Genomic DNA, 144,179 nt, shown 5'->3' on the forward strand with positions numbered 1-144,179 from the left:
CTCTTCTCATACATTCTTAAATGTATTTGTCATTGTTTTATTGAGTTTCATCATGTAAGAGATAGAATATGTCACTTATGCATATGAATCAAGCATGAATTGAGAATTTGGATTTGCATTCCAAATTATTAGCATATGCCAATAGCTGGCTATTAGACCACGTATATTGGCCTTCTCTCACAAAAGTGTAAATTGATTTAAATTACTAATTTCATTGATGTATTCATTCTCTGTTAAATGCAAGTTCTCTAAAAACCAGTCAAATATATATATCTCACTGTAATTTCCATGTTCTAGTATTTAAAATGTCATTCTACATTTATTTTCAGGGTGTCATTGTTGCACTCTATTGGTTCAAGTATTGATGTTTTTCTCATTAGATGAATGGGGAAATTGAACCTATAGAAAACATTTATCTTCATCCTATATGTCCTTGTATGTTGATCTTGATTTATTCTTGATTGTTGAGGAATTGTTCTTGGTTTGGTTTGGTTTGATCTTGATTTATTTCTTTTGATGGGATGCTTTCAGTCATTAGATGATCTACAATGATTCGGGACATGCCTTATTTGATTTCATTGTTGTTCTAATTTGATTTGATTTATATGGCATTGCCCCTCATTCTCTGGTTATTACAGCTCAGGTCGCTAAGGCACTCTGATCCCTTCCTTTCCACCATCTTAGGCTCGTCGATATATTCTTGCTGGATTAACGAGGTACATGACCAACCTTGATGTCCGTTATGACCCCATACTTCCCCTAGTTTGAAAGACTATATGAGGAGATAGATTGGAATATCTTCCTGGCAACACTAGAAGAATGCCTACAAACAGGCATAATTGAAGAACGCCTACAAACAGGCATAATGCAAGACACGAAGCGGGATATGAGAACCTGAACCCTTGAGATACTCGGGACTTCCTACTAATCGAGATGGTTCATAGCCAGGGCACACCAAGCAACTAAAATCTTGTCGGGCACAACAATACATCTGTAAGTCTGAACATAGAAATAGGTGAATTGTGAAATAGAACTGTAGGTTGTGTGTTGATTTTCATGAAACTGAATCTATAAGAACCGAAACTACAAGAACTCTGATAAATGAAAACATAACTATAAGAAAAATGTGCTGTAATTGATATAACTAACTCGGATATACTGGCAGCTGTTTTGTGATATTTTTTCTTCAAGGTTGTTGAATAGTTTGAAAGTATAACATGAAAATTCAACAATGGTTGAACTTCTTTTATAGTTTTTGGCATTTGAATTTAATTGGTGGACATGGATGGACATGGATTGCAATGGCTTCATTTTGAATGTGTGGTTTGGATTTAATTTGATGTGATCTAATGGTTGAGAATTTTTTATTTATTGATCCATGTGCTTTGATTTGTTTTAATGAGAAATAGAATGAGTTGGGTGCCATTTATTACAGTTATTGGGTTGGGTGTCATTTATTGAACAAAGTGGGTTTAAATGTTATTGGGTTGGGTGTCATTTATTGAACATAGGGGGTTTAGTTGTTGAACAACACAACAGTTATGGCTAACATACATTCACTTTTATTATGTGCAGGTATGGATATTTATTTGGGATACAGAGCTTCAGTTTTGATGAGTGGGGGTTGAAGTGACTGTTACTTTGTACTTCTGGAATATAGCAATATGGTTTGCACTCTTAAGTATTAAGATACTATTTATGGACAGTTGTGGGCCCAGTCAATGTATTGGGAAATTTTGGACATAAATTAATACTTATTTATACTTAATATTATTTATCTTTGTTTAAATATTGGTTCCAAAAGTTTCAATTTCTGGTGGTTTGGTGGGACCAATACTATATCAATTACTGTCCCTGCACAACATTAGACATCTCTCCCCTATGACTGTAAATAAAAATATATATATATATACAAAACAAACGCATATGTACTATGAATCATAATAAAGACCATCACCAACGTGGTACAATAGCTTACGTATATGTTTTATGAATCATAATAAAGACCATCACCAATGTGGAACAATAGCGTATAGTCTATGAATCCGAAGAAAAATATAAAAAACATATATGTACTGTGAATCAGAAAAAAATGTAAGAAAAAAACATATATGATTTAATGCATAATACCTGCCAGCATAATAAAGACCAATGTGGTACCCGGATGCGGGTGTCACTGCTAAGCATTTATGAGGATTTACTCCTCGTAGGCAGCTGTCCCTGCACCTGGCTCGCGGACGCAGATCCCACAATCCCATGGCATGCGATATCAATTCGACAGGGTACAGAATAATGGTCGCACAGTTATTATTCAATGCGCGCTCAGCTCGAGAGACTATGCGCGGTGATTTATCCATGGCCTGGTGTCTGGTTTATGCAATTGCCCCCGGCTCTTTCTACCTCCGCCCACTATTCTTCCTGCACCCCTGTTTCGTTCAGGCAGATTGGAAGCTCACTTGGATTCTAAGTCTAGCCTGGTCTGCTTGCGCTTAGCCCTTTCCCCTTCGGCTCTGCCAATTTCCCTTACCTCGTCTCTCTGATAATTCGAAAATGGTTCGTCGTCGTGGAGTCTCTCGCCGTGGAGGCACCACTGGTAATCGAGGCCGGGCCTCTCATTCTGCTCCACTGAACATTGTCCCTATTGCTTCTGCCTCCCCGTCCTCTATGCCTTCTGACCATGTTAGGCCTCTCCCGCACAACTCCTTTCAAACAACCCGCTTCACCTTCCATAGTAGTCTCAATAGGCCTGTGCTGTCAGCCAGCATCACTGTAATCCTTGCTGAGGAGGAGGATAAGCCTAGCAGCTTGGCCCACACCACCACCTCTTAGTCTCAGGATGATAGTGTCCTTCAGGGGGAGATGGTTGGGGTCGTGTTCAACGACGACAACATACAGGAAGATGGCATTGTACCTGAGGCTCCTCAGCCTCCGGCAGACTCCAATCAGCGCAAGGTGCTTGCATGTGAGCCGGCTCATCCTCCAGGTAGCATTTTGAATTTGGTAATTCCTCCAGATGGCGGTATCGTGGGAGATGCAGATAATGAGTTCGTCACGTGGATTGCCTCTTCAAGCCAGGTGGACAAGGATGCTCTCGACTCTCCTTAACATGTTTAATGATTCTGGTTCAATGCCTATTGTTGGCATTCTTGCCTCTGCTCTGTTTCATTTTATGTTATGCGTCTATGTTATGCGTCTCCGGATATTGTTCTTGTTTCAGTTCTTGTTTTTGTATCGGTGCGAGCCAATATAATCTGATGAGCAGTAACAAATCATGGCTCAAGAAGCCTTGTTTTTGCTTTAATTTTGTATATGGCGGTTATGACAGAATGCTTATCAGCAAAGCCATAGTCGGCGATAGTACTGTTGTGCTAGACACAAAACTGGTTCACTTTCTTGTCTGTCAGGGACTTACAAATCATGTTTCAAGGTCTCTCATTCCTGGAAGGGCGGATAGAAGGATCTGTATGTATCAGAATCTCTGGTTGAGGGTTGGCTTCTGCCCCCTCTGAGGTCTTGACCTCTTTGTACATATTCTTTCTCTTTTTTTAATAGAAATAGTCTTTACGCAGAAAAAAAATAAAGACCAATGTGGTACAATAGTGTATGTGCTATGAATCCGAAGAAAAATACAAAAAAGTTGAAAACATATATGTAGTGTGAATCAGAAACAAAGATATATGTACAATGAATTATAATAAATATCACCACCAATGTGGTACAATAGCGTATGTGCTATGAATCCGAAGAAAAAATATAAAAAACATATATGTACTGTGAATCAGAAAAATATATTAAAAACATATTCGTTTGTTCTGGAAGGCTAACGTGCTCATTTGCATGATTGATGGGCAACAAAGCCTCGTACATGCACGGTTACGTAAAAAAAATAAGAAAGACTGAATCTAATGTGATGAAGAATGTACAACCACAAAATGGTCTCCATCTTATGAGTGTGGGACAGTTTCGATTTATAAAAAAATAGTCTAAATTTAGAATCATGTTGCTTGGAGGACAAAATAACATAGTCAAATATATAGAAGCTACGCTATCTATTATTTATGACTAGTATGACATACATGAAAGGAACAAAAGGTTGATTGAGGAATAGTTAACAGTATATTCTCCCTATGAATGAGGAGCAAACGTGTAAAATGATGAGAAACGTCTAAAATGGTGTGTAGTTAATCATATTTAAATAGGGTAAGAGAAAAGCTAGAAATCACTAAAAGTTACTTTATGCAGTTTAAATGGTAAATATATAATCTTTATAAACCAAATTAATAATTAAAATTAATATATAATTAAAAAAGAAATTGCTGAAAAAAATTAAGGGTAGGTAAAAATAATTGCGTATCATTAATATATAATATATAGGTTTAACAATATTAAGTATACAGGTATTAGGTATACAGGTATGCATTGCATAACAATATTAATATTAAGTATGTAGGCATGCATTGCATAACAAAGTTTTCATTGAAATGAGTAACTTGGTAGGCATGTAATTTAAAATACCATATGGAGTATGCACTATCAACCTTCCACAACAACATTATTTAACCATGGTCATGTTCATTGATGAAGGTTAAACATATCATTTTCTCATCCTGATTGGTGAAATTATTTTCTAATTTTATTTGCACTTGAAAATACCATTTGGCTCATCCTAATTCAAGGGAAAAGGAATTATCAAATTGGTATACCTCCATATCTGAGTCACTCATGAAGCCTGATCATAACAATTTAAACTAATTACCATATCATCGAAGTTGATCTGATGCGTGCTCAAAAGACTTTGGTCCTTGATGATTGGCAAGATGTGATGCTTGTTCAAAAGCTTTTGGTCCTTGATTGGATTTCATGTGGTTGTTCTGGTTCAGTGTTAATGAACCTATGATTTTTTGTATTATTTATTTCTGTTAATAAAAGTTGAAGGCATTGGAATTGAACTGTTTTTTCTTGAGACTAAATTAGGTTAAACCTCAAGCATAATTTTTATTAATAAACACTCAACCTTAGAAAAAATATCAAATAATATTTGTATGACAATTACATTGATGATATCACCCATTTGGAGACATTTTAATTACTAGTTGTAAATACCAATGGGATTATTTTTCTCATATTTGCAACTTGAGAAGCTTCCAAGGCCTTTTTGGGATTATTTTTCTCATATTTGCAACTTGAGAAGCTTCTAGGACTTTTTTGTTTTTTTTTTGAGACTAAATTAGGTTAAACCTCAAGCATAATTTTTATTAATAAACACTCAACTTTAGAAACAATATCAAATAATATTTGTATGACAATTACATTGATGTCATCACCTATTTGGAGACATTTTAATTACGAGTTTTAATATACCAATGGGATTATTTTTCTCATATTTGCAACTTGGGAAGCTTCTAGGACATTTTCATATTATGTTAGTATGACTTTTATTATAAATTTATATTTGTAAGAATCTTTTGATATTATGTTATCATTATCTTTGTTACACTACTACACTAAGGTCCCTTTTTAAGACAAAACAAATCTTTTGTTTTAGAAAATCACTTTTTATTTTAGTTATTTTACTTTAAAATTTAATATCAATTGACTTCTCTTAAATAGAAAATTTAAGACAAAAATAGTTTGAGGCAGAAATATTTTAAGGTAAAACTTTATATTTAGGGAAAAAACAATTTAAGACAAAACTTTATATTTAAAGCAAAAATAGTTTGAGACAAAAATATTTTAAGGCAAAACTTTATATTTAAGACAAAAGCAATTTGAGGCAAAAATATTTTAAGACAAAACTTTATATTTAAGGAAAAAATAGTTTGGGACAAAAATATTTTAAAACAAAACTTTATATTTTAGACAAAATCAGTTTGAGACAAAAATATTTTAAGACAAAACCCATTTAAGACAATGACGATTAAGACGAAACTCATTTAACACAGTTAGCACATAAATTCCATGAGTAGATAATGGTAATTATATTTTTTATTTTTGAAAATAGATATTCAAACAACATGAAATTTAATTATGTCAATTTCTTTCTTTTATATTATATTTTTCTTTTTTTATTAATCTTTTAAATCAAATATAAAATTAGAATAAGTTGTCCACGGGGTCTTGGATAGATGGAGATTGGGTGTTTTGTTAAGGCACTCGTTGATGTGAAGTCATCAATCAGTTCAATTCGTTGAATGGGGCATGTTGAAGATGTAGTCTTGCCAAGTTTACAAAAAAAATTGGAATAAGCTAATTATCTTAATTTTTTAATTGATTATAAAATTAAAATATAACATTTGAAAAGTTAGAATATTTTTAACTATTTTTTAAATATTTAATTTAATATATATTTATTTGAAAATTATATAAAAAAATTAGATAAAAGTAATAAATTAAAAATAATTTGATTTCAAAACAATTACAATATACATACCACATTATATATAAAAAAAATAGTTGGTCTAAGCGGATTTGAACTTTGAATCTCATGATTTTACATAATATTTTATAACAAGCTGATCATCAATTGAGTTACACTCCATGAGCTAAAATTATTTATTTTTTTAAATATGTGAAAATTTGTAAATTACTTCAATTAAAACTTTGATATAAATTTGCAAGAAATTAGATACAATATTAACGATAAAAAAATAACGTCTTCTCAAATGTTTTCTATATATATGTGTGTGTGTGTGTGTGGGTTTCAAAGCTATACATAAAGAAATCTAAAAAAATAAAATACAAATTCATCCATATATGAATTTTAAACCTTCATTTTTTTCTTTCTAAATGAAAAATCAGAAATTTGATTCTTGCATATGTCTTATACTCACATCTAAGTTGTCTTTCCACTATTGAACAAATATATCCAAGAGATAAATAACAATAATTTAATTATTTCTTAGATAATATTTTAGTATTTAAATTATTTCTTATTGTAAAACAACTTTCTACTAATATTGTAAAATATACATATATATACAAAATGCAGTTTAATATTTTTTGATATTAATTTATTGTTAGGTATTGAGATGTTGGTAAATATTTTCATCTAGTAATTAGAAAAGCATGAATGAATTATTAAGAAACCATGTAATATTAGTAATTGATTACATTGTAAAACAACTTTCTACTAATATTGTCAAATATACATATATATACGAAATGTAGTTTAATATTTTTTGATATTAATTTATTGCTAGGTATTGAGATGTTGGTAAATATTTTCATCTAGTAATTAGAAAAGCATGAATGAATTATTAAGAAACCATGTAATATCAGTAATTGATTACATTTCAAACTAGGAATAATAACTATGTGATTTATCTTCCTCACTTAATAGAGATATATATAAATAAATTATGAATGAAGTTGAAAGAGTGCCTCTAGCATAAACTTTAAATTAACCTAAAAAGCCATTGTCATGTCCCTATAGTCACCCACATCAGAGGTTGACTTAGCGCACCCATATGGCCCATCACTATAGGTTTGTGGTGCATCATGACTCATTTCATCTCATCAATTTTCTCAATCTGAAACTATGTGATTATATACTACACCTCACTTTTTATATTTCATGATTATTAAAATTCATAAGTTTAACATATATTGAAGTATGTAGATAAACACTCCATACAATTATTCCTTAACATAACCAATATGCAAATGATATGAATGAAAGTAATCTTATAGAATCAACGACCTAACTGGCCTAACAGTTGTCAAATATTCAAATGTGTTATAATCAAGTGAAATCTAGTCTCGTATACCAATTTAAATTACAAGAGCACACAATTCATACAAACCTATCACCAAATTTCCTATTTTATTATATTACTATCATCAATCGCAACTTTGTCATAGATCAAAATCGTTTCACTTGATAAAAATAGTAAGTACTCTCGTATGCATGCAATGTATGAAGAGGTAAGTTAAGTGAAGGAAAACAAGTTAAGTCTAATATTTGAAGTCAAGTGAGTCAAAGTTAAAAAGGTAATGCCTTGTCAAGAAAAGCTAAGTGAAGGAAAAGAAAAATGTCGATTTATGTTAAAATGAAGTCAAGTCATAGTTTGCATGAGGAAAAGAAAGTTAGAGTTTGCATGATTCCATATTTAGAAATTTTAGTACTTATATACTCATGGTTGGGTCATTGTAATGTGAAGTAAGAAGAGAGAATAGTAGAAATTCGGTGGATGTATATGATAGAATAATTAATGAACATAACTTCTTTATTCAAGAAGAATCTTGTGTACTTATTTTTCTTGTGTTTGCATGTCTATATTTGCATAAATAAAAAGTGGTTTCATAACAAGTTTTATGTAACACCCTCCTCCCACATCTACCCAAGCAACCGATCAACAGGGGTAAACATGCGATGAGAGGCCACTATGATATGATTCGACCTCCTAAGTCACGTTAAGGAAGTTTAACTGACACAAAAACACCATACAAACATTCAAAATTAGCTTAGGATCCTCGGTAACCATGCCAACACTTCAGGTAGCTTTCCCTTAAGCCCCATTAATATTTTGGACAACTTAACCCCCGGTCGCTCTCATGCTATAGGCATGAAAGCATCATGAAACCTCCAGTTGCTCTCACAAGTTTGCCTGCCAACATCTAGCGACTCTTTTTGTTAGTGCTATGCCAGCCTCCCCAGGATTTGAGCCACTTTTTCAGGCCCAGAGCCCAAGTCATTCCAGAGAATTGAACCATCTCTTTAGAACAATAAAATAACAAGGAAATGGCAGTACTAAAGAAAATACTTGTTTAAGACCTTGATTTTACCCCTATTAGCGATGACAGAGATTTCGTCAAACATATCACAAATATGTAAACTACAGGTGTAAAAAATAGTTCTGAGCATAGGGGTCTCATAGTTAGCTGAGAATTGCTAAGGACCATTGATGCCTCAACACATCAACTTCCGTTCTATCCATTAGGTCATAGACACATTGATCATTAAATTACAAGTTAAAACATGATGAGATCCGTACATAGCTGCTGTCATAAAAGACATTCATAACTAGCATAATAGAAACAAAAATACTCATTAAGGTATAGCCATATAGACCACATATAATCCATGAAAATTATCATAGAAATATGAGGAGAAATAACCTTTCATTAATGATGCAAAATCCAAACCTGGGATGGGACTTCCATGTTCCACCAGACCATAGAATGGTTGAGCCAAATCTCTCTTCAACCATTCACCCCCATGTTATATTCCAAGCATGAATGTGGGATCTCATAGAACATATCAATCAATAATCATCCAATGCTTCCAGAGGCTATTCACCTCAACCCATCAAACAAAGATTGCACCTCACGGTTGGACATCACAAAACCATCATCAGATCGGTCTCTATCCCAGCCATCCAGGGCTCGAGAGCGTTTGTTCCAACCAAGTCTCCAAGACTAGTAACTCAGCCCATAGTTGTTGTCGGGCTCTAGAGCGTTTGTCCAACCAAGGCTCTAGAACTAGTAACTCAACCCACTAAGGGCTCTATATTGTTTGTCCAACCAACACTAGGGCACTAGTAACTCAACCCAAGCTATTACAGGGCTCTAGAGTGTTTTCCCAACGAAGGCTCCAGGAACTAGTAACTCAACCCAAGCTAAGGAAACATGAGAACCAACCAAAACAAAACAACGAAATGAACCCATAAACTCCATGGCTATCCTGGAAATGGCCAGGCTATGCAATCCATTGTCAAACTCAACCATTCTCCATGCAAATGATAGATCACAACCAACAAACCACATGCATATGCCATGCATGCCAAAACTAGTGAAGGAAACATACATGCAACTCGATATCTGCAAGAAAATATGATGTAGATGCTGATCTCAATGCCTTCTTTCACTTTCTTTCCCTTCCTTTTCCTTTTTTCTCTAAGAATCCAAGTATGCCACACCCTCCAAGAGTGCTCCAAGAAAACTATAAGTCTCCAGGAGTATAAGAGAGAGAGAGAATAATGAGAGAGCTCCAAAGATGAACTGACAAAAGTTTAACAACTAATCCGCCAAAGCATTTTTATGAATGATGGCTCTATTTTCTTCATTTTCCATTATTTTCCTTCATTTTCCTCCTCACATGCAATGTGTGACCTTTCACCTCATTTTTCTCCTAATTTCCATTATTTTCATAAATAATTGTGCCAAAAATGCCATTTTGTCTTTCTAAAGCCTTAGCCATTGCCTTTGCCAATTTCCTTAGCCAGAAACAATCACAAGTGACCCCTATCACTAGGATTTTGCCCAACATTCATCTTGGAATAAGTGTCCCATCATCCGTGGTTATTGTTTTTCCTTTATTTACCTTTATTACATGAAATTTTCACCAGATTTTTTATAGGATTGTCCCCATTGAGGGAGCATCCTCCTCAGTGTTCAACAACACCTATAACCACAGAACTTCTTTAAAAGAAACATATTATTGATGGAGCTTTATAACTTAGCTCGATGTAGTATTTAAAATGATCAACCTGATGAGAAGCAAACCAACATGAAAACATAACATCATAATGACATGACACCCATACTACTTATTGGAGCTTTATAACATAGCTCATGGTGGTATTTAAATCCATATTTAAATGTACATATACCAAACATCACCAAAACATATATCAAAATATATACCAAAGCATATACCAAAATCACACCAAAACTGCTTTGTCTCAACCAACAAACAAACACGGATACATAGCCTGCATCTGATCCTCCATTTCCCATGTAGCTTCATCAAGTCCAAAGTGCTTTGATTTCACCTTAACTTTCTCGATTTCTTGGTTCTGAAGCATGAGCACATTTTTATGCAATATACACTAAGGCTCCGGCTGGAATGTTCCATCTGGTTCCACCTGCAATACAGACCAGTCAATCACATGATCAACATCCTTATCACACTTCTTAAGCAATGATACATGGAAAACATCATGGAATTTCACTATCGAAGGCAGTGCAAGTCGATAGGCTACTGGTCCAATCCTCTCAATAATACTGAAGGGTCCACAAAACCCTGGTGCTAGCTTGGCACATGATTCAATCCTTAAGGAGCTCTTATTCAACTTGATGCACAAGTACACTTGTTCCCCAACCTATAACTCTTTGAACAACCTGTTATGATCTACATAACTCTTCCGCCTATCTTGTGCTTCCTTTAGGTTTTTCTTGATCACCTACATTTCATGTTCCATGTCTGCCAACATGTCTAATCCAGTAATTACCCTATTCACCGGATTGCTCCAACTGATGGGAGTGTTACAACTCCATCCATATAATGCCTTGAAAGGAATCATCCTCAATGACTCCTGATAACCATTGTTGTATGCAAACTCTACCAGTGGAATGTACTCTTCGCACTTTCATTACCGATGCATCACATACATCCTCAACATGTCCTCCAATATCCTGTTGACCCTCTCTGTCTGTCCATCTGCCTGCGGATGATATGTTGTAATGAAGGCCAACTCTGTGCCCAAATATGTAAAAACTCCTTCAAAAACTTGGAAGTGAACTTCGCATCAATGTCTGACACAACCTTCTTTGGAGCACCATGCAATCTAACCACATCTCGGATGAATACTTGTGCTACAATGCTAGCTGAAAATGTATACTTCACTGGAATGAAGTGTGTGACCTTTGTCAACTTGTCCACAACAACCATGATGGAATCATGTTGTCTCATTGTCCTCAACAACCCTATGATGAAGTCCATGGAAATGACATCCCATTTCCACTCTTGAATCATAATCAGTTGTACTAGTCCACCTAGATGTTTACACTCTGCCTTCACACACTGAAAATTAAAACATCTAGCCACAAACTTTGTTACATCCCTCTTCAAATTCAACCAATAATAAAATTTCTTCACTACAATCAATGTCTTCTGATAACCTGGGTGAGCCGAATATGGTTTCACATGAAACTGCCTCAAAATCACCTTCTTGAGCTCACTGTTGTTCGACACATATATCTTGTCCCTGAACTTGACCAATCCATCTATTGTAAGGTAAGAGTCCACATCCTGTGCACCTGCACATGTATCTGTACATGTACCATGACTTGTACCTATACCTATACCTGTACCTGTACCTTTACCAGTGCTTTGCTGCAACCTATGCATAATCTCCATATATCTGACATCCTGCTAACCTGACCGCAAGTTCCTATCCTGTATGTCAATCCCATAGGAGCTCATAACTGCTAAGTGATTTACTAGTATCCTCCTGCTAAGAGTATCTTCCACTATGTTCTCTTTACCTTTGATATACCTAATCTCAAAATCGAACTCACTAATCGTAGCCAACCACCAAGCCTGGCTACCATTCAGATTTGGTTGGTCGAATACATATCACAACCCGGTGTGATCACTCATCAATGTGAACCTCCTACCCATAAGATATTGTCTACAAATCTTCAATGCATGCATAATCGCCACCCACTCAATATTGTGCATGGGATAGTTCTTCTTGTGCTCATTTAGTTTCCGCGACTCATAACATACCACCTATCCATCATGCATAAGGACTGTACCAAGTCCTCCCTTGCAAGCATCTTTGCATACTAAAAATTATTTGTCTTGATCTGCAATCTTTAACACTAGTGCATGTGTCAAAAACTACTTAAGTTGCTCGAAACTAGCCTCACACTCTTCTATCCATTCAAACTTCTTATCTTTCCTCTGTAATGATGTGATAGGATAAGCAATCTCTAAGAAGTTCCTGATGAACCTCCTATAATAGCCTGCCAACCCCATGAAGGATATCACCTCATCCACATTCTTAGGAGCTACCCACTCCATGATGGTTCTTATCTTTTATAGATCTACTACAATTCCCTCCTTGGAGACAACATGACCCAACTATTATTCCTCAGTCTAAAAGAAACTACACTTGTTGAGCTTGGAATACATTTGATACTCTCTCAACAACCTCAACATTGTTGCAAAATGTTCAGGATGCTCTTCCTCAAATTTAGAATATACCAATATTTCATCAATGAACAAAATAACAAACATATCCAAATACAGATGCAACACACTATTCATCAAGAACACAAATGTCACTGGAGCATTAGTTAAGCCAAATGGAATGACCACAAACTCATAATGCTCATAACTGGTCTAGAAAGTTTTCTTGTAAATGTCTTCCTCTTTGATGCATACCTGATGGTATCACAGTATCAAGTCGATCTTAGAGAACACTGGTGCTCCCTTAACTTGATCAAACAAGACATCATTCCTCAGTAATGGGTACCTGTTCTTGATGATCACTTTGTTCAGTTGCATGTAGTCAATGCATAATCTGAGAGTACCATATTTCTTCTTTACAAACAAGTGTGCCCCATGGTGATACACTCGACTTAATGTACCCCTTGTCCAACATCTGCTTCAACTGCAACTTTAACTCAAACAAATTAGGTGTGCTCATCCTATAAGGTGCTTTTGATGTTGGAGCTGCCCCTGGCACTAATTTAATAGAAACGTCTACCTCCATGTGAGGTGGAAACTATATAATGTCCTTAGGAAACACATACTTGAACTACTGTAGAACTGGGTACCTACTCAACACATCTATATCCTCAACTTCCTTACCCTTATCACTAGAAATGTGTACTACGAATAAATTACACCCTTTTCTACAACTGCGCTTTGCTTGCATAGTTGTCACCATCCTAAATAATGTGGATTTCTTCTTTCCCTACAAGATTCTTGGTTATCCATTGTCATCAACACACTCAATGGATTTTTCATAACAGTCAACCTTAGTTCTATGAAGACACAAGCAATCCATGCCCAACAACATATTGTATGAATCCAATGGTAATACATTCAAATTTGTTGTAGTAGGCATACCATTCAAATAAAATACACAAGCTTTTACCCAGTGATGAACTCGATTCTTCATATCTGTAGCCAACTGCACTAACCAAGACTCAGCATGCAATTCCTTACTCAAACGACACTTATCCACCAAGTCAGGACTAACATACCTATGATTAGATCTAGGGTCAATAAAAATAGAAATAACTTTGTCACAAAGCTTACTGTCAATCTCAATGATAGATGCCTGATGATCTACATGTTTGTTATCTAATTCTGCATAGATACATGGAATACTCTGACCGACATTGCCAACAGTATGTGCCTCCTACAAATTGTATATCCGAGATCTTCCACTCTTATACTATGGAAAATACCTCCTATGATGATCTCCTCTACAAGTCCAACACTGCACGAGCTCCTTATTCTGCTCCTCATATCAATGTCCCTGTCTCCTATCTGATGCATTGAACCTCTTAGCTGGTGCAACATTCTCCTTATTACCCGAATCCTAAGGCCTTGCTTGCTTCTTGTCCCATTTTCCTTTGTTATTTGCATTACCTCTCTAGTTTGGCTTAGCCTCAGACCTACGCTTCGATTGTTCATAGCAATTCCTTAGCTTTCAAATGGCATGCTCCAATGATCTAGGCTCATCGAACTCGATCCTATCTTTAAATGGAACCACTAATCCACTAATGAACCTCGGAATTTTGGCTTTCTCCTTCGTGATATAAGGTATATATCTCATTAACTCTAACAAAATGAAGGAAAATAATGGAAAAATGAAGAAATTAGAGGCCTCATTGATAAAAAAAAGTCTTTGAGCATTAGTTGTAGGCTTTTGCACAAATTTTTGTCAGTTCATTTTTGGAGCTCTCATTCTATTCTCTCTCTCTCTCATACTCTTGGACACTTAGAGTTTTCTTGGAGAAATCTTGGCGGAGAGAGGCATACTTGGAATTTGGAGCAAAAAGGCAAAGGAAAATCATAAAAGTGTAGGAGGATTGTGGGATCAACAACTACAACAAGTTTTTCTTGCAGGTACTGAGTTGCATGAATGGTTCTATTATTAGTGTTAGCATGCATGACATATGCATGTGGTTATTTGGTTAAGATCTGTCATTGGCATGGAGGATTTCCTAGATTAACAGTGGTTTTGCCTAACCTTTCCATTTCTTGAATAGCCATGGTGTTGTGGGTTTTACTTTTGTTTTCTGGTTGGTTTTCTTGTGCCTTTGGTTGTGGGTTGAGTTATTATTTTCGAGGAGCCTTGTTTAGACAAACGCTTTCGAAACCCTGTAGCATCTTGGGTAGTGTTACTGGTCCTGGAAGCCTTGGTTGGAAAAACACTCTGAAAGACCTTGGTGGGTTCAGTTATTAGTCCTGGAAGCCTTGGCTGGACAAATACTTTGGAAGCCCGACAACAACTATGAGTTGAGTTACTAGTCCTGGAACCCCTCATTGGAACAAATGCTCTCGAGCCCTAGACAGCTTGGGTAGAGACTAATATGGTGATAATTAGTGATGTCCGACCATGAGTTGGAATCACCAGTTGAGGGTTGAGATGGTTTGGCCTCTCGAAGCACTGTTTTGGTTTTGATTGATTTTTTTTATGAGATCTCACATTCATGCTTGGAATATGGCATGAGGGTGACTGGCTAAAATAAATATTTGGTTCAGCCTAGTCTATGGTCGGGTGGTTCGTTGAAGTCCCATACCTGGTTGGCCTATAAAATCATCAATAAAAGCTCTTTCTCCTTGGGATTTTATGGGTAAATATACATGTTTATATGTGGCTTATATGGTTTTTATATCCTCGTTATTTATGTTGGTTATATGTTGGTTATGAGTGAGTTTTAAGACATTGATAGTGTATGGCTCTCATCATGTTTTGGTTAATCACTGAATAAGATGTTCAATGCATCTAACAAAGAGGAGGGATTTTCAGTTTGAGAAGCAGAACAAGGGTGCAGGTTGGAAGCCTATACAATGTTGAACTTAGAATTAAACTTTTAAATGTTTTTGTAAAATTATTGCCTCCAAATGTTCAATTCTCATGAATTTTGGGGGAGGCAGACCTTTTGGTGTATTGAGCGAGGCAAGGGGACATAAGGGTAGCATGGGTGGGTAGAAGTGAGAGGTTCAATCATGGTTTACTGATATCTATAATCCTAACATTATATAATGAGAAGTATCCTTAGGGCCTTATGGGATAGGGGCTAGGGGGCCTAGAGGGAAGGCAATGAGAAAAATTGATAGGGGAACCCCCAATAGTTGTGATAAGGGGATTACGAGCCACATTATCACAACCCATAAGCACTTAAACCATAACCAATAAATATCCTATCCACTTAACCCAAAATCCATAATCCCTTAACCCCTACACTCATAACTCATAACAAATTAACCCCTTAATCCCTTAAACCCCAAGCCACTAACCCCTAACCCCTAACTTAGAATCCTTGAACCCCATAAACCCTAATACATTATCCTCTTAAACCTTGACCCTTAACCCTTAACCCCTAACCCCTATACTCATTAACCCTAATCCCTTTCTTGGATGGTTACATGCCACAATGCTTTGGCAATATCGAACCTTCTTCAGTCTTGATGTGATTTCCTTTTCTTGGAGTGCTACAACCCCCAAACATTCTAATCCCATGTTTTCACGATGCATTGTCTATATATGTTGACCTTGTTCAACATTTAAGGCATATCTAAAACCAAATTACTCACAATCAATCACTAATCACCATGAAATTAACAATTTTCACATCAATTATTAACTATCAATTCATCAACTATTGACTATGATACCAAAAGAGATTGAGAACTAGAGTTAGACAACAAAAATCTAGTAAATAAAAGAGATCAAAATGATCTCGTCCATCCATAGTATAACTTAATAGATCTAGATAACCATATAGTAAAACTCATTTCACATGCAATCACATAATAATTTATAGGAACACGAGCTAGGAGTTGTGCCCATTAAATGACACTACAAATTTCTTTTCTAACCATTCCCATTGCTACATTCTCATGATCAAGGGATTTATTTATACATTATGAGACAATAAGATCCAAAACTCTCGAGATAAATTCAAATCCCCTAAAAATCAAACAACATCCTAACTTCTACTTAAAATTGCTAAAATTTCCTATCCTAAAGATGCAATTAGAAATTCTATACAATTATAGGGTGACAAGGAAACCAACTTCCTCTTCTAGAAATCTCTAAGACCTTCTTGAGGACAAATACAAATTTTGAAATAAATTGTTGAAATTATGCTCTTGCATCAATAGCTACGAATGTATCCTCGTAGGCCAGCCCTTTTAGCAATAATAATACCAATGTCATTTACCTGGAAGGAACTCCTTACATAATTCTTTGTTAGATCCTACCAAGCATGAAATTGTTTAGTAAAATGGATGTTCACCCTAAAAGATTCTATCCTCATGGCCTAAGATAAGGCATCCCTCTATGTCACCCACAACTATTGCATTAATGATACACTATTAAAGAGAAACACACTTTGAATGGATCATTCTTTGTGTTGAGTTTCATGGATAGTATAGGAGAGTTTGTTGATCAAGTTTTGTAATTTTTCATCATGCTCCTGAGAACTTTCTCCAACCATTTTCTTAATCTCCTTTAGCTTAGTGATTTTTTGTTGTTAAATGTTTAGCCTCTAGAAATTAGCTATAAATACCACCTTTAATTCGTCCAAGGCCTTAGCTACACTCTAGGGATAAATCTATATGAACTTCATGCACCATTAGAGAATCTTCCCCCACAATGTGGTTATGAACTTTATCAACTTAGAAACTAGCACTACAATCCTTTTCACTCTCGAGATGAATCCACATAAGAACCAATGTGGTTTTTCATCACCATCACCCTTCATAAAGTTCTTGGAACTACTATAACCATATCATTGGTTGGATTGTTCACCAAGATAAAACCTTATGGACATGTTTGAATAATTATGCCTACTCCCCCACTTGAACTAAAATTCAAACATAACATATGCCACTTCTACTTGTATTCCCACCTTCATTTTGTTTTCACTACTACTATATCCCAAACTACTAAGAAAAGGTGCTTTCAAGTCAAAAGTAGAATAAAAAGTTGGGATTACCTCTAGGCTTTTAAAATTCATAGGGTGGTTGGTTTGGATTGGATCCACTTTTCTTAGGCTATATCATGTATACTACTTGACCTTCCTCTAGCTCAAACAATTAGAACACATTACTAAGTATTTCTTCCTCTTCTTTCTTTGTGATGATATCTCTCTCCATAGGCTAATCAATACCTTACAAACTGAGGCTTCCTTTTAGACAATCATGATCCATCTAACTGAATGTGCTCACCTCCTTGTGCCATCACTTCTTTTTTCTCTTCCAAATTTCTAGACATATTATCCCCACCTATTCTTCTCTCCAAGCTCTTTCCAATTATTAAATCCCCCTATTTGAACAAATCTTTGGTATTCTCTTGACACCTTTGAAACCTTTTGAACTCTTTTACTTGTGCCTCTATGTTTCCATCCTCACTAATACTCATTTTCATTACCATAGTATTGTGATGAATCCCCTTCATTCTATTCATCCACCACTTCTTAATTATTGCATTTTGATTAAAATCCTATTTTCCCCTCTTTAATGCATGTGCTTCCTCCATGGCACCTTATTCCCTTAGTTATTCAATATCATTCAATCCATTCTAGGTCACCTCCGAGCATTGGTGCTTACACTTCCATGGTTGGAGAACTAAAAGACACATAATCCTCTTCCACTCAAAATTATTTATCCATGTCAAAATCTCCTTAACCAACCTTTTATGAGCTCCTTTCTTGAACTACTCCTCTTCTCTTGATTTTAAAGAACTAGTTCAACTCTACTACAATCTCAATATTCTAACTCTATATGGTAATCAACCCAAATATATTTTTCTCCTGAGACTTTCTGATCGAAGTACTACAAGAAAACCAAATTATGGACATTCCATTAGATCTCTCTTCTTATGTTCCAAGCCTCTGCCATGGGTGACAAATCAAGATCATCAAGTTCCATATCCTCTAGGGCATCTTTCTCAACTATATTTTCCACTTATGTTATGATTTCTTCATTAGGCGAGGGTTTTTCCTTATTTTCCATATTATATAGGAGACATAGGGTACAACTATATTTTACATATTAATCAATGTTATGCCAATGCTAAGTTATGTACCTTTCAAAACCCTAATTTGTAGACTATCTTGATTGTTGATCTTTGTCGTGATATATCTCTAAAACTTGTGCCCTTCTAAATTTGAAATTTCCTTATTTTCCCCTTCATCAATCTTGTGAATGTCGATTTGATGTCAATTTTATATTGGTTAACTTATTTGTAATGGGAATATAATGAAAACACTACTACAAAAAAGACCTTTAGGGGTGGTTTAGGCTTGCAAAAGTCTTTTCAAAACTATCTCTAAAAGTTTTTTATGGATTTAGTGGCGGTTTTTGAAAACTCCTTGGAAACTCATGAAAATTGAATCTTTTTTTTAGGGGAGCACTAGATGCATCTAATATAAGAAAATATCACATAGTTATTTTGCAACATCTCACCACCACTTACAATATCAAATTAATAAACATCAATTGTCACTAGATTCAACTAATTTCAAAAATCTAACATATTCTTTTAACTTTTCCTTATTATAATGTATTTCTGTATTAGTTCATGACAAATAATAATTTTGTTAAATATCACTAATGCTAACAAAATTATTTCCAAAAAATAACAAACACAAGCAATAACATGCTAAGCCAATATAGATTCTTCACTTGACCTTACATATAGTCGTATTCTCTTAGTGGACAAAAGCTACAAGAAATTGCAATCCCTCATGCACGTGAAATTGAAGGAAAGACCAAAGATAAAATATCTCGGGAGGACTCTTGCATAATGTATGTCCAATGCTCATATTTGATTATTATTACATTTTATGCTGATATTTGATTATTATCACATTTGATGTTTGAGATTAACTTGAACAAACAACACAACTATACAATGATATTAATTTTAAAAAATAAAGCTTGAATTATGACCTTTCTTTAAGATGAAAGCTGATTGTATTTTAAGGCTTTGTTTTGTTTGGGTTGTTTTCTTTTTATTTTGTATGGAAGGTGATAATACAACTTTTTCATAGCCCAGTGATAGGACTACCCCTATTCTCTCTCAATCCAAATCCAAATTCATCATCTTCTCCAGATACTTCCAATGAATAATGCTCATTTCTCTACGTATCATCCAACCACGACTTCAGCCATTTTTCCTGTGGCATAGAGTAGGATTTCTATATTGGACTTCACCAGTTTTTCCTGTAGCATAGAGTAGGGTTTCCATGTTGGACTTTAGTTGTTTTTCTTGTGGCACAGAGCAGGGTTTCTAGGTTTACAACTATGGTCCATTCAAAGAAACCTTTAGAAGGGTCTTCAACAATAGTGGTATTGTTGTTGTCGAGATGTTATTCCAATGTAATATTTTGGCCCTCGTGGGTGGAGTTTCAAATCCCTAGTACCCGCCCAATAAGGTCATGATTTGGGATGATCATCAGATCATTGTATTAGGGAATTATCCTTCAGGTCTATGATTCAAGCCGTGAAGCTAAGACGAGATCAGATTGTGGTGGTGTTGGGGCACAAGATTTTTGTGTACAATTTCGTGGATTTGAAGTTGGTGCATGATATTGAGATGAAGGAAAACCCTAAGGGTTTGTGTGTTGTTTCTCATGCTCCCAATAGCTTCGTGTTGGCTTGCTCAGGCTTGCACCATGAGAAGATGAGATTCAAGCACTATGGCCTCAAGAGGACCAAATTCGTAACTTCCCATGACTCTCGCCTCACCTACTTTTCCCTCACCCTTGATGGAAACATCCTTGCTCTATTCTCAAGACTAGAGAAGAATATTCAACTCAATGATTTCTTGACATGTTGTTTTAAGATTGTTTGTGTAATTTAACACTAATAATTTCATTTTTCTTGAATTTAGTGGAAGGAAATATTTAACTACAAATAGTATTCACTGGTATAATGAATTTGAAACCATATTTGCTCAACTGTGTAGGCAACACTTTTTGTAGCTCACTCTGCTAGATGAATTTCATATTTCTTGATGCTATATATCATGATTCGAGTAGGACATGGATTGGTGCTGCCACATTTTATGAAACAAAGCCTTTGGATTCACTATATTACTGCAATCTATTTTTCCATTACCACTCTGACCACTATTGGATATGGAGACTTGCATGCTAAAGATACGAGAGAAATGATATTTGATATCCTTTACATGTTATTTTATCTGGGTTTGAATGCATACTTGATAGCTAACATAACAAATTTAATTGTACATGGCACAAGTTGGATCATGAAATTTGTAAGGAATACATTTTTAATAGATTTGTGTATAGAAAAGTTATACCTACATAATCTCTATTTTCAATGCAAAAATGCTATGCCATATGAGGATTTTACTTTCATTTTGATTGCAGAGGGACACAATTCAGGCAACTTCAAGATTTTCTTTTAGGAATTAGCTGCCACTGCAATTACAAGATCAAATTTTGGCACATATATGCTTGAAATTCAGGACAGAGCGATTGCAGCAAGAAGAAACATTAAATGATTTTCCAAAGGCCATCCACACAAGAATTGCAAACATATTGTTTTTTCCTATTATTGATAAGTGTATCTTTTCCATGGAGTGTCGCATGATTTTATTTTCCAGTTCGTAAGTACTGTCTAACTATGGTAAGGATACCTTATTTTTTGTCTTTGCTAGTGGGATTTATTATAACAACTTTGAGAAAGAAATAACCTAATAGTCACCCTGTGCTTGGAAGGTTTCAGAGATGAAGGCAGAGTACTTCCCCCAAAGGAAGATGGTACTTTAATGAATGAAGCACCCACAGATTTTTACGTGTTAGTGTCTGGTGCTGTGGTAGGTATCTCTCTAAACATTACAAAGTCTAAAATTTCAGAACTTTTAAGTGGTTCAATTTCTTTCTTTTGCTGAACGTGTGTCTTCAAACAGAGAACTGCAACGAAGTGTTGTAAATGTTGATGTGGAGCTAGAATAACATTGAAATTTTGTTTATTTTGCAAGACATACTAGCAGACAAAGGCATGGGTAAACCAGAGCGGGAAATCTATTTTCTTTTAAATGAAAGTGATTATTCATGCTCTTAGTATCTTCTTGTTAGGAGAGTCATTACATAATAAGAATGAATATTATAATGTTTTCATCTCATCAACAAATAAATTTGGAACAACCATTTGTTTCACTTTATGTTTTAGTCACATTGGAAAACTTTAAGTACAGCAATGACATATATCATTCCAAATGACTTGTTTGTTTTACCCCAGGCATTAGTAGCACATACACTGTTTTGAAATCACAAAACTAACTTTGAATTTGGATATTTTATTTTTCGGAAATCTTGTGTTGGATTCTGGTTCTTTTCATTCCTTTTTAATGTATTATGTGCACATGCTACAAAATTTGTGAATTATCAAACAAAGCCCTTTAACAAAATCCTCAAACGGGGAATAAGATAAATACACACAGAATACTCCGATAACATCAATCTATTCTTGCAATTGCATAAAACGGGAAGCTTTTTCCAATGCAAGGTTTCACGAGTAGCAGTTGGTGGGCGAGGAGGGGGATGTTGAGGGAGTAAGGTGACTACTCAGGCGCTGTTTCCAATTTACACAATCTTGAAAGTTTGGATGTAGGAAGGGATTGAGGGTTTCTGGTGAAATTGTAGAGGAGTTACAAATAAAATATGATGTTTTTTGATGGGGCTCTGTTCTTTTCATGATTACACAATTAATGAAATGAAACGAGTTTTTCCATCTCTTCAACTACGTTATGGAAGTGTAGTGATATAAACCCATGATGTAGACAATTTACCAATAAGCATGTTTCTCATTCTTGTTTCGTTACCATATCAATACTATAGTAGAATATTGCTGATCAATTTCAAATACGTAATATATTCACACATCTGGAGGGGGGTCACGTATCTCATCCCTTGAAACCTTCTATCACCGTTTCGTTTTCGGCCCCCTTTTCACTATTGTCTCTTATTTCTTGCAAAACTGACTGGATCCATCTATTTGTGTATATGTGTTTGTCCGTGTTTGATGTAGATGCATCAAGCGGTCAATAGGCTAGAAAGTGTCTGTATTTGACTCGAAGAATTCCTTTAGTTACTTTGACCTCTGTGATGCAAATGAGGGAGGGGTCATATATCCCGGCCATGCCAGAACCTGGGCACCTAACAAGTATGAATAACAACTTCGTTTTAAACCTTGTATCTCACCAACTTTCAAAAGGAACGATAATACTGTAATAGAGCTATGGATCAAGAAGTCATGGTAGAGATGACTTTTTAAATACTATCTTCTTTGAACTTATATCTCCCATTTAAAAGTAGAGTGATAACCAGGTTAAATTACATAACATAACTAGGCTGGTTTGCAATGGCTTCTCTCTCTCTTACACATGCGCACACACACATTCACATGCACATGTTTCTCCTGTCTAAAAGTGCAGAAGACTTGTTGATACTTACGTGTTTGTTAGCATAGTTTCAACAAGAACAAAAAGAAATATAACTTTTCTCACTGGAAAAATTGATCAACAGATAACATCTCCCTATGACTCTAAAAATGTGTAGAGTTGTTACAACTAATTCATACTTCCGAGTGTTAGTTAAACTAAGGTGAATGAGACTAAAGAATTCCTGCCCTTTGAACCAAAAGTTGTTATGTTTTGTTATGGATAATTTTTAGTAACATCCATGACACACATATGCGATTATTTTTTAACTTAATATCCACTATGTTTAAGTTATTCTTGGAGAAAATCCTGAATGGAAACAGATGGAGGTAATGATGAGACTTGGTCACTAATTCCCAGTGTACTTAAAACTAATATGTATAGAAATAGATTTTTATATTTTGTATCCTGCCCACCCCATTGTGAATATCTCATGTACAACTTGGTCATCACTCACCTAGCTCTATAATTTATATTTAGTGACCCTGAGAATCTTGGCCAAAGCTGATCACTCTCCACCAATTTTGTTCTTTCATAAATACCTAATACAATATAGAGTGTACATCATGCATAGCTGCAACAATCTTCTTTTACAACTCACATTCTTTTTTTCACATTTGTAAGTATTTTGCATTTTTGTTGACTGTACTAATACAAGTTAGTATCAAAACCTCAAATTAACTACCTTGGGAGTTTTGCAATTCTAGCTTCCTTAGTGTCCCTTTTATTCATAATTATACTCAATATCTCACCTCCAAGCTACTCTAGGAATCCATAGCACATGAAAACTCTCTTATTCTATTAGCAAGTCAATACACATGCATGTAGCACCTTCCCACTCCAGCTTCTTTATCCATTTTCCATAACTTTCCATACATTTTCTACAATCACAGTACTCTTCACAACCTTTACTACCACATGTTTAATTGCCATGCTAGAGTGGGTTCCTATTGTGTCTATCATGGATTATTGGCACAAAACGTATCATAGATCAGAACTGAAGTACTACAATTTTGGCATTCAACTTGCAATATCAAGCACACTTGCAATTTTTTCATTAAAGTCTCCTCAATACATATTCTACCTATAGTGCCACACTTCAAAACTCCAGATCAATGTATCTAGTGTTTTAGTTTTGCATCATGACTTTCAAACTTACGATTTCTCTCATGGTGTTTATGATTGTCCAATTTTGTGCCTAACAAAAATACCTTGCCACCTATATCTCCCACTCTGCATGTTGTTTATTGATTAATTTTTGAGTTAGGACTCTCCAATATCTTCAGATATTCTAATGGAAGCTAGCAGAAGATATTCACAACAAACATATCAATTTTTCCAAGGAGTGTCACATGATATTCTTTTCCAGTTGGTAAGTATTGTCGAATTATGGTAAGATACCCTATTTTTTGTCTTTGCTAGTGGGCTTCAGTACAACAACTTTGAGGAAAAAATAACCTAATAGTCACCCTGTGCTTGGAAGGTTTCAGAGATGAAGGCAGAGTACTTACCCCCAAAGAGAGATGTCATTTTAATGAATGAAACACTCACATATTTTTATGTGTTAGTGTCTAGTGTTGTGGTAGGTATCTTTCTGAATGTTACAAAGTCTAAAATTGTAGAACTTTTAGGTGGTTCACTTTATTTCTTTTGCTGAATGTGTGTCTTCAAACAAAGAACTGCAAAAAAGCGTTGTAAATTTTGATGTGGATCTAGAATAACATTGAAATTTTCTTTCATTTTTCAGGACATACTAGCAGACAAAGACAAGAGTAAAGCAGAGTAGGCTAGCTGATTTTTTTAAAGGAAAGTGATTATTCATGCTCTTAGTATCTTCTTGTTAGGAGAGCCATTATATAATAAGAATTAATATTAGAATATTTGCATTTCATCTACAAATAAATTTGGAATAACTATTTGTTTCACTTTATGTTTTAGTCACATTGGAAAATTTGAAGTACATAAATGACATGTCTCATTCTAAATGACTTGTTTGTTTTACCCCAGGCATTAGTAGCACATACATTGTTTTGAAATCACAAAACTAAGTCATCTGATCTCTTTACTGTAAACTTGTCTCCTACTACATTCCTGACTCTTGGGCAGTCCCAATATTATAATTCATAATGCTCATAATCAATGTTGCATTGAAAATAAATGATAGAGTCAAAGATTGTTTCAATTTTATTACGAAGTAGATTTTATGCACGTGTTTATTTTCATTAGGATTTATTAGATGAAAAATCAAGGTCAAATTATTTCTATAGGAGCGCTAGGCTGTATCCAAATATTCTTATGGGATAAGGTTGGCTGATCTAAACCTATTGGAGAATTCAATATTTCAAACTATATTTGATTTTCTTAGGCCAAGGGATTTGATAAATCTTTTTCATCCATAAGCTTGCAATATCCTACACCCCCACAATTCTGCATTTGGAGGATCTACAGAGGTATGAATATCTAAACTAGTTAAAACTAATTTATAAATCCAAGATCCTTGATTTCTTATATATAAGAATGTGCATGGTTATCCAGCTTGAGATTCCAGCTAACAATCTTAACCAGACTCGTAGATTAACATGAGCTTTTGTTTCAAAAATTTGTTAATGCCTGCTCCGGGAGTGTCGCGTTGCAATTCATGATCTTAGAAAAAATGAGAAAATTCTACTACAATGCAATTCATGATCTTAGGAAAAAGGGGAAAATTCCACTACACGTATTTAACGAGTATGTATAGAGGGGTGATTCTAGATTTCATGTTAGAGAATAGAGTAGAGAATAGGTGGAAAAATATGGATGCATCAATATTCTTGGTACTCTTAAGAGGAATTTTATATGATCACACAAATATCTCAATATAATTGAACATAGAGTTATATTTGCCTCATCTATGATAGAAAACTATAACCAAGGGAATGCATATATTTATTTGATCATACATATTGCAAACATACGAAATTAAGTTACTTACAATATACATGAACAATGGTGAATATTATCTTTAGCCAATTGAAATAATTGCAACATTTTTTAAAACATTTTTTAGTCAAGAGGTTATAAAAATACCCACAGTAAAACAAAATTGAACCGCCTATTTCCTCAATCCAATTTCAGCATGGTATCATATTTATTTATGTGATTATGATTCTTAGGGATTTGAAACGTAGGGAGAAAGGTATAGCAATCAAAGGAATTCAAATTATGTTTTATAATTGGGAGTTTGTGATGGAAGCCTCAGGTGTGACGACGGATTGGATGGAGAAAGGAATAACAATCAGTCTATCAGAAGGAATTCAAACTAATTTTTAGATTAGGGAGTTTGTGCAGCTAACCTCAAGTGTGAAGATAGATTGGATGGTACCTCAAATTTATTATGGTGAAATGTGAGGTTTACATTTGTACTAGAAGAGAATAATCTCAAAGACATTGGGACTTTGGTTATAGATATATAGAAGTTGACAACTCATGACAAAAGGGAGCTGAAGGCTAAGTGGATGATTGTTGATGATGCTATATTAGATCATTGGATCCATTGTATATCCAAGAAAAAGATGGTGAATGAAATGTTTCATGGCTTATTTCTTATACCCCAAAGGGTTTATCCCTGGGAGATTAGGATTTTTGTGATATAACGCGATGGATTAATTGAACTGGTTGTTGGAGATGTTGCTGGGCTCTTGGCTAATTTCATGCCCATAGGTGTATTGTTCAGTTCCTTCTGGGTAAGGTGCACTAGGGACACTATCCACAAAAGTAGACAAGAATCCAATAGGTTTCCCTGCAAAGTATTCCTTGGAAAAAGAATCCCTGAGGGGTTAGTTCATGCGTATATATTTATACTTGGTAACACATAGGTTTAGGTTTAAGGGTAGATGGCACAAATTCTATACCCAAATTCGCAAGGGGCTTTGATTGTGAAAGCATCTGTATTGATTGATGATTCTCAGGAAAGAAACTCTCACAACCATGTCAGCTAAGGAAGTCATGCAATTGCAAAAAATATAAAGTGCAGAAAATATGGTAGCTTATTTGTATGATAAAAAAAAGACTCTTGGATCTTGTACCCCTGTATTATATTTTTGACAAGTTTGCAACTAGTTCATACAACCATGTCAGCTAAGGAAGTCGTGCAATTGCAAGAAGTATAAAGTGCAGTAAATATGCTAGATTATTTGCATGATTAAAGAAGAGTCTTGGATCTTGCCCTCCTGTATTATATTTTTGACAAGTTTGCAACCAGTTCATATCGAAGTTTGCATTTTCTGAACAACGTTCTGTTAAGGATATGCTTCAAATACTATCGGATCTAAGTTATGCATTGTGTTCAAAATTTGCATCTACTGAATAGATTTCTCCCAAGGATGGATATTTTCTTGCTCCCATCAAATACCTTTGGATTTGAGGTAGACAATGTGCTTATTTATTACGATTCTAATGAGTTTTGGCACCTTTGGCAGTGTTCTTAGTAACTTGGAGGGAGGAAGAGCTTATGGTCATATCTTCCATGTTCTATTAGACTTCAAAGGACTGAATAGTTTTGAGCTTGGACTTCAAAGGACTGGGTAGTTTTGAGTTGACAGAGCTATTATGTGTTCTTAATTCATACATTTTACTATCTTTTCTTGATTTTGCTAAGCAATCTAGTTTGAAAGAAGATTTTGATTTGGAGAAGACACAACAATATAGTTTGAAAGAGTATTTTATTTTGAGAAAGACACAGGTAGTTTTTTATCACCTCCAGAATGAGAACAACATTGTTAATCAGGACAAAGAGGAAATGCTATTCAAATGAAATTTTAATCATTGGTATCAAATACTTTGAGTATTCCAATACTTGGGATATTTGAGGCACGAAACTTTATAAGAAAAAACTCTTCCATCTCAACTATTTCAATGCTCTGTTCTCAAGACTCCAGATTTGTGCTCGATTCTCAATACCAGAGAAGAATATCCGACTCAACTATTTCTGGACATGTTGTTTTAATCTTGTTTGTGTAAGTTAACAACAAAAAATTCATTTTCCTTAAATTTATTGGAAGGAAATCTTTCATTTCAAATAGTATTCACCGTCATAATGAATTTGAAACCATATTTTATCAACTGTACAGTTAACACTTTTTGCAATTCATTGAGTTGGATGCCTTTCATATATGTTTGCTTCTAGATATCATGATCCAAGTAGGACATGGATTGGTGCTGCATTTGCACATTTTATGAAACAAAGTCTTTGGATTTGCTATATTACTGCAATCTATTTTTCCATTACCACTCTGACCATTGTTGGATATGGAGACCTGCATGCTGAAAATATGAGAGAAATGATATTTGATATCCTCTACATGTTATTTAATCTAGGTTTGACTGCATACTTGATAGGAAACATGACAAATTTAATTGTACATGGCACAAGTCAGACCATGAAATTTGTAAGGAATATATTTTTAATAGATTTGTGTATAGAAAAGTTATACCTACATATTCTCTCTTTTCAATGAAAAAAAGCTACGTCATATGAGGATTTGACTTTCATTTTGATTGCAGAGGGACACAATTAAGGCAACTTAAAGATTTTCTTTTAGGAAAGAGCTGGCACTACAATTGCAAGATCAAATATTGGCACATATATGCTTGAAATTCAGGATAGAGGGATTGCAGCAAGAAGAAACATTAAATGATATGCCAAAGGCCATCCGCACAAGAATTGAAAATGTTATGAAACAAGCTCACAAAAATATAGAAAAGATAGATAAATGCCTTAGAAATAAGCCTCTTCGAGGGGGAAACCTCCTTTACATTACACAAATGAACACTCTTGGATAATACAAATGACAAGACCTCCTTTCTATATATAAGAGTCTAAGGGGTCATAATATAATTAGAGCCAACATAACAATAATAATGTAAGGGCACAATAATAACAATAGTGGGCTTCTATGGGGCACAATAATAACAATATGGGGACTACATGGGCACACCAATGTAATAAGGGGGTTGTACTAATAACAATAAGGGATTACACTAGTAGTATAGGGACCTGACATGCCCCTATCCTTCAAAAAGTGTTGTCCTCAACACTTGAGTAGTTGTTGATGCTTCTGTATAAAATTCTTTTCCTCCCATGTGGAGTCTTCAATGGGTAAGTTCTTCCACTTGATGAGATACTCTGAAATTGATCGATTCCATAGTTGTCGGGTTCTTGTTTCTGTGACTACTCCAGGCTCCAATATGATTTTTCCTTCCTCATCAAGTTTAGGCAATATTGTTTGAACTGGGATCTTCTGCAACTTTTGAATGAGTGGCCACACTTCCTCATCCTTCTTCCATTCATCCCTTGCTTGGTTTATCCAATCTAGTTGGACAATAGAAATAGCACAAAACAATGCTTCCACATCCTCATCCTTTCTTGAGAGTGTATCTGCCACAATATTTTGCTTCCCTTTTTTGTAGATGATTTCAAAGTCATAACCCAACATCTTTGTGACCCATTTTTGTTTCTCTTCAGAGGATAATCTTTGTCCTAAAAAGTATTTAAGACTATCATGATCCATTTTTACCTTGAAGTGTCTTCCAGTTAGGTAGGGTCACCATTTCTTAAGTGCATGTAGTATTGCCAACATTTTCTTTTCATAAATAGCTTTGTGTAAATACTTTCGTTTGAGTAGATAACTTTCGAAAGAAATGGGTCTTTCATCTTGCATTAAAACAACACCAATTCCATTTCCTGAAGCATAACATTCCACAATAAAGGTTTTTGTGAAGTCTGACGTAGCTAAGACTTTGCTTGGCACATTGCCTCTTTAACATGTTCGAAGGCCTTTGTTGCTTTTGGAGTCCATGAAAATGCATCTTTCTTCAATAATGTTGTTAGAGGTGCTAATATTCTCCCGTAATTCTTAACAAACTTGCGATAATACCCTCACAACCCAAGAAATCCTCACAGATGCTTTATGGATGTGGGGATTTTCCATTCCTTAATGGATTTAATTTTGCTAGGGTCTACCTTAACACCTTCATGAGATACAATATGACCCACATATTCCACCTCTTATACTCCAAAGAAACATTTGGAGCTTTTTGCATATAATTGTTTCTCCTCCAATAGTTTGATCACCCTGTCAACATGTTGAACATGATCCTTCCAAGACTTGCTATAGATTAGTATATCATCAAGAAATACTAACACAAATTTTCTAAGGAATGGTTTGAGAATGAAACTCATCAAACCTTGAAATGTAGAAGGTGCATTGGTAAGGACAAAAGGCATGACCAAAAATTCATAATGAACCTCATGAGTTCTAAACGATGTTTTCAGAATGTCTTCAGTGTTCATTCTAATTTGATGATATCCTGAACGAAGATCCAACTTGGTGAAGTAAATTGATCCATGCAATCAATCCAATAATTCATCAATGCCAGGAATGGGAAATTTATCTTTAATAGTGAGCTTGTTGAGCTCCCTATAAACTGGACACATGCGCCATGATCCATCCTTCATGTGTACCAATACTACTGGAGCAGAGAAAGAACTTTGACTAGGTTGAATTATACCAACCTCTAGCATTTTTGCAACCATATGTTCAATTTCACTCTTTTGGGCATAGGGATATCAATACGGCCTGATGTTTGGAGGAACAGTTCCTGGAATCAAATGAATAGCATGATCATGATCACGAATAGGTGGGAGGCCTTTGGGAGTCTCAAATACCTTGGAATGATTGTCCAAGAATTTTTGGAGATCTGGAGAAATAGATGATTTCGATATGGGAACCTCTAGCGAACAGAATTGTGCAATTACGCCTCGTTGTTCCTTCTTTATAATATTTTTCATACCATTAGAGATGATTATCTTTCCTGGTTTCCCTGCAATACCCCTTAACTCAACTTCCTTTCCTTCTGCACAAAATTTCATGAAAATTTCTTGAAAATTAAAAGCTATTGTACCCAAGGATTGTAGCCATTGGACTCCTAGTACAACATCATCACCATCCATTGGAACGGAAAGCATTGGGCTATTCTATACATATTCTCCCATGGATAGCTTGATATTATGGCACTTTCCAAAGAAATTTATGGTTCATCCACTTGCAACCATCACTTGACACTCTGGTGCTGGATATAGGAAGCAATTCAATTCCTTGGCTATCTTACAATGAGTAAAATTATAAGGGCAACAACACTTCCGTCTCTATAGTTGTGAGTGGTAGGCTTCCTGGTTGCCATAATTTTGCTTTCCATTTTTCTTGCTAACCTAATTGCCTTCTCCAATGAATCAGGTTCCCAAAGGTGAACCTCATGTTGGATATTATCCTTTAAAGTCCCTATGAACACATCAATCCTATGCTCCTCTGGAATATATTTTACCCTTATGTTAAATTTTTGGAAGTCCTCAATGTGCTCCATCATTGAACCCTTTTGTTTGAGATTTAAGGTGTTGCTTTTTGTATCCTCATAATGTGCTATCATTGCTTTCGTAAAAATTGCCCAAGTGACAATTTGTTTACGAGAGAAAAGCCATAGATACCATATGAACTAATTTGGTTCCAAATATAAAGTTGCAATACGAACCTTTTTTGTGTTTTGCACATTATGGAGATTGAAAAATTGCTCCATCTATAGTATCCATGTTCCGGGATCCTTACCATCAAACTTCCTCATATTTATTTTTAGAACATGGTGGGTCTTCAATCCAACATTAGAGTCTATCAAGTCATGATTGACATTTCTTTTTTTCTCATCATGAGTTTCCTTTACTACCCTTTCACCATTAGTAACCATTTCTTGTAGCAACTTATTCAAATTTATCTTCAAGTCTTCCATCTTAGCGTCCATGACATTCATCTTAGCATCCATGCCATTCATATTAGCTTCCATGCCACCCACCTTAGCATCCACGCCATCCATCTTAACTTGCACGCCATTCATATTAGCTTCCACGCGATTCATCTTGGCTTCAGTTACCTTTTGTGAGAGTGAAATTTGTTGTACTTGGTCTTGTAGTTTTCATATATCATGTTGCATTTCTTCATCTTATTCACGAGTCATGCTAGAGCTTTCAGGTTGCTTACTAGGTGTTTCCATTTTATTTCTTCGGGGAATCAATTAATGCTAATAATTCCTCACTATTCCCTTTGAATTCCTTCAAACTAATTTTTTAAACCAATCTTATGCAAAATTTAAAAACAACTACACACCTTCTTTTCACTTTGTAAGAGCTCGATATTGAATCTGTTGTATCTTTGAAACTACGAATATCAAATATCTAAAATCACAACCTGCAGTAGCCCTTTATGTCCTATTTCTACCCCGCAAGTCTGATCAAGTTTAGATTCTCCAAGGAAGAGTTATGCCAAATCTCCCATGGTGACCTGATTATAGACTAGTTCAGTAGAGAAAACTTGTATGAAGTGCCACATGTCACTGTTGCGAGCTTAGTACCTGAAACTGATATATGGAAAACTACCGGTCGTCCGCTTTTTGAAAATTTTTACGAAATTTCAATCTGATGCTCAGAACAAACGTTATGACGATTTTCCCCAGGTCACCTATTTGGAATGTAATTCGGGAGTCTGCAAAAACCCTAACTTCCTCAGATCATATCTCTGAAAATATAGTGATACAAGCTCTGAAATTTGAACCCAAAGTTTAGAATGATTTCGTCTCAAATAATTTTTTTTTTAACTTCCTAAACATTGCAGAGAAAAATTTATAGCGAAAATGCAATGATGGCCTGTTTGGAGCAGCGAAACCCTAGAATCCAAAGCTCTGATACCAAATGATATGAAACCAGCTCACAAAAAGATAGAAAAGATAGATAAATGCCTTAGAAATAAGCCTCTTCAAGGGGGCAACCTCATTTACATTACAAAAATGAACAATTCTTGGATGATACAAATGACAAGACCGCATTTCTATATATATGAGTCTAAGGGGTCATAATATAATCAAAGTCGACATAAAAATAATAATGTAAGGGCACAATAATAACAATAATGGGCTTCTATGGGGCACAATAATAACAATATGGCGACTACATGGGCACAACAATGTAATAAGGGGGTTGTACTAATAACAATAAGGGGTTACACTAGTACTATTGGGACCTAACATAAAACGTCTTGTTTTTTCCTATTGTTGATAAAGTGTATACCTCCCAAGGAGTGTCACGTGATTTTCTTTTCTAGTTGGTAAGTACTGCCTAATTATGGTAAGGATACCATATTTTTTTTCCTTGCTAGTGGGCTTCAATACAACAACTTTGGGGAAAAAATAACCTAATAGCCATCCTGTGCTTGGAAGGTTTAAGAGATGAAGGCAGAGTACTTTCCCCCAAAGGAAGATGTAATTTTAATGAATGAAGCACCCACATATTTTTATGTGTTAGTGTCTGGTGTTGTGGTAGGTATCTTTTTGAATGTTACAGAGTCTAAAATTTCAGAACTTTTAGGTGGTTCACTTTATTTCTTTTTCCGAATGTGTGTCTTCAAATAGAGAACTGCAACAAAGCATTGTAAATGTTGATGTGGAGCTAGAACAACATTGAAATTTTGTTTCTTTTTGCAGGACATACTAGTAGACAAAGACAAGGGTAAAACAGAGCTAGGAAGATAATTTTTTTTAAAGGAAAGTGATTATTCATGTTATTAGTGTCTTCTTGTTATGAGAGTCATTACATAATAAGTATGAATATTATAATGTTTGCATCTCATCTTCAAATAAATTTGGAACTACCATTTGTTTCACTTTATGTTTTAGTCACAATGGAAAATTTGAAGTACAAAAATGACCTATCTCATTCCAAATGACTTGTTTGTTTTAACCCAGGCATTAGTATCACATACATTGTTTTGAAATCAAAAAAATAAGTCAGATGGTTTCTTTATTGTGAACTCGTCTCCTACTGCATTCCAGATTCTTCAACAGTCCCAGCTTGGAGATGTTTTTGGGGATGTTGGAGAGCTCTGTTACAGACAACAACAATACACCGTTCATACAAAGAGGCTTTCTCACATTTTGCGACTGAACCACAATTCATTCATGAATATTTTACAATCTAATAATGCAAATGGAACGACCACCATGAACAACCTTCTTAAGTTTTGCAAGCAAGAATTACGATAAATATGTCAAGTGAACTTACCGTAATAGGTTTTCTAGGAAAAGGATCAATTAAATGTATTATTGTAATGTCTTGGTTAGTATTGCAGGAAAACTGAACTTCGTGTTGATATGACTCTAAAAATTGAAGGAAGTGAAGGACCCAACTTTTGGACAACTTTCAAAATAAATATATCAATTTCTAGCCAAAAGAAGAATGGATGTACCTGTTAGTCTATGTTATGTTGCTTCAATATGGTATGCCCTTCTAATTGAGAAATTATTGAAAAGAGGGATGGATCCTAATGAATCAGACAACAATGGCCGCACACCCTTGGTAAATTTCAAAACTAAAATTCATTTTGATCAGTAGAGTTTCATGGTCTTCACAACACTTTCTTTACATTTTTGTGGTTCTTGACTTAAGTACATCTTTTAATTTGAAAGCATACACTGCTATGAGTGGGATAACCGATTAAAACTTTCTATTTTGTTTTTTTTTGTAAGCACATTGTTGCAGCAAATGGTTTTAAAGATTGTGTCAACCTTCTTTTAGAATATGGAGTAGATGTCAATAGCAAGAGTATATTCTCCCCTCCCTTGTTCACCCATTAGTTATTTTCCCAATCAAGGAGTGTATTTCTTAATATAAACATTTGTTCTAAAAATTTCTCTAAAGCTCAGTGAAATCAACATCTTTTTAAATTACAAACTATAGTCATTATTAATAAAATGAAGAATTTGACCAAAGTATATTTAAAATTTCATAAAATTAACAGATGAAGATAGAAGTGTTCATCTGTGGGAAGCAATACTGGGCCAACATAAACTGGTTTCCACATTACTTTGTGACAATGGTGCAAATCTTCAGTCTGGTGTTGTTGGCAGTTTCCTCTGCACTGTTGCACAAAATAAGGAGTTGGATATGTTGAACGATTTACCAAGTCATGGAGTAGATATAAATGTAACCAATGGAGATGGGAACACATACCTCCATGTTGCAATTAGTGATGGATTGATAGAGGTAGTGAAGTATGTTTTGTACCATGGAGAAGACATGAAAAAAATATATTATAGTGGTTGGACACCAAAATATTTGGTAGGAACATCAAGGACATGAAGAAATACGGGAATTATTTCAAGAAAAATCTCAGTCAACATATTCACACTTATGTTTATCTATCAAAGATTCGTCTGTCCCATCGAACCTAGAAGAGAAAAATCATGCAGAGATCATGAACCCTTTAGGATATGCAGAGGGAAATGGCATTCATCATTTTATAAATACAATTTCCACTCCACCTAATGGATTGCATAGGAAAAGAGTTGCTAATTTTGACAATTCTCTTTTCGGTATAGTCACAATGCCTTCCAACACCAACCCTAGTGTTGGTGGCATGAGTCATGCAATTAAGTGTTCCTACTGGACAAGCCCTTCTCTTCCTAAAAGAGTGACGATCCACAGGCATCACCCAATTTACATCAAAGCAAACAAGCAACCAGGGAAAGTGATACTCTTGCCAAATGCAATTCAGGAGCTACTGAAAATTGGTGGTAAGTATTTATTTTATATATGAACTCATGATTTCATGAGTTCAGATTTCCTATAATATTTGAAATCAGAGCACTGCAGAAGAACTTAAAATTAGCCATTCATAGAATTGTTGTTCTCGCAGGTGAAAATTTGGTTATTTTCTTGTGAAAGTTTTGAGTGAAGATTCTGTAAAAATAGATGATATCGATGTCATTAGAGAAGGGGATCATCTATTCCTTGTTGAAAATGAAGAGATTGAAGAGATATATAAGAAGGATGACCAATGATAGTTGTAGAAATTCTGTCAGCATGCCTAAATGATAGTTGTAGAAATTTAAGGCATTATATTTTGTAATTATTTGGCTAGATTTGGGAGGCCTTTCACAAATATAATGAAATATTTCCAGAAGTACAAGGTTTTCAACAAATTAATAATATACTCATGAAGAAACTTGACTGCAAGGAGAAGCATATAGGAAAATATTGCAAGGCGGAGACATGGTTGTGGATTTCTTATTTATTGTTAATGGTGATCTATCAGGACTTCTATTATTTTTTGGATTTCATGCAGGTGGGATGTTGTGGGCACCTAGAGAAGAATTCATTATGGCCCCTTCCCTGTTCCCAAAGAAGGAATTCCAGAAAAACTCAAAGCCACGACTAAAAAATCTCTGCCACATGATCCTCCTCATCACATACTTCTCAGTAGTTCCAATGATAGCAATAATGGTAGCAAGAGACACAAATATGCAAGATTTATGCACTACTACACAAGGGGTTGTTTAAGAAAAATAATTAAGATGAAATTAATATTCTTTTGAAGCATTTAATTAAATTAATTTGGATCTAAGATCATGTATGAGACTTTTCACTGTTTTCATTTTTATATTAAAATCAATTGACAGATATGCAAAATCGAGGTTTTCATATAGACATGGCAAGGAGGAGCGTAGGTTGGGCTAAAGGAGCTATTCAGTTTGCTAAATGAGCTTTTCATATAGACATGAGTGTTCAAATGGATTAAAAGAACTATTCATTTTGCTGCAATCAATCAAACCAAGTGGTAATGGTGTCAATGAAGCAATTTGAAGCCTTTTTGGGACCCCTTTTTGTATTTCTTTATTGACAAAATCTGATGCAGAAAGCAATATGAAAGTTAATTGTTGTGGCAAGATATTAATAGTTTGTGCTAATTCTAGTTACTTTTCTTTCTAGGACTAGATTAAATTGTTTGTAGATTATTGTGTATTATTAGCTTGTTGTGTGGGTCATGCTACAAGGGTGTGAAATTTAGCTAACTTGATTGAGTTATTTTTTATTAAGTTAAAAATAGGTGTTGCATGATTATAGATTTATAAAGATTGTGCCATTATGTGTTGAGCATTTTTTTTAAATCAATGCCTACATATGCAATTTCAAGGACTGCTATAACTCACATAATTTTTTAAAGGGTGCTAGCTTAATGGAAAAGCACCTGCCTTATAAGCAGGAGGTTGGTGGTTCGATCCCACTGTGCCCTAACATGAATTCATGAATGATATTGTATTTTATTTTTAAATTAGATATTTTTCATATTGATTTATTTCAATGGTGAGATTTTTTTCTAGATTCATTGTTTTATATTGTCTCTAAAGAGACAAAAGTGATATTGTATTGCTTTTAAATATCAATTTTGTCTCTAGAGAGACAATAGCTAGGATTAAAGACTTATTGTCTCTATAAAGACAATATGTCTTTAATCCCAACTATTGTCTTTGGAGAGACAAAAATGAAATTATCTCCTAAGAGACAATACTGTTTGTGTTATATATTGTCTTTATAGAGACGAATTTTTAAGACAATAATTTTTTAAGACAATTAATTTGAGACACCCGCTTAAAGACAATATTTAAGACAATACACAAGTTTTTTTTTGTCTCAAGTTGAGACAATTTACCCAAAAATTGTCTCAAATATTGTCTTAAACACCTCTCATGTGTAGTAGTGTTATAGATCTATATTTATAAGGTCTTGTTTCACTTCATCTTCTACTCCTCTAAAGAGATAAAAAATGCCTAATGCTAGAGTATTTACAAGATCTCATGAAAATATTTCAACTATCTTAAAGCATTGATCATAAAGAAGTTTGGTATCATTAAATATTTGTTCACCCACTTTGATAATTAAATTTATATGCATAATCAAGTTTGGATTTATTGAAAAAGCCAATATCATATATCTAAATAAAATTGAATTTCCCAAGACAATGTAGAACCTCTAGGACATTAAATTAAAATTGATATAAATTAAATTCTTAATTTCAACTATGGGCATAGTCTCAATCTTTAGATTTTGAAGTCCATAGCTATTATGACCCATAAAAATTTTGTGTGTTATAACAAGGCAAACAAATTCAACATGCTACATAATTCTAATTTTCATGTTTTCTAAAGTATTCCTTTTCTCAAATTATTTTATTTTAATTTACCTTCACATATAATTTCCTCACATTAAAGAATGATGTGCATCAATTTCTAAAAAGAAAATAGAAAAGATGATTTTCATTCATAGTGGACAGCATTCCAAACTTGAATGTGATAATGATGTCTATTCCTCAATTTAGCAACAACATCCATTACTATGCTACTTACAATCTAGGCATGTTTGTTGTCATGCTCCATACAACTAAAGAGTTGGAGACACTCATTATTTTAGGTTTCAAATAACCATTTTTGTTTTATAATAATTCTTGAAATTTTGAAATGCGTGAATCAAATAATTTAGAAATTATTAATGACTATTAATGGGAGGAAATGGTAGAATTCTTTTGACTTGTTGTGGTGCTTCTACTAACAATTTTGTTGCCCAATAACAATTGACCATAGATACTAACACTTTTCCACCCAATGCAAGCTACTTTTAGGTAACTCTACTTCTTAAATTGGCAAAACTTGGGTAGCTTGTCTTATGAAATTGGTAAAACTTGGGGTAGCTTGACTTATGAAATTGGTAAAACTTGGGATAGCTTGACTTATGAAATTGGCAACTAGGTCTACCAATCAAGGGGGAAGATCATCCAAATAGCAAGAATATGCATAGAAAGGCAACAGGTTTTTTTAATTCTTTATTATATCAAATCTCAGCTAAATTGAATTATTAAAAATATTATATAGCCACTGCAAAAATGAAATGTGTTATATTATATTGGTTGCAATCGTTATTTCCTTCGATTAAGCATTATATCAATTAAGTATTATATCTGTTCCAATCACTGTTTCCCTCGATTAAGCTGGCTCAACTACTATTTATGAGACCAATGTCAAGAATTTCTTAATAAATTGCAGCCTGGCAGTCATATTTGTATATGGGGAAGAGTTTCAAGACAAATAAAAAAATAAGAATGCTTCATTATCAAATTTAATAAAGGTATTGAACTTGAGAATATAATAGAGTGGTACGAGGAAAGGAAGTCTATAGCGCCTGCTCTCCTCTTACGTCCCCTTAGTCTGCGAATTCTCCAATTGCAATGGAGAGCAGTATGATGATATGGATGTTACTCGCAGGGGCTTTGGTAGCGTGGCGCTTTGTTTTACTGCGGAGGAGGAGCATCAACTTGCCCCCGGGGACTGTGGGATGGCCCCTTCTCGGAGAATTTATACCCTTCTTTTTTCGACTCCATGGATTTCTAACGAAGCGCCGGGAAATGTAAGCGTCGTTTCTAGTCATGGTATTTACGATGTTAAATGGATCTTAAATGTTGGCAATTGTGTAAATATGTTCAAATTTATATTAGAGTTTGGTTAGTCTTAGTGTAACTATTTCATGTTTTATGTTCAAATTTATATTAGAGTCTGGTCAGTCTTAGTTTAACTATTTCATGTTTTATGTTGTTTAATTGGATTAATATTTCAGAGTTTAGATTTGTGTGATCCATAGAGAGAATTTTTTTGCGAGAATCACATATTTTCTTGGAGCCAATTTTTTGAACCTCCATTATGGTTCATCATTAGAGTAAAAATGGAGTATCTGATCTAACATTAACAAAATATATCTATATATATATATGGAGATGCTTGAAAAACCTAAGAAAAATAAATAGATTAATTAGAACGTCAAAATAAAAATAAAAATAAAATTAATTAATTTTTTTATTGAAACTTTATAAAATCAAAATAAAATAAAATGAAAATAATAACTACAAATGTTCAAAAACATCCCTTTAAATCAACTTTATACTTTAGGTATATTAATATTATAAATATTAAGTATATAAATCTTTAAAAAAAATATTATAAACCTTAATATTTTTATGTGTTAAATAATATTTTAAAATTTATATCTGTAACAGTGATAAAGAGATATCATTATGTAAATTACATATTACAGGAATAGTGGCAAAGGCAGGCAATAGTTTTGGTAACCATACATTATGTTGTGAACTTTCTTGAGTGATCTAGTCACTGCACAATTGATATATCACATCTCCACAATCGATTTGATTTATCATTTCTTGATAAGTTAACTATCCCACAACCAGTTTTTTATGCGGTCCTCCATTGTCGTTGGTATAAAGGCAAAGTCTGATAATTATCAGACGTTTTTTATTCAGGGTTGGATTTGGCGATGCAATTTTTGTTTAGTGAATTTTGTTTATTTGAAGTGGGTTTATGAATCTACAAATGAATTTAATGTTTCGAGATATAATTTCGCAAATAGCACAGCTGAATCTTAGAAATCCAACAAAATTCTTTAATTCGGTTTCCCGGAATATTCCGGAATCCCATGGACACGGACATGGCCAGGTTACTTATTCCGTCGGATCCCAGAATCTACATAAGCTGAGGCAATTTGTATTAACTTGACAGCTCAGTTTTGCTTGGTCTTGCTTGGCTGTTTCCAATCCTTATGTGATCTTTGATGGAGTTGCTATCTTGGGGTTAATTGGTGGTTCTCCATTTATTTATGAAGTCGTCGACTTCCGCAAGATTTATTAATTTTTTTTTTTTTTTAAGGATAATGGGAAAGTTTTATTGCTTTATATTACTTGCTTTTTATTTGAAAACTTTTTCTGATTTCTCATTAACACTGATGTTTTAATAGTTATAATTGTCAATTTTGTGTCTTTTAATCAATTCTCCTTTACTCTACAGTTTAACTTGTTTGGTTGAGGTTAGTGTTTTAATAAGAGTTTTTAGCCTGTTCCAACGCATGCCTTGGTTTTTCAATATATATTTTTGGTATATCTTAGTGGAAGTCATTTTTAGAGATAATTAAAAATTGTTGATGTAAATTTAGGAAGCCAGTGTCTTACGACCTCTCTATGCCTGCACTAGACTTCAAGGCCCAACGGGGATCTTTTGATAGGACGAGTCAAGGCCTCTCTTCAGATGTGGTGTGTGGCTGGTTGTATATTTGAATTCCTTTCACTATTTTCATTGTAGATATGTCTATGGGCATGAAAAAAATACAATGTTTGATTACTCTATTACATAAGGACAAGCAATACAGTGTTTCCAAGGTCTAGATTATGGGAAACTCTAAAGTGGTTGTAGAGTACGAGAAAAACAAGATTAAAATTCAAACCATGCAATATCAAATATTTTGAGTGGACTTCTTCCACAAATATATATCGAGAGCTCAAGAAAAAAGTGGATGAATTATCTAAAGATGCCATAAGCTTTTTGATGGGACTTTCATCTTTTAGGAGTTTTATGATGATTAAATCATTGAAGATTTTTCCTTTTTTTTATTTGTGTTAGAGTACATATAATTCTTTTTATTTTTATTTTTGGCTGTTATTTGGATGGGTGTAAAGAAAGAATGGTTATGTCTTGATGAAAAATGTTTTATTATAGCTTAATTGTATTTTGAAGTCCCAATAACATTATATTAGTGTAACCATATAAAATAAATACTTTTAAATTAAAAGGTTTATCTTATGTTACATTTCACATTGCCAAAGTCCTTACATATAAAGTCGCGAGGATGGACTGTAATGAAACATCACTTAAGAGCATTAGCAATTAATTTAGGCAACCAACAAAACTATACTTGCATTCATTCTCTGTGGTCTTTTGAACTTGTATCCATAAGAATATTGCACCTACACCGCATTAAAATTTCTTGGAAGTTTGATATTATGATAGTTTCAAACTTACAAGAATCTATGCTAGTTTAATATGATGATAGTTTCAAAGTTAAAAGAATAAAAGTATAGATGGATCTAGTCATGTGAATTCCCTTTATCCCCACCCTTAATCTAGATGGTAAATCCTTTGATTCCGCCCAATTGTTCTCAACTTTGATTCTAAAGGATTGGATTTGTATTTGTAAAGGTTTCTCTTCATAACAATTTCATTATGACGATTTTCAAAGCATTCTCTTTATAATGAAGTAGTAGACCTAAACCTTTCACGGACTCACATTGAATAATATGCATGGTGTGTTTAGTGTTGCTCTTATTTTGAAGCAAAGGCATGATCTATTGCAACATAGCCTATTGGTTCACCACCTACATTTGAAATAGAATAAGGGGTCTTGCCAAATAGAGATAAAGACCCATTGTCAACATGAGGAATGCCAATTTCATATCCTTCAAAGGGGAAAATCTAAAACTAAGATAGTGTAGGAAATTTAACTCTCATGTTAATCTCTTAGAATGCTATTGATCTTGCAAGTTCCTCCTTACACAAAATCCACCTATGAAATTGGCCATCGATTTATATCATTCATGCATTTGAGGAAAACAATATAGAAAAAATGGTTCATTTAATTTTAATGATTGAACATGCAAGTTTCCTGCTTCATAGAATCTCACCCGTGAAAGTGGCCACGTACTGTTCATGAACATGATACAAATATTCCAGATAAAATGGACACTGGCCATAGATTTATATCATTCATGCATGATCTGAATCAGATCCATCAAGAATCGTCAAAGAACCATGACTGTATCAGGTCGGGACAAATCTCAAAGAATTCAGAATCGTGATCGGAAACACCCCTGAACCAGTGGCAATGGCAGCCAGCATGGAACGATGAGGACCTCGGTCAAAGCGCACTAACCGAGGCCCATGGAGACTACGCGGGAGGTCGAATTAGCCCCTGGGAGGCCTGGATCGAGAAACAGAGGTGGATTTTGATGCGCGAGCGCTAGGCTGGGCAAACAGGGACATAATGGAGGAAGCCCAAGCACTTGGTCACGTCGGGAATCAGAGAACCGCGAGCGAAAAGGAAAAAGTGCTAAATGTACAAGTTGGGACCCGCGCTCTGGAAACTGGCAGTATTGATTGGGGTGCCCTCAAATGGTAAATGGTTTTGGACGAGGGCAGAGCAATCCCACTCAACGATCGACACGTGGCAAGCGAAGGTGAGAGAAACCCACCGTTGATAGCGAGTTATCGGTCGAGCAAGTCAACCACGCGGGAAGTGCGTATGGCATCGGATCTGGAGGCCCCCAGATCAGACGGCTGAGATCAAACCCGATGGAGGAAGTGGAATCGACGAAGGATTATGCCGCGATTTGTGAAGATTTGGAATCCGTTTGACCACCACAGTGGAGGAAGAACGCATCCATGACGTAACTGAAGAAATGAACCGACGAAGTAGGCTGGCACCGTTTAGAGGAGGACACGTGGCCACTCCCTGAGTGTTCATGCTGACGCCGAACATGGAACTCCAAGCATAGCTTTAGAAGGTGAATTGACAGTGGCGGAAGAGGAATCGAACCCGTATGAGTTCGAATGGCTAAAAACCATGAACATCGAAACAAAATACACAGTGAAGTCCGAGAGACGAGGAAAGACCAGAATCCCGAGAGGAGGAAATACACAGAGAAGAAGGCAGTAAAGCAAGAGAAAAGCAGGAAGGGACAGAGGGCCGAGCTGACCAGTGGCAGCATCGAGCACTAGAGGCTTGAGGAATTCAAGCCATCCCATAGAGGATCTTCTCGGGTTGAGCACCACATTGGGCTCTTGCCACTGTGGACCAAAAGGTCACAGATCTGGTAGGAAGAAGAAGAGTTTGTGTACTCCAATGGCTTGGGGAATCCAAGAACCACCCTACCAAGCATACCTGCTTCAGGAGAACTCACATTGAGTCCCTGCGCTGTAATTCTCTGCTTAAAGGCACAATAAAATAAGGCCACCACTGAAATCTAGACCGGAGATGTAGCCGAGGGAAAATAGGGTGAACTCATTAAAAATTGTTTGTGTCTTTGTGTTTGCTTACTGCATTTCTTTGTTGTCTTTCCATTTTATTGTCTGTGTATTGGAAATCTGATCGATTCATTGCTTCAATAACACAGAACAAACACACACACTAGCACATGAGTCTGTAATACCTTTAAACAATAAATCTTTAAATGATGTCACTCATGGGGTGAATATCAAATCAAGTGGTATCAAAGCTCTAGGTTGTAAGGCTAGACAAGCTTGTGTTGGTTTAGTTGTTGAATGCTCACTATATCAAAGCTCAAATTAGGAGAAGGAGAGTTGGTGGAAACTAATCCTGAGATTGGGAGAGTCTATCCTCAGAAGACAATGTCAAAGGAAGGTTCTATGGGGCCAAACCCTTAATTCATAGAGAGTTTCCTAGCTATAAACTCTATGGTAGAAGAAATGTATAGGGACTTTAGAAAGCATAAGGATGAGGATTCATCAGGTTCTAAAAAACATAAAGAAGAAGATGAGTCTCATGATCACTCCAAAGGAAAAGGGAAAGAGGAAAGCTTTCTCACACCTCCTAATAGCCCTGTGCATAATAAGAAAGCATCTTTGATTAAGCTCAACGTTAAATTTGATTTGCCTATATATGATGGAGAGCAAAATGCTGAGAAGTTGGAAAATTGGATTAGAGAAATTGATGTGTATTGCAGAGTGCAAAACATCAACTCAGACAAGAGTAAAATTCAGTTGGCAAGCCTACGCCTAGGAGGCATTGCCTTGGTTTGGTGGGAAGGCAGAACCCAAGCTGATATGAAGAAACATGGCAAGACCATCTCTGTCTGGAGTGAATTTGTTTCTGCAATCAAGAAGCAATTCTATCCATTGGCCTACATGCAACAAGCCATGATGAGTTGGCAAACTCTTCGACAGTTGAAAGGGAAAAGTGTGCAAGGGTATACTCAAGAATTTAGAAAGAGAGCATTGATGTTGGGTATCTCATTAGACTCACCAGAGACTCTTTTGAAGTACATTGGTGGTCTACACAGCTACATGAGTCATACCATCCTCATTTTTAATCCCACTAGTATAGATGAGGTATTTGTACAAGCTACTCATCTTGAAGCTAGAGAAAAGAATGGAAATCCAGAAGTTGGGGGACCATCCCAACCCACTGTAAGCAAGAGCAAAGAGAAAAGAAAGCATAAGTGGAAAGCAAGGAAGGCTAACACTGCACAAAAAGGCAAAGCCTCATGCACTCACTGTAAAAAGGAGGGGCATGATGATGAGCACTGTTGGATTCTGCATCCATAGCTAAGACCTAAGAAGCTTGATGGCAAGAAGAAGAAAACTGCTGTAGCTATTCATAAAGATTTGGGGTCAGACTTGGGAGATGAAACAACTATTACAACCACAGGTATAAAAGTTTGTTTGCTTTAGAGAATGCTGAAATCAAGAAGTAGGTGCAGGAGTTGCTCGAGAAAGGGTTCATCAGGCCTAGCACATCACCATGTGGATCACCAATCGTTTTGGTAAGAAAGAAAGATGGCTCGTGGAGAATGTGCATTGATTACTGAGCACTAAATAAGATAACAATCAAAAATCACTATCCCCTTCCTCGCATGGATGATCTTTTAGATCAATTGAAGGAAGCTGTTTATTTCACCAAGCTGGGTTTGCACAATGGATACCATCAGGCCAGAGTTGAGGAGCAAGATGCATGGAAGAATGCTTTCAAAACAAGGCAAGGATTGTATGAGTGGTTGGTTATGCCTTTTGGCTTGACCAATGCTCCTGCTACTTTCATGAGATTAATGAATGATGTACTCAGACCTTTTCTTGATGATTTTGTTATTGTGTACCTGGATGACATTCTAATTTTTAGTAAAACGTGGTAAGAACACTTAAAGCATGTTAAGCAGACATTAGATGTTTTGAAAAGAGAAAAACTTTATGTTAAACTCTCAAAATGTGAATTTGGCAAAACATCTCTAAACTACTTGGGTCATATAGTAGGGGGTGGTGAAATCAAAATAGATCCCTCTAAAGTGGCAGTCATTGTAAACTGGCCTAAACCCAAGTCTGCTACAGAAGTGAGAAGCTTCTTAGGAGCAACACAATATTGGAGGAAGTTCATTTCCAATTTTTCCTCAATTGCAGCTCCCTTACATGCTTTAACAGGATTGAACAAGGTGTTTCAGTGGGGAGGCAAACATCAGAAAGCCTTCGATACCTTGAAAGAAAAGATCAGTATAGCACCTGTATTAGCATTGCCTCATCTACAAGGACCATTTGAAATCCAAAAAAAATCCAGTGACTATGCCATGGGAGCAGTGTTGACACAGCACGGTAAACCCATATGTTATCATTCTGAGACTTTTAATTCTGCAGTAGTAAACTATCCTACATATGATAAATAATTGTATGCATTAGTTTAGAGTGTGAAAAAATGGAAACATTATTTAACGGGCAAAGAGACATTAATACATACTGATCATCAACCACTTCAATATCTACACTCCCAAACTAAGTTGCAGCAATAAAGACATTACAGATGGATGGGTTTTCTACAACAGTTTCATTTAGTCATTAGATATAAAAAGGGCATAGATAACAAGGTTTCATACATGTTATCTAGACCTATTATAAATGCATCTACCATACTTAAGCATAATTATGTACTACATGAAAGCTATATAGAACAATATGCTCAAGATATGGATTTTAAAGATGTATATGCAACTTTGAGTCACGCCGAAAAGGTAGAAGAATTGGACTATCATGTAAAGGACCAACTCTTGTATCATTGTGGGAAACTCTGAATTCCACAAACAGAGAGAGTAAAGATAATTAGAGAGACACACACTTCTCTGATACCAGGTCATTTTGGGGTAAGTAAAATAGTTGCACAGCTGCAAAGGTTCTGTTATTGGCCGAAAATGAATGAGACAGTTTCTAGATATGTAAGAGGGTGTACTATGTGTGCAAAAAGAAAGCCCAGCAACAAAAAACTAGGCTTGTACACTCCTTTAACAGTTCCTTCTCACCCTTGGGAAAGTGTTTCCATGGATTTTGTTGGAGGACTGCCTAAATCTAGGAAAAGTCATGATTATCTATATGTGGTTGTGGATCGGTGCAGCAAAATGTGTATTTTGATACCTTGTAATAAACATATTACAGCTGAATAGACTGCAAAGTTATTCTTTGAACATGTATGGGTTCATTTTGGATTACCCACTTCCATTGTATCTGATCGAGACACCCGATTTGTGGGGAAGTTTTGGTCGAGTCTGTGCGAACTGATGGACACCAAACTGAAGAAAAGCATAGCTTTTCATCCACAAACAGATGGCCAGACAGAAGTAGTTAATAGGACAGTGATCCAATTACTCCGAGGATATTGCAACAAACATCCTAAGCTTTAGGATGAACATTTATGTTATGTGCAGCATGCTTACAATAGGGCCAAACACTCTTCTACACAGAGATCTCCTTTTGAGACCTGTTTTGGTTTCACACCAAGGTCACCTTTGGATTTTGTCTTTGGTAACTTTGATACCATGGTTGATGGACACAGTGACATGGACAAGGCAACTAGGTTCATTGAGCAGATCCAGGAGATCCACCAGGCAGTTCAGGAACAGCTGGAAGAGAGCCAAGCCAAGTACAAGGCTAGGCATGATAAGCATCAGATGGAGCATAGCTTTCAAGTTGGAGACCATGTCTAGTTGTATATCAGCAAAGATAGGATGCAAGGTGAAGGTAAAAAGCTAAAGCCTATCAGGTATGGATCCTTCAAGATACTTGAGAAGATTGGTGAAAATTTTTTTCGCCTTGATCTACCAGCTTACATGCACATCTACTCAGTCGTAAATGCATATTGCTTGAGATTGTTTGAACCTTCAATAATTGAGGACCCTGAAGAGCAAAGTCAATTGCCTTCTATTGACGACTTGCTACCTGAATATATTAATAAATTGCGGGAAGACACAATGCTCGACAGGAAGGTAAGGACAATGTGTAGGGGTGATGGTGAGTACCTCAGAATTGGACTCAAAGGTTCAAAGCCAAGCACTGCAAAGTGGAATGAGATTGGACAAGTGAGACAGCACTATCCTCACTTAGTCGATGCTTGAAAGAAAACCAACTTCTGGTGGTCCAAAAGCTTTTTCAATGGGAAGGCCATGATCCGAATTGGATCCATCAAGAATCATCAAAAAACCATCACTGTATCAGGTCAGGATAAATCTCAAAGAATTCAGAACCGTGATCAAAAACACCCCTAAAATAGTGGTAATGGCAGCCAACTTGGAATGACGAGGACCTCGGTCAAAGCGCGTTGACCGAGGCCCATGGAGACTGCGCGAGAGGTCGAATTAGCCCCTGGGAGGCTTAGATCGGGAAACAGAGGTGGATTTTGATGCGCGATTAGCGCCTAGGCTAGGCGCTGGGCAAACAGGGCCATAATGGGGGAAGCCTGAGCACTTGGTCACGTCAGGAACCGGAGAACCGCAGGTGAAAAGGAAAAAGTGCTAAACTTACAAGGCAGGACCCACACTCCGGAAACCGGTGGTATTGATCGGGGCGCCCTCAAAGGGGAAACAATTTTGGATGAGGGCGGAGTGATCCCACTCAACAATCAGCTTGTGGTGAGCGAAGGTGAGAGAAAACCGTCATTGATCGTGAGTTATCGGTCGAGCAAGTCAACCGCGCGGGACGTGCATATGGCGTCAGATCTGGAGGCCCCCAAATCGGACGGCTGAGATCAAACCCGATGGAGGAAGCGGAATCGATGAAGGATTATGCTGTGATTTGTGAACATTTGGAATCCGTTTGACCGCCACAGTGGAGGAAGAACGCATCCATGATGTAACTGAAGAAATGAACCGACGAAGCAGGCTGGCGCCATTTAGAGGAGGACACGTGGCCACTCCCTAAGCGTTCATGCCGACGCCGAACAGGGAACTCCAAGTGTGGCTGCAAAAGGTGAATTGACAGTGGCGGAAGAGGTACCGAACCAGTATGAGTGTGAATGGCTAAAAACCATGAACATCAAAACAGAATACATAGTGAAGTCCGAGAGACGAGGAAAGACCAGAATCCTGAGAGGAGGAAATACACAAAGAAGAAGGCAGTAAAGCAAGAGAAAAGTAGGAAGGGACAGAGGGCCAAGCTGACCAGCGGCAACATTGAGCACCAGAGGCTTGAGGAATTCGAGCCATCCCATAGAGGATCTGCCCGGGCTAAGCACCACATTGGGCTCTTGCCACTGTGGACCAGAAGGTCACAGAGCTGGTAGGAAGAAGAAGAGTCTATGTACTCAAGTGGCTTGGGGAATCCAAGAACCACCCTGCCAAGCATACTTGCTTCAGGAGAACTCACATTGAGTCCCTGCGTTGTAATTCTCTGCTTAAAGGCACAATAAAACAAGGCCACCACTGAAAGCTGGACCGGAGATGTAGCCCAGGGAAAATAGGGTGAACTCCTTATTAAAAATTGTTTGTGTCTTTGTGTTTTCTTACTGCATTTCTTTGTTGTCTTTCCATTTTCTTGTCTGTGTATTGGCAATCTGATCGATCCATTGCTTCAATAACACAGAACACACACACACTAGCACATGAGTCTGTAATACCTTTAAACAATAAATCTTTAACTGATGTCACTCATAGGGTGAATATCAGATCAATGCATGTGAAAAAAGGATTCCCAATAAAATGATTCATGTTAGTTCCATCAATGAAATTTTCCTTGATGTATATCATTTATCCATGTGATGAAAATGTTATAGATAAAATGGTTGATGTAATTTTTCAGTGGAGCAAACTTTGAGGTTGCTTCAAAGTGTCATATGAAACTAGTCATGGATCTTGATCTATATTATTCATGCATGTGATGAAAACATTATAGATTAAATGATTCATGACATTTTCATCGGTGTAAGTTTCCTAATTTCTTCAAAGTTACATATGAAGATTTAGATTTAGGCCAATTCACAATGACTTCAACCTTAGAGGGATGTATCCTCAATTCACCACCCCCTACAATATTACCCAGATAATTTAAAGATGTTTTGCCAAATTCATATTTTGACAGTTTTACACAGAGATTTTCTCTTTTTAAAACATCTAAAGTCTGCCTTACATGCTTTACATGGTCTTCCCATGTCTTAAAAAAAACAAGAATGTCATCTAAATAAACAATTACAAAATCATCAATAAAGGGTCTGAGTACATCATTCATAACTCTCATAAACGTAGCAGGAGAATTAGTTAAGCCAAAAGGCATAACCAACCATTCATATAGTCCTTGCTTTGTCTTGAAAGTAGTCTTCCATGCATATTGTTTTGCAACTCTGACCTGATGATAGCCACTTCGCAAGTCTAACTTAGAAAAGTAAACTGCTTCTTTCAATTGATCTAATAGATCATCAATACGAGGAAGAGGATAACAATTCTTGATCGTTATTTTATTCAGTTCTCTATAATCAATGCAAATTCTCCATGAACCATCTTTCTTTCTCACCAGCACGATTGGAGATCCACATGGTGATGTGCTTGGTCTTATAAACACTTTTTCGAGCAACTCTTTTACCTGCTTCTTTATCTCTGCATTCTCTAAAGCTGATAACCTGTACATTCCAATGTTAGGTAATGGAGCATCTTGCTGCAAACAAATATCATGAACTATTTCTTTCTTGGGTGGCAGACCTTTTAGTTCTTAAAAAGAACATCATACTCTGAAACAACTTTAACTAAATCAACTTTCTGTTTAGAATCACAGCCTTCAAGTGCATTGGATTTTTCAGGATCCTTTGCCTTTACAACCATTAGTAAAAACTGCTTACTTGAATTCACAATTCTTTTGATCTGTCCTGAGTTTATGAGAGAATAGTTATTTTTGAGTTTATGAGCTCTTACAATATATTCAATTCCATCTTTAGTGAGTTGATACTTATTTTCAGTTGTCTAGAAAATAGCTTTTCTATCATATAAGTATCGAATTCCCAAAACAATACCACATATATCTAATGGAACTACATCTAACTCAACCTCATCTACAAATGTTGATCCAATAGCAAACCTAAGTTTACATTGTCTCGTTACTTGTAGCTTTGTTTTATCACACACCCAACCTAATGGATATGCCTTCTCATGAGGTTTTGTTAGTATTCCCAACTTCTTTACAATTGTTTCAGAAATCAAATTTACTTGTGATCCACTATCAAACAAAGTATCAATCTTATTATGCTTGGAAATTACTCTAATACGAAAAAGCTCATTTCTTTCTCTCTCATTACTTTCATTATTAACAGATTGTGCAGAATTACTTGTGGATGCTTCAGAATCTTTACCTCTAATACCTGTGGCTGTAACTATTGTTTCATCGCCTGAATCTGATCCCAAGTCCTGCTGAATAGCTGCAACATTCTTTCTCTCCTTACCACCAAACTTCTTGGGTTTCAGTTCTAGATGCAAAGACCAACAGTGTGCCTCATCGTGTCCTTCTTTCTTGCAATGAGTGCATGAAGGTTTATCCTTCTTTACAGTGTTTTCTTTCCTCTCCTTCCATTTCAGTTTCTTCTTTTCCTTGCTCTTGCTTACAGAATATTTAGATGTTCCCCCAACCTCTGGGTTTACATTCTTACCTCTAGCTTCTAGATGTGTTGCTTGAACTGATACATCATCTAGGCTAGTGGGATTAAACATGAGTATAGTATGCTTTAAATAACCATGCAGACCACCTATATACTTCAATAAAGTCTCAGGTGAGTCCAAGGATATACCTAGAGTTAAAGCTCTCTTTCTAAATTCCTGAGTATAACTTTGTACACTATGACCCTTCAACTGGTGAAGAGTTTACCAACTCATCATTACTTGCTACATGTAAGCTAAAGGATAGAATTGCTTTTTGATAGCAGAAACAAAGTATTTCCAGGTAGAAAGGATTTTACCATGTTTTTTCAGATCAGCTTGTGTCTTGCCTTACCACAATACTAGTGCAGTTCCTCCAAGTCGAAGGCTAGCCAGCTGAATCTTTCTCCTTTTCGAATCAATGTTTTTCACCTTGCAGTATACATCAATATGTCTTATCCAATTATCTAGCTTCTCTGCATTTAGTTCTCCATCATAAATTGGCAAATCAAACTTCACATCTAATTTAATCAAAGAAGTTTTCTTCTTTTTCTTATCAAGGCTAGCTTTATGCGAAGAAGATGATGAGGTAGGTGATGATGGAGGAGTTGGTGGAGAAGGCATTTCTCCTTTTCCTTTGCCTTCTGGAGAGGCAACTAGAAAAGGTTCCTCTGCTCCTTTGTCTGGTTTAGGTGTTGAGGTGCTTTCACCTCGACCCTTCTTAAACTCCAAATACATCTCTTCCACCATGGCTTGCATGGCCTTAAAACCTTCCATAAATTGAGATTTTGATCTCAATGGAGTTTCTTCTGCCATTCTTCTCTGAGAATAGACTCTTCCAATCTCTAGATTAGCCTCAACAAGTTCTCCTTCTCCTAGTCTGAGCTTTAATCTAGTTAGCATTCAAAATCCAGCACAAGCTTGTCTAACCTTAACAAAACCTAATGCTCTGATACCACTTGATCTGAAAATGAGATCTTAAATCAATATAAAGGTATTATAGACTCATGTGCAGGAATGCCTATATTACTTAGTGCAATGGATCGAAAAGATTGCGAATAATATAGACAATGAGCAGTTAGAAAACATAACAGTCACACACATTAACACAACAAATAATCAAGGAGTTCACCAGACTTCCCGGCTATGTCTCCTAGTCCAACTTTCAGTGTTCAACCTCTATATTATGTCTTCAAGAGCAGATTATTAAAAGTGTGAGCTCAAACCGAGTCTCAACACAAGAGTGACAAAAAAACAGGGATTTACTTGAAATCCTCAAGTCTACAAGAGTACATAGACTCTCCCTCTTGCTCTCTATCTTCTACTTTCTCTTTGTCTCAGCAACTGCCTCCTCTGTCTTTGTCAGTGAATGGCTTTTAAGCCTATCAGTGCTTGTCTGTTTGTCTCCCCTTTCGGGCTCTCTGGCTTCCAACCGCTATCCCTTCCTCTCCTTCTGGAGCGTTTAACAATCATTGCTAAACTCCCTAAGGTATGGTGGCCACCTGTTCGTAACAGAAAGGACCACTGACGCAGGTGAAATTTCAAAAAGTCCTTTTTTTGTTTACACAGAGAAATACACAGAAAACACTCAAAAATCTAACAAAACTCTTTCTATCGGACTTCAAATAATATCGAATCCGCCCTATAATCCTATCGGGTCCACCTTGGTCACTATCACAAGCCCACCATTGATTTGTGTGGTATCCAATCCAACAGTTGATATCTATTTCAGGCGGCTTATGTGCACGGAGATTACCCGCCCGAAAAGGCGATTTTCTCTCTCCTGCACCAAGGCACGTGTCAGCCAGTGGATGGGTTTGGGTGGAGCCTGTCCAATACCACTTACCACCCGAGGCCCACCCGAAATCCCGCTTACCATGGAACTCAAATAATATAAAGCTGCATTTATAAACCTTTTTGGTCTAGTTTTATCGCTTTAGGTGAATTTCCTTTATATTTCAGTTGTTTAACAGATATGCATAAATACATAGAAAAACCTGACAAATCCCTTTTTATCGGAACTCAAAATTTATCAAGCCGCATTTATAAATCCCATCAGGTCTGGTTATCGCAAGTCACATGTTTGTATCAGCCCTGCTTCTTTGTATCGCTGCGATGTGATATTGAGATGCGATATATCACAATTGCATATCACATGGTCTTTGGGCCTCCGGTAAGTCTTCCCTTGTGTTTTAGTGATGCGATATTGTGAGTTAATCTGGGCCGTTGATCTGCGCAATTGATCAACAGTCCTCATTAAATCACGTTGATCGCTATCATGATTTCCATCGGCTGTCTTTGATGTATTCCGCCGACTTCTCCTGATTGCGATATTCTGATTAGATCTGGATCGTTTATCGGTCTGATCTGACGGCTCCTATGCAGCGTCGCTTCCACCTTTGCTTAGCTATGTTTTCCACCGTTCTTCCACTGTTTTCCCTTGTGATAGTGTTTCTTATAGTTAATATATATGAAGACTTAGAGGTTTTAGGATCCATTTTGGATCATATAGTGAAACTTATTGTTGATATGCTTCATCCTAGCATGAAACACGAGATCTCCAGACATATTTGAATTTACGCTTCTATGATCCTAAATCTTCCGATGTGATTTCTTTCGAAAATGTTTCTAATATCTCTAAACATCTTGATAAAACTTTGATTATCATAATTAATTACAGTAGGATCTAGAGGCTTCTCGAACAAATTTGTCAGAAGCTTCCTCAACCATACAACCTCCTTTCCTACTTCACATGCAACCATGTACTCTGCTTCAGCACTACTCAAAGCAACATGATCTTGCTTTCTAATCATCCATGAGATCATGGCAGATCTCAACCTAAAGCATCCTCCAATAGTGCTTCTTCCATTGGTCTCACTGTCACCCCAATCAGAATCTGTGAAGCCAATCAAATTGACTTCCTTGCTATTGTACTTTAGGCAGTGATGTATCGTACCATGAAGATATCTCAATATATGCTTTGCAGTTATCCAATGATCATGGCGAGGCTCCAACTGAAACTAACTGAGGATGTTCATATCAAAGCATATATCTAACCTGGTATTTACCAGATACATCAGAGAACCTACCAACTGATGATAGGAGGTAGGATCCATGAGACTTGAGTTGGAGCTCCTCGACTTCTTGAGATTGGTGATCATAGGAGTAGTCATGGGATTGGAATCCATCATCCCAATTTTCTGCAACAACTTGATGATGTACTTTACTTGCCTCAAGTATATCTCCCCAGGATTTTTCCATACTTCTAGACCTAGGTAATAGTGCATCAATCCTAGATCCTTAATCTCAAATTCATCTGTCAGCATTTTCTTGCATTCTTGTATTCTTCTCTCCACACCTGTGATGAATAGATCATCCACATACAATAGAATAATGTCTGGCTCATTATTCACAACCTTGATGTAGAGATTAGGATCAACGAAACTCTTCACGAACGCAAATCTTAGAAGGTATGCATCCATTCTTTCATAACATTCCCTAGGAGCTTGCTTCAAACCATACAGGGCCTTCTTGAGTCTACAAACATGAGTATCCCTGCCATTTACCTCAAATCCTTTGTGTTTCTCAATGTATACTTCCTCATTGATGGTCCCATTTAGAAATGGTGTCTTCACATCCATTTCATGGATGTTCCATCCCATTGTAGCAACCAATGAAACCAAAGATCTAATGGTAGTATAACTTGCAGTGAGTGCAAAGGTTTCTTCATAATCTATGCCTTCCTTTTGAGAGAAACCCCATGCAACAAATCTTCCTTCTATTTATCTATGATTGCATCAACAACATGTTTGATCTTTGTAGATCCATTTTGAGATGAAAAACAATTTGTCACTAGGTTTAGGAACAATTTCCCAAACCACATTCTTCATGATGGATTGATATTCTTCCTGCATAGATTTCTTCCATACTTCTTGATGAACAACTTCATCAAATGTAGATGGTTATGCTTCAATTAGTCTTGTCATATATGCAACATATCTAGAATATCTCTTCAGCCTTTTTCTTTCCCTAAAGGTTCCTTTCGTAGCTCCATGCCCTTCAACATCTTCAAGAGTGGCTTTTAACTAATTTGGCCTTTTCCTTGTGCTTTGTATGATCATAGGTTGAATAGGATCATTTTGTCCTTCTTCCTCCTCTTGAATTGTAGAAGGGTTGTCGGGTTGTACTTCTTCTTCTTCAAATATGGGTAGATCTTCGTCATCAGAATCAATAGGAATATCCTTCGATCTTTTGTAGGCTTGATTTTCATCAAATATAATGTCCCTGATTACTTCAATGTGTCCTCCTTCCTTGATATAGTTTCTATATGCCTTTGAGGAGAGACTATAGCCAACGAAGATACCTTTTATGCTTGTAGAATCTAGCTTCTTTCATTTTTCCTTTGGAACATGGATATAGGCAAGACTCCCAAAGATTTAGAGATGGACCACACTTGGCTTCTTTCTTGTGAATGCTTCCTTGGGTGTCATATTATCGAGAATTCTATGAGGACTTCTATTTTGAATATATACGACTGTCATTGTTTCTTCTCCCCATAGAAACTTTGGCAAGTCTTGATCAAGTAGCATTGTTCGTACACCTTCTTCAATTGTCATATTCTTTCTTTCGACCACTCCATTTTTTTGAGATAGTAGGGAACAATAATCTCCCTCTTTATTCATGCTTCTTTACAATATGCAATCAATTATTTAGAAGTGTATTCCCCACCATTATCAAATCTCAAAGTTTTTATCTTTCTTTCAGTTAGGGTTTCCACACATCTAAACTCCTTGAATTTCTCAAATACTTCATCCTTTTTCTTTAGAACTTGTTTCACTATTTGAAAAATGGTTTTCTTGTACGTTTTTCCAAAGAGCATCCCTTGCAAACTCGTTCACAATCTTATTTGATATCAGGGATGCCATGAACTAGATGTTTAAGAGTGGGAATGACCTTGTAGTGAAGATGACCATATCTTCTATGCCATAGCTCAATAGGAGAGATTTCCATATCAACTAGAGCTTGCGGAGGTGGTGTAATGACTCTATACAAACTTCCTTCACAAACTCCAATAACCGTAGATTTATATATACTTGAAGCTTTTCCCCAAACTAAGAAATTTCCATCAATAAAATCAACTCTATCCCCTTTATCTTCTAAGTAAGAAATTGAAAGAAAATTCTTTTTCAAACCTAGAACATATAGTATGTTGTTGAGATGTAGTTTTGCTCCATTCTCTAGCTTCAAATATGTCGATCCCAAGACTCTAACAACATATATTTTTTTGTCTCCCATTCCACTACATGGGAATATGGTTCCTTTGATAGAGTTTATAGTTTTTTACTTTCCCCTCTCATATGCCTTGATGCTCCATTGCCAATGATCCATGCATTATCATCATTAAGTGACCCCATAAGTGTAGCTAAGAACCCTTGACTTTTGACATTTTTGAATAAGTAGTAGACAATGTTCCTGATCCATCTTCATGTAGAATTGAATCCCATTCTTATCATAGAGGGAGTAATAATTTCCTTTAATCTAATGAAGTGATCTTCAATCTTCTTCAACCTTAGCTCTGAAATCATGTTGAGAAATCAATGCTAGTAGGATTATGGTTAGATTTCTCTTTCTTGATAATTGCTTATGAATTATGTTGGTTTATTTTACTTATTTGTTATATTATCATTCATCAATAAATTATGAAATTATGTGTGCATGAAAATCACAAAAACACAAGTCATAAGATGTAGGAACTTTGTGAGGGAAAAACCCGTATCTAGGGTAAAACCTAGTAAAATATATCTTCCTTCAATAGTTATTATTGAGACTCTTCAACATAGACACATACCTCCTCCACACCAAGCCAACCTCTCCTCCTTCAATCCAACCTTTGACCTAGCAGCAACAACACTTCAACCCTATCAACTTTGACTCTGCAGGCTCCGACAACAACAACAACTTCGACATTGATGAGGAGACTTCGATCTCCTAAACTAGCTATTGGGTCCCTATAATACTAGTGATTACCCCATTACTATTGTAGTTATACCCCTTATTTATATTGTTGTGCCCCTATTACCCCCATATTGTTATTTCTATGCCCCATAGAATCCCTCTATTGTTATTTTTGTGACTTTATATTATTATTGTTAAGTCGGCTGGATTATATTGTGACTCCTTAGACTCCTATATATAGAAAGGAGGTTTCGTCATTTGTATCATCGAATAATTGTTCATTTATGTAATGTAAAGGAGGTTTCCCCCTCGAAGGGGCTGAATTCTAAGGCGTTGATCTATCTTTTCTATCTTTTCTTGAGTTGGTTTCATAACATTTGGTATCAGAGCTTTGGATTCTAGGGTTTCGCTGCTCCAAACAGGTCATCATGGAATTTTCGCTATAATTTTTTTTCTTGTGAAATTTCAGAAGTCGCAAAAAAAACCCATTTGAGAAGGAATCGCGTTGAACCTTGGGTCCAAATTTTAGAGCTTTTCGCATGATATTTGCTAAGATATGATCTGAGGAAGTTGGTCTTTTTGCAGACTCCTGAATTACATTCAAAACAGGTGACCTGGGGAAAATCATCATAACTTTCTCTCTGGGAATCAGATTGAAATTTCGTAAGAAGGTACAGAAAGAGGACGGACTGCAGTTTCTTGTATATCTTTTTTAGAACCAAATATCGAAAATTGTAGACGTGGCACTTCATACAAGTTCTCTATTCTGGAAAGGTCTATAATCAGGTCATCTTGGGAGATTGTGCATAACTCTTTCTTGGAGAATCCAATTTGGATCAAACTGGTGGCATTGGAAAGAGGACACAAAGAGCTACTATAGGTCAAAAATTCAGAACTAGATGATTGGAAAGTACAGAGATACATCAGAGGCAATATCAAGCTCCTACAAAGTGAAAAAAGGTGTGTAGATTTTTTTAAATTTTTGCTTAAGCTTGGTTTGAAAATTTATTTTGAAGTAATTCAAAGGGCATAGTAGAGCATTATTATCGATAACTGATGCCCCAAGGAAAGAAAATGCAAACACCTAGTAAGGAACCTGAAAGCTCTAGCATGACTCATGAAGAAGAGGAAGAAATGCTACATGATATATCAAAATTACAAGAACAAGTGCAACAAATGTCACGCTCACAAAAGTTAACAGAAGCTAAGATAAATGGCATGGAAGCTAAGATGAATGGCATGGAAGCTAAGATGGACAATTTGAAGATAGTTTTGAACACAAATTTGAAGACAGGCATGGCAGATTTGAAGACAGATTTGACAAATTTTCTACAAGAAATACTTACTAATGGTGAAAAGGTAGTAAAGGAAACTCATGATGAGAACAAAAGAAATGTTAATCATGATTCCATAGATGCTAATGTTGGATCAAAGATCACCATATTCCAAAAATCGATATGAGGAAGTTTGATGGCAAGGATCCCGCCACATGGATATTACAGATGGAGCAATTCTTCGATCTCAATAATGTGCAAAACACACAAAAGGTACGTATGGCAACTGTATATTTGGAACCAAATCAGTTTGTATGGTATCAATGGCTTTGTTCTCGTAAACAATTTATCACTTGGGCAATTTTTACGGAAGAATTGATAGCACATTATGAGGATACAAAAAGCAACACTTTTTTTAGCCAATTGATAAGTCTCAAACAAAAGGGTTCAATAATGGAGCACATTGAGGAGTTCCAAAAATTGAACATAAGGGTAAAAGATATTCCAGAGGAGCATAGGATTGATGTGTTCATAGGGTCTTTAAAGGATAATATCCAACATGATGTTCGCCTTTGGGAACCTGATTCATTAGAGAAGGCATTCAGGTTAGCAAGAAAAATGGAAAGCAAAATTATGGCAACTAGGAAGCATACCATTCACAACTATAAAGATGGAAGTGTTGTTGCCCCTAGTCTTCCACAACCTACAAGGTTGACACCACAACAATTGGAAGAAAAAAGAGCAAAAGGGCTTTGTTACAATTGTGATAGCAAATACACAAAAGGTCATAAGTGTGCTGAGAAGAAATTATTCTACATAGATTGTGAAGAGGAAGAAGAAAAGGAGCAAGAAAGGTCAAAAGAAGAGGATATACTCCAGGAACAAAGCCTAGATGAAGAACAAATAAATCCGACCATATCTTGTAATGCATTGGCGGGAATTACCACTCCTCAAACCATCAAGATAGAAGGACAAATCAAGAAGAAAAAGGTAATAGTGTTGATTGATTCAGGAAGCACCCACAATTTTATTCATTGTAGGGTAGCAAAAGAATTGAATTGCTTCCTATATCCAGCACCAGAGTGTCAAGTGATGATTGCAAATGGAGGAACAATAAATTGCTCTGGAAAGTGCCATAATATCAAGCTATCCATGGGAGAATATGTATTGACTAGCCCAATGCTTTCCATTCCAATGGGAGGTGCTGATGTTGTACTAGGAGTCCAATGGCTACAATCCTTGGGTACAATAGCTTTTAATTTTCAAGAACTTTTCATCAAATTTTCTACGGAAGGAAAGGAAGTTGAATTAAGGGGTATTGCAGGGAAACCAGGAAAGATAATCAGCTCTAATGGCATGACAAAGCTTCTAAAAAAGGAGCAAAGAGGTGTAATTGCACAATTATGTTCGCTAGATGTTTCCACATTGGAATCATCTATTTCTCCAGATCTCCAAAAAGTCCTGGACAATCATTCCAAGGTATTTGAGACTCCCAAAGGTCTCCCACCTATGCGTGATCATGATCATGCTATTCATCTGATTCCAGGAAGTGTTCCTCCAAACATCAGGCCGTACAGATATCCCTATGTCCAAAAAAGTGAAATTGAACGTATGGTTGCAGAAATGCTAGAGGCTGGTATAATTCAACCGAGTCAAAGTTCTTTCTCAGCTCCAGTAGTATTGGTGCACAAGAAGGATGGATCATGGCGCATGTGTCCGGATTATAGGGAGCTCAACAAGCTCACTATTAAAGATAAGTTCCCCATTCCTGTCATTGATGAATTACTGGATGAATTGCATGGATCAATTTACTTCACCAAGTTGGATCTTCGTTCGGGATATCATCAAATCAGAATGAAGATTGAAGACATTCCGAAAACGACATTTAGAACTCATGAGGGTCATTATGAATTTTTGGTCATGCCTTTTGGCCTTACCAATGCACCTTCAACATTTCAAGGTTTGATGAATTCAATTTTCAAACCATTCCTTAGAAAATTTGTGTTAGTATTTTTTGATGATATACTAATCTACAGCAAGTCTTGGAAGGATCATGTTGAACATGTTGACAGGGTGCTACAACTATTGGAGGAGAAACAATTATATGCAAAAAGATCCAAATGTTTCTTTGGAGTCCAGGAGGTGGAATATTTGGGTCATATTGTATCTCATGAAGGAGTTAAGGTAGACCCTAGCAAAATTAAAGCCATTAAGGAATGGAAAATCCCCACATCCATAAAGCATCTGCGAGGATTTCTTGGGTTGACAGGGTATTATCGCAAGTTTGTTAAGAATTATGGGAGAATAGCAGCACCTCTAACAACATTATTGAAGAAAGATTCATTTTCATGGACTCCGGAAGCAACAAAGGCCTTTGAACATCTTAAAGAGGCAATGTGCCAAGCACCGGTCTTAGCTACACCGGACTTCACAAAAACCTTTATTGTGGAATGTGATGCTTCAGGAAATGGAATTGGTGTTGTTCTAATGCAAGATGAAAGACCCATTGCTTTTGAAAGTCGTCCAATCAAGGGAAAGTTTTTAAGCAAAGCTATTTATGAGAAGGAAATGTTGGCAATACTCCATGCACTTAAGAAATGGCGACCCTACCTAATGGGAAGACACTTCAAGGTAAAAACGGATCATGATAGCCTTAAATACTTTTTAGAACAAAGATTATCCTCTGAAGAGCAACAAAAGTGGGTCACAAAGATGTTGGGTTATGACTTTGAAATCATCTACAAAAAAGGGAAGCAAAATGTGGTGGCAGATGCACTCTCAAGAAAGGATGAGGATGTGGAAGCATTGTTGTGTGCCATTTCTATTATCCAACCAGATTGGATAAACGAAGCAAGGGAGGAATGGAAGAATGACGAAGAAGTGTGGGCACTTATTCGAAAGCTACAACAAGATTCCAGTACTTCTGATACATTTAGCTGGCAAAATGATTCGTTATGGTACAAAGATCGCTTATACCTCTGTAAGAATTCCCAGCTAAAACAAAAGATTCTTATGGAATTGCACACTTCTCCCTTAGGAGGGCACTCAGGATTTTTAAAAACTTACCACAGGGTTAAGAAGGAATTTTTTTGGGATGGCCTTAAATCAGATATTCAAAAGTTTGTGGCGGAATGTTTGGTTTGCCAACAAAATAAAGTTGAAACAATTAAGACACCGGGTCTATTACAACCTTTATCCATTCCAAGCCAACGTTGGGAGGAGGTTTCAATGGATTTTATCACAGGTTTACCCAAGTCTGAGGGAAAGAGTGTCATCATGGTGGTAGTTGACAGACTTACCAAGTATGCACACTTTTGTGCATTATCACATCCATTTAAAGCCAGTACAGTTTCTACTGCATTTATGGAAACAGTTCAAAAGCTACATGGAAACCCAAAGATTATTGTAAGTGACAGAGATCCCATTTTCACTGGAAATTTTTGGACAGAATTATTTTCTTGTCTTGGTACTCAGTTAGCTCATAGCTCATCTTATCATCCTCAATCTGATGGGAAAACTGAGATAGTAAACAAATGTTTGGAAGGATATCTTCGTTGCTTTGTATCTGATAAACAGACACAATGGGTCAAATGGTTGCCTCTGGCTGAATGGTGGTATAACACTTCCTTCCATACAGCAACAAAAATGACCCCATTTATGGCACTTTATGGGTATCAACCACCATCCATCACATCATATTTAAGAGAAAATTCTAAGGTTCAGGCAGTGGAACATCACATCGAACATCAACAACAAGTCCTCCAACTCTTAAAGGATAACCTCGTGTTGGCACAAAATAGAATGAAACAACAGGCAGATCAACATCGCAGTGAAAGAAGTTTTGATGTAGGTGATTGGGTATTCCTACGGCTACAACCATATAAGCAAATGTCCCTAAAGCAAGCTAAGAAGGATAATAAATTATCACCAAAGTATTATGGTCCGTACAAGGTGTTGCAAAAGATTGGTACTATGGCATACAAATTGGAGCTTCCTGCAGCTTCTCGATTGCACCCAGTTTTCCATGTTTCATGTTTAAAGAAGGTTATAGGCGACAAGCTCCCAATTCAAACAATATTGCCAGAACTTGACGAGGAAGGAAAAATTATATTGGAACCGGAAGCAGTCACAGAAACAAGAACTCGACAGCTACGAAATCGATCAATTTCAGAGTATCTTATCAAGTGGAAGAACTTATCCGCTGAAGATTCCACATGGGAGGATGAGAATTTTATGCAGAAGTATCCAGAACTACTCAAGCGTTGAGGACAACACTTTTTTGAAGGAGAGGGGCATGTTGGGTCCCTATAATACTAGTGATTACCCCATTACTATTGTAGTTATACCCCTTATTTATATTGTTGTGCCCCTATTACCCCCATATTGTTATTTCTGTGCCCCATAGAATCCCTCTATTGTTATTTTTGTGGCTTTATATTATTATTGTTAGGTCGGCTGGATTATATTGTGACTCCTTAGACTCCTATATATAGAAAGGAGCTTTTGTCATTTGTATCATCGAAGAATTGTTCATTTATGTAATGTAAAGGAGGTTGCCCCCTCGAAGAGGCTAAATTCTAAGGCGTTGATCTATCTTTTCTATCTTTTCTTGAGCTGGTTTCATAACACTAGCCCACACAAGAGAGAGAGAGAGAGAGAGAGAGAGAGAGAGAGAGAGAATTTGATTGTGTTCTTCCCTTCCTCCTAAACCAAACTCACACTCCATTGAACCTCCTTCTTCACCCTCAAACTTTTCCCAGCTTCCAGCTTCAGGTATCAAACTATGTGTGATAGAGATGAGATGCTCTAAATAAAGTTGCAGTTCCTTGTATATATAGCCTTCAAATGAGGTCAAATTGCCTTCCTTGAGGCTAACTCGATCTTCTTGAGGCCGCCTTGGTGGGGAGGTTACATAATTCATTTTTGACTCAAAAATCATTCTTTTTACATCGTTTGAAAGCTCAAGAAGGGTCTCATAAAATATACAATGAATCTAGTGACTCTTTATTAATCCTAGAAGTCCACAATGGGGAATGTCGCTAATAAAATGATGAACCAATCATGAAACCCACGCTTTCATAATTCATTGTACCAACAATCAAAAAAATCTTTTGACAAATAGATTTTATGAAGACCAAACCTAGTCACATTTTTTAACACCATACACGAATATAGTGCTTTTTAGAATACAATACTTAGTTTCTCTATACATTTTTAGTTTTAAATAGTGCATATGATATCTTGGGAAAATGCTATAAATTTCAGTCACAACATTGTTCGATCACAATTGCAACCTAAAAAGTTTCAAAATGCTGTAAATTGCCCGAATTTCACAAATATTTATGCTTATTACTTCATCTCATAATTTAAATCTCACAAGAAAACTTGACACATATGTATCTAACTTGGGGCAAGAGGAAATAAAGAAATTGGATTAGCCTTGACTAAAAAAGTTGGAACAATATAGTACCAATAAAGGTTATTTTAGTGAACAATATAGTAAAAATTCTTTTGACAAATAGATTTTATGAAGACCGAACCTAGTTACATTTTTCAACATCATATACAAATATAGTGCTTTTTAGAATACAATAGTTAGTTTCTCTATATGTTTTTAGTTTTAAATAGTGCATATGATATCTTGGGAAAATGATATAAATTTTGGTCACAACATTGTTTGATCACAATTGCAACCTAAAAAAGTTTCAAAATGCAGTAAATTGCCCAACTTTCACAAATATTTATGCTTATTACTTCATCTCATAATTGAAATCTCACAAGAAAACTTGACACATATGTATCTAACTTGGGGAAAGAGGAAATAAAGAAATTGGATTAGACAAGACTAAAAAAATTGGAACAATATAGTACCAATAAAGGTTATTTTAGTGAACAATATAGCACCAATACCAACATCATTCACAATTCACTTTCTAGTCACCATCCACATGTGTCTCGTCACAGTGGGATTCACCATCATATTTACCATCCATGTTACAGTGGGGTTCTCGAGCATCTATATGCTCTTTCTCTACTTCACACTTAGAGGCTTCAACTTCTCACTCTGCAATCTTTTATGTGTCTTCTTCATCCATATGTATGTCTTCATGATGGGTTTCACTTTTATAGTCTTTATGACCATCATCCACATTTGAGTGGGATTCTCCAAGCTTTGTTTTCCTCCTAGATTGTTGCTCATTTACTCTCATACCTATAGTTGACTTTCTATTGATTCGTCAATAGACTGTAACAGAATTTGCTGCTTTATGTCACTTTCCTTTATACCAAATTCTACTTCCAGGGTCTTCCATGCTTCTTACAAAGATGTAGCTTTTACTACCTTGCACAAGAGTTTCTCATCCAATGCATGTTTTATAAGATCCAATACTAGGGAATCACATACTTCATCATCTAGGTTATTAGACCAATATTGAATCAACTCTTTACATCGAATAATTTTTTTCATTTTGATAGTTCCGAACAATAAAATAAATTACTAGTAAATTTTGGAAGTGTTACAAGATCTATCCTGGTCCATTCATCCTTAAATTGTTCTACTTCATCTACTTGTGTTTTATATGCCCTGATTGTGGTGAGAACCCATATGACCTCTTCGAAATATGTTGGCTCTTCCTTTCGATTTATTTTATCGGTTTGCTTCAGTCTTGCTTTATGACCCATGACTGTCATCCTTATTCTATCTTTTGTCTTCTTTCCTTATAGTGTTATCCTTATAGAAATGAATGCCGCATACACTTGATTATCTTTAAAACTAAACATTTTAACCTTCACTTTAATGGTGGATCCCAATAACTACTAGCAACTTTGCTAAGCTCTTCTACACAAATTCTTATGGAGGCTCATGGCTACAGTGTATGGTGGAGACTCCTTCTTTGGTCAATGGCAGTGGATCTTTCCTCTTGATATGGTGGTGGTTCTGTAGGCTACTCACCCTAATATTTTAGTAGTTGGGTTTACAAACTCTCAATGAGCTCTAGTTTCTACTTATGGACAAATGGATGCAAACTTCAATTTGCGGGCTACTCACAATAGCCAAGGCTCTTAGTGGAAGTATCTCATGGCCTTCTTAACTCATTTGGTTCTTTGAAACCTTGCTAAACCTTGCTCTGATACCACTTGTTATTTAGAGGCAGAGATAAACATGTAAACACAAGACAAATAAGTACACAAGATTCTTCTTGAATATATATTCATCAATTATTCTCTCATATACATCCACCGAGTTGCTACTATTGTCTCTTCTTACTTCACATTACAATGACTCAACCATGAGTATATAAGCACTAAACTTTCTAAATATGGAATCATACAAACTCTAACTTTCTTTTCCTCATGCAAACTATGACGTGACACTTTAACTAAAATTTTCTAACTTCACTTTAACATAAATCAACATTTTTCTTTTCCTTAACTTAACTTTTCTTGACAAGGCATTAACTTTTTAACCCTGACTCACTTGACTTCTAATATTAGACTCAAATTTCTTTCCTTCACTTAACTTAACTCTTCATACATTGCATGCATATGAGAGTACTTACTATTTCTATCAAGTGAAATATTTTTTTTATCTATGACAAAGTTGTGATCGATGGTAGTAAATCAAATAGGAAATTTGGGGATAGGTTTGTATGAATTGTGTGCTCTTATAACTTTTAAATTGTTATATGAGACTAGAGTTCACTTGGTTGTAACACATTTGAATATTTGACAATTGTTAGGCGAGTTGGGTTGTTGATTCTATAATATTACTTTTATTCATATCATTTTCATATTGGTTATGTTAAGGCATAATTGTATGGAATGATTATCTACATACTTCAATAGGTGTTAAACTTATGAATTTTAATAATTGTGAAATATAAAAAGTGAGGTGTAGTATGGAATCACAAAGTTTTAGATTGAGAAAATCGATGAGATGAAATGAGTCACGATGCACCACAAACCTATAGTGATGGGTCATTTGGGTGCGCTAAGTCAGCCTTCAATGTGGGTGACTATAGGGGCATGACAATGGTTTTTTAGGTTAAATTAAAGTTTATGCTAGAGGCACTCTTTCAACCTCCTTCATAATTTATTTATATGTATCTCTATTAAGTGAGAAAGATAAATCACAAAGTCATTATTCCCTTGTTTGAAATGATATCAATGGCTAATATTGGTTTCTTAATAATGCATTCATGGTTTCTAATTACTAGATGAAAATATTTACCAAAATCTTAATACCTAACAATAAATTAATATCAAAGTTTTAGTTGAAGTAATTTAAAAAATCTCACATATTTAAAAAACAATAAAATAAAATTAGCTCATGGAATGTAACTCAATTCACAATCACTTTGTTATGAAGTATTTTGTAAAAGCATGAGATTCAAAGTTCAAATTCACATGATTTAGGCCAACCAAAAAATAATAATTTTTTTCTATTTATTTATTATATTTGTAGAATATGGTATGTATATAGTAATTGTTTTCAAATCAAATTATCTTTAATTTGTTATTTTCACATAATTTTTAATATATTTTTCAAATAAATATACATTAAATTAAATACTTAAAAATTAGTCAAAAATATTATAACTTTTCTAAATGTTATATTTTAATTTTATAATTAATTAAAAAATTAATATAATTAGCATAGTTTTTTTTTTTTTCAAGGTGGTTCATGGAAACTGAGTGGCCACTTCGCCAGAAAATCCAGGTAGATCAACCCAAAGGGATCTACTCACTGGCCAAACTAGCAAGGCCTAACCCCAAGGGCATCGAGGAGATTTGACTCCATGACCTCCCGATAGGCGAGGCACTTAGCAACAAGAACTCGACCAACTAAGATATCCCTTGGGGTTAGCATAGTCTAATTTTATATTTGATTAAAAATAATTAATGAAAAAAGAAAAATAATATAAAAGAAATTAGAAATTGTTATAATTAAATTTCATGTGGTTTGAACAACTATTAAAAAATAAAAAATATAATTATCCCCTATCCATTTATAGAATCTCTCTGCGGCTAGCATAGTCTAATTTTATATTTGATTAAAAATAATAAATAAAAAAAGAGAAATAATATAAAAGAAATTAGAAATTGTTATAATTAAATTTCATGTGGTTTAAACATCTATTCAAAAATAAAAAATATAATTATCCCCCATCCATTTATGGAATCTCTCTGCAAACTTCCCGAATGCAACGACATACAAGTTGTATTTAATGGTATCAACGGAGATCGAAGCGACAAGAGAGGAATTAATGTGCAGGAAATCTTGCTAGGAATAGTTTTCAGCTACCACTACAAAATGAACAACACAACAAATCATTGTTCGTTGTCTTTATATAACATAATGTGAATGGTGAGTGAAATAACAGGCGCAAGAGAGTAGTAGCTTACAAGGTGGTAGACTTAGGGTGCACTATCAGAGTCAATTTTGCAGGTGTTAAATAATATTGTCTTAAATTGATATGGTTTTGTCTTAATTGTTAATTGTCTTAAATGAGTTTCTTAACTGTCATTGTCCTAAATGACCATTGTCTTAAATATAAAATTTTGTCTTAAAATATTTTTGTTTCAAACTATTGTGTCTTAAACATAAAATTTTGTCTTAAAATAGTTTTGTCTTAAACTATTTTTGTGTTAAATATAAATTTTGTTTTAAAATATTTTTGTCTTAAATTTTAATATAAAATAACTAAATATTTTTAAGACCAAAAACCAAAAAAACCTAAAAAATTAGTGTGTCCTCGATCTTGCTGATATTACCCCGGATCAAATTCTCGTCTTTCAACAATTTTTACGACTTTCATCATTACCTAGATACAGCTCAACTCAAATCTCAAATAATCCCATTCCATGCCCTTGCCGACTTCGTCTTCTAAGCCGCATACCAACAACACCATTCTTTCAATGCATGGTGTCGAAGCACTCTGTCCTCAATCAAATATTGTATTTATTGTGATCACTGTTTCTTTCGATTAAGTATTATGTCAATTAAGTATTATATTTCTTCAATTTATTGTGATCACTGTTTCTTTCGATTAAGTATTATGTCAATTAAGTATTATATTTCTTCAATTCAGTGTTTTCCTTAGATAAGTATTATAAGGATCGATCCTGGTTTTTTTAGATTAGTTCAAGAAATTACGGATTCACCATGTCGTAAAAAAAACATTACGAAACGCTTTTGATAGCCATAGTTTTGACTCTAAATAAATATGGCGCCGTTTTTGGAATGTATCTTAAATACGGGCGATTTCTTAAACATGTCCAAATTTATATTAGAATTTGGTTACAGTGTTGTTTATCAAAATTATTGTAGTTTTTAAAAAAATTTGTAATTTTTTTTAATATTAAATTATGTTTTGAATTTATAAATCAATTCAACGTTCTGAACAACTTTTTAAACACTTTAATAAAAAACATACATCTTCGACATTCCAGATATAGTGAAACTTTAAAAGATTAGGATGTAAAAATGTTAAACGACTAGGTTATTTCACAGGATAGAATCTGAATGGGTGAAATTAATTAAACACGTCAAAATTGTGGTCTCTGATCCTTTCGGGAATTCTTTTTATCATTCATGTCTTCTATCTTTCCGCTTTCTTTCCACTGTACTGGTCAGGTGAATGGGAAAGTTTGATTGCTTTATAGTATTTGCTTTTTATTCGAAACCTTTTCTTTTAATTCCTACTTAACTTCTACGTTTTAATCATTCATGTAGTAGTTATAGTTGTGATTTTTGTATCCTTTAATCCATTATAGTTTACTTTAATTTTTATTTTTTTTAAGTTTTTTAATACAAAATCTTGATAGCATTTTTTAATAAGAGTTTTCAGCCTTTTCCAACGCCATGCTTCTGTTTTTCAATATAACATTTTTATTTTCACTTTTAAAATCTTTTAGCACTTCTGTTAATGTAATATAATAACTCGTACATTTTCAGATAAATATATATGGGTGGAATTCATTTTAGAGATAATTGTTAGGGTAATCAAAGAATTTGAATGAATATTTCACAAGGCAGTGTTTTGCAACCTATCTATGCCTGCAGTAGACTCCAAAGGTCCCATGAGGATCCTTTCATTGGACCTCATGAGGATCCTTTCATTGGACCTCCCATCAGATGTGGTGAGTTGGTTGTAATTTGAATTCCTCATTATTTCGATTTTAGATATATTCGCGAGTATGAAAAAAATATAATGATAGATTTCACAACTTTGATAACTCCATTACATCCTCGCAAAGGTTTTGTGTTTTTGAAATTCTATATTATGGGAAACTCTAAAGTAGTTGTAGAGTGGGAGAAAAATTAAACCCCAAACCATTCATTATATCCAATATATTGAGTGGATTTCTTTCACACATATATAGAGCTGAACGAAAAGGTGGATGACTTGTCTAACTATATTATCCCTGATGGAACTTCCATCAGAGGTTTTGTGATATTAAATCATTCAATATTTTTTTCGGCGTTATTAGATGGAATATAAAAAAAAGGATGGTTGTGTCGTGGTGAAATATGTTTTAGTTTAATTTAAATTTATTTTTAAGTTTTAAAAAAAATAGACTAATGGAATCATATAAATTAAATTATTTGTAAATATAAATATGTATCAAAGTATTTATCTCATGATACATTTCATATTATGAAAGTTTTAAAAAATCATAAAAATTAACTAATATATAAGTTAAACGTGTATACATATAGAAAATATATAACAAGATTCTCAATGATGGAGACTCCGGGCACTTGATAGTGGAGATTTTTACACTGTAAATAGGTCTTATTACAATACCATGACACCAATGCCATGACTTACTAATACCACATGCTAGAAAAAAATATAACTCATATTCATATGTTTTTTTTAATCAATCAATTTATATAAAAGAAAAAAAATAATTTAGAGAGAAATCTCAATCTTTGGTATGTGACTATTATTTATAATACTCTAAAATATGTTTAGGAGGCAAAATCCCTATCATCCACATAATAATTATTGATAATTAAATTAAAATTTTGTAAACCCTATTCCAAAATAGGCAGACCTAAGAGCATAATTATGTACTTATTCTCTAAAATATATATTATGATAAAATATAAGGTGAATCCAATTAGTTACAGTTATAATAAAATAAAATTATTACACCAATATGTGTCCTCCTCTTTAATGTAGACAAACTAGTCTTTCTTTTAATCCAACTTTTTATCTTATAGTCATAAATGAAAGATGTAAGTATTTTTTCATCATCTCCTTTATATTAATGCATAGAATTTCAAATATTAACTACTTTGCATCTCTTAATCTATGTTTTTCTTTTTATATTTACCCAATAAATTTATGAAATTACCATTGTATAAATCAACACCGTTAATTTTAAAATGAGAAAGAGAATACAAATTAACACATATCAACCACATTTACTAATACATTTATGCTATTTTAAAATCACATAATATAACCATGAAATCTCAAATATTTTTTTCAATCTAAATTTATGCATCCTCATTAAAAATATGTTTTACACCATTTATAATAACATAATATACGATAGAAAAAAATCTAAATTAATAATTAATGAAAAAAACCACAGCATTATAGCCCACATAAATATTTACACAATATTAAACCATAATAAAAAATTACGGATAAACTTTCATCTTTCTTTAACGATTGTCATTTTAGTACCACTCCGTTCATTTAGATCATAACGAAGCATTGCGATTCAGTTCCTATCATTCTTTGATGCATTTTGATAGACAGAGATGTTACACTGAGTAAAGAGTATAAACTTTCATCATTCTTTAACGAATCATTTCCCTTGTCATTTTAGTACCACTCCGTTCATTTAGATCATAACGAAGCATTGCAATTCAGTTCCCATCATTCTTTGATGCATTTTCATAGACAGAGATGTTACCGTGAGTAAAGAGTATATAAGAAAATAATTAATTAAATAAAAAAAATAAAAAAAGGTTTAGGTCAGGTATTCTCTTTATTTAAATATATTAATATAATGAGTTCGAGCTTTGTTGAATTAAAAAAAACAAAGTCATATAGTTGTTGGAAACATTATAGATTCAATATATAACCAATAAATTTATCAAGAGCTAACTCATAATTTTCCTACTATAAAATACTATGTATATTTTTTTGTATGGTACAAAAACTTAATTGTTTGTTTGGTAATTAACCGTTTTTCACATTAATCATCATTAGTAAATTTCTGGGTTTGGGGTTTATTATCTGTCTTTTTATTAAACTGAATCACAATTGAGGATTTAATCCTAAATCTCTCAATTTCCATACAACAAAAAATATTTTACCTGATGTACATTTTAAAAATAATCATATATCTTTTTCAACATATTTTCAATTCAATATTATATAATTTTGGCATATAAATTTAAATAAATATTTTAATTTAACAAAACAGCCCAATGAACGCCTAACCCAAGCTACTATTTTCATTAGAACAAACCCTAAATAAAACACTTATTCTTATAAAATATTAATACTTATCTAAGTAAAATATTAATAGAATATCTGCTGATCCAATTGAAGCTTTAATGTAGTGTTGATACACCACCTCCTTATTATATGAATTCTTAAGAACATATTAAAAACATGCACCTCTGCTCTTCATTAGATAAGTGTACACATACATAAACACATATATGACATCGGGGTTTTTACAATGGAGAAAACTCCCAACCAGGTAAAAATCACGACACTTAACAGGCCGTTGTAGCCTCAGGGATATTTACTCCACTATAATCCCCATGTCAATGTTTTCCGATATATTGTTTTCTTAGAACTTCCTATGAATTTATTATTGGGCTGGTATACGTATATTTAATTCTGCAAGCTGAGTCGTGTAGCGACGTGCATTTTGAAAAATATTTCAACAAACCATAGAGATTAAAGATACTGAAATCGCAAAATTCGCTTTTATTGATCATAAATTGTGTGAAATCAAGGACTAAACTGTACATATAATTATCCACGCAGAAAAGGAATATTAAAATAATTGTGGAGAATGTTTACTCGTGCAATAAACTGTACATATAATTATCCACGCAGAAAAGGAATATTAAAATAATTGTGGAGAATGTTTACTCGTGCAATGGTTAATTTTGCAATTAAAGCAAATCACATAACTGTCTCAAATAACCACATGCATTCAATGTAGTGGATGCTTGTCCCTGCATTTAGTGTAGACATTTTCTGTATTCATTACGGTCAAATTTGTCACATACGGCCATCCACAAACGAACTGGTCGCAGTTGAGGAGCACACATTATCAGTGCCAAGTTAGTTTTGTAGTTTCGTCTGCTTACCTAGAGGGATAATAATATGTTATTAATGTGTCCAATATCATCATTCATGTGTTAAAAGTATGAAGCACGGCCTCTGGTTCTTTCCTGTTAATTTTCCTTTTTTTCTATTTGCATGTTTTTTATGTTTTTATATAGAGAATAGGCATGATCTAGTCTTTAAGAGATTATTGATGTTTAATAGGTCTAAGTTTTTTTTCCTTGTAATGAGTCTTTAAGAGATTATTGATGTTTAATAGATTTAAGTTTTCAAATTTTTATATTTTATTTTATATATGGAATGTATATGTTTGGGCATTTGGGGGATTATTTATTTTTAATAAACTAAGTTTCAAGGAATTGCATTAAATCTGATCATGTTACTTCCTAGAATTGAATTCAGATGGGGAGGATATCAATTATTTTTACCAACCAGTTTTGATAAATCCAATTAACATCATGTATAAAAATAAACATGTAAACTACATTTCTAAATTGAATTTTAAGTATAATTGTTACTAGGTACTCTTACCATGGGGCCCACTATTCTAAAAATAATTTTTCTATTTCAAAGCCTTTGTAATGCTTTCAGTTATGTATGGTATCTAAGTACATATTATTATATTTTATTGGTTATGTGTCACTTCAAATACACACTAAGTTATACAAATGGCCATAAGAAAGAAAATATTTTCCATATTCTAATTATTTGATGCACAAATGGATGCATTGGTTTGAGAAGAAGACCTTACATACTAAAGTAGCCTCCATACTTGTGTCATGGTTGAATTAGAATTATTCAAAATTATAATAATGTGGTTTAGATTATTACAATATTATGGTAGGAAGACATATAAAATGTACAAAATTGTAAGTTCATAGTTATGTGTGTGTTAACAAATCATATAATATTGTGGAAACAATTATAATCTAAAAGGGTTACATAAAAACAGGTCATTGTTTATAGAGTAGGGAGGTTGCACTATAAAATTGTATCACCTAAAAATGTTTACAATCATGTTTGGGAACCCACCAAACTATACCTGTATTCATTTTCCTTAACATTTTGAACTCATATCCCTATGAATCTTGCACTTGCTTTGCATTAAAATTTCTTGAAAGCTTAATATGATAATAGTTTGAAAGTTACAAAAATTTAAGTATAGATAGAGCTAGTCATATGAATGTGCTTCATCCCCATCCTGACTCTCAATTGGAAATCCTTTGATTCCACCCCATTATTTTCAACTCACTCAAATTCATTGTTCCTAAAGGACTCGATTTCTAGTTATTAGAGTTTTTCTTCCTAACAATTTCATTATCACGATTTAAAAAGCATTTTCTATATTATGTTGTATTAAAGGTAAACCTTGCATAGCCTTGCATTAAATAATTCACATGGAATGTTTAGTGTTGTTCTTATTTCTTAGCAAAGACATGATCTATTGCAACATAGTCTATTGATTCACCACCCACATTTGATACAGAAGAAGAGGTTTCACCAAGGCTCATGCTCAATGTGAGCAATGACACTTTCATATCATTCAATGGTAGGGGAAAAGCTAAAGCTAACAATAGTGTAAGAAATGAAACTCTCATTTTAATTTCTTGAACGTTATTGAACTTCAAGTTCCCATTGCTAAAAATCCACCTATAGAATTGGCCATGGATATATATCATTCATGCATGCCATGAAAATATTATAGATTAGATGGGTTTTTTCATTTTTATAATTTAACGTGCAAGTTTCCTCTTTGCTCAAAATTTACTTATGAAAGTGGCCATGGATTATTCATAAATGTCATAAAATAATTACAAATAAAATGAATATTAGCCATGGATCTATATCATTCATGTATATGAGGAAAACATTCCAGATAAAATGTTTCATATCATTTTCATCTCTGCAAGTCACCTTGATCCATATGATTCTTGCATGTGATGAAAACATTCCTGATAAAATGCTTCATGTCATTATCATCACTCCAAGTTGCCTAGTTGCTCGTAAGTTATATATAAAATTTGCCACGGATCTGTATCATTTATGCATATCATGATAAAATTCCAGATAAAATGATTCATGTCTTTTTTATTAGAGTGCTCCCTAAACTCTAGGATCAATTTCAAAATAATGACACAAAATTAACTTTTAGATAAAAGTAACATATGATGTACCATGGTGAAGAAATACTCAAAATTTTCACTACCATATTAAGCTTAACACAAAAACAATTGTTTTTCCATATATCACAAAATAAAAAAATTATGATTATTGTAATAATATTAATTTCAATTAATTTTTATAAAATCAAAAAATAAAAAATAGAAAAAATTTAAATTAAATTTAAATAAATAAATTTCAGGAAAAAATAATTATTGAATAATATATGTTTTTTAAAATCTTCATATCTATATATTCATATCGTAACATTATAATATATGTTTTCCTATCATATTTTGAAAAATAAAAAAATAATCTACCGTATCTATTATTTGTGAATTATCGTAGTTTTACATCAATTAAAAATATATTCTTATTACTAATGTATATAATCTATCTTATAGAATTGATGGGCATTTCTATGTTAGAATGGAACACATCGTAATCAAAATGCTATCATGTTGTTTGGTTGATTAAACCTGGTAAGACTAAAATAAACGACAAAATGAGGAAATGAATAGAATGGTTCTTCTTAAAATTAGTTACTTTATTATTTATATATAAGTTAGAAGTTGTTTTTATGTAAATAACTTACAACCCATTTTTATGCGGATATAATTAATGCATGTTAAAAAGAACGTTATTGATAAAAAATCACTGTAAGTAAACATTGGGACAAACCAACAAAATATAATATAACTAAGTTCAATAATTCCACATATCTGGGCATGCATTGCGTAACTATTCATAGAAATGAATAACATGGTAGGAATGCCAAGTAGAGAACGGATGAACTATCAGGCTTTCACTACAACAACATTTAACCAGTGTTAAAGCCATTGATAAAGCCTAAGCATATTACTTTCTCATCTGAATTGGTGAAATTTTTCTCTAATTGTTTCTCTAGTTGAAGATAGATTATTCTCAAGGGGATATACCTCCATATTGGAGTTATAGGTGAATCCAAGGAACAACAAGACGAGCTAATCACTCCTATCATCGATGTTTCCTGTTTTCTCACTGCGTTTGTGTGAGGCTTTGAATGATGCAAGGTCACCCGTTTGAACTTTGATAAATTGCTTGCATGTGGTTGTTGTGGTTCAGTGTCAATGAAAACAAGAATTTGTGTGCAGCTGGTTTCTCTTAAAAAAAAATTGAAGAAATTGACATTGTTGTTATGTTTTTTTTGGCAATTTGTTTTTTTCTTGGGTCTCACTTATATTAAACCCCATACATGCTTTTTATGCATAAACACTCAACCTTTGAAAAATGCAGGAAATAATTTTACTATGACAGTTACATTGTTGCAGTCACCCACTTGGATCATTTTAGGGATATTCCTTCTAGCTACTACAAGCTTGGGTTGATTTTGCAATTTTTTTATTATCTATATGCTAGTAATGTAATTCCTTATAATCTCCATTTTGAAGAGAAATCATAATGATTAACGAAGACCCTTTAGTTATAGGTTTCAATATATGAATGGAGTTACTTTTCTAGTAGCTGGAACTTGAACTTGAGCCACTGCTAGGACTTTTTGATATCATAGCATAGCTATCATCTTTTAGCATAGTTGCTAATATCGTGCCATAGTTATCATTTCTGCGTTTTTACAACCAATCCTCTTTTACTTTACAGTTTAACCATGTTCTTTAAGATTACTTTCTTCCTCTACCATTTTAATTGCGTTTCTTTACAGTTTAACCGTGTTCTTTAAGATTACTTTCCTCCTCTGCCATTTTAATTGCGTTTCTTAATAAATATTTTTAGCCAACTTATGCTCTTTCCTTTCAACCTATCTTTTTGGAAACTTCTTTACCTTCACTTTTAATCCGTTGTAGCGTTGGTATTACTCTCTTCCATTTGCTTCATTGTAGCGTTGGTGTTACTCTCTTCCATTTGCTTCATTCTAGTTACTTATCAGTATTCATCTTTCAAACATTTTGTAAATGAATACTTATCATCATCTTATATACTAGACACATTTTCCTTTGGGACACGTTTTCAGATTGAACACCGTTTTTATATGTCCCTAAATTGCATTTATGAACACTATTAATATGCATACTCTCTATAATTAAATTTACTTGAACGAAGAGAGCTAGTGCAAAATTGACTTGTCATTACTTGATAGGCGAATAACTAACCAAACTATGCTGTGCTTCTCCGAGAATTATAAATATTAATGATTTCCTTAATTATGCAATGGATATATACCCTTTCTCAGTGCCATTTCAGTGGAGTTTAAGCTGGCTCTCTTTGTTTTTAAACAAGTTGAAGGTATCTGTAATAAAAAATCACCAATTTCATATTAATCAGAGAATTATATTAACCCTTCTTACACTGAGTCCAACGATATTTGCAGAACTATTAATTACCCACGTGTATGCAGGTACGGAGATTTGTTTAAAACATGTCTACTGGGATATCGCGTCATCATTTCCACCGATCCGCATGTAAACAGTTTTATTCTGCAGAACGATGGTAGACTTTTCGTTCCTCAATACCCGACCTCCACCCTGGAGTTAAGCGGGAAGTCTAAAATAATGACAGGACGTGGAGAATGTCACAAGATAAAACGAGGAGGTGTCATGCGTGTCGTCGGTATTCCGATCCTCAAACGCCGGCTCCTCTCGGAAATACAAAACGTCATAACCTCCTCTCTTAATGGATGGGGAGGGAGAAATGTGGATGTCATCCATGAAGCGGAAGAGGTAGTCATGTGGCTTTGATGTTCAAGAAATATTATAAGATTTTGACATTTAACTGCTTCGCCTGTTTTGATTTGGACGCAGATGATATTTTCAATCATGGCCAACAACCTGTTAAGTCTTAAAGCGGGCACAGAATTTGACAGAATGAAAGAAGATTTTTTTGTTTGTAGAAAAGCATTTTTTAGCGTACCGTTCAACATCCCTGGCACATCCTTCTACAAAAGCTTGAGGGTAATAATAAGGACGCGGCGTGTGGTATTTGACTGTTTGTACACAATCATGATTGTTGTTTTTATTTGTAGTAGTTCCATGAGAAAACCATGTAGAATAGCGGTTTGCATAAACTACTATTTTAAAGCATTTGTTTGCAAATAATTTCATACCAGCTTACCCTTCCTTTTAGTAAAACCATCTTTTTCAAAAACTAAATATTATAAATGTAACTACCTCTCATCTTTTTTCCTGCAAAGTCATCCGCTTATCGGATATTCCCTTTTGGATCTGCAGAAGAAGAAAGAACTTTCTAATCAAATCAAAAACATTATCGAGGCGAGGAATATCAACATGTTATCCCACGACATACCTGTCGACCTACTATCATTGATGCTAAAAGAGGCAGTAAAAAACGAAGATGGGGAGCTTGAATTTGCAACATTTCATATCATAGATTTCCTTCTCGTATTGCTCATCTCTTCCATTGAAACTACACCAAAAGCAATTGCTTTGGTCATGAAGCGTTTATCCGAAAATCCGCATACCATCAAAGAGCTCAGAGTTAGTACAGTCAAATTTGAAATCTTATTTTACACCACATAACAAATTTGAAAACATATTGATATCCCTACAACTATATGACGTTTTATATACATTATTTTTTCATGTCCACTAACATGATGCAGGAAGAACATGAAGCAATCAAACGCACCAAAGGAGAGAATGAGAAGTTCTCATGGGACGACTATAAATCAATGACTTATACCAAATGTGTAAGTCAATAACATCGATTTGCTTCAGTGGTTTCTATATATATATCCCTATCTTCTCAAACTACAATGGGAGAGATGGAGCTGATTTTATTGACTTCTCCCAGGTTATCAAGGAGACTTTGAGATTAGGGGATGGACTCTTTAACAGCATGTTGTTGAGGAAAACTACCGAGACTGTTCAAATCCGAGGTATGCGACGTTGGCACTCACCAATTCAGAAAATTACAGCGTTATAACAACACTGGTTTCTAGTTCTAACGATTGAATACATGATTATTGTTTAAGGATATACGATTCCCAAAGGATGGACGTGCATAATATTTGATGAATTCTCCAACTTGGACAGCAAGTACTACACAGACCCTCTTGCTTTCGATCCTAGGCGATGGCTGGTGAGAGATATGCACAAGCCTTGCTAGTTAAAAAACAAACTTAACGCAATATACTTGTCTAATCACCTTTTTACCTTGTTATCCTTTCAGCACCTAGATATGAATCGCACACCCTATATAACCTTTGGAGCCGGCCCTAGACGCTGTCCTGGATACGAGTTCGCTATGGTGGTCATGTCCTCTTTCCTGCATCATCTTGTGACAAATTTCAAGTAAGAATTATCACTCTCAACCACACAAAACATATAACGCTCATGTTTTTCCTTTTCTTATCTTTTGGATATCTTGATATAAGAGGTACATTTTATGGCATTATGCAGATGGGATTACATTCTATCAGATGCTAAGTCAAGGTGGTTTGATTCACCATTCACTGCAAGGATTAATTGGACATTCCAAGTGGAAGACTCATTCGAAGTTGCAGACTTAGAAAAAAAGTAACTCTGCAAAATTATCCATAATTATATTTATATAGAGACAATGAGAAAGTAATAAATAAAACAATTTAGACCGCTTATCTCTTTAAATAAGCTTAGTATAATATATATAGATATATATGATAATGCCTAGATACTTGTGAAATTACCTTGGACTATAAGATCAGGAGCTTAACTCTATCATGGTCTTTGTTTTTAAATAATACGTCATTCATGACTATAAATAATTATGGCACAGTGAACATTCATCACTGCTGAAGATCTCTCTGATGAGTGCTACTCTATCAAACATTCATCACTACTGAAGATCTTTCTGATGAGTGCTGCTCTATCAAACACACAAGTATGTTCATCACATGAACCAATATGCCACTCCGTCCTTCATTCTCCTTATGAATTTATTTTACTATTTTTTTATTTTTATTGACTAAGTGTTTTGATTTTTTAATTTTTTTAAATTATAGTCCGTTATAATGTCATTATTTTTTAAGTTTTGACTGAATTTTTAGTGTTATGGAGATATGAACCAATTTTAGTCACCTTTAAAGTTATGTGGTGGTGCAATTTGATGGTTTAGATATCATAATGTAAAAAATCACAAACATTTCATATCATTGGAAAAAAAAAAATCATATTTTCTAATAATATAATACACTTTAATAATGCATTGAACAATATTTAGTATAGAGATAATACATTAAGCAATCGCATAAGTAAAGTTTGTTATTATTAATTAATTTATATTTAGAAATAAGTTTAATTTAATAATGTAGAAATATTATTAGTATAAGTCTATTTTATTTATTGATCTAGTGAGTGTTCGTATGGATCAAATATCTTGATATATAAATTTTTTTTAGTGAAAACATAGAAAATTAAATTCCACCTAAATAATTTTAATTTATTTCCACTCTTAATATATATATATATATATATAATTTTTTAATGGATAATGGATATAATGTCAGTTTTTGGGGACATTTGGATTGTTTCTATGAAGTGACTTAAATTTACAAATTGGTACCACCAAATGTTTGCTATATTTTTTATAAATTAACCAAAAAATACACATGAAAAAGAGGTAAACTGTAAAATACTGAAATTACTTTAAATATTTAAAAATGTTTTAACTATAAGATTATTTTTTTAATTGTTATATATATGAGAGACATTGAAATATTTTATTCATGAACAACATTCTTCATATTAAAATGGTTTTTTCATTATTAATATATTTCCAATTACACATCAATATTACCTAATGTTGTATAGTGAAATATGTTTTTCAGGATTCAAATTAAATAATTTTATTATTTTTTATTAAATTTTAATTTTTAATTACTTGATATAAAATTATGTTATTGTGCTGGAATTATAAAGTAGACTATGAGGGTCACGTGTATGGTCAACCTCAATTGACACATGTCTCTTTTCAAAGAAAAATAAAAAATTTAAATAAAAATACAATGTAAAAACATAAATGAAGAGACATATTTGGTTACTTTTAATTAATTAAAAGCATTTTAAAACATCAATAATCTCACTCACTCTTACTCACTTGCTTTGTTGTTAATATTACAACCTAGTATAAGGGATATGTGGTAAAGATATTTCAATTTTATTCTTGGATCCATGAATACAATATTTCAATGTCTATATTAAACCAATTAAGTGGATGTTATGTTTTTAGATAAATTGTAAATTGATATATGAATTAGGAAAGATAGTTTTTAACTAAGGGAGAAGGACTTGCATAAATTTTTAGTGGGTGGCAAGCACTACTAAGTTTGCTCAATACACATTTACTCCTACATGTTAATGGGGGGAAGAAAACATAAATAATGGTAAGCAATAACTCCCCATAGGTATACTTATTTCCATCTTGATATTTATTTCCATCTTGTCCGTATTCATTTTTTATGCAAATACTTGCTTAAATTATGGTAGATAGTAACTAATGGTAAATAGGTTATTTACAATAGTATGAGCTATTTAAGATTTTAATTTTAGGTGGTTTTGTATAAATCTTAACAATAAAAAATCATTGCACAAATATTTAAAAATCATGACAGTAGAAGAATAATGTCAATAATAAATAACAATGAAGACTTTAAGATGAAAAAGTAAATATAAATATAAAAAAATGTAATCTAATTAACCGACTCTCAAAGTGAGCAAGCTAGAATCATTTTGATCAATAACATCAACCATCTCCATATCGTAGCTTGGAAGAAGAAATGAACCACTATCTACCCTATTCTTCCCCATGATTGAATAAGAAGGACGTGAGATAAAAGTTAACACCCACGCCATTGTGGGAACTAAAACAACAAAAATAATGGTTAGCGTAAAATTATTCCCTTGCTTTATTTTAGGTTTTCGAGTGTAGCTTACTCATGGTTTTTAATAATGTATGTTTTATTGTGATTCAAGAATATTAATTGGATGGTAACCTTCTTTAAATCTAGTTTATCCCCTTTAATTTAAGAATCTATATTTCCCAAGGGTTGCTTAAAATGACTTCATGATTATGAAGCTTGAATTTTCATGCAAAATAAATTGATTTCATGTGTTAGTATTATTTTCATTAGAAAAAAAAGTTGTTTTCATGTTTTAGTATTATTTTTTAGAAGAAGTTGTTTCAATTAAGGCTTTGAATTTGGCAATGTATTATTATGTAAAACAGATATTGCATTGAGTTTAAACCATGCCTGAGTTTTCACCATGTTGAGACAGGTGAAGCCTAAAAACAACGTTTATGAAAAAAACCAGTATCCATAATCATTTGTACTCCGCCTAAATAGAAAGATTCTAATTTTAATCTACATGACATAAATACAAGGATTTAAATGCATTGTAGTAATATTGTAACAATGTTTCCATTACATCGATTAATTTGGAATGGAATAAATTGAGATGGAGAGAATTCTTGTAAATAATGACATCAAATCATTTGAAACCTAATATTTAATAGTTGTGCTCAAAGTTTATTAAAAAACTTAAGAAGTTATTTTTAAATCTATCAAATATGACACCCAGGAGAAGTGAGTACCAATTCACCCAAGACAACATTACTCTTTGCATTAACATTGCAACCCATGAAAATGAAAAGTATTTGCCTTCTAATATAATTTATATTCATATTTTCCATATGAACATGAACATGTTATAATATATGTATACAATGCAATATGAAACCCTAAATTCTTCTAGCTTCTATAACACTAGCTAAAACATATAACTTTCAAAATTATTTCGTACAACATGACAAAATTATAAGGTCTATAGTGTTGCAATATTCCAGCTTTCTTGAAGTCACAAACACCATAAAACTAAAATTCACAAAAAATGCTTATATAAAGAAAAACTTTGATAAAATATTTCTGGTTGCTAAAAACATCAAATAGAATACAAAACCAGAAAACCCTAAACCATATATGAAGGGATAGAAAATATGAATACTTGTGATATAGAGAAAGATTGAAAATTTAAAACAACACAAGAAACACTATAAAACGATTTGTAAATATTTTTTGTGATCAATGAAGGAACCTGGTGGTGATCCCAAGGAGGGACGTGTGGCTATTGACATTTAATTCTTCGGTTCCAAGTTGAGTTTGGTGGTAGGGATTTTGGTGTGTGTCTTAATTGTGGTTTAATGTTTTGTTGTTGCCCTCTGTACTGATCTCGGGCTTGCGACTAAGGGGTATCACTTTCACCGAGTGGTTTTGGAGGTCATTTCTCCTGTGTGATGGTTTTTCTCTACAGTTGCTCTATGTTCTCGCCTGGTATTCGTGATGGATGGTAAGTATTGTGCCCTGTTTGCTCCGTATGGCAGTTTAATGTGATTTGTTGGTTCTTTGTCATTTATTGGTGCTATGTCTCTGCTCGTTTTCCATGGTCTATCGTTGCTATGCCTCTACTCATTCTTTGTGGTGACTCATTGCTCTGGTGATTGGAGGGTTTCAGGTCCTCTCCCTCTCGCAAGTCTATTTGTCTCCGTTATTTTCTTTGAGCTTTTTTCTGTTCATTTTGTGGTGATTTATTTGCTGATGCGGGGACTAGTTATGCTTCGGCTCTACAAATCTCAGGTCACTACTTGGCTGCTGCACAGGATGACTCGGCACCCTCAATTTCAGGTAAGCTCCTATTTTTAAAGGCCCTAATGCTCTGGCTCCTTGGTGAGCAGGTAGAGCATCATGGCTCATTCACTGGTGGAAACCCTCTATTGTGGGCCTCGACTCTCGTCCTTCATCTCGAAAGCGGTTCTTCTACAGGTAAGGTCCTCGTTCTCCTTCCAGTTAGCTATTCACTATTATCTTTTTTATTTTCGTGGCTCAATACTGAACACTGCCCTGCTCTGTGGTGGCGTGCAGGCCCTTCCAAGGAAGCACTGCTCCATAGCTTTGTCCTGGGGACTGTTCGCGAGCTTAGGGAAACCCGCGTAGGGTCTTTCCATAGGTATAGCAGTTTCCTTGCTTGCTTTGCTATGTCTAGTTTTGCAGCAGTTGTTCTGTCGCTTGCTCTTGTTTGTGACTCGGTTATACCCTTGATGTTTTGGGTCCTTCGTATCTGTATGTGGTCTTCAAGGTGTTCATGCCCTCACTAGAAGCTTTAGGAATAACACGTAGACTGTAATGTGTTTTGGTTTCATGGGTTTGGAACCCTTCATGATTTCTAGATTACATAATTTTTTTGTACAGTGAATTTTTATTGAACGAAAAATGAAAATTCCATGTACAACAAATGTATTTGTTTTGTTTAAATGCAAAATGTAATTAGTACCTGGGGTTTGTTTTGTTGAGAAATGAAATCTATGTGCTGGGGTACCTCTGTTTGGTTCTCGGTCTTGAAAATGCTTCTTGTCACTGAATGCTTGTCGATGTTTGTTTGAATCTTTGAAAAGAAAATGGTTTCACTGTCTTGCTTTCATTTTGATGCCTGAGACATCTATGCAAAGGGAACTTAATGAAATTTAATCTACTGTATTAAATCACATATTTTAAATTGTTAGCTATCATAGAAGTTCAAATAATTCTAGGTTACAGTTTCTGGGCTCTCTCTCCTCTCTAGATGGCAGTCCTTCCATCATCTCTGATTTTTCCTTTTCAATACATTGTCAACAGTTCCTTTACAGTTTTAGGAACTGTTCCTCAGTTACTTTTCAGTAACTAAACAATTTCTTCAAACAATTTCCTAACTAATCCTATTTTGTCTAATTTTAAAAACTAACAATGGTCGATGCAGCCTTAATTAAAAATGACACAAAATGAAACTAAATGAAACAGAAACTTGAAGTGTTTTCCTCCCTATCTATTAAAATAAAATGAAAATAATAAAAAAACCTCTCCCAGTTGTTGCCTCTTCACTTGGATTCTCCCGCATCAGGCTCCCGGGGTAGATTAAACTCATGGCTCCTGTCCATGAGCTCTTCAATAGAGTAACCGGTGCTTTGAATTTGGCTAGCATCTAACCAAGAACTATCTTCAATAGGATGAATCTTCCACTTAACTAGGTACTGCAAATATTCCTTCCTTCGAGTCTGTCTGGCCACCTGGGTATCTAGGATCTGTTCGATCCTAGAGGCTTTGCTGGGGCATTTGCCTAATCCATGAATCATTCTCTTTCTGGGTGTACCGTGTTCTTCTTCCCAAACTGTCTTCTTCATCTACCGCAATGTAGGGGTACAGATCTGCCACATTGAAAATGGGTGAAATTCCAATACCTGGGGGTAATTGCAATTCGTAAGCATTCGTAGAAAACTTCCGAAGAATATTGCAAGGCCCAATTTTCTTCCATTTCAACTTGTTGTATTCACCTTTAGGAAACCTTTCCTTGTGTAGGTGTGCCAATACCAGGTCTCCCACGTTGAATTGTACATCCCGCCTTTTCAAATCTGCATTTTTCTTGTGTCTTTCATTGTTGTCTTGTAATTTTAATTTCACCTGTTCATGAATATCGTTGATTGCCTTTGTGAAATCTTCCCCATCATCTCTCCTATGCTCCAACTATCCCAAATCTTGTAACTCATGTACTCCACGTGGCTGCATTCCGTATAGGATCTGGAAAGGACTACTACCCATGCTTCGGTTGGGCGAATCATTATAAGCAAATTCTGCTTGTGCAAGTAGGCGATCCCGCTGTCGAGAATTTTCTCTAACCAAAATCCTCAATAAGTTTCCCAGACTTCAATTCACCACTTCGGTTCTATCCATCGGTCTGTGGGTGATAAGCTGAGCTGAAGTTTAGTTTTGTGTCTAATTTTTTCCATAGGGTTCGCCAAAAATGTCTTGTAAACTTAACGTCTCGTTCCAAAACAATAGACTTTGGCAAGCCATGTAATCTGACTATCTCGGTAAAGAACAAATGTGCTACATGTGTGGCGTCATTGGTTTTCCTGCATGGAATGAAATGTGCCATTTTGGTGAAACGATCCACCACCACCATGATGGAATCGAATCCCCGTTGTGTCTTCGGCAGACCTAAGACAAAGTCCAAACTGACAAAGTCCCATGGTCTGTTCAGAATAGGCAAGCGTGTATACAACCTCGTGTTCTGGCTATGTCCCTTTGCAAGCTGACACACTTTCCATCTAGTCACAAACCTTTGTACATCTCTGTGCATCTTCCGCCAATAGTAAAAGTGACTCAACTGATCCAAGGTCTTGTCTATGCCAAAAATTTCGGCTAAATCTCCATTATGCCTTTCCTGGATTAAGTTCTCTCTCATAGAACATTTGGAATACAAAACTGCCCTCCTTTGAACAGCAACTCTTCCTGCATATTATAGTCTAGACATGAACTGTTATCTCTCAACAATGGATTTTGGCAAGCTTCATAAGCTTCCTTAAAATCTGCAACTGCCTCATACAAGTCCTTAAGAAGTTCAAATCCGAATACTTGTATCGTGCTTTCCTGTAGGATCAAATTCCTTCTGCTTAATGCCTCTGCCACTTTGTTGGCGTGACCACTGATGTGTTTCAACACAAACGTAAATATCTGCAAGTACTCCACCCACTTCACATGCTTATGGCTCAGCTTATGCTGATGCATCATATACTGCAACACAAAATTGTCTAAAAACAAGACAAATTCATTGGCCAATAGGTAATGTCTCCAATGATTCAGTGCTTGAATCACTACGTAAAATTCCTTGTCATAAGACGTGTACTTTTTCCTACTTTAATTTAGTTTCTCACTGAAATAGGCTACTGGCTTGTCCTCTTGACTAAGCATGGCACCAATGGCTATCCCACTAGCATCACAATGAACTTGAAAAAGTTTGTTAAATTCTGGTAACCTCAAAATCGATTTTTCAGTAATTTTCCTTTTGAGATGCTGAAAACTCTTCTCTGCCACTTCTGTCCAATGGAAAGGCTGATTTGTCTTCTTAATGGTGTCCAACATGGGTGCACAAATCCCACTGAAATTTTTAATAAATTTCTGATAAAAACTCGCCAATCCATGGAAACTCTGTACCTCAAACAAACTTTTGGGGGATGTCTAGCTAACTATGGCTGCAACCTTTTCTGGATCCATTTTTAGTTCATTCTCGGAAATCACAAATCCCAAATAAATTAATTCTTTCTTGAAAAAAGAACATTTCTTCAAATTTATCAGTAATTTATTCTGCTGTAATTTTTCCAATACATACCTCACATGTTGAAAATGTTCCTCCTTAGTTTTGTTGAATATAAGTATATCATCCAGATATACAATCACAAATTTTCCAATGAATTCCTTCAACATCTCATTCATCAACCGCATGAATGTGTTAGGGGCATTGCTCAATCCAAATGGCATAACCAGCCATTCGTACAAGCCTTCATTAGTCTTGAAAGCTATCTTCCACTCATCACCTTCTTGAATTCTGATTTGGTGGGAGCTGCTTTTTAGGTCTATCTTTGAAAATTACACTACTTCACTCAAACAATCCATCATATCATCCATTCGAGTTAAAGGGGACCTGTATCTGATGGTAATCTTGTTAATGGCCTGGGAATCTGTGCACATTCGCCACTCACCTCCTTTCTTGGGAGTTAAAATAGTCGGAATTGCACAAGGGCTTAAACTCTCCCGAATTAGTCCTTTATCCAACAACTCTTGCACCTGCTTATGGATTTCTTCATTATCCTTCGGACTCATCTGGTAGGCAGCCTTGTTTGGCAAACTAGCTCCTCGAATAAAATCAATATGGTGACTAATGCTCCGCTTCGGTGGTAATTTATCCAGTAGATCATCTACCACAATATCACTAAACTCTTGTAGCATGTCTAGTGTTTCTTTAGGTAAGTCGGTGACTCCAGTATAGATCAATACTGGTTTTGGCCTTCGCCCAACTGCATACTTCACCTCATCATCCTCCATCTATCGCAAGAACTCTTTTCCGCCTAATAGTAGTGCTTTTGTCCCACTGGTTTCTGTAGCTTCCTCTTCCTTCATGGGCACTAGGGTATGTTGTATCCCATCTTTAACAAACTTGTAACAATTTGTTGCCCCGTCATGGATGACCTTCCTATCATACTGCCATGGTTTGCCCAACAGAATATGGCACATGTCCATACGCATGATATCACAAGTCACCTTGTCCTTGTACTTGCCAATATGAAACTCTACTTCACACTGCTCATCAACCCGCAATTGGTGGCCTTTCTACAACCACAACACCCTGTATGGAGTTGGGTGCTTCAACTTCTTCAAACCCAATTTTCCCACCATTTCAGTAGCTACCAGATTATCAGTACTTCCACTATCTATAATTAATTTGCAGCATTTCCCATGTGAATTGCATATAGTCTGGAACAATGCTTTCCTCTGTGTTTGATCAACTACTTCTTTAGCTGGTCTTAATAATTCCTTATTTAGCACCAAGGCTTCCCCAGTCTCTGGCATATTTTCCACCTCGTGTGGCGGTGCCTCCGCTTCATCAAGCTGAGTGACATATGCTCCCCTCTGCCCATTTTGTTCATTTTTAGGACATTCAAAGGACCTGTGTCCCCACTTGTGACACTTGTAACACTGATAGGCATTTCCTCTGCCTCTGCCATTACCTCTTCCTCACTGGTATGACCTTCTTCCTGTGGTGTTACCTTCCCTTTCACTTTGTCCCGAAGTCTTCAAACTACTGCCCTCTTCATTACTGTTGGCAGTCCTACCTCTGCCAAAGGTTTGTCCCCGACCTCTACCAGAACCACGTCCTCTTCTGGCATTTTGTTTCCTAGCAATCTTCTCCTCCACCTTCAAAGCACTTTGATAAGCTTCCTCTATGGTCTTAGGGGAAAGAATACTAATTTCGTCTAGGATCTCCATCCGTAGACCATTCACAAGCCTCGTTGTTTTCTCAGAAGTATCTTCAACATAACCAGCTCTCAGGTTAACTTTATAAAATTCTTCAGTATATTCCTTCACAGTCATCATTCTCTGCTTCAGGTTCTGTACTTGTCTATAAAGGGCAATTTGATAATCTTTAGGCAGAAACTTGCTCTTCATCCTAGCAACCATCTTGTCCCATTTTTTAATCAATGGTTTGTTTAATCTCCTCCTTTCTGCCTGTACACTGTCCCACCATAGAGCTACATGTCCATTCAATTTGGTGACAACAAACCTAATCCTCTTGTCTTCGCTAATTTCTTCATATGAAAAATATTTATCTAGCTCACTTATCCAATCTAACAATGCCTCTGTGGACAAACTGCCATCATAATTAGAGAGCTTCGGTCTTGGCTTGCTGCTAGCCAACAAAACTGACCTCAATAGTTTAATTTTCGGTCCTTTGTCATCTGACCCATCCATCGTGGTTATGTTTTCCTCCTCACTATCATCCCCACCTTCCGAATCTCTACACTTTCCTACTTCCACGGCTATTAAATTCCTAATTTCTTCTCATAGCCCTTCATCTGCTACTATTTTGATGCCTCTTCCTCGACCCCTTCCTCCTACCTCCATTTTTTGTTGAGAGAAAAGGACAACCTGCTTTGATACCGAAAATTGGTGGCGATCCCGAGGAGGGACACGTGGCTATTGACCATTTAAATCTTCGATTCCAAGTTGAGCTCGGTGGCATGGTTTTTGGTGTGTGTCTTAATTGTGGTTTAATGTTTTGTTGTTGCCCTCTGTACTGACCTCGGGCTTACGACTGAGGTTTATCACTTTCACCAAGGGGTTTTGGAGGTCATTTCTCCTGTGCGATGGTTTTGCTCTATGGTTGCTCTATGTTCTCACCTTGTATTCACGATGGATGGTAAGTATTGTGCCCCATTTGCTTCGTATGACAGTTTAATGTGCTTTGTTGGTTCTTTGTGGTTAATTTGTGCTATGTCTCTACTTGTTCTCTGTGGTCTATCATTGCTATGCCTCTGCTCATTCTTTGTGGCCACTCATTGCTCTGGTGTTTGGAGGGTTTCAAGTCCTCTCCCTCTCGCAAGTCTATTTGTCTCCGCTATTTTCTTCGAGCTTGCTTCTATTCATTTTGTGGTGATTTGTTTGCTGATGCGGGAACTGGTTATGCCTCGGCTCTGCAAATATTCGGTCACTACTTGGCTGTTACACAGGATGACTCGGCACCCTCAATTTTAGGTAAGCTCCTCCTTCTAGTTTCAATTTCACCCTCTGTTTTTAAACGCCCTAACGCTTTGGCTCCTTGGTGAACAGGCAGAGCGTGTTCATGTCTCATTCACTAGTGGAAACCCTCTATTGTGGGTCTCAGCTCTCGTCCTTTGTCTCGAAAGCAGTTCTTCTCCAGGTAAGGTCCTCGTTCTCCTTCCAGTTAGCTATTCATTGCTATCTTTTTTATTTTCGTGGCTCAATACTGGTTGCTGCCCTGCTCTGTGGTGGTGTGCAGGCCTTTCCAGGGAAGTGCTGCCCCATAGCTTTGTCTTGGGGACTGTTCGCGGGCTTAGGAAAACCCAGGTAGGGTCTTTCCGTAGCTATAGTGGTTTCCTTGCTTGCTTTGTTGTGTCTAGTTTTGCAGCAGTTGTTCTGTCGCTTGCTCTTGTTTATGACTCGGCTATACCCTTGATGTTTTGAGTCCTTCATATCTGTATGTGGTCTTCAAGGTGTTCATGCCCTCGCTAGAAGATTTAGGAATAACCTGTAGACTGTAATGTGTTTTGGTTTCATGGGTTTGGAACCCTTCATGATTTCCAGATTACATATTTTTTTGTACAACGAATTTTTATTGAACGAAAAATGAAAATGCCATGTACAGGAAATGTATTTGTTTTGTTTAAATGCAGAATGTAATTAGTACCTGGGGTTTGTTTTGTTGAGAAATGAAATCTATGTGCTGGTGTACCTCTGTTTGGTTCTCGGTCTTGAAAATGCTTCTTGTCACTGAATTCTTGTCGATGTTTGTTTGAATATTTGAAAAGAAAATGGTTTCACTGTCTTGCTTTCATTTTGATGATTAAGACATCTATGCATAGAGAACATAGTGAAATTTAATCTACTGTATTAAATCACAAATTTTGAATTGTTAGCTATCATAGAAGTTCAAATAATTTTGGGTTACAGTTTCTGGGCTCTCTCTCCTCTCTGGATGGCAGCCCTTCCATCATCTCCAATTTTTCCTTGTCAATACATTGTTAGTAGTTTCTTTACAGTTTGAGGAACTGTTCCTAAGTTACTTTTCAGTTACTAAACAGTTTCTTCAAACAAGTTCCTAACTAATCCTATTTTGTCTAATTTAAAAAACTAACAATGGCTGATTCAACCTTAATTAAAAATGACACAAAATGAAATTAAACGAAAGAGAAAATTGAAGTGTTTTCCTCTCTGTCTGTCAAAATAAAATGAAAATAAAAAAAAAATCTCCCAGTTGTCGCCTCTTCACTTGGATGCTCCTGCATCAAAACCCATGATGCTTATAAGAATTTTTTAGAAGAAAAATCAAAATTCCATAATGAGATACTCATATCAATACTTACTATCAATGAAAAATGATGCAGGGGCATCTAGACTTGGGCCAGCAATGCGACGGGGTGGTCACATGTTGTGGCTAAAGCAAGACTTGAGGAAGACTTCGTTGTTAAATTTGTGTTAATTTCAATAAGGGTAGGTAGTTAAGAGTGGTCTAGTTTAGTTAAATGTTGATAAAGACTGAGTTATAACTGAATAACTAATTCTTCATGTGTGGGAAGAAGTAGTTAGGTATGATTGATGTATAACTTCTTTTTGAAAAAAAAAGGAAGAGGTAGAGTAGAATAGGGAGAGGAGAAGTGAGGCTGGAATAACCAAAAAGCTTGTAAGCCTCCAGGCAATTGAAAAGGCCAAGAATGTTGAATATCTGGCCAAGACAAAGTTTGTAAGTGTTTTTCATTGTTAATATGAAGACTGTGTTTTAGAACTGCATTGATTGATTCAAAATTTGTGTATTTAACTTCTGTAACTAGGGCTTGAATGATAAATCCATGTGAATTGAATAGTGATGGGTAATTGTTAATTTAAACCCCTGTTCGCATTAAAAGGGCGCATAGTTGTTTAAGCTCTGTCTATTTTAAATAGGATCGATTCATGTTTCATATTACTGAGCAGCAATATAATTCTGGTTTGAAAGAATTCTGATTTTATGGTCGAGAGTTCTGGAAGTAGAGAAAAGCCTTCCACAGTTGTGACAAAGGTGAAACCAGGGTTGAATGAATTTGAGGTGAGTCGAAATCGATGAATAATGTTGCGCTGAGATCCTGCGTTATTGTTGGATGAGAGGTGAGTAAATTGAATGGCCAGATCATTGTTTACATTGGGCTTTGGTCCTTAATTAAGTTGAACCTGGTCGAAGTTTTAGATTGATGGCTGAAATGATGGTTTATTATGGCATTGAATGGGTTGGCTGTTTAACCAATGTCAAGTTCGTGTTAAAAAGGCAAGGGCACACTTAAATAATGGAAACAGAGTCGATTTCAAGGATTGGCGCAGTTCAATTGAAATGCAGAAGAACTCATTTAAAGATCGATGCAGATTGGTATTAACCGACTGGAGAATCGAGAGCAGTATAGTGAAGCCACAAGTTAAGGCAGAACCAGAGGAATTGAACCAAAGCAAACGATGAGCAGACCTTCAATGATGAAACTGAATCGAATGAAATTGTGAAGATGAAAGACGACAAAGGATGGACGCAGAGAGGAAGAGTTGTCAATTCGAGGATGATGGATGAATGGTAAGTCACAATTCAGCGTTGGAAAAAAATTGGTACAGAATGAGTACCATAATGAAGATTGTTGAGTTCATGAATTTTAATTGAGGAGCTTCCGCAATTGAGGTGTGTACAAATCGCCAGAAGTGATCTTATCTGGGAAAATGTTTGGAGAAACATTTTTATATGGATGAGAAGAGTAATGATTCTGGGTCTGCAGGGTAGACCATGCATTAAAAAATCTGATGTTTTGCAATGATAATAGCATTAAAATAAAATATGCATGTAAACAATTAGGGAAACAATTTAGACTCTATAATTGTAAGGCGAGGGTTGTTGACATAACTGCCTCAATGAGAACCATGTAATATATGGGTTGAATCTATTTATCTGGGGAAAACTTATTTTGTTTCAAATATTTAAAAATCATGGCATAAATATTGCAACTACATTAAGAAATTATGGAAAAAGCATATCCAGATGACACAAAACTACAATAAAGCCTTAAATGTTATGGTCTAATTAAATGTTTGAAAAATATTTTTTCAATAATTTAGAAAAGTAATTTTTTCCTTTTTCAAAGTTAAACATTACAAATTGCATTAGTCAATGCTAAATTAATAAGAAGATGGGCATATTCTTGCCTTATTAAATACTAATAAGTAAAAACTAATATGTATTTAATACCTCCAGCTATTGTTATTTCCAATACAACAATAAAAAAAATCCAATATTTTAATTGAATAAATGATTGAACACTAGTCATTGCTAAGAATGGAGTTTCGTTAAGGCTAACAAGTCCTTGCTAACAACAAAGTTTGGTTAAAGCAATGATAACTAGTCCTTCTAATAACAAATCTTTGTTAAGGCAATGAATTTTATGTTGATGATATTTTCTTAACTCAAGAATTTTAATGTACATCCCTTAGTCCAAAAGAATCCATTATATTGTTAGTTTGACAAATATTCATGTTCAAAACCAAGATGAAAATTTCTAGTTTTCTTATATAGTAAATTTGTTTATTTAATCATGGTTACACATAGATATAAATTTTTATTGTATGAGATGTGCATGACTATTTGCTTATCCTTGAAATCTGATAGGAAATAAATTATAATATATCAATGATTACTGTATATGAATTTATGAAAATATTATAGATTTTATAGGTAGTAATAGATACTCATTATTTATTTAAAAAATAATTAGTTTTCAATTAAAAAAAATATCAAAATCTATTGTAGTAGGTGTAATATGTTTGTTATAATATTTATAAGAAAATAACAATTTATTAAAGATTTCTTGTATTTGATTAACTTTCATATTTTCTATTAGGATGTAAGAAAAGATCATTCACTAATTGTACTTATGGAAATTTAAGTAAAAATTTAAATCTAATTTGACATTTTTGTTTAATTATTACTTTGTTCCATAAGTGTTTCAATTTTTTTTACATGTCTCTAGTATATTTTTATTCTATTGTGTAAACATACTAAATAGATTCGCACAATACTAAATTAGATTAATTGAGATAACAATTTTCACATACATACAAATTATCATCATCTACTCTTACACCGGATTATAATATAAAATAAAGAGAATATTTATAAATAAACATAGACAAAAGAGAAAACCTACCCAACATGGTTGGATCAACCATGTATTCAAATCTCACTACATTCAAAGTAACCTATTTAGATTATATAGAATTTCACTAGTTCACAATATGATAGAGATTAAAAATATAATATAAAAGTGGGCATAAATTATTTAGCTTATATAGAATTTCACTCGTTCACCATATGATAGAGATTAAAAATATAATATAAAAGTGGGCATAAATGATTACCTAGTAGTATAGGATACCTATTTCTCACACGGAATTTTATTAACTACACTCTATAAATATGAACTTACGAAGGAGGCTCATCTGATCAATAGATTCCTTAAAAACATAAAATATTTTTATTCTTTTGATTCCTTTGAATATGAGTCAAGGTCTATACAACTAATTGCAATGATGTTATTATAGAACTTAAAAGAAATATGAGTAATACTCAAAAACATTGAGGTAAGTAACGATTAGGTATATTATATTTTAATTAAGTTTGTCAATAAGATTGAATAACCATGGACCATAAGGAAAATACATGGAGTAATAAATTTGACGATGAAATAGGAAGCCTTGAATTCATCATATTCATAGATATATAGAAGGTTCAACCATACTCCTTCCAAAATACCAAGAGTTATATTAATGATAGTATTCATTAAAAATATTATTTCAGTGTATTCATTAAAAATATTATTTCAGTTGGATGTTCATGCAGAATGAATATCTTATGGTGGTAATTATTTTTACTTATAGATAAAGTCAAGAGAATAAATGTCTACTTCAAATAATAGGTCTATGAAATAGAGTAATTATGAAAAAATATATATTTATAGGATGTATTGAGAGCTTCGTGAGTACAAGTATTTTTTGTTTCATGGAATATGCATGTATGTTTTATATGGATATTTAGTACTAAGAGCTCATTTTGGTAAATATGGTGTGAACTTATTTAATCCATTACATTATTTTTCATACTTGTATTTAATGCTTCATTATGGTTTAGAATTAACATATTTTGAATATAATAATGTGGTGAAACATGAAATAATAAGGTATCATCGAAGTAAATGTTATACATATTTTGTAAAAGTTCTAGATAGTTAAATGACTTATAAATCTAAATCTATGAAGAGAAAAAAACATAGTCTTAATATTCTATATTTTCATACTTTATAATAATGAAAAAAAAAAATCTTACAATGACAATTTAATTGGTTAAATCTACACAACTTGTACGACTTTTAGAATCTCAGAAATTTATTTCAAATAAACAAAAAAACAAATAACTTTACTAAATTTATAATTATAAATATATATTATAAACAAAAAACAAATAACTTTACTAAATTTATAATTATAAATATATATTAAATTTGACAATAGAAAAATAGATATATCAAAAATTACCAAAACTAAATTTACCTAACTTCACAAAATAATAGAAAATATGATTTTAAAAAATATATAGATTTTAAAAATTAAAAAATGTAATTTCACTATATAATAATTTTATTACTTATTATTAAAATTATATTTTTTTAATATTGTTTATGTTAAAAATTATTTCATATTAAAAGATCGTTCAATTGCCGATCACTTTCACAATTAATTTTCATGTTCCATGTTATTCTACATGGGAATCCCATGTTGGCAATCCACACACAGAGACACTTTATTCACAAATTTTTAAACATAAACATACAATTCTACATTTTTCAATAAAAATATTTTTTTTGTAAAAAGTATTTTTTTATAATATATATATATAGATAGATTTTCTATAATTATTTTTTTTTTTTAAATTTACTTGTATTTTTTCTTTCCAATGTAAAGATTTCAATTAAAATTTCAGTTCTTTTCAATATAGACATTTCAATTGAAAATTTCCACATATATATAAATAATATGCAAATTTTGTATTATATAAATAATATGTAAATTTTCTATTATGACTTCCTATCTATATTTTTAGTTTCATACATTTTTAATAACTTTTAAAAATATTTTTATGATATTTAATATTTTTATGATAATTTTATAATAATTTTGAAGAGAAATTTAATAATAAAAAGATTTATTGTTTTCAAAAATATTTATATATATTTTTTGGTTAAGTTTTTAATTTTAATTATTTAATGTGTCATTTTAAATGTATATATAAATTTATTTACACTACCGTAAAACACTTAATTTTTATAAATTATACCATTTTTTTAAATAGAAAAAACAAAAAAGACAACATATTATATAATATTTTAATGATAATGTTTAACTTTTATTAAAATTATATTCTATAGAATTTTAAAAAATATAAGAAAAATTGTGATTTTTAACATATTTTTTTTATAATCTCAAAATTAAATTTAAAAAATATAAATTTTGTAAAAAAAATTTAAATAAATATTTATTATTAAATTACATATTCTTATTATCTTTATAAAAATTATTTAAAGAAATATATCTGAATTTATGTGTTGTTGCTTTTTTTTTTTTTAAACTATCATATTGCAACGAAAACATAAATATTCCTTCTGGAAAATATTTTTTAAAACAAACTATTAGAACTCCATAGCTATTATGAGAATCAATGGAAAGTGCTGAGAAAGAATCTAAATGCTTCAGTGAGACATGTAACATTTCTTTTAGGTGAGCCTATTCCTTGCTAGCAATGGAGTTTAGCTAAGGTGTCAATGCCATATGGATTATGTTTTTTAAGCTCAAGAAATTCTAACGACATTTATTTTAAAAAGATAAATATAAAGCATAACAAAACAATTAAACATGAAAATGAATTTCTACCAAATTTAACACATATTTTTGACATTTGTTTCCACAATATAAAAATATACAGTTGCACAACCTATGATGATTCAAATCCCCGACAAAATTTAACAAAAAAAAGAAACAATCATGATTGTTGTGGTATGGAACAACATGATTGATCAAATTAAAATGAGTTTTGGGCTCACAGAGTGCCCAGCAAAGGAGTGCCAACCTCAAAATAGCATTCATCAGAATATGCCTAGGAGGGTCCAATAAATTCCATGCTTGGTATGTTTTTTTAGTGTTTTTCTATGTCCTGTACTTCGCTGTACACTACACCACTTAGTAAATAGAAAGATTTGAATTTTAATCCGGAGTACATAAACTTATTGCATTTATATTGTAGCAATATTTATTCCTTAAAAAAAAAACATTTATTATATCAATTAATTTGGAATTGAATATATTGATATGGAAAAAAATTTAAACACCATATCAGCAAATCATTTGGAATCTAAATTATTTGGAACCTAATATTTAATGGTTGTGTTCAATGTTTGTTAAAAAAATAAAGAAAATTATTTTTAAATATATCATAGATGTCACAGATGTAGGAAATGAAAAAGTGTGGGTACCAATTCAATGTCGATAATATTTCTCTTTGCATGGACATTACAACTCAAGAAAATGAAAAGTATTTGCCTTGTAATAAAATTTATCTTCATATTGGCCATAAGAGTATTGTATGATATATGCATACAAGACAATATCAAAACCTAAATTCTTGTATCTTCTACTACAGTAACTAAAACATCTATTTAATATCCTAAATCACTATCAATGAAATACTTTGATAAAATGTTTCTTGCTAGGATTACAAAACAAAAACAACCCTACATCATATATGAGAGAATAAAAAATCTGAAAAATTGTTGTGATACAGAAAAAGATTGAAAAAATAAAAAACACAAGAAATATTATAAAACGCTCTACATATATTTCACAACTAATGAAAGAACCCAATATGCTACACATATTTCACAACTAATGAAAGAAATCAATATGCCCAAGATGTTTGTAAGCCCTTTTCAGAAGAAAAAAAAAAACCATAATGGCACTCATATCAATGCTTACTATCAATGAAGAATCTAATGTTTTATAGTGATAATGGAATTAACTGAAATTTAACAATCTAAAATAGAAGGAATAAACCAAAACTAAAAATTGCATCCAAATAATTAGGACAACCATTTAGTTTCTAAAATTATAAGGCAAGAGTTCTTGGACATAACTTCCTCAATGGGCCATGTAGTATACCTATTGAATTTATTTGTTTTGGGAAAACTTCTTTTGTTTGTCATATTGTTTTAAGCATTTATGAAAAAATAATATTATTTTTATATCCTTAAAAACATTATATAAAATAAATAAATTTGTTTATGTTCAAACACTAAAAACCTTCATCTTTTAATTTCCTGCTCAAAGATAATTTTTTGATGGGTAGCAACCACTACTAGGTTTGAACATTTGTACTTTTACTCCTACATATTAAAGCATTCAAGAAAACATAAATAATTAGTTGGCACTAAGTAGGTATATTTACTTGCATCTTGTTAATATTCATTTTTTATGCAAATACTTGCTTAAATTATGGTTGACTTTCTTGATAGTAAATAGGTTATTAATGTGAAAATGAACTATTTTAAAGGATTTTAATTTCAGGTGGTTTTTGTATGAAGGTTTAATAATGAATTTTTTTTTTTCTCAAATATTTAAAATTCATGGCATAGATATTGCATTTACATCCAAAAATTATGGAAAAAAAAATTGAGGGAGTTATCCACATGACACAATAATACCTTCAAAGTTATGGTACAATCATGTGTTTGAAAAATAATTTTTAAAATAATATTGAAAAATAATTTTTTTTTTTCAAGGTTAAATATTATGACTTGTATTGGTCAATGCTAAGCTAATAGTGGTCAACAGGAAATCGATTCCTAGAGTCTTTTGTTTGGAAGAACAAATAACACAATGTTAGATCAATTTTATGTTATTTACATTAGAGAAAAACACCTCAAAAAATACCCCAAAAACTTAATTACAAATAAAATAATTTAGTTCCTTTCTAAAAGGATTTGTGCAATTCATTTAACTTTTAATACAAAATTAATGTAGCATTCAAAAAAATATTAATAATAATAAAAATGTTTAAAATGGATGATAAATAAATTATTTGGCTAGGGAAGATCAAGTAATATTAACCTATATTAAAAAATTATCCCTACACTTCTGTGATCACTTCGCCCATTTCCTTATTTCTCCTTACACTTTGTGAGACACTACCATTCTTTTTGGCCATTTCTCCATTTTCCCCAACGTGGTCCCGTGTATCCGCCCGAGCCACTGCTAGTGCTCATATTTCATTCAGATGAGATCCTCCACACCATTACCTATTATGCAAAATCTATCTCGTTGCCAAATAATGTAGATCCACACAGTCTAAAATGTTCCAAAAAACTATGAAGTAAATTGCATACAAGCCAAGAGCATACAATATTACAATGCTTTCCTTGCAATAGAGATAAAATTGACGATGAAGTGTATGTGATTTTATGAAGGCCAGTAAATAAAGCAGAAGCAACCCATTGGTGAATTGCATAAGAATGTGTTAACATAATTCATTATCCCTGGATGAAAATCTATCCAAATTGTTATGTGAAAGGTGAGGGCAAGTGATCTGCATGAAAATGGCCCTTAAATGTGGTCCGATCTCTGTCCAACATTCTTTTGGCTCAAAACAGCCTCTAACATCACAATAATAACTAAGTTACAAAATTGTTTCGCAAAAACTTTCTTATAATTTGAATTTTTTTGGCCATATTTTTTCCATCGGATAGTCGCTAACTCAAACATCAAAACAACCTCTGACTAAAACTCAATTGCTACAATGGCACTTGATCTTTGAGAAAAAACGCACATAGTTTATTCTCAGTTCCATCCTATAGACTTAAATGTATCTTATTTTTTTACCCAGTGTCTATAGATTCTACTAAATATACCGAGTATAGACCACTACTCTCTATAACCTAAAACATTCAGCACACTACAAGGATGATTATAAACTGATGTGCATAAAATGAACAAACATTCGGTAGAAATAGTCTCACCATATCATAGAGGAACGTGTATTTGCAACAAACCCTCCTTAGGAATCACCAGTCGCCCGAGAGAACCCACGTCATTGTTTCGAAGATCCTTCAACAGCGGAGCTTGAGATCCATTGCTTTATCTCCTGCAAAGAAATTGACTCAGCAAATTCAATATCTCTATTTCTCTAGTATCTCTTTTCTTTTCCGAATAATTCGAATAGCTCTTATTTTCTACATATTACACATAAAACATTAATAATCCTGACAGTATTCATATTTTGTAATAGGCTTTCACTAGTAGAGGATTTCAGCTTGCATTCACAAAAGCAAAACATTCTGAATATCTAAATATTACGTACATGTTTGATTTCTTGTGCATCCATGTGACCGTTGTGGCCTCGACATCATGGGCTTTGAAAAGAAACCCCAATTTAGATTGGGGATGTGGTTGGTACTTGGTTTAAGAATCGAACAGTTTTTTTGGATTGTATTTTAAAGGGAATAGTCTCCTTATTCATGGTCATTAAGATAAACTTTACGCTACCTAGCCAATATTATTGGCCCGGTAGCTGCAGCACTTTCTGGTGTTGTAATTCTAATCGCTCCTCTTCTTCCATGGACCATTCCCTGCTGGGTCGTGCAGAGGAACCTTTGGCTGTACGATTTTCCTCTTCTTTACTTCGAAGAGAAGGCAAATCCCCAGCGAGTTTCATTCGTAGAGGTTTCTTCAAGGTACTCGGGGCATTCAAAGATAGAACCTGAAGAAAACCACAGGGTGAACTCGACAGACTGCTGTACCCAGAAAACCTAGCAGTGCTTTCAAACATCTTCCCATCAATAGACCTCTGCTGTGTTCTGCTCCAATATAGATACTAGTGAAAATAACTTTGTAGAGTTATGAAGTGTTGAAATCGTAATTTCAACACTGGGCTGAGTTGACCGGTGGAGCAGCCGTACCAACGCCCAAACCGCGCAGCAAAACCACAAACCAGCTTGAGATTTCTCGGACCGCCTTCCTGCAAAGAGTGGTTTCCGTATTTTTGAACCCGATGGAATATGGGGCAGACGCGGGGCTCTCCCCATACGTAAGCAAACGTAATTTCTCGGGTGCTAATGTTCAGCATAATGAGGCCTCCCGATATTTATCACCGCCGTCCGATTGCCCTCATCAATGTCCACCGTTGATCGTCTGAAGCTGCATACGGCCTCGCATCAAATCAAGGATTGCGTGGAGTAAAGTTCAATGTGGTTGACTGCCGTCGAGGAAACGACATGGTTTTAATGGTTCTACGTAGAATTAGGTAGCGGCTTTTAATGTGGTAATGGGCATACGTCCCATATGTTATTTTTTATATATGTTTTTACGTAGAATTTGGTGAGGCCATTTGATATGGTTATGGGTCACATTTTTTTATATGTTTTTATATATGGCTATGTAAGCCCGTGTGTGGAAATGGTTATGTAGTTTTTCTTTTGTTGTGTATTGTGACTGCGGCAGCGCACAGTGGTGTGGGTTAGTTTTGTTTTGTTTGTTTTAAACGCACAGCAGTGCGAGAGCTCATGGATTTGTAATGAACGCACAACTGTGCGAGATATCATTCGAATGAATAGAACGCACCGTAGTGCGAAAAGAATTTGAAAATAGGGATGTATTGTATTGCTTGCTCATCGCAAAAGCAAGAGATAGCATGAGATTGGTTTTGTAATACCCACAGCAATGGAAGACCAGAAGTGAGAGAGAGACAGAGTCTCTCCAGTGAATCCCTCTCTACGTAGAGGATGAAAGTTGTAACAGTTTTTGTTTTTTAAGCAATAGAAAATGTTTTATGATGTGTAATGGACTGTTATGAGTCATTTTGTTTTTAATAGCTTCGTTGTGCAAAGGTCCTGGAACAAAGGAAACAGAGCATTGCCTCTGTGGTGTTTATTTGTTTGGTTTTGGTATTTTCCCATTCAAAAATATCTAACAGTGGTATCAGAGCTGGTCCAGGCTCTTTGATGGTGATAGAGCAGGCTTAGGCTCTTTAAAAGTGTCAAGGAAGCTGAAGGAAAGACTCTTGTTGCAGCAGCAGTAAAGCTTCTCCAGCAGTGTGAAGTTTCAGCCAAAGGGATTAAGGTATTTCTCAAGTTTTTGATTTGATGTTGAAGAAACTGAGTCATTTTAAAAACACAGTCAGGGATTTTAAAAATAGTTAAGAATGGCAAAGTCAAGGAAGAAGGTGTCCAAATCCCCTAAGGTTGTGTCTCCCTCTTCTATTAAAATAGAAGACAATCTATTTGAAAGCATTGTATTTGAGGTTCCAAGGTTCGATGGGAACTTTCATATATGGGAAATAAAAATGAGGTCTTTCTTACAGTTTCAAGGGAGTGAAATCCGGGAATCAGTGATTGATGATAGCAAGATGGATAAAGAATCCATGGAGTATGATGCACAAGCAGCAAAGACTATCTTGGATGGACTCCCTGATTCTGTGAAGAAGAATCTAGGAAAATATACATCAGCAAAGGATATATGGGACAGACTGCATGACCTTCATGCAAAGGGAACACTGACCATGACCATCAGTGAAGAAGAAAGTTATGAACCCATCATAGAAGCTGAGAATGAGAAGCTTGACCTCATCAAGCTTCAGGTAAGAGAAAGGGATGAAGAGCTTGCCAAGCTTAAGAAGGAGCTTGACCATTGCAAGAAGAAACATCATGAAGAAGTCATATCCATGACAAATCAGCTGAATGAAGCAAAGAAGCAGGCAAATGTCTTGACAAGTCAACTTGAACAAAGGCACATGAGAGTGAATAAGCTTGTTGAAGAGATTGGACAGTACAAGGTAGAGGTCTCCTCCCTTAAGTCTGAACTACAAGAAGCCAGGAAGCAGGCACAAGGAGCTGAAAAGAAAATGAAGAGCAGTCAAGCAAAAGATGAAGAAATCTCCAAAATGAAGACAGATATTATCTCCTTCAAAGTAGCAGCAGCTGAAGCTACTCGTAGCAAGGAAGAAACTGAGGGACAACTAGCAAAGAAAAACAATGTATGTGAATAGTTAGAAGAAGAGATTGTCCTCCTCAGGAAGAAGGTTGAAGGGATGAACAAGATCATGAAGAGCTCTCAAGCTTTGGATGACATGCTCAGCTATCACAGATCTCCATCTGATAAATCAGGACTAGGGTATGTAGCTGAACCCTCAAACAAGGATGAAGATGCTTTAAGCAAAGGAGATGTGAAGAAGCCAGAAAGAAGTTGTGAAGCTCCTAGTTCCAGCAAAGGCAAGGAGAAAAATGAAGACTGCAATAGAAGAAATCCTACTCCAAGCAGAAAACCAGCTCCAAGAAGAAATGTAGCTGATGTCAAAAAGGCAAGAGGCAATGGTGATCATCAAAGGATCTCAAGGCAGCAAGGCTTCAAAAGTACATCAAGGAAACCTCCATCTCACAGGTACCAAATTTCATTTTATGGTTATTGTTACTCTTGTTCAAACTTTGGTCATATGGCAAAAGACTGTAGAGCATTTCATGGAGATAGATGTTGTGGTCCCCGACAATCTCCAAGAAATAATTTCACAAGAAGAAATCATGAATTGTTATTCATGAATAAAGTTGAATGTTTCAAGTGTCATAAGATTGGGCATATGGCACGTGACTGTAACTTGACATGGGCTCTTACACAAGCTAGACCCATGCAAAAGAAGAAAGTTACACAAGTATGGAAAAGGAAGGAAAGTCAATCTGAAAACCCCTTGAACTCTCCAGTGGATCTAAATTTATTTTGAGAAGAGTCTGCCAAAAGAAGACAAGCACACATTAAAGGGGAGCTTGTAATTTTCTGTTGCTGAACTGTCTTAACAGTTATTCTTTAATGAAGACTTCTTTTTATAAAGGAAAGACATGAAATCAAATCTTGCATAAGAGAAGAGAAGAAAAGGGGACAGCGCTCAAATGTAAAGTGCAGCAGCGCAATAAGAAAAGTATGCAAAGCATGGAGACCCTCACAGCAGTGGGAAGATAGAACATAAAAAACCAGTTTTTGAATTTTTTCTTGTTATGGAGCACATGCATTGAAATGCATAGCAATGGAAGGTAGTTTCCTTCTATGTAATGTGAGAGAACATACTCACAGCAGAGTGAGTACAATACACAGCAGTAAAAAAAATGTAATGTTTTTCTTCATATGCAATGCAGCATGCAAAGAAATGCATAAAGAAAAACAGGGACAACAGATTTTTAATGCACATGGGTGAATGATAATGTGTGGCAGCAGAAAAATGAAAGGAACTGCACAGCAGTGCATTGTGTAAAAAAATGAATGGAGTCTAAAATTGTGTGAAGCAAGGGTGTAAAATGAAAAGGCAACAGCCCGTGTTAATTTTTTTTTGTTGTGTGGAGAATATAGCGCAAAACAACGTGAGGATGATTTCTCTCTATGTGCAAGTAATGGAGAGTAAAGAGTTAGTGTATGGGCACACAGCAGTATGATGAAACAAAAGGCAGCCACAGTGCAAATTGCAGAGGCAACGCAGCAGCAAATAAAAATCTAGGGATGACAGTCTATGGTTATGGGTATGGACAGCAGCATGATGGCAAGAAGGAGAAGCACACAACAATGCAAATAAGAAAATGCAGCAGCATGAAGTTTTTGTTGAAGAAATGAAAGGTAATGGACAGCAGCAGATGTAAAAGAAATTTTTTTCTTTACAGCAGTAAATGTAAGTATAGTGAATGTGTTGTTCATTGAATTGAAATGCAACATATGCAACAACAGTGAATGTAAGAAATGTTTACACACAACAGTGTAAATTTGTAAGTTGGGACAGAGTAATTGTTCCAGAAAAGACAGAGTATTCTGTCTTTGAAGAATGCACAGCAATGCAAAGTTTGCAAAGAAATGTAAGTGAAGTGCAACAACACAACAGCAAGTGTAGACATAGCAGTGTGGGGTAGACGCAGCAAAGAAGATGGCACAACAGTGCAGCAGAGAATATGCAGCAGCATAAAAGAACAGTGCAATGATTGTTTGTTTTTGAAACTGCATGTAAAGCAGTGTCTGTTTGTAATCCCTCTGTTAATGAGGAAGGTGCTTTTCAGCACAATCATTTGGTGAAACCCTCTATTAAAGAGGAAGGTGCTTTTCAGCACAGTGTCATGGTAAATCCTTCTGTCAAGAGGAAGATGCTTTTTAGCATACACATGGTAAATCCCTCTATCAAGAGGATGATGCTTTTCAGCATAGTCACAGGTGAATCCCTCTGTCAAGAGGAAGGTGCTCTTCAGCACATTGTTATGGTGAATCCCTCTGTCATGAGGAAGGTGCTCTTAAGCACAGTTTCAGGTTAATCCGTCTATTAAGAGGAAGACAACTTTGTTTGTTTATGAACTGCATCATAAGCAGTTTTTGAATCCCTCTATGTGAGGAAGATATCTTTGTAACAGCAGTACTAAGGAATCCCTCTACGAGAGGAAGTGTCTGGGTATGACCGAATGCCCAGCAGTTGAAATTAAAGGGGAGTGTTGAAATCATAATTTCAACAGCGGGCTGAGTTGACCCGTGGAGCAGCCGTACCAACGCCCAAACCGCGCAGCAAAACCACAAACCAGCTTGAGATTTCTCGGACCGCCTTCCTGCAGAGAGTGGTTTCCGTATTTTTGAACCCGATGGAATATGGGGCAGACGCGTGGCTCTCCCCATACGTAAGCAAACGTAATTTCTCGGGTGCTAATGTTCAGCATAATGAGGCCTCCCGATATTTATCACCGCCGTCCGATTGCCCTCATCAATCTCCACCGTTGATTGTCTGAAGCTGCATACGGGCTCGCATCAAATCAAGGATTGCGTGGAGTAAAGTTCAATGTGGTTGACCGCCGTGGAGGAAACGACATGGTTTTAATGCTTCTACGTAGAATTAGGTAGCGGCTTTTAATGTGGTAATGGGCATACGTCCCATATGTTATTTTTTATATATGTTTTTACGTAGAATTTGGTGAGTCCATTTGATATGGTTATGGGCCACATTTTTTTATATGTTTTTATATATGGCTATGTAAGCCCGTGTGTGGCAATGGTTATGTAGTTTTTCTTTTGTTGTGTATTGTGACTGCGGCATCGCACAGTGGTGTGGGTTAGTTTTGTTTTGTTTGTTTTAAACGCACAACAGTGCGAGAGCTCATGGATTTGTAATGAATGCACAACAGTGCGAGATATCATTGGAATGAATAGAACGCACCGCAGTGCGAAAAGAATTTGAAAATAGGGATGTATTGTATTGCTTGCTCATCGCAAAAGCAAGAGATAGCATGAGATTGGTTTTGTAATACCCACAGCAGTGGAAGACCAGAAGTGAGAGAGAGACAGAGTCTCTCCAGTGAATCCCTCTCTGCGTAGAGGATGAAAGTTGTAACAGTTTTTGTTTTTTAAGCAATAGAAAATGTTTTATGCTGTGTAATGGACTGTTATGAGTCATTTTGTTTTTAATAGCTTCGCTGTGCAAAGGTCCTGGAACAAAGGAAACATAGCATTGCCTCTGTGGTGTTTATTTGTTTGGTTTTGGTATTTTCCCATTCAAAAATATCTAGCAGTGGTATCAGAGCTGGTCCAGGCTATTTGATGGTGATAGAGCAGGCTTAGGCTCTTTAAAAGTGTCAAGGAAGCTGAAGGAAAGACTCTTGTTGCAACAGCAGTAAAGCTTCTCCAGCAGTGTGAAGTTTCAGCCAAAGGGATTCAGGTATTTCTCAAGTTTTTGAGTTGTTGTTGAAGAAACTGTGAGTCATTTTAAAAACACAGTCAGGGATTTTAAAAATAGTTAAGAATGGCAAAGTCAAGGAAGAAGGTGTCCAAATCCCCTAAGGTTGTGTCTCCCTCTTCTATTAAAATAGAAGACAATCTATTTGAAAGCATTGTATTTGAGGTTCCAAGGTTCGATGGGAACTTTGATATATGGGAAATAAAAATGAGGGCTTTCTTACAGTTTCAAGGGAGTGAAATCTGGGAGTCAGTGATTGATGATAGCAAGATGGATAAAGAATCCATGGAGTATGATGCACAAGCAGCAAAGACTATCTTGGATGGACTCCCTGATTCTGTGAAGAAGAATCTAGGAAAATATACATCAGCAAAGGATATATGGGACAGACTGCATGACCTTCATGCAAAGGGAACACTGACCATGACCATCAGTGAAGAAGACAGTTATGAACCCATCATAGAAGTTGAGAATGAGAAGCTTGACCTCATCAAGCTTCAGGTAAGAGAAAAGGATGAAGAGCTTGCCAAGCTTAAGAAGGAGCTTGACCATTGCAAGAAGAAACATCATGAAGAAGTCATATCCATGACAAATCAGCTGAATGAAGCAAAGAAGCAGGCAGATGTCTTGACAAGTCAACTTGAACAAAGGCACATGAGAGTGAATAAGCTTGTTGAAGAGATTGGAAAGTACAAGGTAGAGGTCTCCTCCCTTAAGTCTGAACTACAAGAAGCCAGGAAGCAGGCACAAGGAGCTGAAAAGAAAATGAAGAGAAGTCAAGCAAAAGATGAAGAAATCTCCAAAATGAAGACAGATATTATCTCCTTCAAAGTAGCAGCAGCTGAAGCTACTCGTAGCAAGGAAGAAACTGAGGGACAACTAGCAAAGAAAAACAATGTATGTGAACAGTTAGAAGAAGAGATTGTCCTCCTCAGGAAGAAGGTTGAAGGGATGAACAAGATCATGAAGAGCTCTCAAGCTTTGGATGACATGCTCAGCTATCACAGATCTCCATCTGATAAATCAGGACTAGGGTATGTAGCTGAACCCTCAAACAAGGATGAAGATGCTTTAAGCGAAGGAAATGTGAAGAAGCCAGAAAGAAGTTGTGAAGCTCCTAGTTCCAGCAAAGGCAAGGAGAAAAATGAAGACTGCAATAGAAGAAATCCTACTCCAAGCAGAAAACCAGCTCCAAGAAGAAATGTAGCTGATGTCAAAAAGGCAAGAGGCAATGGTGATCATCAAAGGATCTCAAGGCAGCAAGGCTTCAGAAGTACATCAAGGAAACCTCCATCTCACAGGTACCAAATTTCATTTTATGGTTATTGTTACTCTTGTTCAAACTTTGGTCATATGGCAAAAGACTATAGAGCATTTCATGGAGATAGATGTTGTGGTCCCCGACAATCTCCAAGAAATAATTTCACAAGAAGAAATCATGAATTCTCATTCATGAATAAAGTTGAATGTTTCAAGTGTCATAACATTGGGCATATGGCACGTGACTGTAACTTGACATGGGCTCTTACACAAGCTAGACCCATGCAAAAGAAGAAAGTTACACAAGTATCGAGAAGGAAGGAAAGTCAATCTGAAAACCCCTTGAACTCTCCAGTGGATCTAAATTTATTTTGAGAAGAGTTTGCCAAAAGAAGACAAGCACACATTAAAGGGGAACTTGTAATTTTATGTTGCTGAATTGTCTTAACAGTTATTCTTTAATGAAGACTTCTTTTTATAAAGGAAAGACATGAAATCAAATCTTGCATAAGAGCAGAGAAGAAAAGGGGACAACGCTCAAATGTAAAGTGCAGCAGCGCAATAAGAAAAGTATGCAAAGCATGGAGACCCTCACACCAGTCGGAAGATAGAACATAAAACAGCAGTTTTTGAATTTTTTCTTGTTATGGAGCACATGCATTGAAATGCATAGCATTGGAAGGTAGTTTCCTTCTATGTAATGTGAGAGAACATACTCACAGCAGAGTGAGTACAATACACAGCAGTAAAAAAAATGTAATGTTTTTCTTCATATGCAATGCAGCATGCAAAGAAATGCATAAAGAAAAACAGGGACAACAGATTTTTAATGCACATGGGTGAATGATAATGTGTGGCAGCAGAAAAATGAAAGGAACTGCACAGCAGTGCATTGTGTAAAAAAATGAATCGAGACTAAGATTGTGTGAAGCAAGGGTGTAAAAAGAAAAGGCAGCAGCCCGTGTTAATTTTTTTTTTGTTGTGTGGAGAATACAGCGCAAAACAACGTGAGGATGATTTCTCTCTATGTGCAAGTAATGGAGAGTAAAGAATTAGTGTATGGGCACACAGCAGTATGATGAAACAAAAGGCAGCCACAGTGCAAATTTCAGAGGCAACGCAGCAGCAAATAAAAATACAGGGATGAAAGTCTATGGTTATGGGTATGGACAGCAGCATGATGGCAAGAAGGAGAAGCACACAACAATGCAAATAAGAAAATGCAGCAGCATGAAGTTTTTGTTGAAGAAATGAAAGGTAATGGACAACAGCAGATGTAAAAGAATTTTTTTTCTTTACAGCAGTAAATAGTGAATGTGTTGTTCATTGAATTGAAATGCAACATATGCAACAACAGTGAATGTAAGAAATGTTTACACACAACAGTGTAAATTTGTAAAGTGGGACAGAGTAATTGTTCCAGAAAAGACAGAGTATTCTGTCTTTGAAGAATGCACAGCAATGCAAAGTTTGCAAAGAAATGTAAGTGAAGTGCAGCAACACAACAGCAAGTGTAGACACAGCAGTGTGGGGTAGACGCAGCAAAGAAGATGGCACAACAGTGCAGCAGAGAATATGCAGCAGCATAAAAGAACAGTGCAATGATTGTTTGTTTTTGAAACTACATGTAAAGCAGTGTCTGTTTGTAATCCCTCTGTTAATGAGGAAGGTGCTTTTCAGCACAGTCATTTGGTGAAACCCTCTATTAAAGAGGAAGGTGCTTTTCAGCACAGTGTCATGGTAAATCCTTCTGTCAAGAGGAAGATGCTTTTTAGCATACACATGGTAAATCCCTCTATCAAGAGGTTGATGCTTTTCAGCATAGTCACAGGTGAATCCCTCTGTCAAGAGGAAGGTGCTCTTCAGCACATTGTTATGGTGAATCCCTCTGTCATGAGGAAGGTGCTCTTAAGCACAGTTTCAGGTTAATCCCTCTATTAAGAGGAAGACAACTTTGTTTGTTTATGAACTGCATCAGAAGCAGTTGGTGAATCCCTCTATGTGAGGAAGATATCTTTGTAACAGCAGTACTAAGGAATCCCTCTACGAGAGGAAGTGTCTGGGTATGACCAAATGCCCAGCAGTTGAAATTAAAGGGGAGTGTTGAAATCGTAATTTCAACAGCGGGCTGAGTTGACCCGTGGAGCAGCCGTACCAACGCCCAAACCGCGCAGCAAAACCACAAACCAGCTTGAGATTTCTCGGACCGCCTTCCTGCAGAGAGTGGTTTCCGTATTTTTGAACCCGATGGAATATGGGGCAGACGCGTGGCTCTCCCCATACGTAAGCAAACGTAATTTCTCGGGTGCTAATGTTCAGCATAATGAGACCTCCCGATATTTATCACTGCCATCCGATTGCCCTCATCAATCTCCATCGTTGATCATCTGAAGATGCATACGGGCTCGCATCAAATCAAGGATTGCGTGGAGTAAAGTTCAATGTGGTTGACTGCCGTGGAGGAAACGACATGGTTTTAATGCTTCTACGTTGAATTAGGTAGCGACTTTTAATGTGGTAATGGGCATACATCCCATATGTTATTTTTTATATATGTTTTTACGTAGAATTTGTTGAGGCCATTTGATATGGTTATGGGCCACATTTTTTTATATGTTTTTATATATGGCTATGTAAGCCCGTGTGTGGCAATGGTTATGTAGTTTTTCTTTTGTTGTGTATTGTGACTGCGGCAGCGCACAGTGGTGTGGGTTAGTTTTGTTTTGTTTGTTTTAAATGCACAGCAGTGCGAGAGCTCATGGATTTGTAATGAACGCACAACAGTGCGAGATATCATTGGAATGAATAGAACGCACCGCAGTGCGAAAAGAATTTGAAAATAGGGATGTGTTGTATTGCTTTCTCATCGCAAAAGCAAGAGATAGCATGAGATTGGTTTTGTAATACCCACAGCAGTGGAAGACCAGAAGTGAGAGAGAGACAGAGTCTCTCCAGTGAATCCCTCTCTGCGTAGAGGATGAAAGTTGTAACCGTTTTTGTTTTTTAAGCAATAGAAAATGTTTTATGCTGTGTAATGGATTGTTATGAGTCATTTTGTTTTTAATAGCTTCGTTGTGCAAAGGTCCTGGAACAAAGGAAACATAGCATTGCCTCTGTGGTGTTTATTTGTTTGGTTTTGGTATTTTCCCATTCAAAAATATCTAACATGAAGATCTTGAGAATTAGTCTTCACTTTTTCCTGTGTTGTGGGCCTCAAATAACGATCTCCCATCCGACGAATATAAATGGTTGCCCCTTGGTTCACATACCCTTCTAAATCAAAACCCAGGTCCTCATGGATGTCAAAAACTATACCCCTAGGCTTTGGGAAATAAATGTTCATACCTGAAAACCGACTAGCACGACATCTTCGCAGAAAATTGATACTCAGATTGAATGAACCGGAGAAGTTATTTGTACTCTTTCAGATTGAATGAGCCGGAGAAGTTCAGGTCTGATCTCACGCACGCATAGTGATGAGCTAAAATTAGGCAAAACAGGCTAATGGTTTGAAAATATCAATGAATTTAAACTCCACTAAAATTTTCTTGCTCTTTAAATCTTCATCGATTCTATAGTCGTTACAGTATTATAACCGTTAGAATCTTACACTACAGATTCAATGCTTTGTAAGAAGGTTGTCGCCTTCCAGCTGTACAAATTCAAATTATAAAAATTCAAATTCGGCCGTGTGTTTACCGTCAGAGCAGAGAGTGTCCCAATCACGAGTTGTCAATGTCGCAGCTCACTATTTAAACCTCCTGCCTTTATAATTATGTTTTCTGAAACTCCCGATCCATACCCCAGAAAGCATACGGGTTTAAAAGTATAACATAGTTTCCATTTAACAACGGAATGTGGAGCGATCATCAAAATCAAATTCAAAATCAATGTTCGTAAGGGGCTGTTATATTTTAAAGACAAGGTAAAACTTCATTGAAAATATAGGGTTATAGTTCGGAGGAAGGAACTAAAAGACAATTAGATTTCACGATTCAGCTTTTGCATTATATGGTTTCTATTTTCTTAATAATAATAATATTTTAATTTTAATTTTTTAATATTAAATTATTTTTTAAAGATTTTTAAAAATTATTATGATTTTTCATATAAGCGGGAAAATTTCTCATAACTTTGTTGTCAAACCAGCAAGCAATGAGGACAGTCATTTTTTTCTGCTAACCACATATGCACGACAAGCCAAGAAAAAGCAGTTTTAGGGCATATTCCAGGCCCAAATTATGATATTAGCGTATTTAATTTTAATTTTTTAATATTAAATAAATTTTTTAATTTTTTTTAAATTATTATGATATTCGTGTATTTATTTTAGAATAAATTATTTTAAAAAATAAATTAATTATCAATAATTATTAAAATGATGGTAGAGATTTATTTTTTATGAAATATTTTAGAATATTTACAATAGTATATACAAATTAATGTATAAATTTTATTTACAAAATAATTATGTTCTTTTTACCTTTTAATTTAATTGATTAACTAAGAAAAGTCATATGAGCAAGCCTCAAATGAAATGACTTATGATTTTTTTTACATGTGCTATTGGTAAACCATTGTATTAGCGTTAGTATATATAATTAGGTCGTAAGGCGTTACCTTTGAAAGCAACTCCCTGAGCTACCACTCTGTACTATTCTACACCATTGGATAGAATGTTAGACGATTGATGATTTTTAAGCCATTAGATTAATAGTTAAGTAAAAACCAATAGTTAAAATGGTTTCTTACTGAACAGTTTCTTGATAGCTTAACGGTTTCTTGATGGTTTCATTTTGGGAGACGAAATCTTCAATAAATAATCTACTATGATTCATCATTTCAAAGAAGTGGTTTTGATCTTTTATTTCTGAGTACTCTTCTTCCTCCCCTGAGAACCCATTGTATTCATTGTACCAAGGGAGTTACTCTCCTTCTTCTTTGCCTCACAGATTTTTTTAATCATTTCCTTCTTCGTGCTCGGCCTTGCCATTGTGAAATTGAGATCTAGTATATTTACACTCAAGAAATGAATATGAAGACTTGCCCAGTATGTCAAATGATTCAGAAGGGCCCTACATATTCTACATCCAAGAAGAGTAGAGAATTTGGCACCCATGTTTCATCCCCCTCTCATCTTCGAGGAATAATTGCAGCAACATGTCTTCCTCTGGTAGCCCCCAACTCCACCGCTTACTCCCATTAGGGCTCCTTTGGCCACTTATTCAATTCCACTCTTCACCCGCTCATTCTCCTTCTTTGCAATAAATCCCAATAACTCATCATTCCCAAATATCACCACTAGTCTCCTCCATTGTCCCAAATGGGTTTCTAGACGATCAGTTTCAGCAGATTGGTCCTTTGAATAAACACAAGGCAGAGTAGCACTATATATGCATCCCAACTGAGAATTCCATCACAGTTCTTGTGGAAGGATAATGGTTGATAGCCATGGAATGTTGCATTAAAAACCCTTTGAACGGGAAATTCTGATGAAAAGAGATATCGACTTTATTTCAAATATAATCTCCAAAAAATAGTATTTCCTTGCATGACCAGGCCAATGGTCTCAGGTGTACTGACTCAGTCAACCATTACTACAGGGCAAAGCTTCTACTAGTGGCAAATCAGAAAAGACAACCTTGCTCTTCGAGGAGATGGATAATTAAGTGCACTTAAGCTAGTGGAAGACATTTAAGTGCACTTAAACTAGAATTTGCACTAGATGTTGCAAAGGGAACGTCATGATTTGGTAGTGCGTATGGAGGAAGAGTATATATGAAAAAGGATTTGATATGTTATGTGATCTAACTATAGCCCAATTTTAATGAAAAAGAAATATTAATGTTAAATGTAATACAATCAAACAATCTACTCAAAATAGAGGCATGTGCAACTTCCTTACCAAGTGCTCAATCCAAGAGCTTATTTTCATTGACGATTGCATCCCATACCAGGCCTTTTCCTTTCATCCTCTCAACAATACTGAACCATTCACCCTCATATGCTCACCCTCATATGATAATGGTTCCAGATCAAATTTATATGTGAGTAATATCCATAGGCGTTTCCATTTTTACACGTTTTCATCAGCACAATTAAAGGCCTAGTTATTTGGAAAAGGATATGTGGTAGCCCCAATTTCATGTTTTACAACCAATTCCAATTTCATGTTTTGCAACCAATTCTACATTAGATGCATCCATAGAATGTTCCCACAAAATATTGTTCCGTAAGTACTTGAAAGGGAACACTTCATGTTTGCAAATGGCATTGTAAACATACTGTGTGCCTAAACATTCATCAAGCTCCAAGCAGAGAAGCCAAATATGTGTGTCGGATGGTGAATGGACCAAGTGAGTCCTCCTTTCTTATTTACAGCCTCACATACAATATCCTTGAGAGTGAGAGTGTAGCAAAAATTGGGCACAGGTAGCCTAGGAAGCTCTTCATGAAAGGGTGTCTCATGGGGTTGATATTTACGATTCTTTGCCACTGCATCAAATGGACCAATGTAATATTTCCTCCCAATTTGAAGACAAATATGTGGTTAATTATCTACATTAAGTAGGAGGGAATCTAACACATTACTCAACATTCTTCCATTGTCTACATAGTTCTGCTCCTATGTCACTCTACTAACCTAAACAACCCAAAAGAGATAGGTGACATCCTCCAATGGTATCCCTCCTAACAACTCCATAAAATTATAAGGTCCATTAGGAGTATCAGATCAAGGCAATAATTTTGCTAAGTAATTTCATACAATTCTTGTTACCCATGTAACCAACACCACTCCCTTATACTTCTCAGATTTATCTTTGGAGCTTTTGTTAATGGTTTGGAATTTTATTTGCATTGAAATAGGATTGTAATTTCATTTGTATTGAAAGAGGTATGAGTTACCCAAATAGAAATCAATAATCGAATATAATGAAGCTAAAACAACAATTCCAAATGCAGCAAGATTCTTATCATCTAACCCATCCAAATACGGGTTTGACAAACACATCAAGATTGTGAAGCCTAAGTATGCATATTCAGGTTTCATACATGAACCATTTCTATGTTGTCAAAATATGCAACCGAAATTCACAACCCAAGTATACATACTAGATCAGGCTTAAATGGATCTGTGTTATTATTCATACTTGGTGCAATGTACACTCAATTCACCTATATAGACAAAAAGTGTTTAAAAATCATTTAACATGACCCAGTAGAGCACCTCAATTTGTATTTGGATTTAGGTATAGTTGTGTTAGTGTTGGTATTCAATGTGTTCTACATTAAATCCACCCACCCATAAATACAATGAGTGTTGATGAAACCTTCACCCTCACCTTATTGAGCACCCTAATTTCTGTGATCTCAACATATGCAACCACTGAACTTGGTTTACAAGAGTCTCTACTAATTTCCATATTCAATGGACCCTAGATTCAATAAATTCGACCCCCATCAAGAATAACACATGACTATCTAGGTACAATAGCCTAACCCTAAATTCCCAAATAATTACAGGGGAGAAGGAAGAGAGAATAATACTTTCATTAGTGAACCTAACTCTAATAATTACATGGGAGAAAGAAGAGAGGATAATAATTTCATTAGTGAACTCGTGCAATAAACCTAAACATGATGGAGTACACACACATAATCTCCAAAGGAATGGCACCCAAAGCACACATTGCAGTCTATAAGCTTTGTTGGGTATTTCGCTGCATAAACCTGACCCACCACAGTTTGGTGCTTGTGGACCTCGTAATGATGGTGTGGCAATGCATCTTGGGTCAAGCGAAGGTTGAGTGGGTGTTATGTGACATACTTGTGATGACTTGGCCTTCTTTAAAGGGCCAAACTTCTAATGCGCACACCTTTCAGTTCAAGGCTCAGACTGAGATAAAATTTATATTGTTGGAAAGCTCTTGACTAGCTAAACACAATGGTTATATTGATTTTAAGCTTTGAATACTTTGGAAAATGATCTTGTTGTAACCCCATCTTCATAAGAAACCTTAGATATTAGGTTACATAGGTAACCCTCGCACGACCCAGGATGGATAAGGGGTTGGGAGTTGGTTTACAGAGATGTAAATCACAAACGATCTACAAGCAGTTATCCATTTAACATATTTGGATATACAATTAGTTATATGAACAAGAGATGGTTTGAAATCACTCTTTCAACTGCAGAAGTTGAATACATGGAACCACTCATGCAAGTTAGGAACTTGTTTGGTTACTAATTTTGTGTTTGTACAACAAGCTATAAGGTTAGATTGTGACATTTGTAGCACAATCTTTTTGGCAAAGAACCCAACTTATCATTTTAAGACGAAGCATATTGATGTTCAACATGACTCTATGAGAGAGATGGTTGAAGACAAAAAAGTGTTGGTAAAACTTGACACTTTGAATAATGTTGTAGATTCGCTAACAAAGTTTGTTAACATTAAGAAGTTTTCTTGGTGTAGAGAAACAATGGGCATTGCTACCATAGATTATTGACCATGTGCTTGATAAGCCCGTTGTGTGCAAAGAATACAACAAGGGATAATGTTGAGTATGTGTTATATTATTTGCATAATTAACCCATGTACTATACATTGGAATGGGACAAAAGGGGGTCACATGGAGGGTAGATGGACTCCCCTTGTCGAAAGGCTTAGGGGTGTGTTCGTCAAGTAATTTTATTTCCACTGTTTTAGGTCAATTGTGGCCGCTTTTTGTGTTTTTCAACCACTAATTTTTTATCCCATTGTAATGCAACTTCGATTAAGGAATATACTCTAGGTTAACAAATTAGGGTTTTGGATGCCATAGGATCTTATTTTATATTGTAAATGGTGAGAAAAATACAATGAGAGTTAAAGATGTGGCTCTGAACATTTGTTGATTTTTTTGTTAACGGTTTATAGGATAAACCTCTATGTATTATGTGATTATGAGTGGCTATCTATTTAGCATATTTGGATAAACAAATAGTTAGACAAACAAGATATGGTTTGCAATTACTCGTTCAACTGTGGAAGTTGAATACATGGAACCACTCATGAAAGTAAGGAAGTTGTTTCGTTACAAATATTATGTTTGTACAACAAGCTATAAGGTTAGATTGTGACATTTGTAGCACAATTTTTTGGTAAAGAAACCAACTTATCATTTTAAGAGGAAGCATATTGATGTTCAACATGACTCTGTGAGAGAGATGGTTGAAGGAAAAAAAATGTTGTTGGTAAAATTTGATGCTTTGAATAATGTTGTATATTCGCTAACAAATTTTGTTAACATTAAGAAGTTTTTTTGGCGCAGACATAAAAGGGCATTGCTACACTATATTATTGACCATGTGCTCATTAAGCCCGTTGTGTGCAAAGAATAAAACAAGTGGGATAATGTTGAGTATGTGTTATATTCTTCGCATAATTAAGCCATGTGGAGGGTAGATAGACTCCCTGTGTCCAAAGGCTTGGGGGTGTGGTCGTCAAGGAATTTTCTTTTGGTTGTTTTAGGTCAGTTGTGGCCTCTTTTTGTTTTTCAACCACTAATTTTTCAGCCCACTGTAATGCAAGTTCGATTAAGGAATATACTCTAGGTTAAGAAATTAGGGTTTTGGATGCCATGGGATCTTATATTATATTGTAAACGGCCAGAAAAATACAATAAGAGTTAAATACTTGGGCCTAAACATTTGTTGATTTTTTGTGTTAAGTGTTTATGAGATAAATCTCTATGTATTGTGTGATTATCATTTTTCACTTTTATGTTTATAAAAAATCTATGTATACATTATTTTATTATTAGGGTTTTAAAACTTGCATAGTATCCACGCCAACTCTATATTGTGGACCCCATTTCTTTGTACTTCCATTTCATAATTGAACGGAGCATAGGTCTCACCTTCTCACACAATGTTTTCTCTAGTAGTGAAATTCCCAAATCAAATTTTGTGTACATTTACTTGTTTCTTTCATTTTCATTTTAGTGATTTCCATAATTTTGTTTCTTTCATTTTCATTTTAGTGATTTCCATAATTTTGATTGTTATAATAGTGATATTAAATCGAAAATCTAAAGTAATAAACTACATAATAAGAAAAATTCAAAATAGTGTAACATCATTGTTTGTTGCGGATTGAAATTCCAATTCAAAACTAAAAACGTTACACGTGTTATCAATACAAAGCGGCTCCCTTCACGATGTCAGTGGAGGAAGCACAACAATGACGATAGTGTTGTGATGCAGCGTTATGAGCAGGAGAACAATGGGAGCACAACAGTGGTTATATAATGCTTTAACAATTACGGAAGAGTTAGAGGACACATGAATGCTGGAATGGGAGCACAACAGTGTTTCTATAATGATGGAACAATTACGGTAGAGTTACCTCGGTCTTTTCTACTTTAGGTTGTTGTCCAGAATTAGTAAATTAATTTCAGTACGGATTTACATTTGGAAGTTGCTTTGCTATTTTCATTTTGATTTTCCAGTTTTAGGAAAATTGCTTTAATTAAGTGTATTTTCAGTATTAAAAGGCGCATCAATCATGGTCTGGATGTTTCCGGTTAAGGCACAGATTCCGGGAAGCCCAAAGCAGGCATGCGAGCAGGTTGGGTGCTCTAGTCATAGGTGCTTAAAGAACCAGAGTTTGTAGTGATTGCTTTTGTACGGTTTTTCCTTTTACCATTAATAAAGACAACAAATGTGATTTAAGTATAAATTCTCACTATAGTTACAAGTTTTCCATATAAGCGCGAATATCTTCAAGTTGATACCATCATTTTCCAATCCAGTGTTGTAATTTCGGGAGATTTCCACCCCAAACAGCTACAAGTTAGTAACCTTCGGGATATAGGAATGACATTCAAAGCTTCGGGAGATAGGAATGGCATTGAAAGCTTGTGTCAAGGGCGAACGGCGGGGAAATTATTTTTTATATATACGTTGTACAATAGATTTTTTCTTTTTTCCAACTGGAGAAATCGCTCTCAGAGCCCCTCGTTGCAAAATAGAGTTACCATTAAATTTCGCCGACTTGTTCATTGTGAATGTGATGATCAGCTCAATGATAATTTCTAAGTTAAATGATAATTTGTTAGTTCGTTCTTGGTTGAGCCAGAAGTTTGCATGCAAGATATTAGCCATGTGATAGTTTATCAAGATATTAGCCAAGTTTCTCAATGTAGCGCTTTTAGAGATCGAAAATATTGGATACTAATATGAATAAACAAAGCTTTCCTTTACTGTACAAGTAGCTTTTCCCAATGCCTCGGTACAAATTTCAGAGAGATTTATGGTTTTAAAGAGAAATTCCTCCGTGACAGATACGCAAATGCCCTCCGAGCGCTTACGAAGATATACAGAGCGTCGCCCCAAGAATATACGAGAATGTGCAGAGGAAGTGGTAGTTTTAAATTCGAATTTAGAAATTGGAAATTCATAATGATATTAAATTTAATTTAATTGTAAATAGTCTCAAATGACTCTCTTTATCAGCTGAAGAGGATAAATAGCCACTGAACTTATGATTAGAAAGCACATCTCTTTTCAGAATCAATAGGTCTAATCTATTTCGGATATTTGGTTGATGTCCATGATTACGGCAAACAAAGAAAAATCTCAAATCTCTGGTTATTGAGTTTGTTAAAAGTCCATACTTGTCATTTTCAGAAAGTTTAACCAAGTTAATCTAATCGAGGGACTGAGGAGGCTAAAGCAGAGAACCAGTTCACATCAAGGATAATTTTAGGGGCGAATGTTCGCCCTTTGGCGAAATTAAGGGGTTTTAAATTTTTAGTGGGCAAATATTTTGTATCATAGTACATTTTTACAAATCACCTCAAATAGCCCACCTTATTTTAAGGGAGAGGGTAAAAAAGGTAAATTTAGTCCTTGAAATTAGGACTTACAACCTTCCATTCGCCCATTTTCAAGAATAGGTTTTATTTAAGTGAATCCATTCGCCCATTTTCAAGAATAGGTTTTATTTAAGTGAATCCTATGGCCAAATACCATATTTATAAAAGAGGTATGGTAAATTAATAAAAATATAAATAAATGAGAGGTATGGTAAATAAATAAATAAAAATTTATATTTACTCCATAAGTCATCTTATATACATGTAAGGGTGTAAACAAATAAAAATATAAGTAAAGTGGAGGTATGGTAAATAAATAAAACGTCTTTTTATACTTACTCAAAAGGTATGGTAAATAAATAAAAATATAAATAAACTAGACATATCGTATATAAATAAAACCTCTTTTTATATTTAGTCCATAACCCTCATTCTATTTATGAAGGCTCAAGAAAGAGATTTTATTTAAGTGAATCCTATGGGCAAAATACCATATTTGTAAAAGAGCTATGGTAAATTAATAAAAATATAAATAAACGAGAGATATGGTAAACAAATAAAACATTTTTTTATATTTACTCCATAAGTCACCTTATATTTACGAACACTCAAAAAATGGGTTATATTTAGGTGAAACCTATGGCCAAAATACTATAGGACAAATACCATGGAATAGATTGTTATTAATACCATGCAAAAAACCATTATTAACCCTAATATTAGAATTAATAAAAATAAAAATGGCACATGGTATTCACCAAAATGGCACATGGTATTGACCCATGGTATTCACCTGGAATGTAGCCTATTTAAATGAGGGAATTAAACCAACATGTAGCTTATGCTAAGATTCACTAGGACTTTACAAAGTTTTATTATTTAGTGAAAGACTCACCAAGATCTTACAAGATTTTATAATTGAGTAAAATATTCGCCATGCCTGGTGAGAGATTCGCCAAAAAATTATATATACATATTATATTATTGATAAAATCGCCTTCCATTTTTCCTATATACCATGGAGATTCGCCCATTTATTATATTTATAAATTTAGGGGGGGGTTCTTAAAATTTTCCCTAGTTCACATACAATTGTTGGGATTTTTTCTGGTAAAATTCCAAAAACAAATTAACTGAACACATAGACAATGCTCTGTTTCTCTCCAGGATCTTAGCACAGAGAAGTTATAACTCACTTCTGAGAACAGAGTATTACATACACCTACAAAAGCTTTGTATTCATTAAAATATAATGCTTGATACAAAATTCTTCCTCTTACAGAGGGATTACACAGTTGTTGTTACAAAAGAGTATTCCTCTTAACAGAGGGATTCACCAACACTGCTTCAGATGCAGTTACACAAACAACAAAAGAGTCTTCCACACACAAAGGGATTCACCAGAGATTATGTTGAATAGCATGTTCCTCTTAACCAGAGGGATTCACCAGTCTATGCTGAAAAACATCTTTCTCTTGACAGAGGGATTCACCAGAGATTATGCTGAAGAGCATCTTCCTCTTAACCAAAGGGATTTACCAGTCTATGCTGAAAAGCATCTTCCTCTTGACAGAGGGATTCACTAGAGATTATGCTGAAGAGCATATTCCTCTTAACCAGAGGGATTTACCAGTCTATGCTGAAAAACATCTTCCTCTTGAAAGAGGGATTCACCACTGTGTATGCTAAAAAGTGTCTTCCTCTTAACAGAGGGATTCACCACAAGACTGCTTCAAGTGCAGTTCCAAAACAAAAATAAACTTCACTGTCTCTTCTGAAAAATACTTTGTCTCTGTCTTCAAAATTAACACTGCTGAAGCACTGCTGTGTCTGAACTGCTGTGCATTTTTTTTTCAAAAACAAAATGCTCTGTCTCTTTTGCAAATAATTTTACACTGCTATGTAAAATTTCATTCACTACTATGTGAAAAACTTTTACATTCACTGATGTAAAATAAAAAAAATTCTTCCATATGTTGAGACATATTACATTTCATATTCAACAAAACATAAAATTACCCTCACGCTGTTGTGCTTTCCTTTCACAAAAATGATGTATTTTACGCTGCTGCGTATTCCCCTTTCTTCATCGAACAACACCGCTGTGTGACTTCACTGCGCACTTCCCTCACATTACATTACACTGCTCTGTTCTGGTTTCTTTTTTTCATCTGCACTTTGCTGTGCTTTTCATTGCCAATATGTATGCAATGAACAACGCCCTCAGTGCACTTCATTAAATTCTTTAGTTACTTCAGCATGGCGGTGAATTTATTTCTCATGCGGTCAAAATGAAACTTCACGCAATGTCCATACCCTGCAGACCTGTACGCAGCTTTGACTTTGATCAACGGTGGCCAGCGTTGAACTCAATCGGACGGTTGCAATCAATATCGGGCGGACTTTTCTAACTGACCTTTATGCTCCGATGAAGAGCTGTTTTGGAACAGTAGCTCCGGGCACGTGTCAGCAGCTGATTGTATCGGGGGCGTTTGAGGAAAAACCACCATTGCGAGAAAGGTGGTCCGATGGACTCATGACAGTTTTCCAGAACGAAAGCCTGTTTGCAGTCGCCGTTTTGATGGCAGATTCCGACAGTTGAAAATAACATTTCAACACTCCCATTTAATTTCAACTGTTGGGTTATCAGTTATACCGAAACATTTCCTCAAAAACTCACAACTTTTATGTCTATTCGTATCAGCTTTCCTTTCATCGCTTTCACTGTTGTGCTCAGGCACTCCAATCATGTAATATCCTTTTTCTCTCTGCCTCAGGCAAGATTTCCAATCTTTGCATCTCCAAGTTATCCTGCAACCTTTTCTTCTCTGCTCTTATGGCAGATTTAATTTCATATCTCTCCCCTATAAGAAGATCTTCATCAAAGAATGACTATTAATATAGTTCAACAATAATGATCAAGAATTACAGGCTCCCCCTAACTGTATGCATCGTCTCCTTTTTGGCAGAGTCTTCTCAAAAGAAACTTAGATTGACTGGGGAGCTCAAAGGACTTTTGGACTGTATTTCCTTCCTTCTCCATATTTGTGTAACTTTCTTCTTTTGCATGGTTCTAGCTTGTGTAAGTGCCCATGTTAAGTTACAATCACATGCCATATGCCCAATGTTATGACACTTGAAACATTCTACATTGTTCATGAATAAGATTTCATGATTTCTTCCTGTAAAATTGTTTCTTGGAGGTTGTCGGAGACCATAACATCTATCTCTATGAAATGCTCTACAGTCTTTTGCCATATGACCAAAGTTTGAACAAGAATAACAATAACCAAAAAATGAACTTTGGTACCTAGGAGATGGAGGTTTCCTTGATGTACTTCTGAAGCCTTTCTGCCTTGAGATCCTTTGATGATAACCATTGCCTCTTGCCTCTTTGACATCATCTACATTTCTTTTTGGAGCTGGTTTTCTACTTGGAGTAAGATTTCTTCTATTGTAGCCTTGATTTTTCTCCTTGCCTTTGCTGGAACTAGGAGCATCACAATTTCTTTCTGCCTTCTTCACATCTCCTTTGCTTAAAGCATTTTCATTCTTGTTTGAGGGTTCACCTACATACTCGAGTCCTGATTTATCAGATGGAGATCTGTGATAGCTAAGCATGTCATCCAAGGCTTGAGAGCTCTTCATGATTTTGTTCATCCCTTCAACCTTTTTCTTGAGGAGGACAATCTCTTTTTCCAATCTTTCACACTCATTATTCTTCTTTGGAAGTTGTTCCTCAGTTTCTTCCTTGCTACGAGTAGCTTTAGCTGCTAATATTTTAAGGGAGATGATATCTGACTTCATTTTGAAGATTTCTTCACTCTTTGCTTGACTACTCTCCATTTTCTTTTCAGCTCCTTGTGCCTGCTTTCTGGCTTCTTGTAATTCAAACTTAAAGGAGGATACCTCTACCTTGTATTGTCCAATCTCTTCTACAAGTTTGTTCACTCTTTTGTGCCTTTGTTCAAGTTGACTTGACAAGGTATCTTCCTGCTTCTTTGCTTTATTCAATTGATTTGTCATGGATATGACTTCTTCATTATGCTTCCTTTTGCTTTGATCAAGTTCCTTTTTAAGCTTGGCGAGCTCTTCATCCCTTTCTTCTACTTGAAGCTTGATGAGGTCAACCTTCTCATTTGCAGCTTCTATGATGGGTTCATAATTTCCTTCTTGACTGATGGTCTTGGTCAGTGCTCCTTTTGCATGAAGGTCATGAAGTTTGTCCCATATATCCTTTGCTGATAAATATTTTCCTAGATTCTTCTTTACAGAATCAGGCAGTCCATCCAAGATTGTCTTTACTGCTTTTGCATTGTACTCCTTGGATTCTCTATCCATCCCGCTATCATCAATCACTGATTCTCAAATTTCAATCCTTTGAGACTTTAAGAAAGTCCTCATTTTTACTTCCCATATATCAAAGTTCCCATTGAACCTTGGAGCGTCAAATAGAATGCTTTCAAATTGATTGTTTTCTATTTTAGTAGTAAAGGGAGACACATGCTTAGGAGGATTGGAGACTTTCTTCTTTGACCTCACCATTTGACTGTGTATCTAAAATAACTGACTGTTTCTTCAATAGTTAACATAGAAAAAACTTTGAGAAATACATGGATCCTTTTGCCTGAGACTTCACTCTGCTGGAGAAGTTGTTGCAGCAAAAAAAACTCCTTCCTTCAGCTTCTTTGACACCTTCAAAGAGCCTAGACAAGCTCTAATACCACTGTTGGGAATTTTTCTGGTAAAATTCCAAAAACAAATTAACTGAACACAGATACAATGCTCTGTTTCTCTCCAGGATCTTAGCACAGGGAAGCTATAACTGATTTTTGAGAATAGAGTATTAAATACACCCACAAAAGCTTTGTATTCATTAAAATATAATGCCTGATACAAAATTCTTCCTCTTACAGAGGGATTACACAGCTGTTGTTACTTGTCCTGGCGATGAACCACACTAGTTGGTTCGAAACGCGTCGACAAATGGTTTTCCATGTGATTTACGCCGAAAAATATCTCACAAACTTGATATGGATCACAGAAGCCTGAACTCTATAAGAGTATTCCTCTTAACAGAGGGATTCACCAACAACGCTTCAGATGCAGTTCCACAAACAACAAAAGAGTCTTCCTCACATAGAGGGATTCACCAGAGATTATGCTGAAGAGCATCTTCCTCTTAACCAGAGGGATTCACCAGTCTATGCTAAAAAGCATCTTCCTCTTGATAGAGGGATTCGCCAGAGATTATGCTAAAGAGCATCTTCCTCTTAACCAGAGGGATTTACCAGTCTATGCTGAAAAGCATATTCCTCTTGATAGAGGGATTCACCAGAGATTATGTTGAAGAGCATCTTCCTCTTAACCAGAGGGATTTACCAGTCTATGCTGAAAAACATCTTCCTCTTGACAGAGGGATTCACCATTGTGTATGCTGAAAAGCATCTTCCTCTTAACAGAGGGATTCACCACAAGACTGCTTCAAGTGCAATTCCAAAACAAAAATAAACTTCACTATCTCTTCCGAAAAATACTTTGTCTCTGTCTTCAAAATTAACACTGCTGAAGCACTGTTGTGTCTGCACTGCTGCATTTTTTTTTAAAACAAAATACTCTGTCTCTTTTGCAAATAATTTTACACTGCTGTGTAAAATTCTCATTCACTGCTATGTGAAAAACTTTTACATTCACTGCTGTAGAATAAAAAAAATTCTTCCATATGTTGAGACATATTACATTTCATATTCAACAAAACATAAAATTACCCTCACGCTGTTGTGCTTTCCTTTCACAAAAATGATGTATTTTACGCTGCTGCGTATTCCCCTTTCTTCAGCGAACAACACCGCTGTGTGACTTCACTGCGCACTTCCCTCACATTACATTACACTGCTCTGTTCTGGTTTCCCTTTTTTTTTGATCCGCACTTTGCTGTGCGTTTCATTGCCAATACGTATGCAATGAACAACGCCCTCAGCACACTTCATTAAATTCTTTAGTTACTTCAGCATGGCGGTGAATTTATTTCTCATGCGGTAAAAATGAAACTTCACGCAATGTCCATACCCTGCAGACCTGTACGCAGCTTTGACTTTGATCAATGGTGGACAGCGTTGAACTCAATCAGACGGTTGCAATCAATATCGGGCAGACTTTTCTGACTGACCTTTATGCTCCGATGAAGAGCTGTTTTGGAACAGTATCTCGGGGCACGTGTTAGCAGCTGATTCTATCGGGGGCGTTTGAGGAAAAACCACCATTGCGAGAAAGGCGGTCCGATGGACTCATGACAGTTTTCCGGAACGAAAGCCTGTTTGCAGTCGTCGTTTGATGGCGGATTCCTGCAGTTGAAAATAACATTTCAACAACAACTACTTGAAAACAGGTCACACACAACCATGTATGCTAGAATTTAGACAACTCTTAGTCGCCTCTGCTTTCATGGCGATAGGAACTCCTATGGCCTCCCACAAGTTTAGCATAATGCGCCTTTCGGTCCTCTACTAATTTCCACCACATTCACACGACACAATCATTGTTTCTTCCCATCTCACATCTCGGGTTCACATTTCAACAAGAAATTTAATTAAGCCGAATGGTGAGACACTCTATCCAGATTATGTGGCGGCGACGAATCTAGCTACAGTGCTGTGAGACAAAGTCTCACCATAAAAATCCTTCGACTTAATTATATACTTTAAATTAAATTAGAATAAATATATTTCGAAAAAATAAATAAATTATTTTGAATACATAAAATGATAATTTATTCCAATTTTCTTTAATAGAAAATATGAAACATTGGTTAGATTTGTTAAAATCATTTTAGATCAGTTAGATTAGTTTTTCAAACATCTCAATAGTCAATCTTCCTCCATAAAGTTCACTATGGAGAAGGAAGTTGACGGGTGCCTGCCTTTTCTTGATGTCCTCATTTCAAAGAAAGATGAATGTTTTTTTTCCCACTAGGTGTTTTGGAAGAAAACTCATATTGAGCAATATCTTCATGCCAAGTCTAATCATTTCCCTACTCAAAAGTTGGGTGTTCTCGATACGCTAGCTACTCATGCACTGAGAATCTCTGAAGAAAACAACCTCTATAAAGAGAAAGTCCATCTCCTGAATGTCTTTGTAAATAATGGATATAGTAGGTGCCAAGGTAGTGAAGCTTTCCTTAAAGCTAGCATAGGTCGCAAGGTTAAGAAAGACCCTAGAGATCGAATCTCAGGGTTGCATCTTCCTTTCATCCAGGCGACCACTGACAAGATTGTGAGAATCCTTAGGAAACATAATGTTCCCTCAACCTTTAGACCCCTCAATGCCATTAGTAGTTCCCTAAGATCTGTAATAGACCGTGTTGACCCCAATGATATGAAAGGTGTCTATGTTATTCCATGTTATTGTGGGACCCCCTATGTTGGTGAAACTAGGTGTTCTATTAATCAAAGGATTCATGAGCACGTAGTCGACATCAAGCATGGAAGGACCTAGTCTTTAGCCGAATAAGCATCATATTTGCATTAAGGAGGCTCGGGTTATTGCTAATATTTCTCCTTTTCATCACCGTAAGTTTAGGGAAGCCATTGAAATTGAAAGGAGGCCAACTAATATTAACATGGATAACGGTTGGAAGATTAACAGTGGTTGGATCTCTGCACTTTCCTCTTAGCCCCCCTTTTTTATTCGTCTTCGTTCCTTTGGTTTTACTGTTTATTTTCTGATTTTATTCCCTCCATTGATGGATTGTTTTAATTTCCTCTATGTTGTTTTTTTTTATTTTGTTGTTTCTCCCTTTTCAGTTATTTATTTTTCATTATTTTTATTAATATTATGAATATTTTAATTATGATTTAATTTTAATCCTAATTTATCCCATAATTTATATCCTATAGTAGTATTAATATAAATTTATACATGTTTTGTTTAGTTTTAAAAAAAATCTCTTAATAATTATTTATTAAGTTTTTTTTCTCATTTTATGTCTCAAATATATATCGCTCAAAGTATGTTTATGTATTTTTAGTTACATATATATTTAAATAAAAATAAATAAATTTAATAAACAAATTAAAGATTTAATCAATTAATTAATAGACATTTTTTATCATAATATATTTAATTACATCTACATTTTAATAAACTAATTAACTAATTAATTAATAAACATTAATTTTAATCCTATAATATTTCCTCTAACAAGTTTAATATAAGTTTTTATTTATTTTATTTAGTCTCAAATTAAATAGAAGATCATATAAATTTAGTTATATATATACAAATAAATTTAATAAACAAATTAACTAATTAGTTATTCAATTAATTAACATTTATTTTTAATCCTAATTTATCCTATAATAATTCCTATAATAGTATTAATAAAAGTTTATATATATTTAAAATTAGAAAAAGAATAATAAATTTTCCTTGATAATTATTGATTAGGTTTATTTCCTTTGTTTAAGGTAAAAAAAAATCTAATATATATTTTGAAGTTTTTATTTGGTTTTATAGCTGAAGGAATTTTAGCTAAACATACATATTTAAATGATAATAACAAATTTAATAAACAAATTAATTAACTAATTAATTAATTAACTTTCTTCTAATTCTTGGTCCAGTCAATAGTAGATGTGGTCCAGTCAATTTTAGATATTTTTTTGGTCAAAAATAGTTGTTTCTTTCTAGTCGTTTCTATTTAACTTGTTGCCAACACTGATTCTTTATCTTGTCTTGAAGATGAACCACACTTGTTGGTTTGAAAGGTGCAGACGAATGAATTTTGATGTTATTATCACCGAAAACATGTCTCAAGACAAATGAATTTTGATGTCATTATCCCCGAAAACATGTCTCAAAAACTTAATGTGGATCAAAGAAGCCTTAATTCAATAAAACCATTTTTATATTATTTTACATGGTAAGTGTAATTTTGTTGATTTTTCTTTTAAATAACTAGAGTCTCTTTTCGAAATGATTGATTTTTCTTTTAAATAACCAGAGTCTCTTTTCGAAATGATCAAAATGATTTGGCGCCTTCATTTGAATAATAATCCTTTCTTTTATAGTTTTTCTTTAATGAATAACTGTATCTTTCCAAATTTGGGGATGAATTGATAGATTATAGCCGTTTCTTTTCGAATTAAAATTAAATTTTGAACTTGATTATGTTACAAATTTATTTGTTTAATGAAATTTTGATTATGGTACAAAAGAATAATTATTGCAAAACACTGATACTAGATTATTAATGTTTATATATAGAAAATGATGGATAATATTGGATATTTGGGAAAAGAGATACCACGAAGAAAAAAAAACTGAAAGTGTTGTTATCGTTTTCCCTCTGCACATGGAAACAGTAATGTGGGTTCTTTTAGTAAGTATGGTGATTACTAAGGTGCATTTGTAGCATATGCACATGTTAGTTTATAAAGAGCAGGAACAAAGAAGGTCGTATAGCTAGTATTCCCTGCTACTTAGTTTAATTTAGCTACTAATTAATTTTGCTGGAATGGAAATATCTGCTAGAATAGTTTGATGGGAACATGAAAGTCAAAGGAGAAGGTTATGAAAACAATACTAATACTAATTAGATTTTGCTGGAATGGAAATATCTGCTAGAATGATTTGATGGGAACATGAAAGCCAAAGAAGAAGGTTATGAAAACAATACTAATACTAACTAGATTGTAAAGATAATTAAAAAATTCTAAAACAATTTGTCTATGTTTGAATGAGATGATAATCTAATATATTTTAATTAGTTATGCCTGGACCATAACACACATAAATTGGCCTACCATATTGAATTCAATTAAGGTTGCATGCATTTCAACAATGCCATTCATATATATATATAAAATTCAACTTGGTTACAATTTAGTCAGCCGACCTTGTGTAGGATGTGCAAGTTTATTAACTTTGAAAGGAATTTGCATTACTTAAAAAAAAAAAATATGAGACAACAACCATTACAAGGACGCATAGCTAGGGTTCTTGTCCTTAGTTTACTTATTGAACTTTGAAAAATATGAACCAAGTGCCACATTTGAACAAGGGCTACATTGTAGATATTGGTGGTTGGTGTAAATATAGTTAAAGTAGAGTAAAAACCAAAACTTTTATTGGGGTGATTGAGAGAGATGTGATCATAATAATAGGCAAAGTATAAGTCTTAGTTTTAAATTTTATGCGCTCAAAGCATTGAGTTTGATTGTTTAACCTTCACTTAATCATGTTTGTTTAAGTTCGTTGTTTCATAGCTAATATTATTTTGACCAAATCATTTTACAAAATCACAAAGTTTTCGAAATAAAACAATCATAATGTAAAATTATGATGTTGTTAAATTGAAACATTTGCATGCTTGTATTTAATGTGGTAAAACCAAGTGTCTTGCACAGTGACAAAAATGTCTAAGTTGAAACATCTAGATGTTAGTGATGATGTACAAATACACTTGTTAGATTATTTTTCATATAATTTAATTTATATAAATTATATAGATTAATAAACTTGAATCAATAATTGTTTAAAAAAATTGAATCAAAGTAACTAATAATTTCAAGCAATAAAAATTAATTATAAAACAGGGATAATAATAATGATAATTCAATGCACATTATGTAATTTAAAATGTTAAATTAATAATGGTCAAAGGAAAAATTGAATGTCTAATATAATAACATGTAAAAATCCAATACAATCAAAATTCGTTACATATTTTTAAATTTTTACAATCAATTAAAAACAATAAACTTTTATAAGTAATCAAGTTTCTCACTTAACTAATAATAATTTAAAAAACATCAATAACTAAAAAATTGAGGAATCTTAAAAAACTAAAAAAACATTAATCTTGAAATGATTTAAAAATCAACAACTTCTATTCTACTTGTAATTAGTTGTTATTGATTTCCCACAACCATATTCTCATCCATTTTATTTTTGAATATATTGTCTACTATTTCTATTCTTATTAATTTTAAAATTTTAATTAAAATATTTAAAAATAAATAAATTATATAATTAATCATGTTCTTAAAAATCATAACCGTTGAAACTTTTTCTTTGGAAACTATAAAGTTAAATTATAAAATAAGCATAATAAATCAACCGTTCTTTTGAAACCATAAAGTTAAGTTATAGAATAAGCATAATAGAAAATTAAGTACCAGTGTATTTCAAATCTTAATACAATATTTTGCTAAAAACCATGTCCATGGTGACACTTTTGCAATATTTTTTGAAAAAAAATTATACTTATCTAAAAAAATGCAGAAATTAATTTTTAAAATGTTAACTATAAAATATTTGATGATATTTTTATAAAAATATTTAATAATATTTTTATAAAAATATTTTAATTTTTATATTAAAATAATTTATTTATAAAAATTAAATAAAATTTTGAAAAAAATAAAAATTTGGCAATTCCTAATTTAGAAAAACAAAAAAACAAACATTGAAAACCATTGAATGAAAAAATTGTCACCTGAAATATTCTTACCTCATGCATTAGCTGCTACTGTGCTATTACCACACCAATGCCCATTAGCAAAATTTTGGTAAAAATATTTTAATTTTTAAGATTTTTATATATAATTAAAAAAAAAAATTAATAAAATTTAAATGAAATAAATATATACATATATAAACTGAAAATTGTAACCCTTGCATCATACAACCACTGACATGGGCATATCATCACACCAGGGTGCTTTTCTTTACAGGATGGAAAGCTTATAGGCTCTACTTAGGCTGATAGGCAGCCAGTAACTTTTATTAATTCAAATTCAAATTTTTCAATAAAGAAGATTATTATTGTGTTGAAATGAACATAAATGCTCAGTAAAAAATGGAAGAGTTTGTGATCTTGGTTGTACATAAAACTCCTGAATGCAAATGGCAAAGCCGTTTGTCTTATAGGCTATTGTTTTTTAGCATCTTGGACGTTAAAATTCTTCTGCAAGTTACTTTGGTGAAACCTAAAATTTTCAGTTTCTCGTACGGTAATCGATTAACGTGGGATTTTCCATTTCTTATATCTGGTAAACATGTTCTTTTTCACCATTTTATGTGTTGTCCAGCTTACGCTCTCTGGTTGCTCTGCTAAGAAGTGTTCGATACAGAAATAATTGTTTCTCTTTTGGAATTTTCTCCTACCAGCTTATGTTATATTTTAATTTTGCTACTCCATCAGCTCGTTTCCAAAAATTTAAAATTTAAAAGAAGAATTAATAGCGAATAAACTAAAACCCCGGCCTCAAAGAATGCAAAGCTTGCAACAAATGAACGCAGTGAAAGCATTACCAAAAAAGCAGTGTAGAGGAGATCAGCTGTCTCTGTTATATAAAAAGGCAGAAGTTGGGGAAAATTCCAAAACTCAAAAGAAAAGCATTTTCTTAAAAACTAGAAATCATGCGAACAAGAAGTGAAAATAATGAGAATTACAACAACTTACTTCTTTGGCTTAATTATTGAGAACAATTGCAATTAGAATTCAAAGAACCCTGCAAAACTGAGTTCTCCTCCCCCTTCCTTCTTTGAGGTTGCTTGCGCTCCACTCTGCCCCCTTCCCTCGAACTTTGGTACTCATTTTATTTGTTATTTGAATGGCGGACTTCCTTACTGCTTTCCTCCTTCCTTCTTGCTTTCTTTTTATGTGATTTTTTAATGTGATATGACTCCAATGGCAGCCTTTCCGCTACGATAACTGATGCCATTCGAAAATAAAAGCTTTGCACACATTTGAAATTGAGGCGATAGAATCCTCGGTGGTCGGTGCACGGGTCACTGTGGATATCATTGTCATATTCAGGAATGTGAAGTTTTACTTTGATTGTGGATATGTTACGATTTTGATGTTGGATCGTACATGTGAAATAGAGAATCCAAAAAAATGTGGTTCTATAGCCAAAATGCAATAACGAAATTAAGGATCAAGATCTGAAGCGCGTAATCAAGAAGGAACTGCACGATGACGACGTGCGACACTCTGAACAAAGTTTGCGTAGCTGCAGGATGACGGCTGAACTAATGATAGAGGAATAAGAGCCAACCTGCTTGAACCAATCACATTATAAAAAAATAAAATAAAATTATTAAAAAAATATTTTTTTCATTTATACAGCTAACTTTATAAATGGCTTTGGCTTTTTAATTTTTGATCAATTGAAATTCAATGTATCAATCAAACGCATTCTTTTCTTTGCAACAGACTATTCAAACATAAACAATGAGTTATATGAACCAATCATTTCAAATCATTTCTATAACTGGTTCATATTGATATTAATATTGTGGATTCATATTACACCATGAAATGAAAAAATGGAGATTTTGAATATTGGCCATGGTTTTATTTTATTTTTACAGTTTTTTTTGTTGTATTTTGAAATGAGGCTTATATCTGTAAAAAAAAATTATATCATTTGGTTCATGTTAAACTAGATTGTTTTTTTCATGTAACACTATAACATTAATTTTTTTAACTTAAATAAAAGTGGGGTGTTATGTTTTATGTATATATATATATATATATCTGCTTATTTATTTGTGCATATCTTTATTGATTTTTCTTTTGTTTTTGTGTCTTTCAAATGTAGAAATGGACAATAATGATGTCATCTATTGTTCCAAAACAACCCGATATTGTTGGAGCTATAAGCTTTTTTTCCCATCTTCGGAACAAGTTTGACAGAAAACATGGGTTCCATTCTGCATTTATTGATGATCATATTCGTGAGCTAGATCAAACAAAAACACACGTAAAATACTTGAAACATGTGCACCAGAGGGAGTCTGGGAGAAGACTAAGAAGGAATTGGTTGGAAAGTGTTAAGTATCGTGAACATTATCCTGTTGATTTGAATTGGTGTTTCTTTTGTCATCGGTCTAGTTGTGTTTTGGAAGAGGTCGCTCCATAGATGACTTTTAAAACATTGTTTGAACTTCAATTTTGTAGTGGAATTATTTGATGTAAAGAAAACAAAAAATATATGTTAAGACTCAATGTTCTTTATGTGGTTGCAATGTTGGTTAAATTGATTATTTTAAACACTAATATTGTTTCTATGTACAAAATTGTATAGCTCCAGTCTTAAAATGTCTTATTATGTTGTTCTTCTTTAAAACCAATGTGTGCAATTTAGATGTGTTTTTTTCATTTATGTTGCTTTGCTTCAATGGCAGTGTTACTATTTTATATCTTTCTCTTGCATTTCTGATTGTTGTGGTCTTTTGTGTGGATCCCTTCACATTGTTCACGTCTTTCATAAATGAAAATATTGTTTATATTTGTAATATTATTGTTGAGATTTCATGTTCTAGGTGTTTATATCAATATTTTTGAGATTTATAATATTAATACATTCATGTATTGATATCAATGTATTTATGGCTTAAATTATGTAGTGATATAAATGTGTTATTATTAATGTAATGATGATTTATCATGTTTTAATGCTTTATGGTTTACAATGCGGTTCTTATATTGATCAAGGTGGATCTTCAGACACAATTCCATAGAAACGCTCATAAATCAAAGTGTTTGGAATGATGTCGACAAAGGACAAGAGCATAGATCTCATCTTCTTGATCGCGGAGGTGTGAATGGTTCGTCAATCCGAGTTCGGATGCTGAAGTTATCACGAGAAGAGTTCGCCTTTATTCCTTAGGAAAATGAGGCATTTTTCTTTAAAAATGGGTTTTAAGCCTTTATAAGGAAAATCGCAATCGGAGGCAAGCGATGGCAGATATCGGCGCTATTCAGGCAGCTATCAGTGATATCGGCGCTTGCGAATCGGCGATGGAGTGTCGGATCGGCGAAACCCAAAGGCCGAGGACCAGGACCCCTGGGTGTAGCAAATGCAATTAGCGATCACCGATATCGGCGATCGGAATGATCGGCATCGGTGATCGGTGTCGGCGGATGCCAAAGGTAGGACCCTGGGTTGCAGCGATTGCGATATGCGATGCGATCTCAGCCGTCGGATCGAAAGTCAAGTCGATGGTCTAGATCTAATTGACAAATCGGCAATCGAAGATCGATGATCTGTGATTCCAAATTGCGACATAACATAGCCCCGGCGGAATTATAGATCTGATTTGATAAAATTTGAGATCCGGCCTTTTATGCTTCGGTCATATTTATTAGTTTTTTAGTGTATTTCTATTTTAGCATAAAGAAAGCTATTCCGAAGATTTTTTTGCACTAGCTGATGCTTCTAAGCAAATTACTTCAATTCTGAACAAAACCGACCGCCGATTTTTAAGCACGGCTTTGATCCAAACATGTTATAACACATGATGGTGACAGAGAGCCGGGGGGAGCGCGGAAAGGTTGGGTAATAGTGGACGAGAGTAGTATGACAAAAAGCCCGAGAGGCTGCGTGGAAAGGCTGCGAGGAAGAAGCCCGAGAGCCTGAGTGCCAGAAAGAGCTTGAAAGCCAGCGCGGCACTTGAACCCCATAGAGCCACAGAGCTTGATCAATCCAGAGTTCAGATAGCAATAGAGTCACAACGCTCTAAATTCTGGCAGATCGCAGAGCTATAGTGATAAGCCAGAGCGCTATAGGGCCAGATAGCCATAGAGCTACAGAGCTAGAAGTCCAGAGCAGTTATTATTTTATGATCGATTCTGCTTCTTTTGATCGATTATTATTTGTGATTGATTCTTCTTTGTTCGATTCTTCTTGCAATCAATGCCTAGAAATCGATGTTCAGCAAGCTTCAGCATTTTATTGACAGCTATGTGTTAGATGTCCACATTCTTGTGTGAGCATCCATCTTCTTTCATCGATGCCTTGAGATCGATGGTCTGAGCAACTTCAGCAGTGAGACATCCACTTCTTCAAAAGGCCCGTGGTGTGAGGTATATGATTATTGTTCATGTACTTCTTCTTTTACATTATGCTGCACGGATCCTTGATTGATATTGATGTAGGATCTTGTTTATTTCATGTTGTCATGATTCCTTGCTTCACGTTATACGGAATCTTTTATGTGATGTACTTGTTGTCATAACTCTTTATGTTATGCTTTGAGATCGCTTGTTGTATGTTGTTGGGATACTCTTGTTTTCTTCATGCATGTGTTTTGCATTGAGATCCCTTTTGTGCCATGTTGGCGGGATGCTCACCATGCATGTTTTTGTGTCATACTGATAGGAGTCTTTTGATTGAGAATTCCTGTAGTGGAATATCTCTTAGAGCCACTCCTGCGTGAGGGCATTTTTCCTTGTATGATCGAGACATCATCTCTGTGTACATCACCATTATTGACAACAGTTAATGCAGCGGCCTACACCATCTTAACACCGGGCCCGGAGATGTAGTTCCTTCTGGACAAACTCCGCTATCAACGCCTATGTTTTCATGTGCTGATGATTGTTCTGTTCCTCTTATTTTCTGCATGCAGATGTATTCATTAATGTTATTTTAAAAAGAAATTTTAATACATCACGAAAGTAAAAGATCTTGGAAGGGTCCTTCATCACACCGGGACCTGGATCAAGTGGTATCAGAGCGGTCTTTGCGTTGATGTGAATTGCAGTGTGAACAATGACAGAGGATGAAAGAGTGATGTATGAGACCATGCTCGACATTTCCAAGAGAGTGGAAATTATGTATGAAACTCTATAGAAAGAGACAGAGGAAAAGGAGCGATTGCAGCTTCAGTTGCAAGCAACAGAAGAGGCCATGGAAGAACTGAAGCAAAAAAAACATAATCTTCAAATAGAGAATGATGAATTGAAGATGCACCTACATGTAAACGTGATGATGTGTTTCCATCACATGGTCAACAAAAATGATGTCTGGTCATGTTTTGAGTCGTATTTTGAGTTGCATGTTAAAGTTTTGAAAGTGATGTTATGTTCCCATCACTTGTCAAAACAATAGTGTTTGGCCTTATGATTGTAAATCATGTGTTGCAATGATGATGTGTTTTCCATCACTTTTTGAAGAAGCCATGATGAGTTGGCCTTGTTGTCATAGCTGAAATGCTACGTTCATCTTAATGTAAACTTAACCACCGAGTATGTGTTATAAACTTGTGGCAAGTATGGGACATTTGGGTCATTAGTCAGTCATGTCACTCAAGCATGTAATTTGTAAAACAATGTACTACAGGTTGCAGGAGTAGCAAGTGTCGGCTCGTCACTTAAGGCTCCGAAGAACAAAGGTGAAGGAGATGGAAGCGAGACCTTTTCAGGATGCTTGAGATGTAGACATGGTACAGAGAGAGTTGCAGATTACATTTTATGCTTTTGGAGGACCAAAAGCTCCTCAGTGGGGAGGATTGATCCAGGTGGATCTTCAGCCACAATGGCATGGAGATGCTCGTAAATCAAAGTGTTTGGAATGATGTTGACATGGGACCAGAGCGTAGATCTCGTCTTCCTGATCGCGGAGGTGTGAACGGTTCGTTAATCTGAGTCCAGATGTTGAAGTTATCGCGAGAAGAGTTCACCTTTGTTCCTTATGAAAATGAGGCATTTGCCTTTAAAAATGGGTTTTAAGCCTTTATAATTTAAATCGCAATCGGAGGCAAGAAATGGCCGATATTGGTGTTATTCAGGTAGCGATCGGTGATATCGGCAATGGAGTGTCGGATCAGCAGATCAGGTCGGCAAAACCTAAAGGCCAAGGACCAGGACCCCTGGGTGTAGCGAATGCGATTAGCAATCGCCGATATCGGTGATCGGAATGATCGGCATCGGCGGATGCCAAAGGCAGGACCCTAGGCCGCAGTGATTGCGATATGTGATGTGATCTTAGCCGTCAGATCGGAAGTCAGATCGACGGTCCAGATCTAATCAACAAATCGGTGATCGGCGATCTATGATTCCGACTTGCGACATAACATGGACCCGACGGAATTATAGATCCGATTTGATAAAATTTGAGATCCGGTCTTTTATGTTTTGGTCGGATTTATCAGATTTTTAGTGTATTTCTGTTTTAACAAAAATAAGGCTATTCCGAGGATTTTGTTGCACCAGCCGTTGCTTCTAAGAAAACGACTTCTATTCTAAACAAAACCGACCTCCAATTTTTAAGCACAGCTTTGATCCAAATGCGTTATAACACATGATGTTGATAGAAGCCGAGGGGAGCATGAAAAGGCTGGGTAACAGTTGGCGAGAGTAGTATGACAGAGAGCCCGAGAGGCTGCGTGGAAAGGCTGCGGGGAAGAGGCCAGAGAGCCTAAGCGCCAAAAAGAGCTTGAAATCCAGCGCAACGCTTCAACCCCATAGAGCCACAGGGCTTGATCAATCCATAGCGAAGATAGCCATAAAGTCACAGCACTTGAAATTCTAGTAGATCGCAGAGCTGCAGTGATAAGCCAGAGTGCTATAGGGTCAGATAGTGATAGAGCTGCAGAGCGAGAAGTCCAGAGCAGTTATTCTTTTATGACCTATTCTACTTCATTTGATCGATTATTCTCTGTGATTGATTCTTCTTGCAATCAATGCTGAGAAATTTATGTTCAACAAGTTTCAGCATTTTACTGACAGTTATGTGTCAGATATTCACATTCTTGTGCGAGCAGCCATCTTCTTTCATCGATGCCTTGAGATCGATGCTCTGAGCCGCTTCAACAGTGAGACATCCACTTCCTCAGAAGGCCCGTGGTGTGAGGTATATGATTATTGTTCATGTACTTCTTCTTTTACATTATGCTGCATGGATCCTTGACTGATATTGATGCAGGATTTTGTTTATTTCATGTTGTCATGATTCCTTGCTTCACGTTATGCAGAATGTTTTATGTGATGTACTTGTTGTCATAACTCTTTATGTTATCCTTTGAAATCCCTTGTTGTATGTTGTTTAGATACTCTTGTTGTCGTCATGAATTTATTTTGCATTGAGATCCCTTTTGTGCCATGTTGGCGAGATGCTCACCATGCATGTTTTTGTGTCATACTAATAGGAGTCTTTTGATTGAGAATTCCTGTAGTGGAATATCTCTTAGAGCCACTCCTACGTGACGGCATTTTTCCTTGTATGATCAAGACATCATCACTGTGTACATCACCATTAATGACAACACTTAATGCAGCGGCCTACACCATCTTAACACTGGGCCTAGAGACGTAGTCCCTTCTGGACGAACTCCATTATCAACGCCTATGTTTTCATGCACTGATGATTGTTATGTTCCTCTTCTTTTCCGCATGCAGATGTATTCATTAATGTTCTTTTAGAAAGAAATTTTAACACATCAGGAAAGTAAAAGGTCTTGCAAGGGTCCTTCTTCACACCCAGACTTGGATCATATATTGGTTTTGGTTTATGTTTTTTATTATTTTTTTGTGCTATAGCATTATTTATGTTTATAATATTGATGCCATGGATTTAGGTCTTAGGTTTGGTTTACTATTTCCTTGGGTTTATAATTTAAATGATTATGTTTATTTGTTATTTAAGTTTGTAATATTAATAATTCCTTTGGTTTATCATTTATTCCCTTTGTTTTATTAATCCCCATTATTAAGGTTTAAGTAATAGTCCTAAGGTTTAATATTAATCCCTTGCATTTACAATTTTTATCCCTTCAATTTATTAACGTGCTACTTTCATAATATTAACAATCCCTAGGGTTTATTGATCTATTAGGTTTAGAATATTCATAGTCACGTGAGTTGATCAATCCACTGGGTTTAAAAATTAATTCCTATTAATCCCTTCTGTTTTTAATATTGATCCCTTGCCATTTTTGATCCCTTGGGTTTCTAATATTTTTCCGTTGGGTTTATTAATTCCCAACGGTTTATAATATTGGGTTTCTTTGTTCTTCAACCTTTTAATATTAATAATTCCTTAGGTTTATAATCCCTTGAGGTTTTAGTGTTAATCCCTTAGGTTGATTATTCCTTTGGGTTTATTATATCAATCCCTTGGGTGTATATTATTAGTCCCTTTTGTTTAATAATATTCCCTTAGGTTCATAATCCCTTGGGGTTTTAGTATTAATCCCTTGTGTTTATAATATCAATCACTTGGGTTTATTATTCCCAAGTCAAACATGGGTTATTATAATGTCGACCATGGTCCGACATGGAATTGTGATAAGGATTGGCTCAATATGAAAATCAATGATGGTCGATCATGTTTATTTTAATGTTTATAATATTTGTCTTAGGGTTTATATACGTTGGGTTTATAATATTAGTCACTTGGACTTAATATTATTCCCTTGGGTTCATAATCCCTTGGGGTTTTAGGATTAATCCCTTCGTTTTATTATTCCTTTGGGTTTCTCATATTAGTCCCTTGGGTTTATAATATCAATCGCTTGGGTTTATTATTCTAGAGTGAAACATGGTTTATTATGATTTCGACCATGGTCCAACATGGAATTGTGATAAGGATTGTCACAATATGAAAATCAATGATGGCCCATCATGTTTATTTCAATGTTTATAATATTTGTATTAGGGTTTATATACGTTGGGTTTATTATATTAGTCCCTTGGGTTTAATATTATTCCTTTGGCTTCAAAATCCCCTGGGGTTTTAGTATTAATCCCCTCATTTTATTATTCCTTTGGGTTTCTCATATTAATCCCTTCGGTTTATTATTCCCTTAGGTTTATAATATCGATCATGGTAAACCATTGTCAATCATAGCCAACCATGGTCGACCATGCTTGAATGTCACATTGTGACAAGGATTGTCTCACCATGAAAATAAATGATGTTTATTTTAGTGTTTGTAATATTTATATTTGGGTTTACGAATGTTTGGTTGATAATATTAGTCCCTTGGGTTTAAAATTATTCCCTTGGGTTCATAATCCCTTGGGGTTTTAGTATTAATCCCTTTGGTTTATTATTCATTTGGGTTTATAATATCAATCTCTTGGGTTTATTATTACCTCATGTTTATAATATCAATCATGGTCAACCATGTTTCAATGTCACATTGTCACAAGGATTATCTCACCATGAATAAATCATGTGTATTTTAGTCTTTGTAATATTTATATTTGGGTTTACAAATGTTGGGTTTATAATATTAGTCCCTTGGGCTTAATATTATTCCCTTGGGTTCATAATCCCTTGGGGTTTTAGCATTAATCCCTTGGTTTTATTATTCATTTGAGTTTATAATGTAAATAAGTTGGGTTTACTATTCCCTTAGGTTTATAATATCAATCATGGTCAACCATTGTCAATCATAGCCAACCATGGTCAACCATGTTTCAATGTTGCATTGTGACAAGGATTGTCTCACCATCAAAATAAACAATGTTTATTTTAGTGTTTGTAGTATTTATATTTGGGTTTACCAATATTGGGTTTATAATATTAGTCCCATGGGTTTAATATTATTCCCTTCGGTTCATAATCCCTTTGGGTTTTAGTATTAATCCCTTAGTTTTATTATTCCATTGGGTTTATAATATCAATCCCTTGGGTTTATTATTCTATTAGGTTTATAATATCAATCATGGTCAACCATGGTTGTATCTTGCATTGTGACAAGGATTGTCTCACCATCAAAATAAATCATGTTTATTTAGTGTTTGTAGTAATATATTTCGGTTTACCAAATTTGGCTTTATAATATTAGTCCCACGGTTGAATGTCGCATTTTGCCAAAGATTGTCTCACCATGAAAATAAACCATGTTTATTTTAGTGTTTGTAATATTTATATTTGGATTTACCATATTAGTCCCATGGTTGAATGTCCCATTTTGACAAATATTGTCTCACCATGAAAATAAATCATGTTTATTTTGGTCCTTGTAATATTTACATTTGGGTTTATGATTGTGGGTCTATAATATTAGGCCCTTGGGTTTAATATTATTCCCTTGGGTTCATAATCCCTTGGGGTTTTAGTATTAATCCCTTGGGTTTATTATTCATTTGGGTTTTAATATCAATCCCTTGGGTTTATTATTCCAACAAGGTTTATAATATCAATCATGGTCAACTATGGTTAAATGTCACATTGTGACAAGGATTGTCTCACCATGAAAATAAATCATGTTTATTTTTGACTTTGTAATATTTATATTTGGTTTTACGAATGTTGGGTTTATAATATTAGTCCCTTGGGTTTAATATTATTCCCTTGGGTTCATAATCCCTTCGGTTTATTATTCATTTGGGTTTATAATATCAATCCCTTGGGTTTATTATTCCCTTTGGCTTATAATATCATTCATTGTAAACCATTGTCAATCATAGCCAAACATGGTCAACCATGGTTGAATGTCGCATTGTGACAAGAATTGTCTCACCATCAAAATAAACCATGTTTATTTTAGTGTTTGTAGTATTTATATTTGGGTTTATGAATGTTGGGTTTATAACATTAGTCCCATGGTTGAATGTCACATTTTGACAAACATTGTCTCAGCATGAAAATAAAACATGTTTATTTTACTATTTGCAATATTTATATTTGGGTTTACGAATATTGGGTTTATAATATTAGTCCCTTGGGCTTAATATTATTCCCTTAGGTTCATAATCCCTTGGGGTTTTAGTATTAATCCCTTAGGTTTATAATATAAATCATAGCCAAACATGGTCAACCATGTTTGAATGTCGCATTGTGACAATGATTGCCTCACCATCAAAATAAACTATGTTTATTTTAGTTTTTGTAGTATTGATATTTGCCTTTACCAATGTTCGGTTTATAATATTAGTCCCATGAGTTTAATATTATTCCCTTGGGTTCATAATCCCTTGGGTTTTAGTATTAATCCCTTGGGTTTATTATTCATTTGGGTTTATAATATCAATCCCTTGGGTTTGTTATTCACTTTGGTTTATAATATCAATCATGGTAAACCATTGTCAATCATAGCCAAACATCGTCAACCATGGTTGAATGTCGCATTGTGACAAGAATTGTCTCACCGTTAAAATAAACCATGTTTATTTTAGTATTTGTAGTATTTATATTTGGGTTTATCAATGTTGGGTTTATAATATTAGTCCCTTGGTTGAATGTCGCATTTTGACAAAGATTGCCTCAACATGAAAATAAACCATGTTTATTTTAGTGTTTTTAATATTTATATTTGGGTTTACGAATGTTGGGTTTATAATATTAGTCCCTTGGGCTTAATATTATTCCTTTGGGTTCATAATCCCTTGGGGTTTTAGTATTAATCCCTTGGGTTTATTATTAATTTGGGTTTATAATATCAAACTTTGGGTTTTTTGTTCCCTTAGGTTTATGATATAAATCGTAGCCAAACATGATCAACCATGTTTGAATTTCGCATTGTGACAATGATTGTCTCACCATTAAAATAAACTATGTTTATTTTAGTGTTTGTAGTATTGATATTTTGGTTTAACAATGTTGGGTTTATAATATTAGTCCCATGGGTTTAATATTATTCCCTTCGGTTCATAATCCCTTGGGGTTTTAGTATTAATACCTTCGTTTTATTATTCCTTTGGGTTTATAATATCAATCATGGTCAACCATTGTCAATCATAGCAAACCATGGTCAACCATGTTTGAATGTCGCATTGTGACAACGATTGTCTCACCATCAAAATAAAACATGTTTATTTTAG

At 34.7% G+C, this 144,179-nt stretch overlaps 1 protein-coding gene, 1 non-coding gene and 2 pseudogenes across 2 annotated transcripts; all 4 read left to right on the plus strand.

The window, feature by feature from the left end:
- Window positions 1-2,859: 2,859 nt before the first annotated feature.
- Window positions 2,860-20,840, plus strand: LOC149201938 (autophagy-related protein 18a-like; annotated as a pseudogene).
- A 2,920-nt stretch (window positions 20,841-23,760) lies between these two features.
- On the plus strand, window positions 23,761-36,362 carry LOC149201939 (potassium channel AKT1-like; annotated as a pseudogene).
- Window positions 36,363-37,523: 1,161 nt separating this feature from the next.
- TRNAI-UAU (transfer RNA isoleucine (anticodon UAU)) lies at window positions 37,524-37,595 on the plus strand. Its single transcript has one exon. It is a non-coding gene; the product is annotated as a tRNA-Ile (tRNA).
- Window positions 37,596-53,216: 15,621 nt separating this feature from the next.
- On the plus strand, window positions 53,217-80,102 carry LOC149201941 (cytochrome P450 85A1-like). The gene is made up of 11 exons (XM_089401415.1): window positions 53,217-53,336; window positions 53,580-53,662; window positions 53,907-54,020; window positions 77,962-78,283; window positions 78,365-78,514; window positions 78,791-79,057; window positions 79,183-79,269; window positions 79,374-79,458; window positions 79,555-79,661; window positions 79,752-79,873; window positions 79,982-80,102. The coding sequence occupies exons 1-11, from the start codon at window positions 53,217-53,219 to the stop codon at window positions 80,100-80,102; spliced, it is 1,578 nt and encodes a 525-aa protein (XP_089257541.1).
- The last annotated feature ends 64,077 nt before the right edge of the window (window positions 80,103-144,179 follow it).

This window comes from Pinus tabuliformis, chromosome 2_1 (genome assembly GCF_031772625.1).
Source record: "Pinus tabuliformis cultivar Carrire ecotype Pingquan chromosome 2_1, CPIR1, whole genome shotgun sequence".
Classification (NCBI taxonomy): Eukaryota; Viridiplantae; Streptophyta; class Pinopsida; order Pinales; family Pinaceae; genus Pinus; species Pinus tabuliformis.

Bases quoted from the DNA above. Each gene is read 5' to 3' on its own strand.
- LOC149201941 (XM_089401415.1), top strand. From the start codon at position 53,217: ATGGCTTTTAAGCCTATCAGTGCTTGTCTGTTTGTCTCCCCTTTCGGG. The intron at 53,337-53,579 runs GTATGGTGGCCA...TATCTATTTCAG, and splicing joins TCATTGCTAAACTCCCTAAG to GCGGCTTATGTGCACGGAGA. The intron at 79,662-79,751 runs GTGAGAGATATG...TTATCCTTTCAG, and splicing joins TCGATCCTAGGCGATGGCTG to CACCTAGATATGAATCGCAC.